The sequence below is a fragment of the Barbus barbus genome, assembly GCF_936440315.1.
Source record: "Barbus barbus genome assembly, chromosome: 26".
NCBI classification, from domain to species: Eukaryota; Metazoa; Chordata; class Actinopteri; order Cypriniformes; family Cyprinidae; genus Barbus; species Barbus barbus.
This window is the reverse complement of record NC_136754.1, coordinates 4,530,901-4,675,079: the sequence shown is the minus strand read 5'-3', so window position 1 is coordinate 4,675,079 and position 144,179 is coordinate 4,530,901. Positions and strand designations below refer to the sequence as shown.

Sequence of the window (144,179 nt, the reverse complement as noted above, 5' to 3'; positions counted from 1 at the left end):
TCAAAAATGTAGAATAGTAGGGATGGGACAATACACCTACCTCCCGATTCGATACTATCACAATACTTGGGTATATACGATATGTATTGCGATTTTTTTTAAGAATTTCAATTCTACAAGTATTGCGATTCGATATTGCTATGTGTTGCAATTTCTGTTTTTGTTAACTCCAGACCATGGGAAAAAGTTGAGTAAAAGTAAAATAATTAAATATTAATCGATCAGAGGTCAAAAGAATCGCGATAGTAAGGCGAATCGATTTTTTCTCCCACCGCTATAAAATAGCTGTCTAAATTCATGCCGATTAATTAATGAACATAAGCTAATCAATAAATAATGTAATAAATGTAACAAATAAATGTAAATCGTAACGCTCCTAATCAAGGCCTCATTTCCTGTAAAGGTTTGATAACATTTTCTCAAAAAGTTCCTTACCTTGACCGATATGTTTCTCTTGGCTCCAGGCAAACGGTGGTCAGGTTCGCCTCCCTGCGGAGTTTGGTTCCTCTGTGTCTGTGATTCAGTCAGGACCCTACGCTCAGGTTAATACACACTTCGGTCTGAGGCTGCTGTTTGGAAACGCCAGGCTGTTCGTCCAGGTGGATGAACGCTACAGAGGAGTGTTGTGCGGCCTCTGCGGTACCTACTCCGGAAGTCAGTTTGACGACTTTCTGACACCCGACGGCAACACAGTAGCGAATCCGCACCATTTCGCCAGCAGCTGGAATACCAACGACAGCGACTGGCCGTAAGAGTCTGGAATCCTCACAAAAATTATACTGATTCCTAAAATATTAAGCTGAATTGATCAAAATAGACAAACAAACTGATATTGTGCAATGATACTGACAGATGTTGCTCCTGAGTGATTTAAATGATTATTACTCAACTCAGACACCAAATTGAACTAAAAAAGGAATATAAAAGTCATATTGACAGTTCTGTAAGATGATACGGACTGAAAGTAAAGTTGTTATTCTCTACAAATAACATCCACTCTTGCTCTTTTTGGCGTGTTTATGAGAGTTCGTGGAAATGGGGAAAGTAACTGATTCATGCAAAATTTTGACACACTATTAAAATTATGTATTTTCCTATGATAAAAAGCAACATTGTTATATCAAATAAATACATAATATTATGTTGTTTTTTCCAGTTGCAGTAATGGCTCTCCAGACCCCCCTGAGTGTCATCCAGACCTGGAGGATGATGCATATACAAAGTGCAGTGAACTGTTTGAAGATGCTTTCAGAGAGTGCCACTGGTTTGTTCCACCACAGATTTATGTTAGCAGCTGTGTTTCGGATTACTGTATTTCCAAGGGTGACAAAGCTCAGCTCTGCACCTCTTTGGAGGACTATGTGTCTGCTTGTGAAATAGCTGAGGTGTTTCTGCCAGACTGGAGGAATCACACCTTGTGTTGTAAGTGATTAGTTAAAAAATATATATATATATTTTAACTTCATATTTGTCTTATTCAAATGTTTGTACTATTCAAATAATGAAAAATTGGTGTCTTTAGCCTAGATGTTTTTCAGTATATTAGATGTAAAAAAAAAAAAACTCTTTTCTGTTTCCATACAGTTGCCGATCCACAGCCAACAGATGACCCCACACCAACTCCATCTGCAGCAAGTAAGCAGTCTCTCTTCTATCTATCTGACTTTCTTCTTTTTTCTATATTTATTTTAAATCTTTTGTCATCACACAGGTTGCCCATGGAGCTGTAACTTTGACCAGGATGAATGTGGGTGGGAACAACTTATCCAGGACAGTTTTGATTGGACCAGATGGTCGGGGTCAACGCCATCAAACTTCACTGGGCCAGCCGCTGACCACACCACAGGAAGTAGGTTTGCTGTGGTGGTTTATACAATCTAAAGTAGACTATGGGATTCTGATGGCATTGGAGAAAACAAAAAAAAAAAAAAAACTTTGACTGCATTATTTACCTCTCTAACTCTCTGACTGTTTTATATAGGTGGCTATTACATGTATATTGAGGGGGATAGCGTGGTTCATGGTGACTCAGCCCGAATAATGAGTCCCGTCTGCCACGCTTCTGGCAAGCAGTGTTTGAGCTTCTGGTTTCACATGTATGGGCTGTCAAACGCTATGTTACTCAACCTCCACATATTTGAGAACAATCGTGCTATGAAAATATGGTCCAGAGCTAACAACCAGGGCAACAGATGGTACCAGGGCCAAGTTGAAATCAAACCAAAACAGCCATTCCAGGTATGCTACTCTATGTGCTCATCCCAAGTATAATGCCTTAATGTAAATTAATTCAGAGGACAAAAAGTTACGTGTTCTAGGCAGATATGTTAAATATGAATAGTGATTGTTTGTTGTTTCAGATCATCATTGAAGGCATCAGGGGCTCAGATCCTCGCTCAGATGTGTCCATAGATGATGTGTCCATAACGCATGGTGCATGTGACCGTAAGTGTTGTAGACATAAATCTATTACAGACTGACCATTAAAAACAGTTTGAAGCTTTTTGTGGCATGATCCATGACTGCTTTCAGTGTTTTCTTTTAGCTTTGCTCGTCTTAAAAATACTACTTCACTACTTCAGACTCTACTTCAGAAATATTATTGTTAACTAGATATTTATTTTATTTTAAAATTTTATTTGAAAAAAAATTATATTTTAATTATATGATCAAAACAAGCTCAATTAATTTTATCTCAAAACATTGGCAGATTTGTCTGCAGAAGATCTGGACTTGACCACTCTGGCACCCCATCCAAGTAAGACTTCCAATAAAAATAATAATGTAAAGGTGATGTAAAACACTGTTTGCGGTCTAATTTATTTTCTTCTGTTGTTTTATTAACTAAGATGAGATATTCACACATTATTCATAGGTAATTGTTCCTGTACGTGTTTTTTTTAGTGCAGAGGACATGAGTTTGATTCTTATAGAATGCATGAACTGATAAAATATACAGTATACCTTAAGTGCAATTAAAACAAAGGTGTCTTGTGAATATAAATGTAAAGTGGATGGATTGTGAAAAGTGGGAGTTATACGCAAATCGAGAGAGAATTAAATGTAACAGAGATTTGTGAGATATCATATCAGACATGAAAACACGGTCACATGCATCATCTTGGTGGATCAGAGTATGGTTAACTGCTTGGCATGATGATTATATGGGTGCTTTGTTTTGTCAGATTGCAGAATGAACTGTGATTTTGAAAGCGACATATGCAGTTGGAGTCAGATGGTGACTGACGTTTTTGATTGGACAAGACACAGAGGCTCCACCCCCACATCAATGACTGGTCCCTCCTCTGACCACACAACAGCAAGTAGGAAGTAAAAATATTTCACATATTGGTAAAGTCTTTTGACTGTTGTCCTAATCAAATGTCTCCTCTTCCTGGTCTAGGTGGGTTTTATATGTACATTGAGGGTGACACTGCTGTCCATGGCGACACGGCCCGTCTCCTCAGTGCAGAATGTGCTGATCCTCAACCTCAGTGTCTTCAGTTCTGGTACCACATGTATGGCTCCAGTTGGACCATGGGACTGAGCGTCTACCTGCTGCAGTATGGCAATGTGGCCAAGGAGGTGTGGAGAATGAGAGAAGACCAGGGAAACATGTGGCATCTTGCTCGGGTGGACCTGAGATCAGATGTTAAGTTCCAGGTCAGTGAAAGTTTGAAAACTTCTGTATCAAATCTTCTTTGAATGCTCCATGGTAAAGTAAACATAAAAATATTTTTTATCAGTTTAATATGAGGTGCAGGCTTCAAGTTTTTCTATATACTGTATTTTAATTATATTTTGCCAAAAAATATATAATGTATAAGAAAAATGTTTAATTAGTTTCATTTAAAAAGAAAACAAATCTCGGATATTGATCTATCAGGTGATCTTTGAGGGGCGTAGAGGAAGCTCTGCCCGGTCAGATGTTGCCATTGATGACGTCTCACTGCACAGAGGAGCCTGTAGCGGTATGTTTCTGCTCTTCCCTTAGTAAAAACATTCAGCTTTAAAAACAAGTTAACCTACTCAGCAGAACGACTTCTTCGTTTTGCATAAGGGCTCTTAACTTAATGTGTTAACAGTTGTAAATATGTTTCAGGTTTACCAAACCAGGTGGCTCCATCTTCAGTCCCATTGCCACAACCTGCACCAATCCAACGTAGAGAAATTCCAAACGCTTCAGCTTGTAAGCTCACTATCCACCACCGCAATGTGATCATATTCTGTTATGATTGATGATGCCATCAAATAACACTCTCACAACTAATTATCTGCATCTTCCATTGTTTTCAGAATACGAATATTGAAACTGTTCATGTAATTTGATTCTTTCCTCCAGCTTGTGGCATCAACTGTGATTTTGAAAGAGACATTTGTACTTGGACTCAGTTGGCGACTGATGTTTTTGATTGGACAAGACACAGAGGCTCCACCCCCACATCAATGACTGGTCCCCCCTCTGACCACACAACAGGAAGTAGGTCTTTAATTACAGATCTAAGTCATTCTATCATTTTAAGTTTAAAATCATAACCGTTGTTTTACATGAATAAATTAATATGTGTGTGGCACAACCTCTTTTCCAGGTGGGTTTTATATGTACATTGAGGGTGACACTGCTGTCCATGGCGACACGGCACGTCTCCTCAGTGAAGAATGTGCTGATCCTCAACCTCAGTGTCTTCAGTTCTGGTACCACATGTATGGCTCCAGCTGGACCATGGGACTGAGCGTCTACCTGCTGCAGCATGACAATGTGGCCAAGGAGGTGTGGAGAATGAGAGAAGACCAGGGAGATGTGTGGCATTTTGCACAGGTGGACCTGAGACCAGATGTTAAGTTCCAGGTCAGTAAAAGCTTCAGAACAACTGTTTCTAATCTTTCATGAATGCTCCATCTTAAGCAAACATTACTAAACTTTTTTTCAGTTTAATATGAGATGTAGGCTTGAACTTGTACTTACACTGTCAAAACACATAGATCTTAATTATTTTTTGACAAAAAAAAGTTTATAAAGAAAAATATTTGTGTGGAATTTAGTAAAGAAAAAACTCTAAAAAAAACTGTAATTGATCTATCAGGTGATTTTTGAGGGACGTAGAGGAAGCTCAGCCCGGTCAGATGTTGCCATTGATGACGTCTCACTGCACAGAGGAGCCTGTAGCGGTATGTTTCTCCTGTGTCTGGAGGCCCTTAGTATAAACAGCCTAAAATGTTAAGAGTTGTAAATCGATTTAATAAACGTATAATCTAAATCTAATACCTAAGCATGCCAGCGAAACCTCTCTCTCTGTCTCTGCAGAGATCACACTCTCAGACATGCATGGAAATTCTGACAGTATAAGCAAAAATAACATAAAGCCAAACGAGGAGGTGGCAAAGAAAGAGAGCTGGAAAGCAACACATGACAAAATCACAGCAAGACGGAGGTAGAGACTAGAGAGACTTTTTATATATAATGTAGTCTGTATGTGTAAATTATTTACCCTATTATACAATTCATTCAATATGATTATTAATTGATTAACAGCCGTGTGTGTGTATATATATATATATATATATATATATTATTAAATATTTTTGTAGTGCATGTTACATAGTTATACATTTAGACATCTGCTGTATTGCATGTTTTAATTAATATACCTATAATCTTTGGTGTTTAGGGAACGTTCTCGGGCTTGAGCTGAAACACTACGAGGCAAACCATTAGCTGAAAGAATCTGTCATCTGTCACTAGGAACCCACTGAACATCATAGCTCATGACCTACTCAGACAAGATGATTTGCTGTGTAAGTGTTATTTACCTAGGAAGTATCTCTTATCACCTCTAACATAGTCATTTCATATTATGATTTACTCATAACACCATTCAAATATATGGTGTTTCCCCTTTTCTTCCTCAAGTTCATGTCTCCTAGCAGAGTTACCACATTACAATGTTTAAACATCCACAGAATTTCCAAATACTTTTTTTAATTTTCAACGATTAATCTATTGTTTTATCATTTATATAACTAGCTTACTTCTTTTAGCTGAATGTTTTATGTGTATGTATGTTATCTGTGACTGTGAGTTAGTGTTTTTGTCTTTCGTTTATTAAACATTAATTTAATTCAGTAAACCTTCTGAAGGTCCTGTTATTTTTTAACTTTGTATGTTTGTATGATTCTTTACATTATTCAGATGTTACAAAATAGTTTTCAAGCATTCCTGTCATACTTTCAGATTTGAAGTGTAATGAGAAGTGACATTTATGTACAGCCAAACCTGCTTAGCAAGATGTAGATGCAAAACAGTATGTAGCCTCAAGAAAATTCAGCAGCTTTATTTAAACATGTAGTGAAGTGGCGGTAAAGTGAGTTGAGCAGGACACACTTACCTGAACAGGATGAAGGTTTTAGTTGTCCATTTCTGGCTTCTCTTACTGCTTCTGTACCAAAGAAAGAAGAACCTGGCATCAGGTAAGTCAGGCGCTCTCCAGGTCATCAGCATGTGTACACGTGTTCTTGAGAAACTACAGGTAACAATAAACTCACATAAGATAACCACACCATTTTTGTAAGGCAATTTTGTTCCCATGACACATCTTCTTTTATAATAGTGGAAAGAAAACATCCAAACCATACATTTAAATGTTTGCTTTATTATACTGCATCTATTTGTGTCTGTAGATTTTTATCTGAAGTAGTAGTATTTCATGTGATTCATGATACCATTTATATATAATAATGGTTTACATTTTTCAGGTATGTATAACAGTAGAAAAGAGTACAAAAATGTAATAATTAAATTTAAAATCTTTACTGTATAAATTAAATATAGATTAATCCTTATTCACTTGCAAGTACATACACCAAATGCTCCAGTTTTATTCCTATCTATATTGTGTGAATTTCATACATCATTCACCTATGTAACATTTTATTCCTAAAAACATTTTTATTTTTCTGTCTCAATTTACTGTGATTATTCCACACATATTTATTTATTTACTTATTTGTTTAACATGGACGTCACAACATTACATTGGATGAACCATATGCATTTGCTTAAGTGTTTTAGCACACATGCTAATATAAAATGCATTACACACACATATATATACAGGGCTGCACATAAGTTTTTCAGCCTAGTACCTGGAGATTTGGTTTGGTCCTCACACGGGCCACGGCATGGAGTGTGACCCATAAAATATAACTATAAAAATAATAATAGTGATAATAATATTATTGCACTTTATTTCGTTTTTTTTTATAATAATAAACAATCAAGTGTGATAATACTATTTTATTTTAAAATAAAAATGGAGTATTACATACAAATACAATTATTTTATAGTAAAGTTAAAAATAAAATGCTAATATTATAATTATTTGAATTTTCATCATTTTCAAACGTAAAATCATCGAGCTTTTATTTTGGCATATATATATATATATATATATATATATATATGCACTCATCGGATGTTTTATCTTTCAGCCCTGTGTTCAGCACCCACAGTGCTCTGCTGTCTTGGCAGAGATGACAATTGCAGACGACAGACGAGAGTGTTATTGTGATAAGTTCTGCATCATAAACGGAGACTGCTGTTCTGACTACAATCAGACATGCATTCAGAGTAAGACTAAACACTCTCAACACGACACATTGATACAAGAAATAATAATTGTCAAGAAAATGATTTTGCATTCAAATTTGAGATAAGGTACTGTAGGTTAACAATTTAAAAAAATGTTTAAAAACAGCCTGGGGCCAACCAAAGTGCTTCAATGTCATAGAACAGGGTTCCTCAAATTTCGCCCAGGAGGGCCAATGCACTGCAGAGTTTAGCTCCAACCTTGATCAATCTCGCCTACCTGTGATTTTCTAATGATTCCAAAGACATTAATTAGCATCACGTGTGTTTGATTAGGGTTAGAGCTCAACTCTGCAGGAAAATGGAACTCATGGGCCAGAATTGAGGATGCCTGTTATAGAAGCTCTCCAACAACAGTACTGCTATTTAACCACCTAGAGGGCAGTACTGGTGCAACTATACACCAGTACAAAGGTACTGGTGTATAGTTTATTTTGTGGTAGTTTTTGTGCCTTACATCGAAACCAAAACCTGCTTGAATTTAGTATTTTTCAATGATGAAACAAACTGCATCAGACTCAGTGACTAATGGATTTTTTCCCCACACCATTCCGTATTTTTCCCCAACCTCAACATCATCACCACAGTCATCATCCTCACCAACCATTAAACCATCATCATCATCCTCATCTTCTACACCATCAACAAAACCCTCTTCATCTTTACCAGTGTCGGCAGAATCAACATTATCCTCCACATCATTGTCATCGTCAATGCCAACATCTTCAGCAATAACCTCAACACAAACTTCATCAACCACCTCATCTTTAACTATACCACCAACCACATCATCATCACCAACCACAACGATCTCATCAACAACCTCATCATCAACCCCAACAGCACAACCCTCACTATCAGCAGCCTCTACAACATCTTCCTCATCCTTACCATCATCAGCAAACTTGCAGCCTTCATCATCATCCCCATCGTCCTCATCACCAACATTAACATCATCAACTTTATCAACATCTTCACCTGTTCCACTATTGTCATCATCACCACCATCTTCAATACCATCAAAAACACCATCTTCATCTTCACCATACTCAACGCAATCTTCATCAACACCACTATCATCATCATCATCATCATCATCATCTTCAACACTATCATCAACACCATCTTCATCTTGCCCACTGTTGTCATCATCAACTCAATCAGCACAGCCCTCACTATCAGCAACCTCTGCATCATCATTATGCATTCTTATCATCATCAACAAACTCACAGGCTTTATCATCCACATCATCTTTATCACCAACATTACCATCATTATCATTATCATTATCATCTTCAACACCACCCTACACCATCCTCATCATCTTCACCATTCTCAGCACCATCTTTATCAGTCCCATTTTTGTCATCATATTCTTCTTCCTCAACACTATTATCTACACCATCTTCATCATCAACATTAACATCATCGTCTACACCTACACCATATTCATCAGTCCCAGTATTTTCATCATCGCCCCCACCAGCACCGCCCTTACTGTCAGCAACCTCTACATCAACTACCTCATCCTTACCATCATCAACAGACTCACAGCTTACATCGCCATCCACACCATCTTTAACATTAACATCTTTATCATTATCAACATCTTCAGTAATATCAATTACACCATCTTCTTTATCTTTACCATCCACAGCAGCATCTTCATCAGTCTCCCTGTTGCCATCATCATCATCATCTTCTCCCTCAACACTATTATCTACACCATCTTCATTACCACCATCATCTTCAATACTATCAACAACACCATCTTCATCACTCCCATTACTGAAATCATCAACTCCCACTAGCACAACCCCTGAATCACCTTCCTCAACCTTCCTATCATCATCATTAACACCATCTTCAGTACTATCATCTCCACCATCCTTAACATCATCTTCATCCGTCACCATATCAACATCATCTTCTTCAACAACACTATCATCTTCACCATCTTCATCACCCACATTGTCATCATCTTTATCATCAACACCATCATCGAAAGCATCCTCATCATCTTCACTAACCTCAGTACCAAATTTATCAGTCCCAATATCAATATCATCTTCTTCTAGTTCTACACTTTCATCTACACCATTTGTATCAACTTTATCACCAACATTACCATCATCTTTATCATTGTCAACACTATCTTCATTATCTTCACCATCCTCAGCACCATCTTCATGTGTCCTGCTGTCATCATCATCAACCCCTCCACCACAGCCCTCATTATCAACAACCTCTACATTATCTTCCACATCCTTGACGACGTCTTCAGTACTATCAACAACACAATCCTCATCTTCACCATCCTCATCACCACCTTCATCAATCTCACTTTTGTCATCATCATCACCATCATCTTCAACACTATCATCTACACTATCTTCTTCAGCAACATTACCAACATTAACAGCATCTTCAATAATAACATCTACAACATCTTCACCAGTCCCACTATCATCTTCAAACTCACCAGCACAGTCCTCACTATCAGCAACCTCTACATTATCTTCCACATCATCAGCAAACTCACAGTCTTCATCACCAGCAATAGCATCAACATTTTCAGTACTATCATTTACACCATCTTTATCATCTTCATCATCAGCATCATTGTCATCAGTCCCACTAGTGTCAACGTCAGCATCATCTTCTTCAACACTATCATCTGCACCATCTTCAACATCTTCAGTGACATTTTCCTTAGTCCCACTATCATTATCATCTTCAAAACTATCATATACACAAACTTCATCTTCACCATCCTCAGCACCATCAGTCTCACTATTGTCATCGTCTTCAACACTATCATCTACACCATCTTCTTCACAATCTTCATCAACATTTCTATCATCTTTATCATCTACATTATCTTCCTCATCCTTACCATCAAATACAGCCTTCATCACCATCACCATTATTTTCATCTCCAACAATAACATCATCAACAACATCTTCAACACTATAATCTACACCATCTTTGCCATCTTCATCACCAACATCATCATCAACATTTTCAATAGTATAACTGCATCCTCTTCACCACATTCAGCACCATCTTCATCAGTCCCACTATCATCTTTGTCAACCACTCCAGCACAGCCCTCACTATCAACAATCTCTGCATTATTTATCTCATCCTTATCATCATCAGCTAACTCACAGGCTTCATCACCAGAATTAATATCATCCTCGACAACATCTTTACTATTATCAACAAAACAATTCTCATCATCTTCACCATCCTCATCACCACCTTCATCAATCCCTCTATTACTATTATCTTCAGCACCATCATCTACACCATCTTCATCACCAACATTACCATCATTGTTATCAACATCTACAATGCTATCATCTACACCACCTTCATCATCTTCATCAGTCCCATTATCATCATCATCAACCTCACCAAGACAGTCCTCACTATCAACAACCTCTACATCTTCCACATCCTTAATATCAACAGCAAACTTGCATCCTTCATCACCATTCCCACTATCTTCATCACAAACATTAACATCTTCAAAAATATCTACACCATCTTCATCGTCTTTGCCATCCTCATCACCATCATCATCAGTCCCACTATTTACAACTTCATCTTCTACACTATCTTCATCATCTACACCATTTTCAGTGACATCTTCATCAGTCCCACTATCATCATCATCAACAACACCTTCACCATCTTCGGCACCATCTTCATCAGACCCACTATTGTCAATATTGTCAATCATCATCGCCATCATCTTCTTCAACATTATCATTTACACTGTCTTCATCATCTTCTCTATCTTCATCAACAACATATTCAGTAATTTCATCTACACTATCACCATCAACCTCACCAGCACATCCCTCACTATCAACAACCTCTACATTATCTTCCACATCCTTACCATCATCAGCAAATTTGCAGCCTTCATCAACATCCCCATCATCTTCATCACCAACATTAGCATCATCAACATCTTCAATAGTATCATTTACACCATCATATTTACCATCCTCAGCAGCACCTTCATCAGTCCCACTATTGTCAGCATCATCATCTTCTTCTTCAACACTTTCATTTACACCATCTTCGCCAACATCACCATCACATGTATCATCAACACCACCATCAACATCTTCAACATCAACACCCTCATCAACATCTTCAATACTATCATTTACACCATCATCATTTTCATCATCCTCAGCTCGATCTTTATCGGTCCCACTATTGTCAACATCATCATCTTCAACACTATCATCTACACCATTTTCACCAATATTACCATCACCTTTATCAACACCACCATATTCAATGCTATCAACTACTCTATCTTCATCACCATCAGCCTCGTCTTCATCAGTTTCACTATTAACCCAACCAAAACAGCCTTAAACATCAGCAACCTCTACATCATTGTCCTCATCATTACCATCAGCAATCTCACAGCCTTCGTCATCATCTATTCCTTCTTCAACAACACCGTTATCATCAACATTTTTAATGCTATCACCTACACAAACCTCATCATCTTCAACATCCTCTGCAGCAACTTCATCAGTCCCACTACTGTCATCTTCACCTTCTGCAACATTATCATCTAGACCTTCTTCATCACCATCTTCAATACTATCAACTTCTCCATCTTCATCATCCTCAGTCTCATCCTCATCAGTACCACTATCATCATCAACCCAATCAAAACAGCCCTCATCATCAGTAACCTCTACATCATTGTCCTCATCATTGCCATCATCAGCAAATTCACAGCGCTCATCGTCATCCCCACCAACATTAACATTATCATTATCAACAATAACATCTTCAATATTATCAACAACAGAATCCTCATCCTCTTCACCATCCTCAGCATCATATTCATCATTCCCACTATTTTGACCATCGTCAACACCACCACAACCATTTTCATTATATTTCTCTTCTTCAAGTTCACCTCATCAATTCTCACCATCTTCACCACTACCCTCAACATCTTCATCATCAACACCAGCAATAATTCCATCTACTTCATCACTACTAACATTTTCATCATCTTCATCAACACTGTCATCATCAGCAGCCTCATCATCTCCATCATCATCTTCTTTCTCAACAACCTCATTATCAGGTGACTATTTTATTTCAATATAATTATGAACTAACTTATTATGAACTAAGTCTGCTATCACAATATTTTTATGGGAGACCAATATTTTATATTAAGAGTCAGGAAAACACTGAAACTAAGTGATTGTTGTGCTTTAAAAACAGCCTGGCAACTCAACTTTTTGAAGTCACAAAAGCTAATCATCCCAACAACAGTAGTGATATATGGGAAGAACCATGATAAGGGTTGCCAAATGCATAAAGTCATCGTGCATCCATGAAGAAATTTTTACAGAATTAGTTTATGAACTTTATGATAAATCACCCACAAATAATTTATCATCATCTTCTCTAACAACATCAACAGCCTTTCCACTCTTTCCAACATCTCAGCGATCTTCAACACCAACCCCACCATCATCGCAGACACCATCCTCACCAACTTCAGCACCATCAACATCATCATACTCGCTTTCAGCAACACCAATACTAATATCATCACTGACCCCAGCACCATCTTCATTACCAAATTCACTATCCCCAACATTGTCTTCATCAATAACCTCACCACCATTATTACCACCTGCAGCAACACCATCATCCTCTTTTTCTCCACCAATCTCATTGACTTCAATGACTACATCGCCACCTTCATCATCCTCACCATCATTACCAACCATCCCATTATTTCAATCATCCTCACTGTCATCACCACCGTCATCATCACCAAACTCTCCATCATTCTCAGCACCATCATCTTCACCATCGTCATCATCATTCTTGCCATCCTCCCCAAACTCTCCATCATTTAGACCATCCTTACCATCAACACCCAAGAAAGTGACATCAGGCCTGCGTGTGTATGTGCGCTCCAAGGCTAATATGGAAGCAACACTGAAGGCTATGCAGGATGTTAGTCATTCCTAAAATTACTTTCAATAGCTGCTAACAAAAACGGCTTTTACAAAAAAAAAAAAAGGGGGTTTGTTCAGTATTAAAGCATTAAACTCATTTATTGATAGCTGACTAGCGTTAATAAATTAACAACACTGGCAACAGCACACTTAGATTATGGAGTATTGTAAGTAATATTGTTCTTCTCTGGGTTTAGTTTGTTCTTCACATGGAAGCCGTCATGAGGAGACAGCAGGCTGAAGACTGCAGGCTACGAGTGTTACACGTCACAGCTCTGAAAAAATCTACTTGAAATGAACACCTCACTGAACATGACATCCATGACACATAATAGCTGCTCTCTGTGAATATATGTTTGGTGAATATTCTATGTTTTACAGAAACCCCATTTCCAGAACATGTTACTAAATGGAAATGTGTTTTTTCACTAGGTGGCACTACAGCATAAAACATGAGTAAATACTACATCACTAGAACAGATGTAGGTTTTTTGTACACATACTATATTTTGGCAAACATTTCATGGCTAAAACAAGATTTAAAATGTCCAAGGAGGATGAAAACATAATCAGACTTAACAACACAGTCTCATACTCTAAGCTCTCATTACTATAAGCAAAAATGTATAGCCCACACAAATATTAGGTCAATTATGCTGGTAAACTATATTAATTATCTTTGTTTCTTTGTCTTTATTTCCCAAGTGTTTTTTGGTTGTTTGTTTGTCTTTTGGTCAAACTAATTTAGTTGTTTTCCAATGTTTTTTTTAATGTGGTGAGTCAGATTTTGTGTGGATATTTTGCATTTACATTTTAGAAACACTTTTGATTTAATTTAGCTTGATACAATTGAATTCTGAGTGTCCTAAGAGTTTTATCTTTGCATCTGCTTGTGTGCTTTGTTCATAGAAAATATTTCTGATTATGTGCAAAACATTTTTGTGGGTGCATTCCTTGTAGCAAAATCATTTTCCAGCATTCCACTCAAATTATTTTCTTTTGGGAAACATAACTTTCTACCTTGATGCCATGCGTCATAGCAGAAAATGCATGCTGGTTGCCAGTAAGAGGAAGCGATCTTAAAAAAAAAAAAAAAAAAAGTGTGGTGTTTGTGAAAAAGGTGTTTACAAAATGCTTTAGGTCAGTTAGCTACTACAGGGAAAATGTATTGCATTTTAACATATTCCATAAATATATAGATTTTTACAGCAGTGTTTAATAGAAGAGTTTTCCTGCACTCTTTTCACATTTGGAAGATTAGTATTTTCCTTCAGATAAACAGGAAGTAATATGATAAATATTACATTTCACTATCCATAGATGAACCTGAATGACAAAATGCATGTAAAAAGCTAAATGTTTAAAACATGGGTAGTAGAAGGAAATGATGCTGGTGTCTGGGTGTGGATTTCACTACTTAAAAACACCCAAACTGCAAAGTGTACACTCAGCTGGACTAAGATGAAGGTTTCAGATGCCCACTCCTGGCTTCTCTTATTGTTCCTGGTCCAAACTGACAGAGACCAGGTTTCAGGTAAGACCAACAGCATCCATCAATTCTGTAAAAAAAAAAAAACATGTAAGAGCTTAAACAAAGTCCTCCATCATTTTGTGATATTTTTGTGACTATGGTTGTATGAGAGGTATGTTTAGAAAATTAATAGAAAAGGATTTTTTTTTCAGTAGTAGTACAAATTAAACCGGGACATAAAGGTTTGTGAAAGAGAGCAGTGGACTTTAACATTTGTGACAAACTACAGCAAATAAAAGCTCACCCAAAAATGAAAATTCTGTCATCATTTCCTTACCCTCATGTTGTTCCAAACCTGTATGAGTTTCTTTCTTCTGCTGAACACAAAAGAAGATATTTTGAAGATTGTTGCTAACCAAACAGTTGCTGGAAGCCATTGACTTCAACAGTATGGGGAAAAAAAATACTACGAAAATCAGTGAGGACAAGAAAGGACAAGTTTTTCAAAATATCTCCTTTTGTGTTCAACAGAAGACAAAAATTCATATGTTTTGAATAATGAGGTTGTGTGTATGAGGAGTATGTTTAGAGGCAATAAATAAAGTTTCAGAAAATATTTTTCAATAGTAAAAGAAAACTATTTCTATTTATGCAAATAGAGTCACACATTGTCTACTTATAGCTTATCAAAAATAAAGGGTAAAGTATGTACACCACATTTTTTCATTACTTATTTAGCTTCTCCTTCTTTAGTCACATCCCTTTTATAATGTAAAAAAAAACATTAGCTCTGTTTCTTCAGCTGATATTTGCTGATATGACTGAAAAATTATAAGAATTTTCTGATGTCCTCAGAAAACTCAAATCAATTCCTTCTTAATACAATCAAACTGTCATCTGCAAATATATCCAGGTGTGTTTCAATTTGTACAACCATTACCAGATGCAAAGCAATGTCAGACAAAGGAAAAACACAAACATTTAACACACTGCACCGTATGACTATGCAGCTGTAGACCGTCAGATCTGTATTTTACAAAAGGAAAACTTTTGTGATCAGTACTGCGTCACAAATGGGGACTGCTATGCTGACTACTTTCAGACATGCATTCAGCGTAAGAATAAATACTCTCAGCATAAAATATACATCCATTATAATCAGCTCTAAAAAAGACAAATCTAAAATATCTATGAAACATTATGTTTTAAACAAAAAAACATACCATAAGACAACACACTGTAATAAAATTTAAGGATACAGGTATCTCAACATTAATCAGCCACTAGATTTCATAATTAGAAGTATGAAGGCACTGGAGTCTCGGTTTAGTCCTTATCTGAACCCGATACCAGCTCACTAATTAACAAAATTAATTAATGATACGCAGATTAAACTACAACCCTGCATCTGTTTATTCTTTTGTGACAAACCAGAATTAAAATATTCCTGAATATAAATATCTTTATTTTTCATATTTATTTCATATTTTTCCATCACCAACCTTAGCACATTCTTCACCATCCTCAACATCACCTTCATCAGCCACGCTATCATCTTCATCTTTACCAACTACCACCAACCACGTTTATCTTCTTCAACATCAACCTCACCTACAACCAACCAATCATCATCATCAACCTCAGAACCATGTTCTTCATCCCCACCACCAACCACTGCATCCTCATCAACACCCCAGCAGAGTACCTTATACCACTATAGCAGCTACTGAAAATGCTAATATGCATATATTGATTGCATAGATATTGCTCATATATTCATTCTTGTCATTTCAGTTCAATAGAATAGACAAAATAAAGCAGATGGTAACATATAAAGTCATCTTTAAAATTTCTTCAAATAAATAAATAGCGTAACTTTCAATAATTTTCAGAAAACATCAGTGCAATCATAGTCTTCCACATGCGTGTTCGCTCAGGAGCCAATGAGGAGGCAGTGCTGAAGGCTATGCAGGATGTAAGTGTCTTTTACAAATAATTTTACTAGAGCACCACTGTTTGCTTAAATCTGGGTAATGTGTCACCAGTGCTAGGTAAGGGTCTTCTGAAAACTAAGATAGTACAGATTATTACTATTTGCAATACATGACTACAAATACAATTTGCAACTCAATGCTATATCTCAATATTAGATTATTTTAAATCTCAATAATGAAGCATCTCAATAATGTAACCAAACAAGGAATCATAGGATAGGTTCATTATATCATAAATGTTGTTTCAAAAGATAGCATAATAATACAATAACTACCTGTTTCTCAAATATTCTTATTATAGGAATCTTTGTTTCCAAAGTGTAAAATTATTTAACCCACAACAAAAAAGAATAGGCTACTTTTATTGTCATACGAGTGTTTTTGAACGTTTTTAAAAGTAGCAGCATATAGACTATCAAGAACCAGAAAAAAGTCATTATTAATAATAAAACAGATATTTTGGGCTTAAATTTAATTATCATTTGTTTAATAAAACTTTGTGAATGCTCTTTTATTTTTCATCATAGAATGTTATAATTATGATTCAAATTAATTTTATGGCAGTGTTTAGTGAAACAAAACAGTGTTCCTTTCTCTTCTCATATTTGGGAGATTAAAAATGCTTCAGACAAACAGGAAGTACTGTTAAATGCTAAATGTTAAATTCTTCACTGTAAACATGAGCCTGAATGATAAGGTAAAATGTCAAATGATACACTTTCAAAACAGGAGGTAGTAACAGGAAATTAAAAATTCTTACTTTGCCAGTGGGTGTGTGTTTCACTGATGATCTGTTTAAAATAAAAAATAAAAACGAACCACTTTATACACACTCGGCTGGATTAAAATTCAAATGTTAAGCACTCATGCATGGATTTTTTTATTGTTCCTGGTCCAAAATGACAGGAATGAGGTTTCAGAAAAATCTTCCAAGATGTTATTTTGTACATTATTTTGTGTCATTTTGGTGACAGTGTGTATTAGGATGATATAGAATGCTACAAAAGTTGATTAATAAAAGTACAAAATGCTACGAAAGTTAATTTCATAGATCTATCGTTTGTCAATGAAATAAGAAAGAACAAAAAATCTAAAATAAAGGAGAACGTTTTTTTTTTGTTTTTTGACTTTTATATTAACAAAACTATTGAAACGGGATAGAAAATTTTGCCAAAGCAAAGCAGTGGACTGGAAAATTGTGAACTGATGCTTGCTGTTTGTATATTAAGCATATTTAAACCAAATATTATTTGGTAGTATATTAATTTTTTGTAAATATTTTATTATAATCATATGCAAGTTTTGGGGCTGCAAAATAAAAATAATATAAAAAATGCATTAATTTACAATAAAATTGCAATAAGTTACATAAAAGTTAATTAAGTTAATAAAAAATGTGTATTAATCAATAAAACAAGTTGTTTTCTGTCCTCAGACATGGTTTAAATTCCAGTAATAAGGTGCAAAAATATCCAGGTGTGCGTCCTGTGTCATATGACACATTACCACATCCAAAGAAACATCAGACAACAACAACATACAAACATTTGAAACCCTGCCGGACACGTCTAGATGGAGGAATGTAGCTGTATTGTGTCACATCTGTAATTTCACCAAAGGAAAGCCCCAGATACACATCTTTGTGACTTGAGATTTCTATGCGTTCGTGTATCTTTCAGCTCTGTGTTCAGCACCCACAATCCATTTCCATCCTCACCATCATCTTCATCAACCTCACAATCATGACCAACTACCTCACCACTATCTTCATCATCAGCACCCGAGACACACACAAAAAGAAAGGCATTTGAGCACTGAAAACTATGGTGGTGGTGGTACAAATATTACTATTTGCATTCCTTACATGAGAAAAATATATATATAATCACTCAATCTTTTAGAAAGGTGTATTCCTCGGTGTATAACTCTAAAAGTGTCAATGGTCACTTTTCAATCTTTTCCAAGTTAAATAAAATGATCACTATTGTAAAACAATAAATAAATAATAATGTATGGCTTTTAGTCAACAATTTGTACTTATTTATTTATTTCAAGTGAAAATGTTTCTTGTTTTGTTAGCTTGACTTGGCCTCGTCTCTGAAGTTGTGGAGGTATGATCAGGTCAAAGAAGTGAGATGGTCAGCTCAGCTCTGCCCCCGGGCTTCAACATGTCTTCAAAGAGCAGCGGGCGGATAGATTAAATTAAGGCAGGTCAGGCTCTTCCTCGGGTCAGGATGCTCCTCTCTTGACCCAGGATACGCAGCTGCCCTCAGAGAAACAATTTCTGAGTTCTGGTCAAACATCTAGCCACTGATATCCCAACAAAATGAAGTCATTGGATGTATTTGCCTCTATGAATTTAATTATTTCATAAAACTGTAAAACACCAGTGGTTTTATTTTTTTCTTCCACAATTCCATTAAAAATAAACATGATTATTATTTATTATTATTATGTTTAAATATTTTAAGATACTATTTATTTGTAAAACTACTTTAAAACAAAGTCTTTAATGTGAAAATATTGTGTGGAGAGCACTATACAAATAAAACTATTGTGACATGTATATCATATTGCTGTTGCAGCCATCTTACAATAAGCCACTCAAAGCTGCTCCTTACAGTGATTAAATAGTATAGTAATATAGTACTTCTCAAAAATTCCAAACTAAAATCATGTAAAATCAGAAAACAGACCAAACCGTTTTGAGCTAGATTCAACTTTTTCCAGCAGGGTTTTGTCTAAAAACAATCAATTGTGTAGAATGTTACATAATTAATAATTAATGCTTATTATTTTCATTTGGTGAATTCGTGTAGACATTGTGTGTGTTGTAATTCTATACAGTGACCAGATAAAAAATAATTCATAACGTATTTTCTTACAGTGCAAAAACCCTTAGAGAAGAAAGCAGTGTAGAAAGATCGTCACAATAATCTCAGAGTTTTCAAAAGTCATTGCTTGCAATTTATGAAATAGTTCAGAATCACTTTGATTTTGCCTAAAAATTTAAGCCAGCAATTAGTCTTTATAACTTTTTTGTTTTAGTAGGTTGCATTTTGTATAGAGGCACATATTGATATGATGATTATGGTACAGTGTGTTGTTCTATAATAGATTATAAACCAGGCAAAACAAGCCATTGCCTTCAGGCCTCAAAAGTTTCCAACCCCTGGAAACAAGCCACTGCAGATGTACCGACAAACAGCACTTGAATGTGTTTCAGTGATCGGTATCTAACAATAATAGAGTTCAATATTCCTCCGCAACACTACGAGTGCCATCTGAACACCTTCTGGGAGCTTTAATCTTGCATAACGGTACATTATCTCTTTTATAATGTATCACACATGCTGCAATACACTTTATTTCTCATAACAGTGATGTAGGCTAGTTGCTTATTATTTTTACATAACATCAAACCCCCAGGTCTCACACTTAGCACTCTAGTCCGTGTTTGGTAGCCTATGCACCCGTTCCAGATGCAGTTTGCCGCTCAGGTCCCTTCGATCTCCAGGTCTATTCGCTTCTCCCGGCCACCATCATCCGAAGAGCCCTTGATTTGCTTCTGAAACTCGAGGAAACTCTAAACTTCATATAGGGAGGGGTGCAAATAGAAAGTTGTTGGTGCGTTACCGAAGATTACACCGCGCTCTTTCTCTCTCTCGTTCCCTCTCAATCTGGCTTTCATGATCTGGCCGGCAGAATGTCGTCAAAATGAAAAGCGTATGTTCTCATTAAAGGCATCCCCCGCCATCCTTGCTAGATGCAATTGACGTTAATTCACAGAACCGATAAAGTCTAAGGTTCCATGCGTCCTCGCCGCTCTGGGTCGAAGATGTAAGATCACACGGGGTCAGCGGGAGGTTCAAATTAGACAAGCGCTCTCCGCTGCATTTTTCGCCGGTTTCTGCACGGATCAAATCCCGTACACGGCCGTCCCCTGCACCGCATCCCTGCCTTCTGCCTTCTGCTTGATTAAATCTAACCTCTCCAAATCAGAAAACCTTCGAGCACACGTCGTATAACCTTACTTCCTAATACTGATTTTGTCAAAACAAATGTAATTACAGGGCTGCGTTTGTTAATTTGCAAATTCACCTTGCAATTGCTGGTAACTTTTGCGCACAGGGGTCATTGAGAGGAAAAACTGCTGGTCTTGCTATTAAAATGGTTGCCAACACAACATAAGTAGAAAATAAAAACAAATAATAGGGTTATTAATGCTGAAATTTTTGTATTATTATTTCATTCAATTTCAATTTATTTCTGTAAAAAAAAAAAAAAAAAATCTCACCTCAACCTTACAGAAGCATAAATATTAGGCTGTATATAATCCCCTATGTTCTTAAATTCTTTGGTTAAATGTGATTTGTCCAGAAGCTCATGTAATGATGCATGAGAAATCTCTGGTGCATGGTGTTGAATATGTCTCTCGTCTCAGATGCTGTTTTCCTCCTCAAAGTCGATTTTGTCAGCGGCTGGGCCTGCGTTGCATTTTTGCTTTGAGGAGTCAGTGGGGGTCATAAACTCTTTGTATGGATCCTTCTTGCCATCATCATATTGAACAAAACCTTTGAAGAGAGTCAGAGCCAGGAAGGAGTAGAAAAACATCACAAAGAGGATGTAGAAGTAGGCGTTGTCGTAGGATTGCCTGCTTGCTGTGGCGAGAGCCGTGGAGGTCGGGGCTGTTGTGCTCGCGTTATCTCGGGAGTCCTGATGGTTCGTCTCGATTTCCTTCAGAATGGCCTGTCGGCACCTGGCCAGCAGGGCGAGAAGCAGTGTTTGATTTCTTGTAGCGCCACCTAGGGGCATGTTGGTACTAATACTGAGTTCAGATTCAAGGTTTCAATCTCTCAAGAGGAAACAGATGCTGTAACTTCACCAAATTTCATCTGTTTGCAGTTCTCTTCAAGGTCAAAAAGATGATTCCTTCACCTTGAGCTGTGACGAAAACAAGAGTTCAGAACGTACACTTTTTGTCCATGAACATCACTGAGATTTTCACAAAGAATTGTTGATACTGATGTAAAGGGCAGATATGGAGCTGCTGGAGCAGTATGGGATAGATTATCCGTGCCGTTCAGAAGTTCTTCTCTGATGGAGGCATTTTTTCCAGAATGTCAATGTGTGACTGAAGTTCTTTTTCTTCAGTAAGAAGCTTTAAAAAGCCTTCTGATTTCTTTTGTCACTCAACTTAACTGTAACGTTCAAATGTTAAAGCTTCAGTCCTGGACACGCCGAGTCTCCCAATTATCAAATGCAGCTTGTTGTGCTCCTTAAACTTCATGTCAGAGAGACTTCAAGAGGACTTTGCTGAAGTTCGTCCACTGCAGTGCTGAGTTGGGCTTGCTTTGGTGATTGTGGTCTGTCTGTTTTGTGACCAACACGTAGCCTGACCAAAGAAAGAGAGAGAGAGAGAAATGATAGCAAGCAAGACTCTTTTGGAAAGGAATGCTGTCTGAGATGCAGTTGTTCTCTCGCAGCCACGATAAACTCTCTTTATCATTTATGCTGTGATAAAGCCCTGCACACCACTGCTGCTCAACATACTCAATCCTTCATGCTCTGCTAAAGCTGACAACAGCAGTGTAAGTGAAAATGTATTACATTAATGCTTTAACATGTCACTTTTTAAATTCACACACATTGATTGTAAATACATTGAACCATTTTATTACCATGAACAATAATTTGCAGCCCAAAACACTTTATGGTTGGCATAAACTGTTTATCATCACTGCAAGTGAACTTGTATTAAATGCAATCTGTGTTATTTTTTCTTTTACTTTGCGTACTTCATAGTATTTGAGCATGAGCACGTCACACTATTTTCCCCATTGCCTGTGACCCATAAGAACAGACCTATGACAATTTTTTGTGTCACAATCCACCAATTCAGAATGACTTCTGTAGATAATTGATTGATGACTAGTTCGGGACTGATGTAGCTTTGCAAAACATCTTCAAAAAGTTGAACTCTTGAATGATTTGCTTTCCCATTCTGTCCTGCATGTTTGCGTATGAGCCGTGAGGTTCAACTAACCAAATTCCATGTCATTTGTTACTGCGAGAAACAGTCTCATGTCTTTCATGTTTTTCTCCCTGTTTTTTTTTTTTTTCTTTTTTCACTTTCTCTCCTCTTTCAGCCGTCTGTCTCAGAATGATGTGGGGGAGTGTGGAGTAACTCTTGCCCTGTCAGCTATGCTGTGATTGTCCACTGATTTCAAAGAGTGCAAGGGGTCAGAGGTTAAGTTGTCTCCAGTATATGTTATTGTGTCTGACACCGGGCTCCATACTGGAAAAGCGAGCAAAAGAGAGGGACACTTCCATAGACATCTAGATTTTGTGGATGTGAAAAACAAATCTAAAGACATAAAGGTGTGCTACATTAAATATAATGTCCAAAAGATGGTTTACACCAGCAACTCATGACTCCAGGGAATCTTTAAGCAGGCTCCAGGGGAGTACTTGGAAAGATTTTAACTGCTTTGAAAAACCCAATAAAACAAAAATGATGGCATTAAAATAAAAATATATGGGCAAAATAGAAATTAAAAGTAAAATTGATCAGATCAATAATTAAATAACCTTGTGTGTGTTTTTAAATTGCTGCATAAAACATTCTATTACCTTTTAAGAAAATACAAATATTTCTAAAGAACACATTTCTGATCTTTTTCACACTTAAGTCTGGTAGACGAGGCAAAAAGCATTAAGTAATACATTTGGGGCTTTTTAAATTGCACTATATTTTACTATACTAAATATGAACCTATACTTGTCAAAAACATCCACTCAATTGCACACATTAATACGCAAGAAAAAGACCAGCTGAAGACACCTGATGCATTTATGAGAGAAAAAGAAAGAAAGAAAGAAAGAAAGAAAGAAAGAAAGAAAGAAAGAAAGAAAGAAAGAAAGAAAGAAAGAAAATGACTTTGTTCTCGTTCTCTGTTGTGTTTGGATGGTTTACAGCACTCTGCTTTAGTCATTAACCCTGTTAAGAGCTCCCTGGAGAGAAGGACTTTGTCATGAAAGAGTGTTTTTATGAAACTGAATATATTTCTAAATGAATAAAAGTGCTCTGTGAAGCTGAAGGCTGAATAAATCTGATAGTTATTGTGAACGGTCATGCTAATTTTCCTAAAACAGCATTTCATACATGGTTTATTATTTTATACAGGTGCAGAATGATTTTTAAAATGTTAAACATGATCCAGGAAAATAATGCAATTTGTTGTTTATTCCCACAAGCAAATGTAGAAGGATTATTAAAAAGGGGGAAAGAGGAAACAAGAGAAAGCAAAAAAATAAAAAATATTAAAAAAAAGGTAAAAAAAAATCAATAATTTCAAAATAATACGCTTGAATGCAATTTATTTATTTTTTCTTATAAATAGTAAATAGTGCTGCATTTTACACATTATCCATCAACAATTATATGCAGTCGAGAACAAAAAAACCAACATGAAAGTATAAAAACAAGGTAAAAAATAAGAGGTCTCGCTAACATTGTGTTACAGAGACAGAACAAAGAACTTCATCTGAATATTTCCTCCAAACTGCAGAGTAAAGATAAAGGTGACATCCATCCACGTTATGAAACGCTGCATCATCTGGAATCTTTTCTTTGCATGAAAAACAATCAGAGTTTAAGAACAGATGATTTTCGTGAGCGAGTGAGAACAGATGAGTGTTTATGAGGTATTGAGTGTGTATTGCACTTTCCTTGGGTTCGATTTGTGGCGGGGGTCTCTCTGAATGTTCAGAATAGCATACTACCATACTACTGATGTTCAGTATGCACTATGTATATCGTGTGCAATTTTTTCTGCATGCAAAACTAACTAGACGACCTTCTATACAATATTATATCCCACAATGCAATGCGTTCGACTTTACTTTCCTATTCCACCGTAACCAGTAAACTAAATATTTTGTTTGTTTTCTTGACACGTCATCAGCCAAATCAAAGACGTTTTTTACACTAAATTAGATTAAAAATGCAATCGCATTTGCAAGGTTGCATACTACTTTTCATTGCATTATTTTAGTATATGCTGTAGTATACAGTATGCAATAAGCAGTACAATAGTAGTCCATTCTGAACATCTTGTCTCATAATAAGCTATTTTGTGTGTGCTCAGATGACTGGGGTCTGCGTTACATAGTCTATCTGCACTACAGAGGGCTGGTGAAATGCCTTCGGACACTTGAGTGCATTCCGTTTAGGTCACCCTCTTTCTCTCTATGAAGAGGACCTGAGAGCGCTGTGCCAGATGTGAGCATGTTTTTGTGTATTCAGTCATTTATTTATGAATGAGAAATAAGGAAAGTTGGCACACCTGTCTTTTCCGAGCCCTTATTTCCTAAATATATCAACAAAGTCAAACAAAATGTGTCTCAACTAAAGAGTCACTGTCGAGTTGTCACAAACCAGCCACTAAAGTGCATCCGTCAGTGGACAGCTGATGTCAGAGTATGGCGCCGCACTCTTCCCTGCCATTCCATGCTGTTTATAAGCACAGTCTCTGTCTTTGAGTTGTTTATTTGTCCTTTTTTGTCCTTTCCCTTTGTCCTCCTCGTGTCCCATGGCTTGTTGCTCTTCAGGAAGGAGGTGGCAAGTGTCGTCAGAACGTGTGATGCCGCTGCCTGCTCCAAAATGTGATGGAAATATGGAGAGGCTAAATGGTCAAACTAACCCGTTCTCAGTCCTGGTTCTAAACCCAACCCAAGCCCACCCGCAATATCCCCCTCGTAAAAACAACTCTTGGACCCACAGGCATTAGAGAGGACTGCCGGCACCGCTGGCCTCTCCTCAGCGCTCCTCGAGCGGGAGTTTGAGGATGGATGGTCATTTTGGTCAAACATTCAAGAGGTGAAGGAGAGCTCAAGTGCAAGAGTTTACGGTCAGACCATCCATAGATCTCTTCATCTCCTTCCTGTCTGTCTTCATTCAGTCAATGCTGGGTTTCAGATAATGAAAGGCACCTGAAAAAAGACGAGGAGAGACATTAATTTAAGGTCAGGATCATTATCGTTAGCTAAAAATAAAACCATGAAAAACTTCATTACTACAGAAATAAAATAAAACTTATTTTATTTCATTTAGGTGCCAAGACAACAATTCTCCTTTTCATTTACTTTAAGTAATAAAACAACTAAAACATAATAAAAACCAAAAAGACATTTAAAAACACAAACTAAAAAAAAAAGACAAAAATACACAACAAAATTATGAAAAATTTAACTAAAATTCAAATTAAAACAGAAAATATAAAAATACAATTAAAAAAAAAACTATACTAGTATATCAGTGATACTAAAATAATGCTTAAAATAATTAATTACATATGGTTTTAAAAAAATCTTGAATATACAAACTGAAACATGTAAACGTGTTTAAGAATAAATAAAATGCACATTAAAATGTACATAATTGCATATGAATTAATAAATGTCAATTTCAGACTTTATTTATATGACATGATTCCACACTATTTTATATTACTTTGTCACTGTGGACAAATTTAACATGAGTAAATATCTCATAAAATAAAATAAAATAAAATAAAATAAAATAAAATAAAATAAAATAAAATAAAATAAAATAAAATAAAATATTTAGAAGGGACAATAATTAGGAAATAAATATTTAGGGAAATAATTAAAATTTGACAGTTTTGCATGTTGCAGATATATATATATATATATATATATATATATATATATATATATATATATATATATATATATATATAAGATATATATATATATATTCCTCTTATATATAAGATATATATATTATTCCTCTTATATATAATATATATATATATTATTCCTCTTATATATAATATATATATATATATTATTCCTCTTATATATATTATATATGAGGGAAAAAAAGAATTTGTAATATGCAAAAGCGTAAGATCCAACAAAACACCGTACATGATTGAGCGAGCCAGTGAGTGCCAATTCCACTAAAACGTCAGACAGAGAGCGAACATAAGAGAGATTGAAAAGGGGGGAGAAATGAAAAGAGAGCTGTCCTATATTCAGTTCTGTGTGGATCAGAGTCAATGATCAACAGCAACTACAGATCTGACCCGTCTGAAACACATGGTTCTAATATCTGCCTGCCACGGGCCATTCTACTCCTACACGAGACCCCCGCTAACTCCTCCGCGGACCCCCAGCTCTGTGCTTACGGGGTGCGGACCCCAGCAAATTAATGATATCAAGATGCAGTCCTGGATTGGGCACTCGACATGCAGGCCTGGTGTGCAAGTCTCCCCCTCCGCTTCTGTCTAACATGTTCTGAGACGGCTGCTCCTCTCGTTTCACTGCGTGTTTGAGTGTGTCATGAACGATATCTTTGTTACCCAGAGCTCATTACATGGCTGGCTGACGGATGCCTGGAGCTGATGAGATATAGCTCATCTCACAGGGTCGTGAAAGGTCGAGGGTTAAGCATTGTAAACCACGGCAGCGTTTACCTGTGTGGCGGCCCGGCGGATTACAACTAACTAATGTAAACCTATGATTACGCCTCAGATTAAAAGACCAATACTTTACTGAAAATAATCTCAGTTGACGTTTAGATGATCATGTTTCTCTATAGAATCTTTGCTTTTTAAAAAAAAAAAAGTTTCCTGGCTGAACTGTAGAATGGTTATTCTAAAATGTCGAGCTGTGGTGATGCAGCTCATCAAAATCATATGCCATGCATCAATAAAAGTGTCAAAAAGTGTAAAAATATAATTAAATGAAAAAGGGATGAATGTGACTATTAGTAAAAGTAACATTAATGGAGCGTTAATGCACTTTTGAACTGTTGTATAAAACGTTTTGTGTGGTTGCACAAACAAAACTTTAGTAGAGAGTTGAATTAAACACAACATTAAATGCAAATTAATGTCAAATCTATTTTCTTAATGCACGCGTCATCCATGCATATATATTTATTTATTTTTTACCTTGCAATTTTTCATCAAAATGTCAACTCGACCTTACAGTATGACAGACTCCTCTCTGGTGACTTATGCAGGACTTCTCCGATTTTGTCTGCATAAATCCCGCCCCTTTCTCACAATCGACTGCATTCAGATTTGCCTTCATCCAATCAAAGAATTATGAATTGATCTACATTTTTTCTTTTCAATTAATCCGCAAAATAATATATAAAAAATACTTTTTACATATTATTATTACTATTACGTATTACATTTTATTTCGGTTAGTTGCAAAGGCAACATTTCTTATTTTAATTTGTTTTTACTTGAAAATAAAACTGAATTAAATATTAATAGACAATATAGAGATATTTAAAAAATGAATTAAAATGACAAAAACACAACAAAATTACTGAAACTTTAACTAAAATTAAAGTGAAAACATATATAAACAACAAACAATTCAAATTGAATAAAAACAGTAATAGTATCTATAAAATATCACAGCTACACGTCAAATCCAAACCTGAACTTTTTCCATTTCCACAACAAACTGAAATGTTTTTAGGACATAAACATGTGGCTTTTTCTCAGTGCTGGTATTCACCTTACTCTGTCCGTATTGGCTGTACTGGTAAGACGCCACGTGGTCCATGCTGTACCCGGGTGAACTGTAGCTGGAGGGGCAGTAGGACTGGGAGCTGGGCAGAGTTGGCATGCTGGGCAGGCCTGGCAGAGCCTCCAGCCTCTGAGAGGAGTGGCAGCTGGGAGCCATGCCTGTGCTGGGCTCCAAACCGCCCGTCAACGGAGAGAGGGCAAAATCACTCTGCGGCTGGTGCGGCACTCCACCCGGATTCAATAGGCCCATCACCTGAAGAAAAACAAGAGAACACTTTAGTAACACTATGCTAAGTTTCTTTAACAAGCAAATGCTGAAATGACTAGCCTAAACCAATGAATTTCCATGCTGCTCAAGCTGATTTATGCAGGTAAGGTAATACATGACCAAATTCTGGTAACCAAGTGAGTTCAGAAAACCACATTTAATCGTCTGCATGCTTAAAAATCAGTTTTATGTGACAAAGCAGTGTTATTACTGTTAACTAAAACATAGAAATAAATAAAACCCTAAAAAGCATTCTTTATAAATAAACAACAACTGAAATTATATATATATATATACATAATATTTATTTCTCATTTTTTATTTTAACATTTCTTGTTTTTGTTCAGTCTGAGTTGAAGTACTAAAATAGCTCAAACTTGATAAAAACTACACAGACATTTAAAAAAGTATATAATAATAATAAAAATTAACAAACGCTATAATAGTATTTCATCGATGCACAAATAACATCGAAAAAAAAACAGCTGTTTTATTAAATGTTTACTCATGCAGGTATGCACAATTTTAAGGTATATATATATACTTTTCCAAGAGATCAGACAAATCTCATAGACTTACACTGAAGAGCCTAGCAACCATCTGGCAACACCCTGGCAACCACTCACAGCACAGTCCATTAGTATTCAGAAGAACTTCTCAAATTTACTTAAGAACGTAAAATAATTTTTAACATGTTTTTTTACACATGGATTAACTTAAGTTCTGATATGTATCAGAGTGCTTCATCTTCACCAAACAAAACAAAGAAAATTTGCTTTTGTTTTAAACTCTGTGATGTGAAATGAAACCAAACTGAACATAAAGACAACTCTAAAGTTTTTAATTCAGCCCTCCCTTTTATCAAACGGCAGTGTGTAAGACGCATCTGAAATGATTTGTTGACAGCGAGTGAAGATCTCTCCAGCTCTCACACAGCGTCTCTGGCCGCCCGTGTCTAATTCACACCAGTGACAGACAGATGGAAGTGAGACGCGAGTGTGCCATCAGTGTCTGTGAGCTCTCGGACGCCGCTTGATGGGCCAAACACAGATCAGTTCCCTCCCTCTGCTAATCATTAATCAAAACCCAGAAAAAAATCTCCTGCACAGCGACCGAACAAGCGGCCGGCACACTGACTCTGTCCAGAGTCCATGAGAGTCAAATTATTTCCCATCCTGCTGGACACATGGTTCCTTTTAAACCGTTACCCGGTGCAACCAAAGAGGGGTGGAGTCAGTCGAGAGGGGCTGTATTTCTTTGCCCGGTTAACATTTTCCTGAAAACTATTCCAAGTATAAAGTTGTGTGTTTGAGAAGAGAACATAGCCAGATGAAAAAATGAGAGCAAGGAAAAAAAGAATAATTAATCTTAAAACCCAATAGAACAGAAGAAACATATGGAATAAGTACATTATATGTAGGTGGGTTTGTTTAGATATTCTTTAGGGACAAATTTGTCCTCAGACGTGAGCTAAATCTGACAAAAACCTCCCTGTGGGGACATCTGGAGAGGTACTCAACTGGAAAAACAATCCATAAATAATGTTTTTACTTCTATAAAAAAAACAGAGATGCACTTACAATGGAAATGAAGGTTGCCAGTATTAAATCATTAAATTACTGTTTTAATAGCATAGCCCAAAAATATAACCAATGTGTATTATCATGATTTCAGCATGGGAAAAAATGTTTTAGTAGCCTTTTCTGTGTAAGGTTATATTCAGTTTTACAATTCAACACCTAAAGTTTTAAAATGACTATAAAAATGGATTAAAATGAAATAATACACAAACTAAATAGAAAACTTAGAAAAGTTTTTTTATTATACACATAATTTTGTATGTGAAATATGTTTAAAATTATACACATTATACATCATTTTAATAATTTCTACATTTTTGCTTTTCAAATCCTAAAAATCAGCCCCTTTCACTTCCATTATAAGAGTCTTTATTTTATAAGGTTTATGCTTTTTAAAACTATGAAGTGAACTTTGTGTATTTAGAAAAATACAGAGGTTTCATGTGAAATGTTAAAAGAATCTGTCATTATTTCCTCATCCTCATATCGTTCCAAACACATCTGTGCAAAGTTATGTTCAGTTTTACTATTTAGTTGCTATGATAAGTGTAAAATTACTATAAAAATGAATGTAAAATTAAACAATTCACAAATTTCGAATACAAATGATTTAAAATTTTAAAAGCAATTAATTGTAAGCATTTAAACTGTTCTGATTTTAAAGGTCCATTCACTTGCACCTAACCATAACCTGGATTTTTTTTCATGTAAACGTGAGTCTAGATACAATATTTTTTGTGGCAATCAACATCATGCTTCAAATTCTACAAAAATGAATTTAACTTGCATTGAACCTGGAAAATTCCTTCCTAGAAAAAAATGGGCGTCTATGGTATTTCCTCATTTTGCAAGGAAACCATGTGTGTTTGTGTGGTTAACGCTTTTACAGGCGGTGTGAAGGGTCATGGAATTCCTTTCGGGGTTCATCTTCAACAGCTGTTCAGAAGAGAAATGGACTGAAAGCTCTAAGCGCTCGCAGATTTTCAGGTGCTTTCCCCACCTTGCAGATAACTCAAGGATCACACGAGCTGACAGCGTATATCATGTACAGCAGCGCATGTGTGAGTCACACGCTGATGTGTGATGCTTAACAAATGAAAAGCACATGGAGGTTAAACTCTCTCGTTCACCTCCCCATGGGGGGCCCGGGCCCGGCTACATGTGAGGTGAAAGCAAAAATGTTCCTTCCATATCCAGACCACAGACAGGACTTGTTGACTAAAAGCTTCCTCATAAAACATTTTCCCAGCCAGGACGATGCATGCACGCAGCTGTCCGGAGGAAGCAGCCCACATTCGCCAGAGCTCAAAGAGCAAAAAGGCAATGTTCCCAAATTTTGATGGCATATTTCAGATTAAATACATTAAGCGATTTTTGTGTTTGTTGGTGTCAAACTGATGCATGATATTTAATCTCAACTATTTATTCCATTTAAACTGCACAAGAAATATTATACAAACCACTGCACAAAAAAATGAAACATGTTACTAGGTGCATTTTTAGCACTTTTTACTGACAGGAGAACAGGTTATGGCTGCAATGAAACTTATTTTATGACTTTCAGAATTTGTTTTAAATGAAAAGTACATTTGTGACAATGAACAGGAAATGATGGGATAAAAAAGCAGTGAATTGGATCAGGAAACCATATGAGACCGACTTGAATTGATTTATAGGTCAATCATTGTTCTTGTAGAAGTAATATTTTACAGCAACAACAAAAACACTAAAAAGGGAAATACCATTTTTTTTTTTTTTTTTTTTTTCTTATGAACATATACCATGGCAGTAATTCAGTGCCAAAATTAATAAATGCTGTAACAAAACTATTGCTCTTTGTTAGCTAATGCATTAACTAATGTTAACTAATGGAACTTTACTGTAATGTGTTACCACTCTAATATGCAAAAGTTGATTTTAAAAAGCATGGACCTTATTAAATAAAGAATCCTCTCCATGGATTTGGTCATGAGCTTTATCTAATACCATCATTGTACTATCGTATTTTTGTAATTAATATACAAAAAATAAAATATGTCATTATAAATAATCACAATTTCATTTGGTAATAAATTACAATCCAATCTGCAGGGACAAGCCTCCTCAGCACACCCCAAATCCTAAGCTTATTTCAGCATACATTAAACCACAGATAAATACATAATTCAAACAATTAGCCAACAAAGTGGCTCATTTGCATAAATTACACAGCGCATTATGGAGGGTAAATTCTCCCATTCCAATCAATTAAGAGTCCGCAGCATCCCATAATTAGAATCCCAGACGCTGAGAGTTCCAGCATCGTCATGACGACGAGAATCCCTGCCCTTCACCAACAACACAACAGCACCAGCCGACCCTGTGCCAGGTTACACACACACACACACACACTAATGGCATTAACAGACCGAGTGTGAGTGTGAGAGCTACCTGACCTCTAAGTCAGTCCTGACGCAGGAATGCTGCCTTAATGACTAGGAATTGGTTCTGATTACAAAGCCTGCAGCTGAGGGCGCTGCAATTAGACACACTTCAATTAATACGTCATGTTAAATAACTTTGTGCAGTTCAATTACTGTACACGAGGCGAGAGTCCAAATCCATACAGAGGACTCTTTATATCATAAGATTTATGCTTTTAACTTTTTCATATTTAGACATTTTGATAACACTTTACAATACGTTTCATTAGATCATGTTAATTAATGAGTTAACTAACATTAAATAACAATGCAGAATACATTTGTTACAGTATTTATTATTTTTGGTTACACTTTATTTTAAGTTGTCTTTGTTACAGTGTAACTATGCATTTAAGTACTGAGTAATATTAATTAACTACATGTACTTACTATACGCCTTAAAATAAAGCGTTACCTTATTTTTGTTAATGTTAGTTAATAAATATACAACTGTTCATTGTTTTTTCATTTTTATTTCATGTTAATAATGTTAATAAAAGGGACCTTATGTAATGTTACCAATATTTTCATATGACGTTAACATTCTGTTTTGTTTTGTTTTTTCATTCCTCACAACCTGTATGCTGTTATATTTTCCATGAAACAAAAATGTAGGCATTTTGAAAAAAATGTTAGCATTTTTCCATGCTATAACATTTCATAGTGAACAGGGGCTTTCAAGCCTCAAAAAGAAAAAAGAAAAAGTAGCATAAAAGTGGATTTCTGGAGTCATGCATATATAGTCTTAAATGAGGAACAGACTCAAATTTAAGTTGTATAGACTATTATGTTACTTTTTCGGAAGGTGTTTCTCGGAGACTGACAACCATGGAAACAATGAACTGCTGTTTTATCACAAAAGCTGTAGCGATTCCCCAAAATGTTCTCCTGAGTTTCGTACAAGTTTGAAACAACATGAGGGTGAGTAAACAATGACAAAATTTTCATTTTTTTGTGAACTGCCCCTTTAACAAAAACGCTATTGTACCATAACATATCTCATTAATGGGGATGTGTTTAGACTGCAGTGTTTTCCATAAATTGCACTGGTAATCTTACTGGCTTTCATTGCTTTTTGTGTTTGTGTTCTGAGAAAGAACCTCATTCTCAATATCATCTTCTGTCTTACAGCCCCAGGGGCGCTTTCTATCTCAGTCATTCTATTTTTTCCTCTGCTTCCTCTGTCCATCTCTTTCATTCCATTTATCTGTATCACGCAGCACTCCGAGGGGTTTGAGTTTGAGGACAGCACCCAGAATGCCGCTCATGTCTAACTACCGGATGCTTTGAGGCAGTTAGGAGCTCATTTTCTGGTTGTTAGCACGTTGTGCGCAGCAGGCGAGCCGACAGATAACAGCTGATGAGTGTGTAATCACAAATAATTGTCTTTCACTTCTCATTTCCATCATCATCATCCTTTTAGTTGTGTCCTACCCCTCCTCACACCTTCATTCTCACATTGCCATTCTGCTGGTCGGGGTAAAAACAGAGACTTTCTCCAAGTTTGGGGACAGGATTTTTCTTTTTGAAAGAAATCAGTGCTTTTATTCTGCAAGGATGCATTACATTGGTCAAAAGTGACAGTAAAGACATTTCTATTCATCAAAAAATCTAGAAAAAAAAAATGTGTCACCATTTGCATACAAATATTAAGCAGCACAACTGTTTTCAACATTAACAATAATAAGATATGGTTCTTGAGTAGCAAATTAACATATTAGAATGATTTCTGAATGATCATGTGATATTGAAGACTGGAGTAATGATGCTGAAAATTCAGGAATTCTTAACATTTTTAAACCATATTACAATAGAAAACCGTTATTTTAAATTGTAATGATATTTTACTGTTTTACTGTATTTCTGATCAAATAAATGCAACCTTTGTGACCATAACAGAATTATTTTAAAAATGTTTTTTTTTAAATGCCAATCCCAAACCACACCTGCACTAACCTTATTAATTTCTACTGTCCAGCAAGATGATCAATGATATCTTTAATTAGAAACAAAACCATGATTTATAATCACTATAATTGCTTAGGAAAAAAGCACAAAACAAAACCAGTGATGTCTGTGAGATACAAACACACTGTTTAAAATAAACTTATTATTATAATTTATCTTTTTTGAGAACCTCATGTATAAAGTCTTGCAATATTTTTATGCGCCACAACCTATTTTACACAACCATTCTCTACTTTTTCTAAGACTCTAAAACTTCAATAAAAAGGCATATTTTGCAACTGTACCTTTAAGATTTCCTTATATGACCTTGTATGATTGCGTAACCTCTTTCCATGTAAATTGAGTAACACTGTCCCAACACAGATTATTTGGTGGAGACCTCTGGCAGCTGGTCAGTATCTGCAGCCGTATACTCTGTGCCCAAACTCTATGTGATTTGAAATGATACTGACCTGTGATGAGAGACCGTTGCTGATGGTGGGGTTCACTGGGTTTGCGTGGCCCGGCGCGGCCACATAGCCGTCAGAGTAACTAGAGAAACCATGACGTCCAGAGGAGAGGCAGTAGGCCGAACTCCCCTCCTGGGCCCCTGGTCCGCTGCCAAGCCCAGTCTGATGCACTGAGGTGGGGGGAAGAGGCTGAGGCCTGTGCACAGTGCTGGGCTGCTCCGATACTGTTGAAAGAGAAAGAAAGAGTCTTCAGTGTCACACGATACTTCAGAATATCATTCTAATATGCTGATTTGATGCTCAAAAGCATTTCTTATTACTATCAATGTTGAAAACAGTTGAGCTGCTTACTATTTTAGTGGAAACTGCGATTAATTTATTTTCAGATTCTTTGATGAATATAAAGTCCAAAAGAACTGTATTTATTTGAAATCGAAACATTCTAAATGTCTTTACTGTCACTTTTGATCAATTTAATGCATCCTTGTTGATTTTTTTTTTATTATACTGACCCCACACTTTTGAATGGTAGTGTATTATTCTGCTTTATAGTTCTCACCTTGTGAGATAGATGAGGGAGGGTAAGGGCTGTCTGCCAGCTGATAGGGCTGAAGACTCGACATCGCAGAGGGTGGGAAACCACCAGGTATCAGGTGATTAAACGCCATGAGCTGATTGGCTCCTGCCTGCTTCCTCCAGCGAGCTCTTCTATTACTAAACCAAACCTGCAGGACAGAAAACAACAAACAATATACTTACATTTAACACCCATACGCTCGGAATAACTATTTACTCACATAAACATATCCGCAGACTGTTTTTATACTCAAAACGGTGCCAAATTTAAAACATCACACATTTCAGCATGGGCTTCCCATAACACCCCCCTTTATTCGGGAATCAGATATGGAACCATGTTATTTCTGTAAGAATGTGTTTGTGTGTGTGATGCATCTGAATGTACACAGACGCTCTTTGTGTGTTCAGTAGCCGAAAGCTTGTTTGCTCTGATTGCAATCGAAACATCTGTGCTCATTAAAAAGCGGTGACATCATGTCACGGGTTCTAGTTTAATTGGGTTAGAGGGACCCAATAATAGAGTTTATTAAAAGATTCTGTATTGAGGTTTTTCTGCGACAGAATACTAGGGTAAAAACAAGAGGTCAGACGTGGCACAAAGAAGCCTGTGTTTATGCGGGTGTGTCATGTGACTTTGGGGCAAAGGGTGCAGGGATAAATGCTGGTAAATTTAGTCTCCCAGTGTAAACCACATTTACTGTTTTTTTTAAAACAGCAATGCGACTTACAAGAACTTACAAGCTAAAACGTGCTAGTAAGACAAAGTTGTCACATGATTAACAAAGATTTTGCAGGAAGTAATAGAGTTGAATATCAAAGGTGTGTGTGTGTTGATGTACCTGTACTCGTGCCTCGGTGAGTTTAGCTCTCTGAGCGAGCTCTTCTCTGGTGTATATATCAGGGTAATGGGTGCGTTCGAAAGTTCTCTCCAGCTCCTCCAGCTGCTCGGCTGTGAACGTGGTCCGACTGCGCCGCTGTTTCCTCTTTAATGGCAAACCCGGTTCTGAGTCCACATCTGAGCCCTCGTCTGAGTGGCTTGCTGTAAAGAAAATATTAAAATGAGATTATTATTAAATACAGAATAGTTCTGTTATCAGCTTTGAGAGAGTTTCGTTTGTTTTAGCAGAGCACAAACTTTAAATGAATAGTTCATGACTTGAATTTTGCTCCGTTTCTCTCACAAAGCTATAGTATGGCTTCAGAAGTGTTGGAATATAGGTCACAGTCCTCAATGACATTCATTGTATTCAAAAAGTCTTCAAAAATTCATTTGTTTGTATTTCACAGACTAAAGAAAGCGGCAGATTTAAAAAATAAAATAAAAATTACTAAAGCAAATTAAATAAATGCATAAACCAAATTAATTTATTAATTAAACAAAGACTTTTGAATGAATGAATGAATGAATGAATGGGTGACGTTCTTTTAAACTGCTAGAAATTGTTTTTGAGCAGCAATGCTGTGGAAATTATTTTGTGATCTGTCTGAATGCACAAGGGACACGTAAACACATTCTACATACGCAATATACAAATATAGAAAATGTAACAAAATATTCATGTTACATAGTAAAAAAGTGAAACAGGATCCAATTCTATTAAATATATGTAAAAGAATATCTGAGAATGAATATTTAAAACTTGAATCTGTTATATTCAGTGAGATAAATTGACCACTGTATTGCTGTAGGGTTGTTTTGTTTCTATCTGGTTGTAACTGAAGGCCAGTATATCTAACACTTTCTCTCACCCAGCGCTCTGTGTTTACACACAAACACACACATCAGCCCTCACTCATGTGCAGGTATTATTTGTGAAGTTGGACCGGGTGAGAGGTTCTTTCGTAGCTAATTCAGCAGAAGAGAATGTTGGTGTGAGTGGACTAAAGCTCAGGGAATCTGTACCCAGAGGAGGGGGGCCCTATCAAATGATTAGGCTCCTCAAACTAGCGTGACAGCCAGCTATTGTCCAGTAATGCGCCTCGAAAGCCCCCGTCCAGAACTCGCCAACGCCACATCTGCTTCGTCTGACACTAGCCATCTCCTTTCTCTTGTTCGCTCTCTCTTCGATTTTCACCCCCATATGGTTGAAAACACAAAACGTAAAAAGACGCTCGAGTTCACCCAGCGAAACCGCATCCACAGACCCTTAAATTAAAAATGCAAACCATCCATTAAATCTCCTTTTCATTGAGTTTCAGTACAAATTTACAAAGTATAAAAACCAACAAAAAGTTAGATGTGCAATGTGCCAATCAAATGAAGTTTTCCTTTGATAATCTGCATAAATTCATCTAATATGGTTTTACAGTTGAAATGTAAAGCCATTTTTACTTTTTTTAATTGGAAAAGATTCCATACATAAACTAGGTAATGCTTCTATTTCACAAACAAAAACTCATTTGGACTTCCCAACTAATATGCAGGTGTACTTCTCCTGCAGAGAAAGAGTGAAGAAGAAAGAGAGATTTTGAGGGTTAATTATAAGTGAAGAGTCAAACAAAGCAAACCCTTCGTTCTCCACCCTGGAGCCACACAGGAAATGCTGCTGCCCGGTGCCAGCGTGTATCTCTCTGGGCATCTCACGAGAGTTGGAAAGGAAAGAGCGAAACAGGGAGCGAGGGAAGACTGTCCTTTACCACTTTTCCACTCTATACCGCTACTGAAAAGTCCCTTTTCATGCCATTTTCCCCAAAAGTCTGGACTATTTTCAGTAGACAACACCTGGAATGAACAGCCAGTTATTGAGGATATGGCATCCATCATTTTCTTCATAAAGAAAGCCCTCAGAGAACGGAGTCGCAAATTAAAATAAGCATATAAAAACATGTATTCTCCCAAAACTAACATCCAGAAATCAAACCATCAATTCAAACCCTGTGAGGAAAGGAGAAGGCATGAGAGTTTCCAAATCGCTTTATGATTAGTAAAACATCTCACTTTTCATTTTTTTCTTCTCATAATTCCCTTGAGTCCTAGCATTATTGCTGCAAAAAGTCAAATAAAATGAAACATAATAGAATAAAATAGAATAAAATAAAAAATTAAGTAAAGAAAATTAAATAAATAAGTCAGAGTTTCTTTCATATACACTGCAAAAAAGTCAAATGATAAGAATCAAATAAATTAAAAGTAAATAAAATAAAAAGTATGGAAAACCCATTCAAATAGGTAAAAAGTGAGTCTTTTATCAGTTTTATGCTAAATGTTATATGCTACAAATAAAATAAAAAGTAAAAAAAGTAAATAAATTTAAATAATAAATAAACCAGCTTTTCCATTAATTCCTTAATCAATACCACTGCAAAAAGTCAAACAATACAAATAAAATAAAACTAAATAAAAATATAAAAACAAATAATATAAAATAATTTAAATAATATAAAAAAACAAGTAAATACAATAAAAAAGTCAATAAATAATACCCCCCATCATGTATCATTTGGCTGCAAAAAAAAAAAGCCAAAATAAAATAAAAACTCTTTCTAATAACTGCTTGGAGTTTGTAGCATTACTGCTGCAAAAAAGTCAAACGCTACAGACTGTAATCTGTAAATGACACTGTTGCATTTGGCTCTTTCTCTCTCTCGCTCTCTCTCTCACTCCATCTCTTTTGGGGAGTTATTTGGCAGTCTTTTGTTGGCCTGTTTAGTGAGAATGGTGACTGAGCTCTTTGGAGTCTGATTTCCACGCTCCATCTGTAGGTTCCATGAGCTCGGTCCGGGCAGCATTGAGGCCCCTGTCACCTGCCTGGCAGGGGGCGGGGGGGGGTTGGGGGAGGTGGGCACAATGAGGGCTGGATGCAGGGCAATGGGGGCTCCGCAGGGGAACAGCAGGGGGCCGCCCCCGAACCCTTCCTCCTCCACGGCCAGGGGGTTACAGAGGTGGAGGTGGTGGGGGGTGACGGTGAAAGAGCGATACGGAAAGAGTTTGGGAAAAAAAGAAGAAGAAGAGGGGGCAGATCGCTCAATGGCACCTGGGGGACTAGTTTAGTGACTAGTGAGGGGTGTGAGGGAATAGCGATTCTAGTTTAAGATAATTGTCAGTCCCGGTCTCGTCCATCATGTCCATTTACAGCACTGACGTACACTAAACAGACACTTCTCTCTCAAATGTATCATTCTGTGATTTTCCCAGGATTTTTAACTTCACTGACAACATGGGATTTCAACAAACAGCATCAGATTGGACTAGAGATAACATCATAAACCAGATTCACTCTGACAATCAGATTGATACAGACAGAAATTGCGTCTATATTTCTCATAAAAAACTGGATTTTAATATCTTAAAATATCAAAGCATTAAAACAACTGAGGGGGAAAAGCATGCAATTTCATCTGAATAACCAAAAGCTTGAAATCTCCCATAGGAAGAGAAATAAATGTCAACCAATTATTTTTAATCTGGAAATGTGGGAAAACACTTTTTTAATGGTTTAAAATGTGAGAAGGTGTGAATTCTGAATAAAAACTTGCAGAGAAAAAAAAATAATCGAATTTTCCATAAATAATCAAAAGCCTGAAGTCTTGCCTAGGGAAAGCAATAAATATCAACAAATAATTTTAGTCTGGAATTGAGTGAAAACACTATTTTAATCATGTTTTAACTTCTCAATCGATCAGGAGTTTTAAATCAAAAAAGGTCTTATGAGCTGAAAACATCTCATACAGCTAAACGGACAGGCTAGACTGACAGACTCCCTGAAAAATTCAGAGAGTCGCTGTCCATCAGAATTTCAGCAGGACAGGAATCTCATACTGTGGCCACTTCCTACAGCATACCTGTCCCAATACACCACCAACCGCTTATCCCATCTATCTTCTCTCCCTCACGCTCATCTACTCTTTGACTTTTGACAGAGGTTTTGTCTTTCATCGTCAAAATTGTGATTAAAACAGACGACTGGAAGTCTAGCTACAATGAGTGATATGCTGCACCAAGAAAAAGAGACAGAGAGAAACACTGATGAAGAAAGACAGGTAACATCTGGACCACTTTATCTGCATAACGCTAACATTTAAGATTTTATCCAACTGAATAAAATTTTAAAAACAAGTGTGAAACAACAAGGATAAGCACTAGGGGTTTAAATATTTACTCTGAAAAAATTCATTATGAAACTTCATGAAAAATGTATTTCATAAAAATATACAAAAAATCTAATGCCACAAGTTGATTGAGGATCTAGATATGATGGAATTCCACTACAGCAACAGGTCTAAAATCATATATATATATAATTAAAATAGGTTTTATTGAATTAACTCAAATATATAAAACATTTCAATTAATTAAAATCAAAATATAATTCTTTACTCAATGCATTGAACATTTGTCAGACTGATGGTGATAAAACAAAGGTGGTAAAATAAATTAATAATTAATAAATTTCACAAATAATTACAAAGAAACAGCAAGTAACACATTGAATTAAACGCAAAAATTTGACGTAGAAAGACTGAAATAGTATCTCTTGTAAAGTGTTCTTGTGAATCATACTCCAATAATTAAGTTTTATAAGTTTTATTTACAACTTTGAAGATCATTTGCAGTGTAAGCACAGTGCTTTAATGTGAAAGAGAAACTTTAATGTGTCTTTAAGTATAAAAACATTGTGAAATGATCACTCCGCTTCACAATATTTATATATAATAGGCAAAAGTCATTAATTTAGTAATTGTTTAAATATGCCATTAGCAGGAGGACATGTAGCATTTTTGAAGCCTCTAGCCACAAGAAGAGTCTCCAGTAGTGAGCGTTAATTCATGATACCAGCGCATGGTGCCTCTCACTCACACATCAGATTTATATTCCTCTCACACGCAGGACAAACCCCACAAACCTGCAGCCTGCCAGCTACACACAGCATTTATCAGTGCGCTTGAGAGAGAGAGAGAGAGAGAGAGAGATGAGCGCTCTGCTGAATGAACTCCGTAGCATTTGGATGGACGTTAAAGGGGTTGTGGTGAATTCCAGGCATAATCACAGAGAAACGAGAGAAGGCTGAAAAACAGAAGCCAAAATGATGCAAAGCAAATGCAGCTTTGTGCAAAACTCAGACTTTGTTGACTTTAAAATGATGGATTTGGAAACCCAGAGGAAAGCTATTGCTCAAAGGTTGCTAGAGACTTGATTGAGTTCTCTGTAACGTTTCATTTAAAGGGATACTCCACCCAAATATGAACATTCTGACATCGTTTACTCACCACCGTGTCATTTCAAACTTTCCCTCTTCTGTAGAACACAAAATAGGACATTTTGAAGAACGCTGGGAACCAAGCAGCATTGGAACCCATTGACTTCCACTCTACGGGCCAAACCTCCAAATATCTTATTTTATGTTCAACAGAAGAAAGTCATATGGGTTTGATAAAACCTGAGGGTGAGTAAATGATGACAGCACTTGTGTTTTTGCATGAACTATCACTTTAAGGATCAACTTTGTCTCAGATGCTTCTCCTAACATTTCTAAAAGTGAGTCAGTTTTTGACATAGCAGAAGAATTGATGAGATTTGATGAGAAACATTTGCATTCAGAATGTTTTGCTTGGCATCTTGTCAAATCTGAGCACAGTCTGAGACATTCGGAGGTCTCTTCTGTAACATGTGAGATTACTTGAGAGTTTTTCCTCAGGAGAAACATCTGAGAACCTGGAAACTCCATTTGCTGAAGCCATTGAGATTTGAAAGCGATCCTTTGTGATTTTTCTTCTGGAAAGTCAGGTTGGCAACTCTAACGCAACACACACTTTGACAAGCAAACAAAGCAGCAAAAACAAAGAGAGCAGATAAAGTGAAAGTAAACACGGGGATGCTGGAGCGAGAGCACCACAGACGACCATCTGGGCAGTTTATAGCTCCTGGTAGGGGAGAGTCTTCTCCTCCTCAGGGGCTGTTAAATGGTTGGGTAATTGAGCTCGTGACATGTGTTCCCCAAGCAAAACAAAAGAGAGAAGAGACAAATGAAGCATTTATTTGCAGCGTGGAGGAGTGCTGGCCCTTTCAGCCCGCGCCCCAGCCAGCCACTGGTGAGTGAATTAAGGAGTATATAGAATCCCAGCAGATGTAGGGAGAAGAATGGTTAACGGAACGATCACGACTCCATCTGGGGTTGGCATTTTGTTAAGAGGGAGGAGCAGGGAGTCACTCAACTCGCTAAAGAGCCACGACCCCAGCAGCTGCCCCGAGAGAAACCGAGCGAGAGAGAAAGAGTGGTAGATGGAGAAAGAGAGAGACAAAGAGGAGAAAAGATCATTTTTAACCTTGCAGGTGGACTACAATGCGACTGGACATTTTGGACACACTTTTGGACAGTATCATCCTTGAGATACTTTCTGGATGTTAACTATACATGCCTGAACAACTGCCAGTTGTGACCATGGTACTAAAAAAATAGTACTACGGTATCAGGGGAAGAGCTTGCTTTTTGTGTGTTGCCTGTGTGGGTGCAAATGGGTCAGATGCACACTATATTAAAATGCCATATCATATTTATTTTTTATATCACTATATGATAAATCAATATATCAATATACACTACCAAAGTTTTGGGGTTAGTAAGTTTTTAATAATGTGAGTCTCTTACGCTCATCAAAGCTTCATTTATTTGATCAAAAATACAGTAAAAACAGAAAAAAATCTGAAATATTATTACAATTTAAAATACCTATTTTCTATTTTAACATAATTTAAAATGTAATTTATTCCTGTGATGCAAAGCTGAATTTTCAGCAACATTATTCCAGTCTTCAATGTCACATGAACCTGCAGAAATCATTATAACATGCCGATTTACTGATCAAGAAACATTTCAATATATTATCAATGTTGAAAACAGTGCTGCTTAATATTTTTGAGGATTCTTTGATAAATAGATCATTCAAAAGAACAGCATTTATTTAAAACTGAATTTTTCTAGCATTACAAATGCCTTCACTGTCAAATTTTATGTCTTTGCTGAATAAAAGTATTCATTTCATTCAACAACAAAAAAATCTTACTGACCCAAAACAGTAGTGTAATAAATAAATATAAAATAAATTATTTATAAAAAAATCTAAATATAGGCCCTTGAGGCCACTGAGTTCACAACTGTTGTTCTGTGTGTAAAAAGAAATACGTTAAGATCCATTTTTGGAGACCGACACGAGGACCATAAAGAAGGGATGCTGAGGCATTATGGGTTCCCTGCATGCTTTGCTCATTATCATGTCTGAACAGTACAGAGGTGCCTGTTGCAGCATGGAATCGCTCCTAACAACGGGACAAAGCCAAAACACAGCACACAAGCAGCGATCGCACCGCGGGAACACACACCACATGCTCCGAAATATATGAGTGCTCATTACATTGACATCACATTATATTTATGTTCTTGACTCATGCTTTCCTACCAGACATGCACATATTGAGTAAGCCATGACTGGGACAAGTGGGTCACACGCTAAGCTGACAAAATGACACACACAAAAAAATCCTGTGACAATTGCAATTACAGTCCACAAGTGTAGACCTCACCTCTCATCGTACAAAACACCTTTTTGATATTCACTTCTGCCCCTAAATAAAATAAACCTTATTACACTGCATAAAATGCCTGTTAGAAATTTAGAAATAAAATGTATAAATAATTGAATAATTGAATGGTTGTTTAAATAAAAAAATAATATTAAAAAATATTTTAAAAATATACTTTCATTCAATATGATCTGACATACGATGCAGCTTTCCTTCTCATGTAAATTGATCTTGTTAACTGAAAAAAAAAAGAAAAAAAAAATCTACTGATTAGCAAATGGATTTTTTTACATTTCTGAATTTTCATGAATCCTCATTTCTGAATGATCTCGTCTTTTTTCGGTGGAAACACATGCTCAGTAGTACATGTAAAGTTCTCAACTTATAATGAAAGTTCTCCTTTGTCTTCTTCAGTTTCAAAGCGTTTATTGGCCATCATAGAGAGTATGTTACCTGTCACACTGAACAAACACATTATCTTAACCCGCACTTCCAACAGAGAGGGAGTTTGCACAGCCACTGACCCAGGACTCCCCCTTGACCCTGCCCAGCCACATCTTACCCTCTCTGGGGTACGAATAATGGTCTGACAGCCCCATAGAAAGCCCTGCAGCCCTGACTCACATATACATTCAGATTCAACAGGAACCTGGAAACCACACTAACATCTTGCATTTCAGAAAACAGCAGCTAATATGCACCACATTTTTAAAAAAGAACCCCAAAAAAGAGATTTACAGCCTAATGCCAGGAGAAACCAATTTTAAATCTATTGACTGATGGAATCAAGTTTTGAAAACTACCAAAATACCATTGAGTCAACTTAACTTAATTATTCATATGAATACAGTTCTTTGTTGAACCTAAAGCACTTCTAAGAAACATTATAGAAGCTTAAATTTTAAAGTTCAAAGGCTATGCTGAAGCATTAATGGTCAATTATGAAACATGAAGTTTACAAACCAACACAACTATGCGTGAAATTGATAAGAGGCACTTAGACAATGTTTCCTTGCAAATTTTTCTCATTAAAATCACGATGTAAACAGGCGAAGACAACAGTTGGAATGCGTTTGAAGTTCCGATTGACGCCAACAGTGAGCCTTCTGTAAATTCTCCAAAACCAAATGTATTCTGTCTGAAACAAATTGCACATTTGAGTTGGTAATGCTCGTCTAAGTTACATGTATTAGAGAAAGCGAGCTAACAATGCTCTACTGTAGAAGCTGGAAGTCATGAGGCTGGAGCTCCAGCCACCAAAACCTCCAAAACAACTAGATAGAGAGTGAAAGCCATGATTTTAGTCCTAATTCTGCTGTAATTTCTCTCTCTCCCTCTCTCTCACCAGCATCATTTGGCAGTTAAGAAGTGAAGTTCCTCAAGTTAAGTGATTGACAACGGTGTCTAGCTCTTCTCAATTAACTGCCTCATTGTGAGTCTTTATGGCGAGGCCCCTGAAACCCTCGACCTCTCCTTTCCCTTCCTTTTCATCGCTCCTTTGCCATAGTTTCACTCACTCAAACACTTGCAAGAAAACAGAGCGCTCTATTCGGCGAGGAGCCCCTATTCTCATTGACCTTCTATTGCTCACTTTTTCTTTTGGACACTTCAAACTGTCTCTGAGAAGAGAGGAGTGGAAGAGGAGTCCATCAGTCGCTAGGGGCTGGTCCGGGTTTGACCCCGCACCCCCCACTTCAAAGATGGTTTGCATTCATTAATTGTTCTTTGAATTAATATTTGAGGATCACAATGCTGGTGCCAGCGTATAAAGCCGACCTAATGAAGCATACAGGCGGCATTCACTTGGAGATAAGCTCGGTGCGACCGCGTGCATGTGTGTTTTCTTCCTTTGCGTGCCACTTTGAAATCGACTGGAATGAGATCATGTGGAAAGGATGCACGGTCTAGGCCGTTTCTGAGAAAGTAGCGCAAATGCGACAACAACGGGTGTCTTTCGCCAGAGCCGTTTAATCTCTATCACCACCATAAAACCTTGATTGATGTTCGGATAACTCGTGCGATCCGTAACCTCGAAAAACCTGGGCTGTGTTTAACGAGAGACGGAAAGAGAAGGGCGAAGATTGTTATGTTTCAAGGAAAAGCTGAATAAAAGGCAGATGATTGCTCATCTCCATTCCCGCAGGGCCCCGGAATCATGACTCAGGAACATTCCAGCAGAGAGAAGAGCCCTTGTTTACTGATCAGAGAGACAGACCTCATAAAACATACAAAACTAGACCCCCAAGAGCCAGACTGGGCTATAGTTGCCCAATTGTGGTCTAATCTTGGATGAGTACATCTGGCTTTACTGCTCAGAGTACATTTGCGGTCGCAAAAAAAAACAAACAAAAAAATTGTCCCCAAAATATCTGTTTATTATTGTGTGACACACGTGTCTGTATTTGCAGTGCATCTTTTGCTTTCTCTCTCCTCACTCTCCCCCATTTTCTATTGAGCAAGTATCCAGTCAGCAATGAAGGCAAAAGCCCTATTTTATTTACACAAACAAAGTCCTCCTTGCTCTCTCGGACAAAGGCAGCTGAATCTTTCATGTGTTGTCATTGCTTGATTCTCTCTGTCCTCCTGGCTATTGGCCTGCTGGGAGACAATGAGCCCAGGAGAAAAGCAGCAGATTGTTGGAATGCAGCTCAATGAAACTAATTATTACATGTTGACTGCGTTCACCATGGCACGTCTGAAAGCACTAAGCTCATTCAATTGGCCTCCACGGGACTCCCTTTCAAAAAAAACTTGATCCCTTTGACTGTTTGTATTTCGGAGTTTTCTTTTTCGCCTGCCGTGAATGAGAATCTGTGAGAGAGGGGCCGTGGCTCTTTGATGACTTTAGTTACTTTTAATTAGCTAAATGAGGCTCGAGGATTGTCAGTTTTCCCAAAGTTAATGGTATAGGAAAAAGGAGGGGATGCGCTCAGGCAAACACGGCATTGTGAGACAAGTTTTATCGATTGATTCCAGGCATGCCGTTCTTACAACTTTCTTTGGAAAGTTTTAGCTTTTGGCTCATCAGTTGTAGTACAGATTTAAAAATAAGAGATATAAATATATGTTGTTTTTCATATAAACATTATTTATCAATCTAAACAGGAGAGAAGTCTGGATTGATCCAATAATTTTATATTGAAGAAAGTGGTTTTATTTAATTTAAAACAATTAACATCACTAAACCAATCTATATACATTAATTTATACCAACAAAACTAATTTTAAGATAGAAAAATGCTCTTTTTCATCATTTTAAATGCTTCAATTATCCCTTTTTACCCTTAAAAAGTTGTTTTTTATTTTAATAATTTAAAAATCACTTCCTCAGCAAACAAGTTTTGAGAAACCAGTATTATTAGTAAGCAATGGTCCTCTACACTGGCTTTTCCCAGACAAATAAATCTGAAGGGGCCTTTGCTTTGATCTCAAGCCTTTAAGGGGCCCAACAATAGGTTTTGAAGGAGCAGGGGCCCAGAGCCAACACACCCCTCTTACCCGACAACTATAGACTCAGCAAACACATACTTAATCAATATTTGGCTAGAGAACACCCTCTTGATTCTGAAAACACCCTTTTGAGATTTTAACTGAGGACCAAATAGGAAAAAACAACAACTCCCACAAGCAGGGAGGAGAGAGTGAAATACAGCCAGCGCAGAATCAGCCCACTGCAAACAAACGGACGAGAGTGAATGGAGCGAGGAGAAGTTTACAGTGTGTCAATGGAGATCAGGACTCATTGAGTTTTATGATGTAGACACATCTACATGTGAATAAAAGCCAGAGGTAATTGATCCTTCTAGGAAAACAAAAACATTAACCGGGCTTTGAAAAGGCTGTTTTCTTTTCTCCTTTCCCCTTACGCTTCCTTTCTTTCATTCACTGTTTTGTTCTTTCTTTCTTTTTTTTCAATGCAGATATAGACATCTAAGTTACTCTGTTGCAAGTCCAGGTTTAAATGTACACAAATACACCATAAACCCCATCTAATGCTTTAACCCTAAACATGTGATGGAAAATATTTGTGTGACATTGTTAAAAAATAACTCATCGATAAGTTCTAATAAAATGACTGTTTCAGTCCATTTGACTCACAACCATTTCTGCCAAGAAAACAACAAATAATTTCATATTGTGATGAACTTATGAATTATAACATATCCTTGAGTTCTGAGCATGTATATTAGTGGAATAAATATGGGGATTATTACTATTCATCATTTGGTATATTGCTTAATGTTGATGTCAAAGCGGGCCTATAATAATGTGTTCATTTATTATCTTGTTTTCATGATGTTGAAAAAATCTACAAATTGTATACATTCTTCTCATAAAATGAAAAATAAGCCATAAAGAATTATGTGTCTCAACATGTGCTCTTAGTAAAACTCCTTTGTTGACCTAATTTGTTTGCACTTATTTAAAATGTCATTTAAGATGACCATCACACAACAATTAACCAACAATGACAGCAAAATAGCACAAAAAGTCAGCAAATAACAGAACATATAACACAATCATGCTGACAATGTTCCTGACAAAATGTTATAGGCCTACTGAAGTTCATGTAAACGTAAGCTGAACAGCAAAGTAGAACAAATATGTTGTTCAACATGTATTTAGGAGTTAATAATATGTTAAATCAATGTCTGAGAAATGTGGAGCTGAACTAATGACAACCAACATTTTGAGTTTACTGGAGTTTTTTTAAAGGAACAAGCTTTTTGCAATGTTGTGAGTTTCAAAAGTTCATATCAATCAGCCATCTCCAAACAGCAACATATCGACAGTCGTTTGTTAAACTAATTACCAACTGATCTGTATTCGTGATGGCGGTGCTGGAAAAGAGAGAAGGAAAAGGGCAGTGAGGAATGAATGCGCGCCCCGGGCGGAGAGGAAGGGGGCGGGTTTTTGTCCTGAGATGAAAGTGGGGACGAATAAAGGGCTCGATTTAATCTACTAGAAAAGGTTTTCATTGCAATGACTGAGTATAATGTGCGCCAATTGTAGCGCGGCCCATGACGCGGGGTGATCCGGCTAGCGCGCTCGCAGCGCAGAGTTTCTCTCTCCACTTGACATCTACAACAAACTCCTCTGTGCAAGAGTTTCAGGCCGGTGGAGGTTAGAAAAACGCGCTGCCTGTATCAATTTCCAAGTTAATATATACAATGTCTTCTTCAACTGGGGAAATGGTTTGCCTACTGCCTCGAGGTTATCCGCTGCGTGGATGTTAAAAATGTTCGTAATAAGTTGTTTTGACTTTTGAGTGTCACTAATTAAATTTCGACGAAAATGCACTAACTTTAGTTTCTAACTAGGCCTATCTAACGTATAAATTGTTCAGCGATTTTCGTCTCTTGCAACACTAATGTTAGCATTGTTAGACGTATTAACGCATTTTAAAAAAAGCTAAATTTTAAGCACAAAAATATACCGGTAATATATATATATATAACAAAGTAATCTGAGAGAAGGCTACTTTTGTCGCTATTTAAAGATGGCAAAATGTTGCTGTGGTTACTTCGGATACTCTTGAGCAAGCTCGCTAGTAATCTTGCTTTTATAGTTATTGAAACGTTTAAAAAGCACATGCAAAAATAACAGACTGATGTAATAACAGATTTATTTTTATGAAAATGTAGGCTGTAAATATTTGTATATAAAAATCCAAATAGGTTTGTACTTGAAATAATCTAACAAGTAATTCCATAAATCCAAATATTTAAATGAGACACTTTTATGATTTTCCACTTTTAGGAGTGTTACTTTTGACGATCTGAAAATGCATATAGGCTACAATCAACAGGTGTTCATTTTTAAATAAACCTAACCATTAAAACATCAAATTAAATATTATCTACAAATGCTGTTGACGTCGTTTTTTGGGGGCGAGAGGGAAAATTCCAAGACATGATCTATAGCTAAAAATGGACATATTATTCAGGCCTCGGAGTCTATAAAACACCACGGTCATTCGTGAATAATTCATCTCTCATTGCCCGTCCATAATGTCCTCTCTGCGTCTTTTGTTAGACCGTTTTTTCTTCCTTTCTTTCCAAATTTTGAAAAGCTTGGAGTCTTTTGTCAGGACCAAGCTACTGCTAGGCCGAGCTTTGTCCTGGAGAAACTGAAGCGTGAGTCTCATGGACTCTTTCGCTTTTGTTTCCCAAGTTCATCCTCAAGTGTCCGATTGTGCACCGCAGGAGCGTCTTTTAGTGAACGCTATTCTTGGACAAATGTTTGATTTACTGAGGAACGTCTCGTTTTAGGAGGTTAATCTCAGATGCTCCTCAATTCAGTTTCAATGAGTTTAAGGAAAGACACAAAAAAACGCTAAATATATAGCGTTTTTGTGTCTTATATATATATATATATATATATACTGAAGACATGGGCCATTTTTCCCATCAATCTATTTAGCATTTGGTGCAAAAGACTCAAACTGAAACATTAAAAACATTATTCACTCGGATAAAAAATAAACCAGCGTATGCCCATAAGGCTAGCCTACGTATTTTTCCAAATATTTTCTTAACACTACATACATTAGCATTCAATAATAATAATTATTATTATTATTATTATTGCTGCTGTCGTTGTTGTTATTGTTAAGAAGAAGAATGCATTATGACCAACACACATATATAGGTCTAAATATTTTCTATCTAGGCTATAATAAAACTTCTGTAGATATAAACTCATTGTGCTCATCTCAATTCCGCGTAAAAAAAAATAAAAAAAAGATAAAACTCGTCAGAACTTACATCTGTCGCCTAGTATCCCGTCGATGCTGTGTTTGGCTCTTCTTTCATTTTCCTCGATCTCCCTTTTTTCCACTTCATCATCATCCTCATCTTCATCTCCGTTTCCACCAAATTTACAGAGCAGCATGCGGCTGATGGAGCTCACTGCGGACAGACATGAGAAGCCTCATCAAATAACATCAGAATTACACTTGCTGAATGTTTAAACAATTGAAAATTTCAGATCTTATATATATATATATATATATATATATATATATATATATATATATATATATATATATATATAGGATTGCTTCTACAAGCCATCTCTGTTTTTCCCCAAGCAACAGGTGTTATGATAGCAATATCTTAAAAACACAAACTAAACTGCACAGATTGACAGATAAAGTTCAGTACCTGAAGGCACGTTATTTCGATCGCAGATCCCATCTTTCAGAAGTTTATCCCGAATCTCCCAGCTGAACATCCCTGGATTCTCTCTCTTGTATTCTTCGATTTTCTTTTCCGCATCGGGAGCTGTGCTCTGCTTTCATTACAATGGTTACATAATAATTAAATTTATATATTATTATAGCTTTATTCCATTTTATGATAACTTTCAAAATATCTAGAAACGATTATAACAATAACGTATACAGATAAAATCGTCAGTTTCCATTTAGTTATGATTATGGGACTATTCGCGAGAAGTTCTGTACAATTAATTAACACTGGGTTACTATTACACAATATGATGTTTATTTCATTTTTTGAGGTCATAAGATTTGTTAAACAAGGCAAAAAATAATATGTCTTAAAATCTCTTAAAAATAAGGGTTTTAATTTCGAATTATTTAAGAAACATCTATGCATTAGTACTTTAGAGACAAATGGACTGATCTCCAGACTTGTTTTTTTTTTAAAGATAATAAAAACAATAGACAAAACTATTCTAAACAATGAAAATTGTCTATTGTGGAAATTATTTGCTGAAAGTAAAAAAAGTAAAAAAAAAAAAAAAAAAAAAACATTTGGCACAACAAAGAAATTAAGCATATTTTAGTCCTTAAGTTGAACACCAAACTTTATTTGCAAAACTCCATATTTCAATGTGAAACTTGGTTGAACTTTATAATAAATTCAATAATACAATTCAGTTCTTGTAGGGCATGATGATATGGCCTCGGTGATGTCCTACCTTGGGTTTGCTGCCACCAATAGCACCGGGCCGAATGGATCCGGTCTCCTGGTACCTGCATAAAATTTTGGACACGCATCCGTGCGACACGCGCAGCTGTCGGGAGATGACGCACGGTCGTATCCCGTGATGGGCCATCTCTACTATCTTGTGGCGGATGTGATTGGGCAGAGGGCGTCCGTTTATGAAGACTCCACCGAGCTGGTTCACGCGGCCCTGACCTAACGGCGTGGAGACTGCGGTAGGAAGGGGAAAAGGTTGTGTCAACGACTGACGAATTATGCAACGATTTCCTTGGGCTGAAATGAAAATATATTTTGTAAAGAAAAATATATAACCGCACACTCACTTTTAAGTTTACGCTTTCATAAACTTAAGTGAGTTTGCAGCCTTAGCCTATCTGTCTTTGCAAAGTTTTATTTTCCTAACTTGCATCTCTAAAAGTTGTGCGTTTGCTTTAATATCTCGTTAACAGTGAAAATATAGTCATGAAAGCATGACAGCTATATGCTCTTTTCTTAGGCTATACAAATACCAAAACAACTGCAACACAACAACAGTAAAACTAATACTAATAATAACATGATAATTATTAATAAATACATGTACATTACATTTATGCATTTAGCAGACGCTTTTATCCAAAGCGACTTACATTGCATTCAAGTTACAGTTTTTACATTTTATCAGCTCTTGCTTTCCCTGGGAAATATATAATACAAACACTAAAATGTGTTCTATTTGACAAAAACATCGAATTATTAATAATTTACATAGATGTTAGCCTACTTGTTGACAGAACACTTTCTATATTAGGCATATATTTGTATTATATATATTAAAAAAGTTTATAAAAGCTGTCATGTTTGTAAAACCTTAATATAAAAGCTAAGGCTAAAAGACAAGTTTTTTTATATATATATAATGCTAGCTTAGCATTAAATATTCCTCACTATATTAGAATACAGGTTTCATTGTTTAGAAAAAATAAAAAAAACACGTTCATCATTAGTTTATTTAATTAAAAGCTTTGTTTTGTTTGAGCTTGAAATAGCTAAAGGCATTCCAAGTGATTTGAAGCTGTAATTTTCCCATCACATAATAATCAAACCTAGGTTTTCACTGTTAGTAACTTTAGTTTTACAGTATAACTTCAATATTTTAAATGTCACTTCCTTTCTCCAATTAGAATATTGACATGCATCAGATCAAATCTGTTTTATACAGAATCAACTTTGTGAATTCTTCTAAGTTCGGGCTGTTCTGTCGTAGCCACAGATGCCAACACCTTACCCTCCAAGGAATAGCCTCCTCTCGGGTAGCTTTGGGGTGGCGTGGGGCGCATCATCCTGGAAATGCCCCCCGCTAATGCGGTCATATCTCCTGTGCAATAAAAGAAACGGGTGCACGGAGCACTTGATAAACTCAAGCTATCCAAAGGAGAAGCGCTGATCGTCAAGTTTCAGTGGATTGCTGAAGTACCGAGTCTTCGGCCGAAAACGTAAAATCAACTTCTAAAGTCAAAAACGTCGCCGAAGTTAATCACGGATATCCAGGTTTTCAATCGTGGTTTATCTCAACGCAGTTTGGAAGATAAAACTCTCAGAGCCTCGTCCCGTTGTCGATGACACACTTGTTGTTGTGAATTGGAACAGTGATGAGTGGCGAAACATTTTATCAGTTGTTGAGTTGTTGGCTCCTTCTACCCATCGACGACTGTGATTGGTCAAGGAGGGAGGGTCTAAAGACTTGAGAAGGCCTTCTGATTGGTCCAAATCCTTAAACTTTCTTGACCTCGGGAGTTCAAGGGGATGTGTCACCGATAACACCCTCAGACATAAACGGTGATGCTGAGAACAATCTGGAAGATAATACTGACGTTCTTTTCAAGTAATTGAAAACGTTTCAGTTTTGTGCCATGCAGTGGACTGGAGACAAGTAGACAATTTGGATGTCTTGCTTATCAAATGCACCTTATTAAACTCATAAATGCTTAATAGAGGCTCTACGGAAGTGTCAGATGGGTAGGCATCCAAAATGCCCCGGGACGAGTTGGGAAGCTTCCAAGAACAAGTTGGGAAACACTGCCGAGCTGCTCCATTTTGCTTTCTTCTGCCACAAGCGTCTTTTATCTATTGGTATTGAACATGAATCCTCTCCAAACCCTAACTTTCACGTAAAACCCCAAAAGCTGCACAGCACAGAGGTATTTATTGTATGCATGTGGACAGTAGAGTCTCTACAGAATGAAAGGAGCAGCTTGCGGTGGTCTCAGCAGGGTATGACGCCGAGTGCCGTAAAAGCTGTCTGTGGAGACGAATACAATTGTGAAGAAGCGTTATTTATAACGCAGAGACATTCAATATAGTCATCCATCCCACTCATTCTCTTGCATTACTCCGCATTTCTCTCTCACTCTCTCCATCTCACATTCAGATGCTCCTCCTCTGTTCCCCGCAGTCACTGGAGTTCCTTTTCTTTGCAGGAGCTCATTGAGAAACTCACGTCAGTCAAACGGCCCCCGTTCATTCAGAGAAGACCCTGATCAATCAAACAGAGAAAAACTATCACACTTTCAACTGTTCAAGCAGAACGCATTCTGAACATATAAAATTAGATCAAATTCACTATAAAAAAAACGTTACTAAAACAGACTGAAATAGTCCGTATTGAAAACGAGAATGTCCTCGTGCGCTTTTGTCTTTTCTCCATCAGGCTAATGTGACAAATAGGCCTACGCTGGCTGTCATCTTACAGCTATCAACCCAGAGACGTCGACAGTTCAATCAGGGGGTATAGTGGCCCTCTGGTCCTCTGGGATGTGGGCATTATCGCATTGCTGTGCTCAGATGTGTGTGTTTCGAGGTGGCGACGGATAAGCGCATGTTATTGCCGTCCACGGTCCCAGGTGCTCCATAAACGGATTAGCGCAGCGGCGTGGAGAGTGGAGCCCGTGCGCCACAGGCCAGGCTGCCCCCAGAACAAGAGCCGCGCCACAGCCGCCAGTCCTGACTTTAATTGACATCTGACCGCTTCTGCCGGATTGGCCTGAGGGACAAAACATCAAAAGTGATATTATTGCGATTATTGGAAATTTCCCACGTGAGATTCATAACATAGCCTATCTATCTATCTATCTATCTATCTATCTATCTATCTATCTATCTATCTATCTATCTATCTATCTATCTATCTATCTATCTATCTATCTATCTATCGTAAAGCCGTAAAATTCATAAAACATTTATAACAATTCTTATACCGCATATTCACATTAATCATATGTAACAATTATATTTTTGGATTATATTTTATTATGTAATATTTTTTAAAAGAACAACATGAAAAGGAGAAAGAAAAGTTTGCTGTTTTATTGTCGTTGATTTACCACTTGTGTGGACAGTATCCGTTCATTTGTAAATTAAAGAATAAATTTAAAAACACTACAAAAATCTCGCATCGTTGTTTTTCTCAATATTCCAAAAAACAAAACTTGAGCCTTAGCAATATTATTATTATTATTATAGATCAAAGAACACTTAACTTTTCCCCAATAGCCCATTGTTCATTCAAGCACTATGCACTAATGCTGTTTCACTCATTTTATAACTAAGTTTAAAGAAGAACTCATCCAAGTCACGCAAATGTAATAAAGGACAAACTAGGATTTTCCCCGTTGCGAGTCGTTTACTAACTAGTGCCCTGAAATCTGTCTCAATAAGACAACTGGTGAAAAATGTATTTAACGGGCTAGGCTATATGCACAAATATAAAAGTGAAAAAGTAAAGTTGCTATCTGAAGATTATTTCTATTTGACCGGACCCTTTAAAACTATTTCGCTAGTAGTCAGTTAAGAGTTATAAATCATAATCATGAATTATTATTTTTTTTTAAACTATCTCATTTGAAAGTTACCACAAAGCGCATTTTCGGTTTCCTGACAAAACTATTTCGCATGTTTATATTAATAATCCAACTTTGCATATGAGGTTAAGAAGATCTTAGAGTGTGCTGAAAAAGTATTTGTATAGGGCTGTTTTAAGCCTCCGATTTAACAAAGTCATCCTGATTACGTTTATGAATCTTTATTAAGTATTAAGTATTCGTGACTGTATTGGTAGGCCACTTTTGGCGCAACTGACCGCTTACTAATTGCTTCTTTGTACTGTGGCCTGGTTGCTAGTGCATTGTGTGTGTGTGTGTGTGTGTGTGAGAGAGAGAGAGAGGTGCTGGATCTTATAGCATTGGCACAACAAACTTTAATTAACTCTTTGCATTGCATATCTCAGAAACCCCTGCTATGAACAAATGTTTCGGGCGAACATGAGCTCTTTTCCCTCGCTTACAGTGCAATAAACACTATAATAATGTTTTCAGATTGAAGAATGTCTATTGCTCACAACAGGCTCGTGGTAACTCGATACGGTCATAAAGTGAGTGGGGATATATGCGGAATGAGGAGAGACTCAGTTTGATTATCTTTAAAGGGATACTGGATATCCGTGTCAAATCAATTTCGGAGTGAAAAATCCAAGTCAGAAATTTTCTACATTGGTGGAAGAAAAGACATCATAAATAAAGAGGCAAACGCCACACTGGAGAAATGTAAGCGCCCCTGGTTTAGTTTAGACTCTAAAACCAAATAACCCTGGTATGTGTTTCATAGAAGAACTCTGGAAAAAATGGCATTATGATTAAACTCAAGAACAATGTTTTAGCTCTGAGTAGAGACTGAAACAGACGCGAAGTGACTGTAGATATGGTTTAATATTCGCAGGTCATTTCTGCTCGTAATTTATCATTTTAGAATTTATAATCCCTTTCTCGCTCTCAAACTTCAAGATAAAAGGGCCTTTTTCCTCCAACCGGATAGGGGTCACACACGTTTTCAAAGTAAACTCGAATATACACTAAAATTAAAGTTCAATTACTGACGCATTAAAGTAAAACAGCAGGCGGGTGAACATGACTCACAGTGTGACACTAATCTAAAATGTTTTTGAATACTTAATTAACTAATTATTACGCGACTGAGAGACATGGACGTTTTGATTCCGTTTGTCACTCACAAAATTATTTAAATGCAAAGTTAAAAGTGATCAGATATTCAACAGTGCAACTAACAGTCCACCTAAAATATACACATTTACATAAGCATTTTATACATTTTAAAATAAAATTATAGTTACTGAATGTCAGCTAAAACTTCCGAACAAATCTAATGTTTTGCTGTGTAATACATATATATGTTGATATACATATGAAATAACAGGCAGCTTATGGAAACAGCTCGAACTATGTATTTAACTCATCCCACCTCACTGTCTAATGCTTAAGTAAATATTTACCGCACGAGCTGCTGGGAAACACATCGCTCTTACAGTAAAGTGACAAACTACTCAATAATACTTCTCTTCACAATGGAGTCTTGCTGTTGTGATGACTTTATTTACTCCCCCGGCTCATTAGAATAACTATAAAGGGATGGTTGTTAGCAGTTTCCTTCTCATGTTAAACGCGTTTGCTCTGGAAGAGTTTAGCTCAGAGCAACACGAACAAGAACTGCCAACAATTTTGAGATGATTGATAATTTATTTATTCATGCATTTATGTGTTATTATTATTTTAGAGAGGTAAAATAATATCCGAAGCATTTGTCACTAAAAAGACTAAAATTGTTTGAAATGTTCATTAATTAAAATAATAATAATAGGATGGTTATTATTTGATTCAAATGCATTATTAGGATTAGGAAAAACAAACCAAAAAACATTGCATTAATGTTTTTTTGCATTAAAAAACCTACATACTGGCTCTTTGTATAAGCCTGTCAATTTCTGACAGATGAAAACGCCAACTATCACACCTTTACCCCTTATCAGTTTTTGCTAATGAGTTTAACAGTCTCGACTAATGTCACATTGAGTCACTGTAAACCGTGGAGTGTTTGATGGTACTAATTAAAAGGTGGTAATGAATGTAAGTAACTCAAGGCAATACAGTAGCGCTGGGATTCAAAGGAAATTAAGAAATTTGCATAACACAGGGTGAATAAAGTGACCCAGTAAGAGGCAAAGAGCCTTTGGAAATGAAGCGTTTGTAGTGAGGGCCGCGGGCCACGGTAATGTCTTTACATGATGGCAGGGGGACAGGGAGTTTATTGCCCCCGCGGTGAACCTTGGCCCCGGGGCCAGTGCTCCGGCATTATCGCTCTCAGGTGATCAGGGCAACCAGTAGCGCTCCTCTCAACAGGTGGTAAGCCCGAGAGATAGGAAATACAAGCTCTCAAATACTTTTAACGTGCAATATACTTCTGTCCACCAGAGGGTGCATGAAACAAATAAGAAACAGTGGACAAAAAAGCATTTCTCTGCATGAATGTCATTGCAGGCAGTGAAAAAATATATCAAGTGTAATTATGCTAATTCATTTGATTAAAAAATAAACAAACTAAAATATTTTATTTTTATTATTATTATTATTATTGTGTTATATTAATGCAATGATATGACATAGCAGGTGTGGCTTGAGTGTCCAAACTATTTTGTGGGCTACTGATTTTTATTCATTTATTTATTCTTATTTATTTCTCTATCATGTTCTATCAACAAACAAATTCTACATCAACAAACAACGAAATTTTAACCAACCTATACTTACCTGATATGAACAGAATGTGGTCACCTTCATACACACACATATGTAAGTTTTTCGTAAAGAAGTGCACTGAATCTAGTCGGTTCTTATTTATTTAGTGCACACATGCGTGCAACAGCTATGTTAAGGTAAGCGCTAGTGTTTTGGAATCTGTGAGTGGAGCTAATTAGCGACCTGTGAGTGATTTCAGCACCTCTGCTGTCGGACAGCTCCTGCGGGAGATTCACACCTCCTGACTGCCACCCTGCGATTTCTCTGCCTTTCCGTTCATTTAACCAGAATAGTCTTAAAGTTCAACAGGTGTATTCTACTCAGGACTGAATTGTATTTAAAGTTAAAGGAAACAGAGTATATTTACAAGGAATTATAATATCTAACAGTAGTAATTTAACAAATGAATATCTAACGGTGTCAACAAACTACAAAATAGTATTTTCTTTTTTTCTAAAACTATATTTGTTAACAGCACAAAGTCAACAACGCCACCTTGAGGTCTAAAAATGTAACAAATATGTTGTAACTTAAATTGTAAAGTGGGACCTAGGCCTTGATAAGATCTACAAAATAAAATCAAATAAAAAAATAGAATAAAATGACATTTCTGTAACAATGTAAACGTCTTTATTGTCACTTTATTGTCATCAATTTAATACATTTGTTCCTGATTAAACCTTTGATTTCTTAAATGACTTAAAAATACCTATTAAAACTAAGCGGGAATTATCTTAATGAGACCCCTATTAAAAATAAATAAATACAAATATTAGCTTTTTCCCTACTTGTACAACCTATATGTGTGAGAGTGTGTTCCTAATTAGTTACAGGGTAACTGGCCAATAAATGTTCATGCTAAGTTTTTCCTTAATTTCCACAAAGAAAAAAGTCTCAGCTGTCTAAATACATATGTCTTTTCTAGACCAAAACAATCCAGTCAACATTCCCCTCAATTCCACAAAGGCACAAATGCATCAGTTTAGTGTCTTAATGTCTGGATCATATTAGATTGAGAATCTCTGTGTCCTGTGCTTTACCCCTGCAACGCTCCTTCACGAGGGGAGAGAAAGGCGTTGTTTGGGACAATCTGTGTTTTATAGAGAGCCTCGGGCTGGGATGATCTCTCGCTGCAAACATCTCCCACACACCCCCAACTAAACAATGCTTGTCTTTTCACATCTAGATATATTCCTGAAACATATCACAGTTAATTAGAAACTTAACTGAGGCTACTGTGCCATACATCTTCATGTGTCAGAGGTTAACAGATGATTTGGAACTATACTGGAACTACAGCTTCAACATGACACAGAAGAAAATGCATGTCCAGTTTGTGTTCTTCTGCAAGTAATCATCAAATTTGATATGCATATTACAAAAGCAGAAAAGATCATCCATGCAATCTTTATTCCACATTCTGTCAGCTGGTTTTCTACATACAAACACACACATCCACACACACAGTCCATTAAGAAGCTATTGAGGTCCTCACAAGGTCAAAGAGAGGAGGGCAGTTCCTGTCAATATCACAAGTTGTGGTGTGTTTTTCAAATGGCTAATGGATTATATTGATTTAAGCTCAAATTTGCAAGGGGATGTACAGCACTTAGACATGGAATCAGTTTTTAGTGATAATGCATGCAAGTCATTTCCGCATCAGCCATTAGTCTTAAGGGATAGTTCAACCAAAAATGAACATTTTGGCATCATTTTCTCACTCTCATGTTTTCCTGTAGGACTTTTTTTTTACTCCAGTTCGAAGAAAGTTGGTAGCCAAACAGTGTTGGTTCCCAATGACTTCCATTTTTAAGTATGTTAACCAAATAGCTTCAGTTCTCTTTGACTTCAATTTTGAAGAAAGTTGGTAACCAAACACGATCAGTCCCTATTGACTTCTATTTTCAAAAAGCTGGTAACCAAACAGCATTGGTTCCCATTGACCTCCATTTTGAAGAATGTTGGTAACTAAACAGATTTATTTCTCATTGACTTCCAATTTGAAAAAAGTTGGTAACCAAATAGTGTCAGTTTCCCATTGATTTCCACTTTGAAGAAAGTTGGTACCAAACAGTGTTGTTTCCCACTGACTTCCATTTTGAAGTATTTTGGTAATCAAACCGTTTGACTTAAATTTTGAAGAGAGTTGGTAACCAGACACTTTCAGTCACTATTAACTTCCATTTTGAAAAAAGCTGGTAACCAAACAGCATTGGTTCCCACTGACCTCCAATGTTGGTAACTAAACAGTTTTAGTTTGCACTGACTTCCATTTTGAAGAAAGTTGGTAACCAAACAGTTTCGGGTCCCATTGAATTCCATTGTGTGGACGAAAATACAGTAGAAGTCAATGGGAAATGAGACTGCAAATAAATAAAAATAAAAATGCATACATGACTGGGATGACATGAGGGTAAGTAAATGACAGAATTTTATTTTTGAGTGAACGATACCATTAATTAAGAACAGCATGTGCTTAATAGTGAAAATTCACAAAATTAAAAAAAGGGATTGCCTTTGAACTGTACTGTACACCTCAAAATATACAAAAATGTTTAAGTCAGTAGCCACATAGCAGAAGCTTTTCTTCAAAGTAGATCAGTACTATATAGACACAAACTCCATGGAGCATCCTGAGGTTAATTGTCTTGCTCAAGGGCACAGTGTTGGTGGCCCGTGACCAGCAACCATCCAGCTATAAGCCCTGAGTGTTGGCTGCAATGCCACAACAACTGTTTCACTATGGCATATCCTGATAACAGTTGTTTTATAATGTATGTTTATATCATGAAAAACAGGATACAATGCATTAGAAGTCAACTGGACTGTAGTGTGAAATTCTGCACCATTAGCTTCAATGGGCTTTCCTGTAGCTCAAATAGTAGAGCATGGCGCTAGCAACGCCAATGTCATGGGTTCGATTCCCAGGGAAAGCAAGAGCTGATAAAATGTAAAAACTGTAACTTGAATGCAATGTAAGTCGCTTTGGATAAAAGCGTCTGCTAAATGCATAAATGTGCAAAGAGCCAAAGCTTCTGGTGAAGGATTTGATGAGAAATGTGTGCTTCAAACTGAACAAAATATTGATACTCAATTCATAAAGAGAGAAAAACATTAATTAAAGAGGTTTTTACTTTGTCAGCAGCAAATTAGTTATTCGTTCAATCACATTATCTTAACATATTAAATTCAATATGCATACTTGAAGTTCCATAACACACTAAAAACCATACACTACTTCTAAAACTGGTCTGTTCTTAATCTTACATGTAAGGATACTTGATTAACTTGATCCAAAGTCTCAAAAGTCACAGTAAAGGGTTACTAAAGAATTTCAAATAAATGCAGTTCTTTTGAACTTTTATTCCTCAAAGAATAGTGAAAAAATGCATTCCAGTTTTCACAAAAATATTAAGTAGCACAACTCTTTTAAACATTGGTAATACATGTTTCTTGAACAGCAAATCAGTATATTAAAATGATTTCTGAAGGCTCATGTGACACTGAAGTAATGATGCTGAAAATTCAGCTTTGTAACACAGGAATAAAACAGAAATCAATTACTTTAAATTGTTACTTTAATAATATTTTGCAATACTGTATTTTGTTCAAATGCATGTAGTCTTTGGTAAGCATAAGAAACTTTTAAAAACTTTTGAAGGGTAATATATGTATCAGAAATCATCATTATGTATATTCCCTGAGAATCAAATCCATAACCTTGGTGTTGCTCCCAGTTGATCAAATAAACGTACTGTAAATTTCACTGTAAGTGTCCTTTTTAAATACATAAATAAATGTTTTGTCTAAGCAAAAAGAGGCTTTTTAATCCAGCACAGATCACTGACTCAATCAGTCTATTCCCATGTATGCGCTAAACTAAACTAAACCATGAAACCTTCGGTAATGCCTCTGAATCTTTTACAAAAAGCTAACGATCAACTATCCAGGACTCAAAAGACATTGTTCCATGTCATCCGAGGGGGGTTTAATCAAACAAAGTGTGCTCCTTATGCATGGACTTTCAGAGAAGGTCATCTACATACGCCAACACAAGCCATATCTGTTTTGGGATCATGTCGGTTGACCACAGCAGCCGCTCTCTCCTGGACGGCCCTCTTTTTGTGTTAATAGCCTGCCCGCCGCGGCCCTGAAAGAGATGGTGGAACAAAGCAGGTATTTGTTTCAAGGGAGTGTTGTTTTAGGAAGAGACTTAGAGGTCTCGAGTTAAAGTCACCCCCTTTCGAGGTCACTCAAAATCCTCCTCTCTCCTCGGCCCGGCCCGGCCATGAATACAGCCACTTCAGTGCCCTCAGAACAAAAGGGCAGGAAGAATGCAGGCGACTGGGGGAGCGGCGAACCCACTGGGAGGGATGGACAACATGCTGGCTCAGACTGGGAGGAGGGAGTCTGTTTCAGCCAGTCTGCCGGGCTTAGAGTTAAAGATTACCTTTGAAATCTGCACCCCTCCTCTGTCCCTATAACTCTGCTCCTCTCTTTCGCCATCGCTCAGACCTGCGGGCAGGCGTGGAGAGCGGTTAGATGAGTCCCGGAGAAGATCCTCTTTGATGACAGAGAAGGATCTTTTTGTTCTCTAATCCTCCTCTGGTTTTAAACAGTTTAAGCCCAACTGGACCTCAAAGGGAGGCTGTGCTGAAGCTCGGGGTCTCAATGGAGGCATTCTTCCCCACCCGCGCTCGTCCCGAACGAAGAGAAATCTGCCCTAGTGCGTCTCAAACCGCTTGTTCGGTTACAAAGTTCAGAGTTCCTCACAAGTTGGACGTCAATACGCTTGACTTTCACTGCAGGTTACCTCAGGCAATAAGGAACAGGTCATTAAGGCAAGACACCACAGGTGAATAAGCTGACATTTTAACAGATAACACCTCACTTCCCCTATCGATTAATCATAGTACATTAAAACTATTATTCTGTTTTACAAGGTTTCTGAAATGTATCAATATGCAAATGAGCCATTGTCTAATTAAATATGCACATATTTGCATACACTTCCAGAGCAGAAATTTAAACACTGGGTAAAGCCAGGTTCACAAACTTTTGTTGGCATATTAAAGGTTTTTACAAAGTGTAATTTTGAATCTCTCTTTTTATAACTCCATAAATCAGAACATACTGAAAACAGCCAGGAAAAAGAATGAATTTGTCAGCATGCTTTTAGGAATAGTAATGTTACATATAGAATAACTACAGTTTTAGTTACATTAATCAGGTAAATTATATATGAACAAACCCCTATGTAAAAAACTTTAGAAAATAGATAATTGGACTGGTTTGGTTTATGAATTTTTTTGGGGAGAAAATGGTCTCTGAAAATACTATGTATTGTAATTGTAATACAGTTGTAATAAAGATAAAGTGTAATATAATAAGCACTTAAATGTGTAGAAAAGAAGACAGGTTATGGAATCCCCAAATAGCCCAAAATCTTAAAATGTATCAATGCACTGAAAAATATGCCGTAATGAGTGACAGGAGTAACAAGACTTGTGCTTGAATGACTCACCATAACTAATGTCTCCACTATGTCAAGGGATTTTTAGTGGTGCTTGTTTTGGTTATTATTTTTAGGACTGGAGGTCAAAATAAAACATGGCAAAAAATCCCATAGACAAACATTGTAGTAGGAACTTGAGTTATATCCAGAGACCAGAATACTGGACCAGCAATTAAGACCCTAACAACACCTTAGCAACCGCACACTACACCCTAGCATCATGACAGCATGTTTTACACAAACCACCACTCACATCTCTTCAAAAATGTCCCCTGATCTTCTGATTAAAACTTGTAGATCAAATTCTCAGTGTTAGGATTAGAATGTGACAAGCTTACACAATCTAACCAGTGTGACCCAATGTTCACATGTATTCTGGACACTTGGCTGTTTACTGTCATTTACTATCCAACTACAAAATCAAATCAATTCATATTCAAACACTATTTAAATAAAAATGATTTTCAAGCAGAAGTCTTCAGTACAAAAGTTTTTTCATGAGAACCATAAATTCACCCATCGTGCCCAAACTTATGCGCATATCTGAGTAATATAAAAACATACATGCATACTACTCACCTTTGCATGCTACTAAAAGGATGTCTAATTATCTAAGCACATGCACATGACTAGCCACCATCACACAAAAGAATACACACACCCAGCGAAACAAGCTTCAGCTTCAGGCTGCTTGAGGAGAACAGAAGGTTTGTTCCCCTGTGTCGTCCAGCAGTAATCGGCACATTTGACACACACATGACATGACAAAAAAGATGAAAGGGTTTTTAAAAAGATTTCATCTGCCCTCTAGCATCACAAACACTGACCGTCTCACACGATGACCTCAAAGAGAAGAATTATGCACTAGGCTTATATATGTTGCACTCATACACTGATGTTTAAACGTTTGTGGCCACTAAGATTTTTTACATGCCTTCTAAGACTGCATTTATTTGATCAAAAATATAGTAAAACGGTACTATTGTGAAATACTATTGCAATTTAAAATACCTGTTTTCTATTGTAATCATTTAAAATGTAATTTATTGCTGTCATGCAAAGAATTTTCAACACCATTCAATGTCACATGATCCTTCAGAAATCATTCTGATATACTGATTTACTTCTCAAGATTTCTGATTAGTATCAATGATCTCATTTAAATTTTTAATTGTACAATTACTTAAATTTAATCTACTTAATATATATATATATATATATATATATATATATATATATATATATTTCTTTTTTTTTTTTTTTTATAAATGTCATGGCGCGCCCTAGTGGGCATATTGAAATTGCAATCATATGGAGCCAGAGGCAGACACAATAAATGGCATGTACAAAGCTGAAAGGTCACTTACATGTGTTCAGGCTTGAGTGTGTGTAAACAGACACCACTGAACATAAGGAAAGAGCACTGAAGGTTAAGTGGCCATGAGAGGTGAAGTGGCTCAGAATAAACACACACAAACATACACCTATAGTGTGTCCTCCTATAGACTTCTGTTGCTCTTAAATGAAATAAATCGCAACACACCTATCACCTATTACTACACACTTACCTCTCTCTCTCTATAGTCTGCGTTTGCCTTTCCACAGAAGTGGAACTAAACATATGCCTTTATAATGATATATAACTCACAGTTGTATTACAATATGCAGTAAATGTAAATAAATCAAAACAAGCTCACCTTTGGCTTGGGGATCATGTGCGCCAACAGGTGCATTTCCTAACCACATGACCGGTGAGTGATCCCTACTGTCCTCAATCCATACATCCTACAGCAGCATAAAAACTTGTCCAAATGATGGTGCTGTGTTCCACCTAGAGGACCTAATAAGGAGACAAGACAATAATTTACAAATGTTACTACTTTACTAAAAATAAAAACACGTATATGCAAATAACTTAGGACATGACTCACATTTTTTGTCCAGAGCAAGGTATATGTTGCTGCTATTTGTGATCTGGGCTGTATACAATTGAGGACCAAAAGTCTGAGACTGCACTGAATAGCCTATCTGTTATTTAAAATACCATTTAAACATAGAAATAAAGACAAAATATGTTTTATAAAATATGCTTTTATGATTTAAATGTGTTTAGACATGAACTTCTGAAAAAAAATGGTATGATGCAAATGAGATATGATTATAAAAATGCAATATTCAGTTGTGGTATCTGAGTTTTGGACCCCATGGTGTGCAAAATAAACACCCTAGTTTAGTGCATGTGTGGACTGTGTATAGTGTCAAATCTCTTAAATCTGTATTTACTTGTAATTAATTTTTATTTGTATTTTTTATTTTACATTTCTTTTTTAATTTTAGTTTAATGTTATACTGTTTTGAGTTGTTTGTTTCTGACAGCCAGAGCACCATTAATTCTAAACATATTTATTTAATAGCTACTTTATACACTTATAAACTGTATGCATATTTAATTGTCATCAACAGTATTGCTGTTTGTTTGTTTGTGTTTTTAGTGCTGTCAAATGATTATTCGGGATTAATCTCTGCTCTGATAATAATATATGAGTGTGTACTGTGTATATTTATTATGTATACTGTATATAAATACAAACACATGTAAATATTGAAGAAAAATATGTTGTTTATGTGTTAAATATATTTACATATCATATAAAATATATTCATATAAATGCATATACAATATTTCAAAATATGTACTGTATGTGTGTGCATTTATATATACATAATAAATAAACACAGTACACATACATTTATTATGTAAACAAAAACTTTTATTTTCACGATAATCGTTTGACAGCACTATTTACTTATTTAAAAAAGTAAAACTTTGACTATACCTACTTCTGATTCTGCATGAACATACAGTAGCTGACATTAAATAATTTTACTGACATTACTTTTTTTTTTTGGTGTAATGTGCTATATCTACTCCATCTAAACCCAACTAAAACATTGCACTCATCATTATTATGAAGGTTATTATGAATTCTAGGTAATCAAGACATGACATACTTGTAGGTCTACTTCTATAAATTCAATTTTAAAGACAGTTTCCGCTAATGCAGTCACAAATAAGCTTCTGCGCGGATTTTCAGTCATGTTACTTGTCAATTGCTATAATTTAAGAAAAGCAGTGCGCCGCCCGGGAATCGAACCCGGGTCGCAAGAATGGGAATCTTGCATGATACCACTACACCAGCGGCGCTTGTGTACGCCAGATAAAAATCCCACCCATCCCAATTTACCTGAAATGTAATAAATATATAATTTCAAGCCCTTACAGCTCGTTACATTATTTAACAGACTTCGTCCATTTACATGAGGGAATATTGAACCTGACATTCCCACAACCAGTAAATGGGAATCTGTGATATATCGCTTTTGTGAATGACTCATTCTTTTGAGCCAGATCTTTTCAATCGTGGATTGAACCGATTCACAAAACCAGTCTGGAACATTTGTTCACGAGTCGCGCTCTCGACCGATCAACTCACAGATCCATTACACCGAGAACCGTCACTTTCAGGCACGTACGGCGAGAAGAAAAATATATATTATTCAGCCATAACAAGTTGATTTTAGTATAACCTTTTTTTTTTTAAAGCAAGTCACGCTGGGATGTGTGACGTGTGACGTAATGAATAACCGAATCGCTTTTTTGAACCAGTTCTTTGAAGTGAACTGTTCGAAAGAATCGATTCGCGGAAATGACTCGATCTTCTCCTCACTAGCTGCCTGCCAGCTGTTCGGGGCGCTGCAGCACTGCTTTCATCGACTCAACAAAAGAATCAGTGGCACTATCCACTCTTTCCATTACCGCTATCACAAAGACTCGATGGGCCGCAAAATAAAAATACGTAAAATAAATATCAATGCAATTTCACTAATAAATCAATCAAATCCATAATGACCGCTGGTAACCCGAGCGTGATGTCACGCCAGCCTCCAACACGCGCCACCCGGCGTCAGCCAATGGAAGCGCGGAGAAACCGGCTCCTGTCATGACAACGCTTCCATCACTTCCGGGCTGAGAGGGACGGCCGGCGCGAGTCAGCGACCGCAATACACACCGACCCAGAAAAATAACAATCATCGCTCTGTATTTGCCGCGTCTAGCTCTTCTAAAATACATTCTGGCCATTTTAAATGGGATGCTGCGAGTCTGACTGAATCAGCGGCGGCAGCTTGGAAGAATAAGGTGAGTGTTTATTGTTTGTACGGCTCGTGTGGTGCAACGTTGATTTACATATTTAAGACTCACGTGCATAGAGTAAAGCATAGTGCGTGTTATTACTCGGGTGTGCATGCTCTGACACCTCTCAACCGGAGGAATGTAGGATATGGATGACATCGCATTCTTCTCTTGATACTGATCATCTCTGAGGCCTCTTCTGTTCCCAGCCTCTAGACACACACACACACACACACGTTGGTTTTTGTGGTTTATGGGGACTCTCCATAGGCGTAATGGGTTTTATACTGAACAAACTGTGTGTGCTATTACCCTACACCTAAACTTAGCCCTCACAGGAGACTTTGTGCATTTTTAGATTTTCAAAAAAACACCATTTAGTATGTTTTTAAAGCCTTTTGAATTACGGGGACATAGGCAGTGTCCTCATAAACCACCTTCATATTGTAATACCTCCGTCATACCCATGTCATTATACAAATTTGTGTCCTCATAAACCACATAAACATGCACACACACACACACACACACAAAAGCCATGATCGTACACCTGCATGCACACTAAACTCATTAGCACACACTCATATTTTAAACACGATCTCCCATCAACAAGCATGACATTTCACACCCCATCAGTTTAGATTCTCTGTGTGCAGACGAGCATAACCTGTCATGAAGAAGATGGTTTGCCTAAACGAGGTCACAGATGAGTGTGCTGGTGGCATGGGACTGCAGTTTGTTGTGGGTGATTGGGAAGATAGTGGGTTGACATGCTTTCAGGTAATCCTGCTGGATTATGTGCTATCAGTTGAAGGCCAGCACTAAGAATAAGTTTCTGCAAATGCAGTGTGTTTAACTTGAAGTTGTTTAAATAATGAGTAGTTTAGTGTGCTAGAATTATGCATTTACATTAATAAAGCACTGGATTAAAACATACATTTGACATTTTTCATCCATGTCATATCCATAGCATATTTGTCATAAACGCACCAATCATTGTTATTTCTTCTGTGGTTTGACATTCTAATCAAGTCCAGAACACACTGGTGCTTATTAATGGCTCACAATCCACGATATTGCTGCAATTTAAAGGGATGCTTCAAGCAGAAAAGGCTACTATTTTAGATAATCTTTCCATGTGATTAAAGTCAGTAAGTAAACGCTGTTTGTCAAACTACCCAAAAACACAATAAAGTGCTTATGAATGATGTGAAAAAGTGAATGATGACAGCATTTTTGTGTGAATCATTCCATTTAAAGAAATGGTTTATCCACAAATATGAATTTTTCTGTCAACCCTCGTGTTGTTTTGAACTTGTAAGACTTTGGTTAATTAAGATATTTTTAAAAGATCCAAAAAGGATATATAGGCACCGCAAAGCAAATCTATATGAATCAAGCAGTCTTGGGAAGAGATACAGTTTCCTTGTATGATAAACAGACTTAATTTAGGCTTTTATTTGCATCTAAATGATGATCGACACACATACATAGCACACATCCCATCTGATAAATTCTTGCTTTTTATAGATTTGTTCTGGTTATAAAGCGAATATAAGAATTGGAAAATTATTCATCAAAGTCTTGAGGGTTTGTAACGACAAGAGGGTTTCATTTTGGGGTAAACTATACCTTTAACACTATAAATAGTCAAATGCAAGATGCCCCATCTTTTACAGAGCGATCAGTGCTGTGAGCCATTTATTTCAAAAACACATTACAAGCAGGGACAGATGCATCAAACATGATTACAAAGATTTTATTCTGGTTTGTAGAGTGCACAGTGATGGTTTATACTGTACCGCCACCGGAAACATGATTTGCATTCTTAAAATGCACCATACATTTTGACAGAATTCTGTAGTATTCAGCAGTTCTTGAGTGTGAATTGATTTGCTCCTTCCCTATGGACTGGATTCCTCATGATTGTCCCACTACAGGAGTCTATGATTAAAGTCTTCTATTCTCACACCCTGAGCACGAGGTGATGGACCAGCCAAACAGGTCCGATCACACCCAGACTCCTCTAGTGGTGTATAATAGGGATTATGGGTAATGAATGATGGGGCTCTGATTAGAAGTTCTGGTAGGTGTGTCTGGAAGCCGGTTCCTTCACTTCTGCAACCGCTGTCTGTGTTTTTGTTCGGGGGAGTTTGATCACAAGAGGAAAAGGGAAGCGAACACTTTCCAAAATCATTTTGTTTTCGGTTTAAGTCTTTGTTGTTAGTGGTTACTCACTCAGCCCAAAGCCCTTTACTGGTTCCTCCTCTCTATGTAAAAGATTTGTGTCCTTTAGTGTACTCAGGTATTCACACACAAACCATGTTGGTTCTTGCCCATGCGAAACTCAACATCACAATGCTGCTAGGGTGTTGAGAGGTCACCAGGGTGTTGCTATATAGTTACTAATGTGTTCAGAGAGGTTATTTGCACTCTGCTTTGCAGTTTCTAGCATGTTCTGGCTGGTTGATATTCTCGATCCTTCAATGTAAGTCAGTGAGATCCCCCCCCCCCCCCCTTTCAATCATGAATATTAATAGCAAGCATGACTAGTTAGCATTAAAGCATTAATGTTACAGATAATAAAACAGGTGTTCTGACTCAGAATTATGCCCTTGAGCAACACACACTCTTTCTTTCAGTTCTGTGTTGTGGCAGTGCAGGTGAGCTTGGATCAGGTTTCTCAGGTGAGATGATATTTGATACCTGAGTTTGGCTGAAGATCTTAACTACACTGACCGCTTCTCAGATGACCATCTAATAACTAACTCTCGTGCCTCATTCAGATGCATGTGTTACCAGTATTGGGCGTTGTTATGAGATATGGATCGAAACCATGAATGTGCCGAAAATGATTACACATTTGTTAATCATATTTCAATGGTAGAAGTGGTTTGGCACACCTGGTTATGCCCATCCAGCATTTTTGAATTGTAAATGTGGAGTTAAGCTAAATATGTTGATGTGTAGAAATTCTAAAATGTATTTTATGCATGTATAAGGGGTCATTGGTTGGTAAATGCTTACTGTTATTTTTCTTTGGGTTTAGTGTCCACAACTCAAATCATTTTTGGGACCTCTGTATTTTTAAAAAGAGGCCATAGTGTACGTTTCACCTCTGAATTGGCCATTTTCCACCTTTTTTTTTTTTTTAGTTACGCTGTCTACACGTCTGGTGCTGCAAGTCACAACCTGACAAAATGAAATCCCTCCCAGTATAGTAAACAATTACAACTAGACAGCTTGAGGCTTTAAGTTAATAGACACTTTTTTAAAGTTCAGGATGCTTTCTTTCCATCTAGTAAGGATTTTGTTTACAAATATTGTTTTTGTGAATTTATGTTTTTTCCTATATATATAATTTTTTTTTTTTTTTTTTTTTTTTTTTTACTATTGACTGACAAGTCATTGTGAGGATGTTATGTTTACATTTTCTGGCCTAAGAATTGAAATCATAATTTTATAATTTCAGAACACTACTGTTCAAAGGTTTGAGGTCAGTAAAATGTTTTTAAAGAAATTAATAGTTTTATTTTTATTAAGGACACAGTAAATTGATCAAAAGTGACCATAAAGAACACATTTTTTAAGATTACCAAACGATCCTTTTTAAATAAATAAATAATGTTCTTCAAACTTTATTCATCAATGAATTGTAAAAAAAAAAAAAAAAAAAAGTAGCGCTGTCTTCACAGAAATATTAGAAAGGCATTAAAGTGTTTACCGTTGATAATAAGAAGAACTGTTTCTCAGATTATGTGACACTGACGCCTAGAGTGATGATACTGAAAACTTAGCTTTGCATCACAGGAGTAAATTACATTTTAAAATCTATTAAATAAAAGGTTTTAGGCCCGGTTTCTTAGACAGGGCTTAGCCTAAACCAGGATTAGGCCATAGTTCAATTTAAGGCTGGGCGATATAGCAAAAATTCATATCTCCGTATTTTCTGGCTGATTTGCGGTATACAGTATATATCTTGGTATTTATACACTTTTGTAGTTGGGTTAAACTAATAAACAAATAAAGTGAATGTAACCATAGGCATATATTATGTTAAAAAAGGGTTAAAATCATATTACATTCTAACATATTGCAATCTAAAAACAAAAATAATGCCTTTAAAGCAGAAGTTAAATTTACTAAACTAAAAATGAATGAAAATAATAAAAAAGCACAGACTAATTGAGTAAAAAGGCTGTTTTCAATTAAATGTTCAATGTTTCCAGCCCTAGTTCAATTAAACATGCCTTAGAAAAAAGCATAACTGCTGTACATCTTAAGACAAAAAAGGCACTGACATGTTTTAAGATCAGTCAGTGCAAGTCACCGGGGGTTAGAGTTTTAAATTGTAATAATATTTAACAATATTACTGTTTTTTATGGTATTTTTGATTAAATAAATACAACATTGGTGAACAACTTTTAAAGACATTTAAAAATATCTTAAACTTTTGAGCAGTAATGTATATTAAAATAATTTTTAAACAAATTTATTTCTGTTGAATATTAAGTTAGAATTGACTAACCTCATTCTGCATATTTCACACTGTTGTCAGTCAGAATATGTTGTTGATTAGTGAATAGGCCTTTACATAATGGTCCAACTTCTCATATGTTGATGTGCTAATGGTTATGACACAACTGATTTCTGAAAGACCTAGTTTTTGCAGCTTAGTTTCTATTAATGGTCTGTGTGGACTAGAGAGAGAGTTGTGAACGTGGAGTTATACGTATCTCTAGTCTGTGACATTCCTTTGGATGGAAAGGTTTTAACGTCTATGTGCTACTGGTCTCCAGGCGAGTATGTCTGGGATTTCATAGGAGTCGGGGAATGTGCTATCTGTTATTGCTGCTCCTTACTCAACCCTCTCACATGGCTTGAGGGCAATGACTTTACCATATGATGTTTATCACAGCAACATTGTGCTTGCAATCCGTTATCCTCAAGTAGTTTAAGAAGTCTATTTTGAAGAGTTCATGTTGCAATGTTGGAATTTCAGTAAGGGTCTTACAGAGATAGTTCCCCCAAAAATAATTTACTCATGACTTTTCTTCTGTAGGACATAAAAAGATAATTTGAGAGACATCTCAGTGTTTTTTTTGTTTGTTTTTTTGTCCGTACAATGGAAGTCAGTGGACTCCAATGTAGGTTCCCATTCTTCAAAGTATCTTTTGTGTACATTTTTTTGAGTGCATGTTCTGTAAATTCTGTAAAATGTTTGTGTAATCATTTCAGAGTCTCTTTTGTTATCAGTAAATTGTATTATATATTATATATTGGCATTTCATAGGCCACCCTGCTCTCTTGACAACTCCTGACTGCCTCCGAACCTCTGTTGTGATGGACTCCACGAGTGAAGCTCCAATGGAGAGAACACATTTCTGCTGGATAGATGATATTTGAGAACGTCTCTATCCTGGGTTGTGTTTTTGACCTTGCTCTGAAGTATCAAACCCAAAAAAATAAGTCCGCAGCTTGTATTTTTCCTTGCGAGAAAATAGGAAAGAGGCTGTTTCCTTCGTTGTTTTCTGTTGTACAAGATTGTTGTGTTTATCTCTGGCTGTAAAACAGGCATCTTCGCGGAGGGTTTTAGCCGTTTTTTGCCCTTGGGAATTATTGACCTATTTCGAATGTAATTTTTAAGTTCAGCACTGCTTATTCGATCATATAGGCCGCTGGTTTATCAGGTCGATTTTATTTTGGGATTTCTGAAATTGGCCAAATATCTCTGTTTGTATTTCATGTTCTGGATATTGTCCACCCCCCATCTCTTCCCCACACATGCATTCATAAACACATCCTCCTCTCAAACTGTTTTAGTGTGAGCTTCATCCTTCCAGAGCGACAAAGCCTGTCTTGTTTGTCGTCTGAGTTCATGGCGTTCACTGTCTGCCAGCCACACAATGATGCTGTTGGAGACGTGACATAGTGGTTAACACACATGCTTATACGAGTAGCCTAAGTTTGAGCCCAGATAGCATCAGTTCCTGCATTATTTCAACAACAACACATTACTGAAAAAAAAAAAAAAACTACATTAACTCATTATTCTGCAAAGGAATTCCAAAATTCTGCAAAAAGCGCCCGCTCACTCTCATGATGCACTGTGAATGGCGTAATATAGGCAGTCGTCCTATGCTTTGAATCTACCTAAATACATATACCTATGGGAAAAATACTTTGGAACCAGGGCTGATGAAAAAGTGGACTGGTGTTGCACTAGGACTGAGAGAGTCGATTCATAGATGCAATTCATAGACTATTCTACAACTGAAAAAAAACACCCTTGTTCTATTTCTCCACAGGGAAAGCTCATCCTTATTGCCAGGAGACTTTGCACCCTGTCAGAGCAGCAAGCTGGACTGAGAAAAGGAAATGGAACAGGAAGTTGCCCACTTAGCCAGCAGGTTTGACAGTAGGCAGTAGAAAGGCCAACAAGTACCATCTATAACTTAAAGCACTTCAAGCACGCAGAAGAACTCAGTAAGACCTTCAGAAGAAGAGGAATACTATCGCATACTTGGAGGAAAGTAAAGATCAACACAAAGTGAGTGAAGGACAAAAATCACAGTTAAAGCTTGTGTGGTGTTGAAGGCAGTAAATCACTAACTTGTTATCTTTTTATCGTCTGATCTCTCGTTCCTCTCAGGATGAAGTTGAAGGAGGACATGTCTCCTCTCCTGCTGCAGGTCTTTCGATCCGTTGTCTGGGTTTATTCCGTCATCACTTTCCTGCCCTGGTACCTGCTCTCCGGAGCCAGCGGGAGTGCTAAACGAGTCAAAGCGCGCTCAGTGAGTACAACAGTGGGATTCATTCAACAGATTCATTCAAAAACTGGGCATGACGTTTTTGAAATAAGTCTCTTATCCTCTACTGCAAGACTGCATTTATTGGATCAAAAATGAAGAAATATTGAATATTATTACAATTTAAATAGTGCTGTCAAATGATTAATCGTGATTAATCGCATATGTAATTTACATAATATATGTATGTGTACTGTGTATATTTATTATGTATATATAAATACAAACACATGCATGTATGTATTTTGAAAATATTTACACATATATATATATATATATATATATATATATATATATAGATATTCTTATATTTTATATTATATATAAGTATATTTAATATATAAACAACATATTTTTCTTAAATATATACATGCATGTGTTTGTATTTATATATACATAATTAATATACACAGTATATATACACATACTATGTAAACAAAAACATTTATTTTGAATGCGATTAATCGTGTTTAATCTTTTGACAGCACTACCAAAAATAAAAGTTTTTGTTTACATAATAGGTAACACTTTATTTCGATAGTCCACTTTAGACATTCTACTACCAGTATGTAACTTTGCAACTACATGTCAACTAGCAGTCATTAGAGTATTAGTAGATTGTCTGCTTAATATCTTCTAACACTTTATTTCGATGGGTCCACAACATACTGACTATCAGAAACTTTGCAAGTATATGTCAACTAATTCTACTAACCTTAAACCTACCCTCCTGAGAGTTAGTAGACATGTAGTTGCTAATTAATGAGAATTAGTTGACATTTAGTTGACTTGTAGTTACAAAGTTACTTATAGCTAGTAGAATGTCTAAATTGGACTATCGAAATAAAGTGTAACCACATAATATATGTGTGTACTGTGTATATTTATACATGTATATATCTAAGAAAAATGCGTTATGTTTCTAAATTAAATATATTTACATATATAATAAATTATATGAATGTAAATATATACATGTAGCGCAAATATTTTCAAAATATCTGTTGTGTGTGTCTATATATAAATATACTCAGTACACACATATTATGTAAACAAACTTTTATTTTGTATGCGATTAATCGTTTGACAGCACTACATTTAAAGTAACAGTTTTCTATTGTGATATGCTTTAAAAGTGTAATTAATTCAAAGCTGCATGTTCAGCATCATTAATCCAGTCTACAGCGTCACACGATCCTTCAGAAATCATTCAAATATGCTGATTTGCTGCTCAAGAAACATTTATTATTATCTTCAATGCTGAAACCAGTTGTGCTGCTTAATGGTTTTTGTGGAAATCATGAAATATTTTTTCAGGAATCTTTACTAAATGTTACTAAATGTTTTATAACATGAATGTCCTTACTGGAACTTTTCAATTGAATGCATCATTGCTAAATATAGAAGTAATATTTTAATTGGAATCTTACTGAGCCCAAACTTTTGAATAGTAGTGTACTTCAACACATAAGACATGCAAAAGATAATAATTCAACTGAGATTATCGCAGTTTATCAAAGATTAACGGAGGGATTTGAGTCACTTTCATTTCTGTTCAAGGTCACTTAATGTAATTGCTGGTTATAAATATGATGAATCAGGCCACAAATGGGCTTGCATTTTCTTGCAATAGTGTTTCCTGACACATTTTGTTCCCCTGTGCTTGTCGTACATGTCCAAATCTTTCCCCGTGACCTCATTCTGATCTCTTGTCCCATCAGGTAGGCGGGAATCCGGCAGGGCCGTACCGGGCCGTGAGCAACCAGCAGAAGCTGGTGTCCCAGCTGCATGAGGGTGTGGATACTTTGGATAAAGTGTTTGAATACGCTGTAGTACACTTCCCTCAAAGAGACTGCCTCGGCACGAGGGAGGTGCTGAGCGAGGAGGATGAGATACAGCCTAACGGAAAGGTCTTCAAGAAGGTGAGACACACACATCGAATCTCAAGTGCTTTGGAACTTTGTTCACACTGTAGGTGATTCTGTTAATTGAATCCAGTCTGCAAATCTAATCAGCATATTGAAATTGCAGTATATCCACATTAGTTGCTATATTATGATGTAACCATCAGCACAATGTCAAGAGACTTTCTTCTTAAATGACAAAATGGCAAGCTGTCAGTGTGGAAACAGAGGATGGAAAATTAAATAATTTGCATTTGCTCATTTGTCATGGCATCTTTGATGAGACGCATAAGACAAAATATATCATTTATTCCTGTGATGCAAAGCTGAATTTTCAGCATTATTACTCCAGTCTTTAGTGTCACATGATCCTTCAGAAACCATTCTAATATGCTGATTTGCTGCTCAAGAAATATTTCTTATTATTTATGTTGGAAATGGTTATGCTGCATAATTTTTGTTGTTGAAACTTTGTTTTTTTACCCCCCATGATTCTGGAAAAAACAGAACTTTCGAAAGAATGGTATTTATTTGAAATCTAAATCTTTTTTTTTATTATTATAAATGTATTTGCTGTCACTTTTGACCTATTCAATGCATTCTTAATGAATAAAAGTATTAATTTATTATTTATTTTTTACCCGTAATGTATGCCTAAAAACAGATGTAGGCTTTTGTGTGTACAAAGACCCTTTTTAAACCCTCAGAAATGGTTTAAAACTAAACACATACTTGCATAATATTCAAGTAGAGTCTTTCTATGGTTAAGGGACCGGATCCCAAGAGAACTCGTTTACAGATTCTCTTGAGAACTCCAGAGGAAGAAGTTCAGTGGCCATCTCTCTCTGTAAACTGTTTTTATCTCTGGCCTGTTGTTCTCCAGAACTGTTTACATGAAACTGAAAAGAAGTCACATGCTGCTGCGAAAGCTGCTGTGAATTTTAATACAATGCAACTCTGACTCCCCTGTCTTTCTCTCTAGGTGATTTTGGGCGATTATAACTGGTTGTCGTATGAAGACACTTTCCATCTGTCTCAGAGGTTTGGTAGCGGGTTGGCTGCACTGGGTCAGAAGCCTCTTTGTAACATCGCCGTTTTCTGCGAGACTCGTGCAGAATGGATCATAGCGGCGCAGGCTTGCTTCATGTACAACTTCCCCTGTGAGCAATTAAATCACACACACAGAGTATTGTCTGCTGCATTATGCTGACTAGGAGGGAATATCAGGCCAAAAATAGCAGCACTGCTGTAGTAAAAGATGAAAGACATCATCACACTGAAATCAAAACTGTTTTTCACTGTTCAAGCACACACACATGCATGCTGCAGGAAATTTGATTCACAAAGTCTTAGGTTTCATCACAATTCACATGTTAGCTATACTATACATACTATGGGCTAGATTTATTATCAGCTTGTGCCAGCACAAACCCTCATTTGGTGTTAAAAACTACTGTCAGTATTTAATATGCATTTCTAAGTTTCCCTTTTCGATCTGTAAATTTATGGGAGGAGAGTATTTAAATGAATAACGCAACGCAATTTATTAAGATTTGCATGTCTTAAAGCAGGCGGTCATTTGTGCTGCTCTTGGTAGATTGCGCTGGTCATTATGGAAATGATCTGGCTGTGTCTTTGTTCTTTAATGTGTACCTTGTCAGTAAATCACCGCACAATTTTCCCCTCCCATCAGCGCTTTTATGGAACTTGCGCTCTAACGCTAATTTGCCCTGTTTAGTAAATCTGGCCCTATACGTATGCAAGATTTGAGTTAGTGCAAAGGTTGTTGTTGTTTTTTTTGTCCATCTGTGCATGCTTTTTTAGAGTATTTTTAGAGGGTCAATAGTTATGTTACTGTTACTGAAAATAAAATTATTATTACTGTTATTATCAAATGCTTGGCCTTCTATTTTACAGTACAATTTTATCGAAATGTCTTTATTGGTTTATTTTTTATTTTAATTTGTACATTTAGATAATAATAAAATAATATTATTTAGAATAAATTATTATTTTATAGTCATATTAAATGAATACTCTCTTACTATACATATTCAGACTTTATTATTATTATTATTAAATACTCTACTTTTCATTTAACAGTACAATTTTAATGAAATAGCGATATTTATTGATGTGTTTTAATTGAAATCATAATATTTGTTATTATTATTATTATCATATATAATGTTGTTATATGAATAGTTCATTATTGTTATTAAATACTCAAATTTTATTTTACAGTACAGTTTTTAGGTTTTAACATTTAAATAGTAACAAAAAATCAAATAATAATGTATTATTATTATTATATATTGAATGAATATTCTCTTACATATACAGATTTTATTATTAAGTACTATTAACAAATATATAATGGTATTATTAAAATCTAAATTTTATTTTACAGTACTATTTAATTGAAATGGTATTTTTTTATTTAATAGTTTTTTTTATTTAAATAATTAAACATATTTATAATTACAAATATTGCTATTAAATAATATTTAGCTTTTATTTTATAGTACAATTTAATTGAAATAATACTATAAAACTGTAATGATCTAATGTTTTATGTAAATAATAGGATAAAAATATGTATAAAATTATTATTAGTAGTATACTGTTATTTATTATATGAATACTCTCTTACTGCATATTGAAACTTAACCTTCATTAGTAAAGTATAAGTTTTGGCAGAAGAATGAAATGATTTGTGTGTGTAGTCTCTTGCTCTTTCTCTCTCTCTCACTCTTTTATATTTAAAGGCAGGCACAGTTCTAAATGCTTTCCTTTCTCTTGGTCTCAGTGGTGACTCTATACTCTACACTGGGAGGAGCAGCTATAGCTCATGGTCTAAATGAGACTGAGGTCACACACATCATCACCAGCAAAGACCTGCTGCAGAGCCGCCTCAAGGTGAAAGCACGGCACAGGCCATATATCAGACACACCACACACCAGTCAACTCATCAGCTATGAAGAGCTGCTGTCACTCATGCTCAAATCACATTCCCTCTCAGGCCATTCTGATGGATGTTCCCAGACTGAAGCACATTATAGTGGTTGATAAGAAGCGCACCAGTTGGCCTGATCTCCCCAGAGGCATCATGGTCCACAACATGGCTGCTGTGCAGGAACTAGGGTCCAAACCTGAAAATAGTAAGTCTCAAGTAGCATACTAATTTGTTTCTATGCATACTATTATATTTGCATGATGCATATGGTTTCACGTACTACTTTTAGTATATAGTATATACTAAACAGTCCAATCATAGCCTTGGGTTCCCAAGAACAGTTTACTCTTGTTTGCTGATGAACATCTTTTGTTATGTACTAACACAATAAGGACAGAAAGAGCTGTAAACATAGATTGTCGAGGGAAGAAAGACAGCAGGATCTTCCTGTCAGATGAAAAGAAGACTTTTGAGAGCATGCGGACCGGTGTTGAGAGCCCACACGCTCAGCCTTTGTGTCAGATAAGAGCAAGTGTTTAGAAATGCCCTCTGGAGATAAGACAGGGAGATGTTATCATTATTAGAGCAGGTTTACTCTGTTCAAAAAGACTGAGATAAAAGGTTTAGACATTTCACTGGAGCATTAGACCTTTGTTTTTTATGTATTGTCTGTCTAATGCTCACACATATGAACTGGAGCAGGATGAATGATCCTAGGTGCATCTGATTTCAAATGAAATGGTCATGTCTATGTCTGATGATGCACATGAGCATCATATACCTAACATCAAATTTTGCCTTACAAAAAAAAAAAAGAATATATATCAGAATATAAGAATGATTTCTGAAGGATCATGTGATGAGACACAAAAAAGTTATTTTAAATTGTAACATTTCACAATATTGCTGTTTTTACTTTATTTTTGATCAAATAAATGCAGCCATGGTGAACATAACATTTATATAAATAAATGTGTATTTGACTCATATATGAATTTACTAAAAGTATGTTGATTATTAATTTATATTTATTCATTTTAATAAAAAACGTTTGTAACTTTTTAAGCTTTTAAAATTTGACGAAGATGAAAGATTTCAAATCGGAGCACATTTACGGGTGCTAGGGGTTTCATTTACATTAGCTTGGGCAGATTTATGACTTGTTTTGGACTGAGAAATTCATGCAGTGCAAAAAATCTTGGCTGCAAATTTCCATAAAAAAAGTTAGTTTTTCCTCCTTCAAAGTAGTTATTTTAGAGCACTTCTGTCTGGAATGCCAGAATAACATAGCCGCCTGCCTCTAATGAAGCGATGTGAATGTGTGTTTCTCTGTGTGTAGTAATGGTGTCCCGTAGGCAGCCTGTCCCGTCTGATATCGCAGTGATCATGTACACCAGCGGCTCTACAGGCATTCCTAAAGGAGTCATGATCTCCCATAGCAACATCATCGCTGGCATCACCGGCATGGCTGAACGCATTCCTAACCTGAAGTGAGTTTCTCTGACACGCTGTTTTCATCACCCTGTTTTTTGCGCATTTTAAAGCCTTGCATCAGAACACCAAATTTCAGGAAAAAAAAGCGAAAACGTTTTAAGCAAATAATGGGAGATGGAAAAGCATTTTGCTAATAAATTCCTCCATGCGCATCAAAACAGTCATGTGACTTTGCGATATGAGAGGGCATTACCTGACTAATCACCGGGCTGTTCTTGATGCACAGCATCTGAAATGTTATGATCATTCTGAAATGCCTGAGTCTTCAAAGTATTTCTGTATAATTGCCTCCCAGAACTGTCTTACACGATTGCGTTCACAAACTGTACGCATCCACCTCCGAAAGCAATGACTGCATTTATTGTGTTTCGTCTGTTCGCCCTGAGGCGCAAGTCATTTATTAAAGGCTATATGAAAATTATTATATTCAGTATCTTCACCTGCTTTTCTTAGTGATATTTAGTGCCAGTTTATCATGAAGTGACAACGTTTTATGCGATATTCCAGTTTTGCGTTTAAGTTAAATTCAAACCTGGCTACTGACTGCATTCATCTGTCTCTCTAACACTATATCTGTTTCTGTTTTTATATTTTCCAGCATTTTTCTGTCTATCCATGGATTTTTACTTAAATAGCTAATCTCTATTGCTTTTTGGCAGTACTTCATTTTATGTCTGAATAAAAAACTAGCATGTCCTACTAATAAAGGTTTTAAAGCAGAAAACTGGTCACGGCAATATGAGTAATTGATAATCAAAAAATATGTTACCTAGGAAGCAAACCTGTTTATTTTTTGAAAGAAATTACAAAACTATTCTGTAGTTTTCAACGCTGATAATAAGATGTTTCTTGAGCAGCAAATCAGAATGATTTCTGAAGGATCACGTAACACTGAAGACTAGAGTACTGATGCTGAAAAATCAGCTGTGCATCACAGGAATAAATTACATTTTACAATATATTAATACAAAAAAAACAGTTATTTACATTGTAACAAGATCTCAGAATATTCTTGTTTTTACTGTTTAAATAAATGCAGCATTGGTAACAAACTTATTTTAAAAACAAAATCAACATTGCCAAAATTTGGAATGCTACTGTTATTCATACTGGAATGTATTACTGAAAACTTCATGTAATTTTTCTTAATGACTTATAAAAGCAAGTTATAATAAAATGACTTTTTTATTGTTCCAAAAGGTGACACTTGACATTGCAGTTAGAATAACTTTTGAAGCCGTCCTTGTGCTGTTGTCGATATTTTAATGTTTTCTTTGTCTGCGTGACTAAACACCGGCCTGCCAAATCGTCTGAAAAGTTTTAGATGTTGGTAAAGGATTTTCTGTTAACGCTCTTTCTGTTTATTGTGGCAGTGAGAATGACACCTACATTGGCTACCTGCCACTCGCTCATGTCCTGGAGCTCAGCGCTGAGCTGGTGTGTGTGTCACATGGCTGCCGGATTGGATATTCGTCACCTCAGACTCTTGCTGACCAGGTACAATTGCACACATGAGTCATGCTATTGTGCCAATCGCCATGTCAAGCTCTTTTACAATCTTCAGATTGCCAAAGCATTTGCATCATAACTGCAGACAATCATAACACATCCCTGCATCTTCAGGAAACATGTTTGCTTTTTTTGAAAAATTATGTCCTTTCCCCACAGTCATCGAAAATCAAAAAAGGCAGTAAAGGAGACACCAGTGTGCTCAGACCAACACTGATGGCAGCCGTACCTGTAAGAAACCTCAAGTTCACACAAACACACAGCTGTCGAGTTTGATATAGATGTGAAGTATTCCTCGCTCATTATGTCTGTGTGTAGGAGATTATGGACCGTATCTATAAGAATGTGATGACTAAAGTTGAAGAGATGAGCAGTGTGCAGAAAACTCTCTTTGTTCTGGCATACAACTACAAGATGGAGCAGATCTCCAAAGGAAACAGCACGCCGCTCTGTGACAGGTATAAAATGAATGCTGCTTATAATATTAGCAAAATAATTTCAACTAAATCTCACTGGGCTTGTGTAGAAGCAGTTATGTTTCGAATGTCTAATTGCTTCTTGTTCTGCAGGCTTGTGTTCAGGAAGGTTCGCTCGTTGCTGGGTGGTAACATGCGTGTGCTGTTGTCTGGTGGAGCTCCTTTATCTGCAGTTACTCAGCGTTTTATGAACATCTGCTTCTGCTGTCCTGTGGGACAGGGCTATGGCCTCACCGAGACCTGCGGAGCTGGGACCATCAGCGAGTGTAAGCATGAGATTCGCTCAGTTGGAATATAGAACTAAAGTTTTTATTATAAAATAAAACTAAAATGAAATGATTCTGTCTATCCTTGGATTTTTAGTTGTTAAATAGCTAATCTCCATTAATCACCACTGCTTAATTAGCAGTGCTTCATTTTATGTCTGAATAATAAATTAGCATGTGCAAGTTAATTTATCCATGACCCAGACTTTATGGTAATGTGGTGTACAGTGTTTAAAGGTGTTTTTGCTTTTAGTTTTTTGAAAGAAGTGAAAAATTATTAAGCAGCACATTCTGAAGGATCATGTGACGCTGAAGACTGGAGTAAAGGCTGCTGAAAATGAAGCTTTGCATCACAGAAATAAACTAAATATTGAAATAGGAAATGGTTATTTTAAATATACATATAACAATATTTCACAATATTACAGGACCAGTGTTGTTATTAAAAAATAAAAATAAAATTATATTTCTGTAGTGCTGTCAAACGATTAATTGCATCCAAAATAAAGGTTTTTGTTTATGTAGTGTGTGTGTGTACTGTGTATATGTATTATGTATATATAAATACACACACATAAAATATTTACATGTATTTATTTATATAATTTATATTATTAATAAATATATTTAATATACAAATATAACAATATATACATGCATGTGTGTGTATTTATATATACATAATAAATATACACAGAACACACACTATATATTATGTAAACAAATAAAAAAAATATGTAAACATATTTATTTTGGATGCGATTAATCGTTTGACAGCACTACTTTTTAGTAATTGAAATAAGGCTGTAAAAATGTAAAATATTTATTACAAAACAAAATAAATAAATGGAAATATTGAAAAATAGGTGTGTATTCTAGTATTAAAATAATTAGATCAAATTATAAGCTGGTTACAGCATTGTCACGGACATGGAAAGCCTGATATTAGGAGACATCATAGACATTATTACATAAATGTCATTATCATGTTCTACTCTGAAATATTTCTTTGGCTAGAAATTGCTATTTGAGTGCAATCCTTTTGAAATAATTTTTAAAATCCTTATCCAGCAATCACAAACGACTAGGGAAAAGTAATGGGAATTTATGGGTCAGCAGGTATGAGAATCATGGGATTAATATATTTTAAATCAGTGGCGAGAGGTCTTGAATAAAACCTGGGTTAATATGCTGGGTTGATCCGACTATTCATGTGACTACTGCAGTAATAATAGTAAAGGGAGGGGAAAATACAGTTAGAATTGAAAGAAAATGACAGAAACCACACCTTCAAATCAAGTGACATTAAATGAATGCTTCTGAATAAATGAATGTGTGCTAATGCTGTGTATGTTTGTCTAGTGTCTGATTACAGCACTGGACGTGTTGGAGCTCCTCTGGTGTGTTCAGAGATCATGCTGAAGGACTGGGAGGAAGGCAAGTTGGGCTTTTTAACTGTCATCACTTATGATGATGTTCATTGGCTGCTATTGGTTTTTCTTTATCATAATTAAAGTATGATGAGAATTTATATATTATTTAAAAAATACCCATTTGAATATTTTTCAATTTTTTTGGCCATAGGTGGTTATTTCAGCACAGATAAACCAAACCCACGAGGAGAGATTCTGATTGGTGGTCCCAATGTCACCATGGGTTACTATAAAAATGAGCAGAGGAACCGAGAGGACTTCTTTGTGGATGCGAACGGCCAGCGCTGGTTCTGCACTGGAGACATCGGAGAATTTCACCATGATGGCTGCCTCAAGATTATCGGTGTGGAGAGGCGCACAAACACACAAACTTTGACAAAATATCCGAGCTAATTAAAGGCATAGTTCACCCAAAAAGAGGGTCATCATTTACTCCCACTCCACTTGTTCCAAACCTGTATGAGTTTCTTTCTTATGTTGAACACAAAAGAAGATATTTTGAAGAACGTCTGTAACTAAAAAGTTGATGGGAGCCATTGACTTCCATAGTACTTTTTTCCATTCTATGGAAGTCAATGGCTACCGTCAGTTATTACATACAGGTTTGGAACTATTTGATGGTGAGTAAATGGCAGAATTTTTTCATTTTTGGGTGAACTATCCCTTTAAGTGTTATCCTAGTCATTTCTATGTAGGTTCCTCTAACTGGTCGTGGCATGTGTGTGTACTGTAGATCGTAAGAAGGACCTGGTGAAGTTGCAAGCAGGTGAATATGTCTCTTTGGGCAAAGTGGAGGCTGTGCTCAAAAACTGCTCACTCGTTGACAACATCTGCGCTTATGCCAACAGGTGAGTGCACGCAAGAAAAATGTTGTATAGTGTTTTTGCTGAGATGTATAAATCTTTCCTTCTCTTTACACAGTGATGAGTCTTACGTGATTGGGTTTGTGGTGCCCAATCAGAAGCAGTTAACCACCCTTGCTGAGCAGAAGGGCATTAGAGGATCATGGGAAGAGCTCTGCAACCATGTAGAGATGGAGAAAGAGGTTCTACGTATCATCACAGATGCTGCTGTAACAGGTCTGTCAACAGAGGGGAAACACTTGTCTCCATTTGTTTTGTTTTTTTTATGAGCCGGAATTTGAATTGAATTGGCCACAGCTTATATGGATGCTGAATTGGATTGATGGGACGATTTTTGAATTGCAATGCCATTGCCAAACATGTTTACTGTATCATGGTTTTGCATCTTTTTACTTAGTAAAAAGTAACCATGCTGTAGGTTAACTTGCCATCTGAAAATCTGAGTGTGTGTGTGTGTGCGTGCGCGCATGTGTGTGTGCGCGTGTTTATGTGGTTTATGAGGACACAAATTTGTATAATGACATGGGTATGACAGAGGTATTACAATATGAAGGTGGTTTATGAGGACACTGCCTATGTCCCCGTAATTCAAAAGGCTTAAAAAACATACTAAATGGTGTTTTTTTGAAAATCTAAAAATGCACAAAGTCTCCAGTGAGGGCTAAGTTTAGGTGTAGGGCAATAGTACACACAGTTTGTTCAGTATAAAAACCATTACGCCTATGGAGAGTCCCCATAAACCACAAAAACCAACGTGTGTGTGTGTGTGTGTGTGTATATATATATATATATATATATATATATATATATATATATATATATATATATATATATATATATATATATATATATATATATATATATAAACACAGCTATAGATTCAGTTTCCAGCACCATGTTAAATAAAATCTGTTCTGTTTCACAGGTAAACTGGAGCGCTTTGAGATCCCAAAGAAAATCCGTCTGAGCGCCGAACCCTGGACGCCTGAGACGGGCCTGGTTACCGACGCTTTCAAACTCAAACGCAAGGAACTAAAAACACACTATCAGGACGATATCGAGAGGATGTACGGCGGCAAGTGAATGAAGGCAGGCTGTGTGGTGTGATGTGATGGGGAGGGAGGGGGGGTATAGGACACACCATATACCACAATGCCTATATACGAAAAAAACAACAACCCACAATCCTCTGCCTTCCTGCTCCCTGTGATGCTCTGCGATCAAAACAGGGACACACTTGAATTTGCATTCAGTGATGGTTTAACGTGAGGGAACGGAGTGACAGCAAACGCCACCTGCTGTAGCAGGTACTAAATAACGCACTTTTCTCAGATGATGACTTCTGAAAGACATACGACACAACATACAGACTGTGAGACTTTTGGACCCCACCCAGTCCTTTTGCTTCTCTCTCATTGGCTCTTTTTTATAGACACACCCCCTCACCCCACCCTCACATTGTTCTGCAGGCAGATGCGCTTGATGATTCCACCCTACTGCGAAGCGGTCACACTGAATTCTCATTAAGAGTCTATGCAGGGAAACGTTTCGTAATTTGGCTGTATTTTTTTGTTGCTTATTTCTTTTAAGAATTTTTTTTTTCTCAAAGACTTTGAAACAGCTGCAAGATTTGGATATGTATGGAATGCTTCTCTAACTGTATCTGTTACAATGTTACTTTTTCTGGAGCTTCGGTGTGTTTACTTGACATTTTGTTACTTTGAACTTTATCTTCTGTTGTTTACCTGTATCCAAAGGCTGTTACTGTTGCCCTGTGGGAAATGAGCAATGTTTTTCAGGTGCTAGTGCACACTGAGGACTGTGTACCTAGAAAGAAACCAGAAAGACCAACCTTACAATCTAGACCGGTATTAAACCAGATATCTGTTCTAATGTAACGAAAGCAGTTGTAATTCTGCACCAAAGCTGTTACGGGGGGCGGTCTTAAGCCAGAGACATGCTCAAATACTACAGAAGGCTTGTACTGATGCAGGAGAGAGGGCAACTTTAACAATCTGATTTCACAGACATACTCCAAATTTTGTGCATTTCTGTGTCAGTGAGTTGGCGTCTGGTATGCATATGAAAGATTCTCCCATATTCCATAACTCACGTCTACAGGGTTTGCCTAAGAATCACATGGGATGTATGACAGCGTCTATTTCTTTGAACTCTTGTTTTTTGTCTGAATTTGTAAAGCCTTTAAACTTATTCCTTTCTGATCATATGATGCCAGCCGTTGTGTTGCATGGATGTTTTGCAAGGGAACCAAGTGTTGGCGTGGAGTAGTTTGGGTACATTTGTTTCTTAAATGGCCATTTTTTTATTATATTGTGATATTGTCATTGTAGGAAATGATTAGTGACTTCAACAAAGAGGAAAAGTATGAATTTGAATGTGCAATAGACTTATGTATTCTGAGATCCATCAAATGATATGCACAGTCCGGCCCCAAGAGCATGAATGTCTCCAGCCTCTTCGATGTAACAGAAGAGGCACATTTATTCTGCTTCTGACTGTGCAGATTACTTACATCATTCGACAAATAATGCATTATGATTCACATTTGACTTTGCATGATTCAGGAGATGTAAACCAAACAAATAAGCATTGAATAAGAACATATTGTATTGCGGACTTTGATAAACGTGGCATTTGCAAAAAAGGGGCAAATGTTTCTTAATCTGTACATTTATTCATTATTTCTGTGAAAAAATGTTGATTTTCAGGACGAAAACATTTGTTTTTTTATGTTTTCTTGATTTCTTTAGACAGTTTTGATTCATCTGTTGTAGAAACACTCCAGCTTTGCCGTCACAACATGATGCTCTTTACTGAAAGTACTTTGTTTTTGTTTTATTATAATTTTTGTTTGTCCTAAAAGGAACTGAAGGCAAAGTGTTCCTACACTAGAAGTGTCTGCCTTTCCTGTGCTCGATGGAGGATGTCGATTGCCTTTTTTACACAGTGGAAATTAAAAGTGGTTTATAGGAATTTATACTTTTGATAATTTATTTCTGTCTTCGAATTCAGGAGGTGACTCATTCCCCTCTGAGAGCTGCTCACCTTGATTGTGCTTCATTTACATTCTGCAGTGTCATTCGTTCCAGCCACAAGCATCTGTCCAATCAGCTGTTAGTCTAAAAAGAGCTCCACATTATTTCCCATTTTCTGAGCCGAACTGTAACCTGATTGGTGTATTCACCTATCAGTCACGTCCTTGGCAACAGCTAACCCAAATGAATCAGCCTGTTAGAGCTGATCTGTGTTTAACCACGTCTTACTTTACGTTCTTAAAGTCCTTGATGCTACGTGGCTACACACAGGCCTATTGAGCATTCTAAACACACAAAGAGGATGTTTGGTGGATTAATTCTCTCTCCTTCTATTACCCGCTCTGTAAATATGACTTTTACGTCAGAAATTCATGAAGTTAGTTGCATTTAGCAGATGTACAAATGTAATATCTCCTTTAAATATGTTGAATTTTTGTTAATGACCAGGTTTGGGGTCTTTTCTCCTCTGTGTGAGTGGTTACGGTCTTACAACAAGCAGGTAAAAGAAAACAACTTTATTTATTTGTAATTTGGCCTTGAAACTATGTTATAAGGAATAAAGTTTTGTGAATTACAAGGGGATTTTTTTGAGTATTATTTATCTGTGCCTTTGTTTTCAGAACAGTTTTTGAAAACGTCTGCCTTGGTAAAGAAGGGAGTTTGAAAGTTGTTGTTTTTTTCCCAGAATCAAAGTTTCATATTTATGATTTTTAATTATTTTATATAATTTCTGTCTATTTATATGAAGCAGTGTATATATAAAATGAGAGAATGAGAAAGTATTTTTATGTAATATTAATTAGTTTAAGGGCGGTCGTGGGCTAATGGATAGAGAGTTGGACTTGTAACCCGAAGGTTGTGGTCCCGGCAGGGATTGTAGGTGGGGGAGTGAATAAGCAACACTCTCTCCACCCTCAATACCACGACTGAGGTGAGACCCTTGAGCAAGGCACCGAACCCCCAACTGCTCCCCGGGCGCAGCAGCATTGGCTTCCCACTGCTCCAGGTGTATGTTCACTACTGAGTGTACACTTGGAAGGGTTAAATGCAGAGCACAAATTCCTAGTATGGGTCACTATACTTGGCCACACACCACTTCCCTTTCCCTTTCCTAAAGTAGATCTCATAACTGTAATTCACCAGTAGATGTCAGCATCAGATAGTTTACCCTATAGAAAATCACACTGAAGTCTACTGTACGTTTAGCCATGTAATGTCAAATAATTATTATTTTAATATAATAATGCTTAAATGTTTTTTATTACAGCTCAGAAGACTAGCTCTTGATTGACTAGCCATTTGTATTTTTTATTTATTTTAATGTACATTTTTTACAAGCAATATTAACGGAAGATTTGCCATATTCTAGGGTTAAAGTTAACATTAAAATAATAAAAATATATATTCTATATAGTTTGACACATATTCCAAGATTCGGATTCCCAGATGCACACTGAATATCCTGTTCCACTCAGAAAAATGTGAAGGCCCATTTTAAATACATTTTCCTATATAAAGCATCTCTCAGTGACCTTACTCAGTTGACGTCAGAGTTTTCATTTTTGTGCAGTATAAGAGGTGTGGCACTTGATGCTCTGCAGATTTCCTTTCAAAGCACACATGTATAAGACTAGAGTCAACTAAACAAGTCAGTCCTTACGGCAAGTATCCGTGTCCATGGAAACCAAGGCCACAATCCGGCAGCAACTGTCTTTTGTAGAGATCATCAGGAGGTGGAGATGCAAGCAGACAAAGACATTCTTAGAAACTTGGTGATAAGTCAGGGAAGCTTTGTGAAAAAGAAAAGACAGTTAGTGAATTGTATTATAGAAGATGTGATGAAAACATTAAATCAAATATCATTCTTTTAATGAACAAGAATGAGTCAAGCGCTGCACACAGCTGTGGACCAGGAACAGATTCCTACAAAATGAATCAGCTGTGCATCATTTATACCACATCAAACCTCACATTTCATACTGCTATCTCCAAAAACACTTAAAAATGATGGATGGACGGACGACAGAATGACAAAATTATAGATTTAGAGAACAATAGATCCATATAATATGGATGGATGTATACAATGACAGGATAGACAGACAGGACAGACAGACAGATAGATCAACTGGACAGTATTACAGGATGGATGGAATTGGAGAATGAATAGATTGGATGGATAGATTGCTGGATGGAATGAAGGAACGAACTACGACAGACAGACAGATACATAGATAGATCGATAGAAGGATCCGCTGGGAGCTTGTGGTAAACATGGATCACTGCCAAACCCATCATGAGTCTCCCAGTTTCAGTTTATGACTATTTCTCTGACGCCTCTCTCCTCTCCCTCGTTCAAGCAGCATGTATTATTTTGTATGACGTGCACCTTTCCTTTCAAGCAGACCTTAATGAATATTGTGCAAACCACAAATCAATAACCCCCCATTATTTAAAACTCATCAAACACAATGAGTCAATAGTGTGGATCACTGTCAATTACTGGCTCTAAAAACAGTTGTGTACATAAAGTGGGGTCACAAGTTAATTCACAGTAAAATTGAAAGAAGATTGTCTTAGGTTTGTCCTCTTTTGCTTTAAAGGCCACCTATTATGCCCCTTTTTACAAGATGTAATATAATCTCAGGTGTCCCCAGAATGTGTCTGTTAAATTTAACCTCAAAATACACTACAGATCATTTATTATATCAATTGGAAAATGCCTATTTTGAGTAGAAACACTGTTTTTGTGCATGTCTCTTTAAATGCAAATGAGCTGCTGCTCCCCATCCCTTTTCAAACAGGGCTGTGTTATTATCACAGCTGGTATCTCAGATACTCTGCCCAAAAACATCTGTTTGGTTTTGATTATCATGTCTATCGGGCTGAAGTCATGCATTTTAAAGCCATATCGGTTTAAACTTCTGATATATGATTTTCTGAGTGCACACATCTAAAGCGAACACACAGAAAGCGGTTGTCATTTGCATGTCACAGTATTTGAGTACTTAACTAAACTTTCATGTCTTATTGCGCTTAAACTGTCAAATACACACAAGTTTATGTTAAAAACACATTACAAAAACAGCTGGTTATGTCTAGGAAAGAAATTGCATGTTTATATGAGAGCTCTGTTTCAAGTGACAGCAGCGTAATATACAGTACCTACTGCTGTTTACACTGTTAATAAAATAACAATAATATATAATAAATGATAAATACGGCAGTGTCTGTAAACAGTTGTGGGCAGGCTTGTAAAATGTGGCGTCACGTTGTATGGAATCTGCGAACAGCTTGCTCTGAGATGCTGCTTATGATTTATGAGGATTAAAAAAGGAGCAGGTGGATTTTTATTATTATAGGGTGGTTGTGTACACACACTGCCAACACACATTTATGTTCAAACAAGTAAAAGTGAATTTTGCATAATAGGTGCCCTTTAATGACAGCATAATATTAAATATTTTCAATTTCTAGTTTACTTTACATCTTTTTTTCATCTAAAATGTTCTATTAATTTGTAAATTTAAATTTGAATCCCAGATGTAGGACTCCACTGTACGTTACACAACACATTATTGGCAATTATATCACCAGTTTGCAGAACAGAGTGTTTGTACAGACTGCAGTGATGTGAAGGTGTGTGTGTGTGTAGTTAGGTAGGTAGGAGTGTGCGTGCGTGCGTGTGTGTGTGACGGAGAGAGAGAGAGACAGCAGACTGACTGTCAGGATGTGTTTGCTGTTCTCCATCTGTGGCGCTGGCAGTGAGAGATGGAGAATGACACATCATAAGAAAAGCAATAAACAAAATAACCATCAGGGGAAGATGAGGAAAACCTTAGATTGACACCCACACATAGACCAACATAAATGCATTTCAATTTAGTTTTATTGGCATGACAAACAACTGTACATTTGCTTGCCAAAGTGTTATCAGCTTAGATGTGGTTAAAAAAGGGAAAAAATACAATACAGAATTTCACATCATCTGAAGAAGATGATGGTGCTTGCCTGCCCAAATCTTGCCTCCACAATGCCAGGGTGCTGCTATGTAGTTGCTAAAGTGCTCTGGGTAGTTGATAGATTACTGGCCTAAGTTTCTATGATTTTTTATTATATGGTTAAACAATTAATGATAAATCTAGGCATCAAAAAATTACATTACAATATGATGGATGGATGGATGGAACGACAGACAGACAGACAGACAGATAGATAGACAAATAGACAGATAGATAGATAGAAATGAAATATAAGCCTTGATATGACCAAGAATATCAACAGAATCTTTAGTATTTCAAAACTGTGTGTGTGCGCGTAGTTGGAGATATTGATATGTCTGGTATATGAGTCATCACTGGGATATATTTATAGCATCTCGACCGAGAGAGAGAGAGAGCGGTAGAGAGAGGAAACGAGGGTGTCAGCGGGCTGCTCTGTGTACATGTGGGAAGGGAAGATCTAATGAGAATCTCACTGTGTGGTCAAACTCTGGCACTTTTAGCAGTATGACAGGGCTGTCACCCCTTTCCTTATGTACAGGCCTCCTCCGGCTCTCTCTCTATCCATGCAGACGTAGAGCTGGATGATTTTAATGAATACAGAGACTCTAACTGTGCTCGGCTATGCAAGCAAAGGTCATTTTCCTGTGTTTTCTCCTCAGTGCTTAGTGTTTTTTCAGAACTCTGATTCATTAAAGGTGTGAAAACTTTCTGGGATGCTTTTTATGAAAACCCACACATACATTTATGCAGTTGCTTGGCTCATTTCTTGACTGTTTATAATTATAACCATATCTGTGATGTTCTGTATGAGGAATCTAATTCGCACAATCTGCCACAATAACAACAGTGCATTCGTGCTGGTTTGGCGTGGGTTGGTGGGAGTCACAGCCCGTCTCTGCCAGAGATTCACAAGAATCTCAAATATACAGTACATCCAATTTACCAGTGTCTGACCTACCAAAACGACTAGCCAATCATGAAAAAGGCTCATTGGGAAAAAAATGCTTCTACTGCAAAAAAAAAAAAAAAAAAGGTACAATTAAAGCCTGTTTCTGCAATGGAATAAACTAATAAATATGGTAATTGTGACTTTTTATCTTACAATTCTGATGTGTTTTTTCCACAATTCTAATTCTGAGTTTACATCTCATAATTAAGTTTTTTGCGACTCTTTAATCTCACAATTCTGACATTTTTCCCACAATTCTAAGAAAAAAGATATAAACTCAGAGTTGCAAAAATAATGAGAAAAGTCCAAATTGTGAGATATATCTTGCAACATGCCTGTTAGGTTTAGTGTAGGTGGTATATTATTTTTTCAAACATGAAAGAGAATTTAGCTCCACTCACCGAACTATTCATTTCTGAACTGCCACAAAATATACAACAACCAATATAATAAAACATTGCCAAATTCATCTGTTTCGGATGAAACTGAGCATGTTTTTTGTGCCACTTACTGGACATTTTACTTTGAAAGTGTCGCAAAATGTGCAAAAAGAAACAATTTGCACTCCAATTTGTAGAAACTTCACCACAGGCGTGTTTTTCCAATGAGCCTGGGTTTAAGGTATTGTACTATTGTATGCTTTGGATCTGGTCTCAGTTTTTTGACATGATGATGGCATTCCTTACGACACCACATAAATGCCATATAAATACTGTTTTAATGATATAAATTAGCTCCTAAAGTGACACTTATATTGCCATTTAATTTACAACAAAATATCAAATCAGGTGGCATGTGCAAACTAGCATTCCAGCCATTTCTCTGATTACTTTAATTTGTCCCAAAATCATTTTGAATGAATGAATATTAATTCAAATCCAGCCTTCTTGATGAAACTGGTTGACCAAAGTTTAAAAAGCCTGGCAGAAACATCAGAATCTTATGCACAACACACATATATGCTGATGACCAGCAAAGCTAGTTTCTTCAGCAGAGTATCCTCAGTATCAATGTGGCTTAAAGATTGCCCCATCTGAAGATTTTATTTTAAAAACTATACCATCTGCTAGAAAGTTCTGAAGGTTTCTGAATGTTCAAAAAGGGTGACAAACTGTTCCAGAACGAAGTCGAAGCAGATGGCGTTGGGCTTATCACAGCTGGTGAATGTGGCAGCTAACACATCTGACCATTGAACATGATGCTGGTCATTGGACAAAAGCACAAGGTCACCATCACATGTGGCCGTTCGGACATTTCAGTGCTCAAAAGAATTCTGAAAGGAACAGAACAGAATAGAGAGCATAGGAGACTGCAAGAAAGAGAAAAGGTCTAGGAGAAACAGACTGACGTCGATGTCCATGTCCCTCATTAGGGATACTGCTGTATTGTTAGAGATAGAAAAATGAAAAGAGCCTCCGCTCCAAACACGTAAGAGAACACGTCATTCAGACACATGAGTCAGAGGAAGGTGAAGGAGGAGGGAGATAATGAATGAATGAAGGAGAGAGGGCTAATAATAAGACTAAAGATGAACTGGAGAAAAATAAACAAGAAAATATTAATGAGAAGGTTTTGGATCTTCAGACTCTTGTATATTAAAACGTTGGTGGGTAAGAGCCCAAAAATGGGTTCCACGTCTGTTTTTATTGGGCTGTGAGTAGTAGGACAAAAACAGTAAATAATAAAATTAGAAATACATTTTAAAATATACATGTCTAGAAATCATTTAAAAAATGATTATAGACAAATTAAATAATGGAATAAAATTAATGGAATTATAAACATTATTATTAAACAAGTGCAAAAAGTAAAAGTCTAAATAAAATGCAAAATAATAAAATACACTCATAAAAAATATTATTAATGTTTTTTTTTTTGTATGAATGCAAATAATAATACTATGAATAGAATAAATAAAATGAATGGAATTATTCCATTACAAATCTTAAAATTATAATCTAAAAATGACAAATTATAAAATGATTTCTATACAAAATATAGGCGAACATTTATATTTTTTATATTTTTATTTCATGTAATTTTACAAGATATTAATATTTATAAAATAATACCAAATAAAATTAATGCAAATGATAAAATTACAAATAAAACAGATAAAATAAATAATAGGCTATATAATAGTATTTTTATAATACTAGAATTGTAGATAAATAGATTATTATGGAACCTTTGTGGAGACTGATACCTCCTAGTCACTATATTTTGTTGTAGTGTGACAAACATATACTAAAACAAAATATCTTATAATATGATCAGTAGAAGAGAACATCCGAAGAAAAGTGAGGGTGAGTACATGACTGACATTTTTGGTGAATAATTTCTAGTCGTTCAAGCTGTTAAAATATGGCACTAACAATGCAGGGTCATGGGTTTGATTCCTAGAGAATATGAGAACTCACAACAAACTGAATCCAATGTAAACCACTTTAAATTAATAAGTATCTGCTGAATACATTAATATATTGCAACTATTCCTTCAATTCAGCTGCTATCTTGAATGAGAAGACGCCTGAATCATTCTTCCTTTTCTCCTCTGCAGGAGCTTGTTTTTAAAACAGAGTTGTTGAGAACAAACCCTAGGTTTTAACTCACGATTTCTGCCTTATTAAGCGAGGGAGAGAAAGCAGGAGACAGATAGAGAGGAAGAGATAGGCTAAACGATTATCATCCTCTCATCCTTATTACAACCCAACTACCACACATGCAGCCTCTCACTTCAGCACTAACAACAGAACAAGTGAACAAGAGAGATGAGTGAAAGACAAAGCAGAAGATCACCATGGAGACAAGAAGTCAAGCAAGGCAGAAAAAAAAGATAGAGGGGAGAGAGATAAACACAGAGATATTATAGTAGCCTATACCTCCCAAAGACAAATCACAATTAGATCTCCTTAAAGTCAACATGGAAATTGACCCTATTTACTTTTAATAAAGCCTATATTTAATATATCCTCCTGGTCTTATCTAATACTGTGCTCCACCTCTGAAACGATTTTCAATTTCAGCTGATGCCACTGATCTCTCTTATTTTATCTTATCTGGTTTAACTTGAAATTGCATCATGTTATGGAAATTAAATTGAGTGGAATAGGCCTCTCAGCTGTTGCTTCGACACATGGGTTAATAATGAGATTAAACGGAAAGTTTTGGTTATGTTTCCTGCTTCTATTATCACATGTGTCTCTCAACAATGTCTCAAACTGAATACAGAGTTGCCAAGAGACAGTCTGGCATCAAAAGTCAATCTCAATTTGAACTCAAAAATTTTAAATTGGATTCTTAAAATCTTACTAGGCCACGTTCACACAGCAGCAGAAAACCGTTGTCATTTCTGTATTTAAGTAGCTTACATTATACTGTTATTTTCTGTTATCTATGAGAGTAAAAACCGCATTCTATAACCGAACTCACACAACCGAATTTTCGTCGAACGAACCCTGTGTGAACGGAACCTGTATGTCTAAAATGATTATTAAAACTTAATAGTTAGTCACTACAGTTGTCGATCTCCATGGCGCATTAATACTAGTCTACTTAAATGAAACTTAACTGAAAAACCCATTAGCCTACGTCTTCTGAGAAAACTCTGAGCGATATAAATTGGCCGTTCTGCTGCAAGTGTGGGTATACGAATGCATAAAAACAAACATCTATGATCTATGAGTCATTCCCACACACTTTAGTACCTGTTATATTCTCTCCATGGCACACACAGAGACTGCTGGGTATCGAGGGCCATTGGTGCCTGTTGGTTTCAGTTGACTCTGGAATTACAACCCTTGATTGAGGTTCCAGGAACTGCACAATGCTGCTGTCAATCTCCCCGGCAACCAGAGGGAAGGAGACATGGAAAAAGAGAGAGCGAAATGGAAAGAGACAGAGATATGGAGATGAGGAGCAGCATAAGGGATGCAGAATGTAAAAAAATAACTAATTGACTGATAGATTTCCTTGCTTGTATTTATAAGAATGACAGCAGAGAGACAATGCAGCGCTCCCTTTCTATTCTCATTGACATTCATTCTCTCCACCTCCTCCCTCCGTCCGCCCATCCTAGCTGCTGAACACAGCTCACAGTAACTGATGCTTTCATTGAGCCGAATCAAATCAACAACCTTCAGAACTGGCCAAGCATATAATCTCTACTCAAACTGTCAGTTTACAGAACCGACGAAAATCTGCTGTATTCTCAAAGCTCTAGGCCCCTTGGTTTTAGTACATAATAGCAATGATAACATTTTGGGTTAATGAATTGAACAAATGCTAAGTAAAAATGTTGTGCCTTTTTGACTTTTTGAAGAGAGGTGCGTTATTACTAACTATAAACTGAGACCAGAAGACTTCTGGACTTTGACATTGAAGGAGAGACCTGAGCTGTATCTAGAGAGAGATTCACTGTTTATCCACCCGCAGATAGCAGAAAACATGTGGCTCATGTTTGCTTTTTCTTCTTTCACTGGCCATAATTATAACTGTGAAATCAGTATTTGCTATAAAATAATGTCATACATGTGAAAATCAACTGAGAATTGAACAAATAGCTGTAACAGCTTAGAAGAAGAGAGGCTTTTCTGCTAATTAAGGCATAATACAAGACTTCCTCTTACAACTTACAAACGGTTGTCAAAAGCATAAATGCTAAAAAAAAAAATTGTGAGAAAGTGTGACATGCTTAAGCAAAACAGGCATTATGTATCTGCATCCCAACATTACTGCAAAGATTTATTCTTAAAAAAAGATTCTTAAAAACTGCCAATTGAACAAGATAAAAAGACCTTTCTATCATGACAACTCTCTGAAGATTTTAGCACAGTAATGGATATGACCATGTTAATGTTTTTGATTATTAAAACAGAAACTGTGATTTCTCCAGTTTCTCTGAAACTTTTGATGATGTTATGCACCGTAGATTATGAGATTTGTGAAGCCTTTGCAATTTGACGTTGAGGAACGTTGTTTTTAAAGTATTCCACAATCTTTTTACACACTCTTTCACAGACTGGAGAGCCTCTGCCCATCTTTACTTCTGAGAGACTGCCTCTCTAAGACATCCCTTTTATGTTACAGACCTGATGTCAATTAACTTAGTTGCTATATGTTCTCCCAGCTGAATCTTTTCAAAATTTCTTGCTCTTTCTGCCTTTTGTTGCCCCTGTGCCCACTTTTTTGAGACCTGTAGCAGGCATCAAATTTGAAATGACCTCATTTAGTGGATAAAAGTATCAAATTTCTCTGTTTAAACATTTATGTTATCCATGTTCTATTATGAATAAAATATGGGCTCATGTGATGTGATTTGAAAGTCTTTTAGTTTTCATTTTATTCAAAAAAAAAAAAAGTCCCAACATTATTCGGGTTGTAGCACATAAAATAACTTGTAGCGGATCTATACAGGTGGAGCTGGGGAAGGTGGAGGGTTTCAGAGGAAATTCTCTAGTGAATGCTAACCAGCCATTTAAATGTGAAGCAGCAAGTTCATTGGCTTTGTATGCAACATGAAACAATCAGCTTGTGCCAAGTAGTTTTAACTCTGTGAATATCATCGGTTTGCTTTAAGGACTCATCAGCCTGTACCATCTGGAGTTTCATGACAGAGCTTGGCATTTAAGATAAATAATAATAATGCAAACTTCAGCTGTAATACATGCAATTATTACATGCAATTTTGCATGTCAGGTAAATTTATCTGGTTTTAATATGTTTAGAATATCAGACAAATTGTTTAATTCTGATGCCTTAAAACACACGATGTTTAACATACCTTATTTTAGCCACTCTACTGGTAACGGGTAAAGACTAAAATAAAAGCTCAGTTTCATGTGAAAACATAAAATCATTCATCCCTGCTTTGCTCATTAGACCAAATTAATGTGCAGAATCCTGCTTATACCAAGAGAATCCCTCGTCAAGCCTCCTACACGTCTCTCGGCCCATCTGATCGTCCATTACAGTCCACGCACACATGACTGTAACCTCCTGCTGACACCTACACAACGCCTATTTATAGCCAACTCCAGCAAGATGTGTTTCAGAGTCATCCCTCCAGCGTTGTTTTCCCCATCCACTATCTAGTCTCCACTAGTCTCCACTCCAATCACATCAACAGAAGGGATGCTCTAATATCATTAAAGGGAGAAAATTGAGAAGATCAATAGGTTGTGGATTGGTTTCCTTTTAATCTTACTGAGAAAGCAGGGAGGAGTTTTAGAAAGCTTTTCGGGAGAACACCCAGAACTCCTCTTGATTGCTAATGGAAAATGGAAGTCAGAAGATATGTATTTTTTATGAATCAAGAAACAAAAATAGAAAAGACTGTTTGGTTTAACAGTCATGGAAACATCCCATAATGCACACACACAGGCTTATGACTCATCCGACCATGTGACTGCTCCACTAACGTCAGGAGAGCCTGTCTCACCCCTCTCTCCCCAGAGTGCAGTCAGCTGACTGTGGGTTACGAGTCCAGAATCAGTATGTGCTAAAAACAATATGCTGACAAACCGCAGAGTGCTTTTAATGAAGAAACATTTGCGCTGTTCTGATTCTGTGCTGTAACATGCCTTTTTTTTTTTTTTTTGCTGTATATGGCTCTCCAGAGATTAATATAAGTTCCTGATGATAAATTACAGCTTTTTCAGACCAGCATATTGGTTTCTGGGTTCTTTAAAGCACTAGATGGATGGTTTTCTAAACGTTCTTGTGAGACCTAGCCCTTATGTTGTGTTCTGGTCATTTTCAGATTTTTTTTTTTCCCAAAAATGCTAGTTAAATGTTATCACACTGGACTAAAACATTTTGATCACACAGGGTATAACAAAATTTTACATTTTTGTACTTTTGGGGATTTTTTCTACCTTATTATACTTGTGTTCCCTGTCAAAAATGACCAGCACACAAAAAATTGCTTATAAAATATGCTATATTAATACCAAATATTGGATTCAGTCTTTTTATCAGTCTCTTTTCTTTCAATTAGCACAGGTTCTGTATTTATTTTTGGAACCGACTGATCCTAGGCCTCATTGATCAGCTTATGCACCTCTGCTTAGGTGCTAATGCACCTCATTGGCTAAATGATCGATAAATAATGATTTTTTTTTTTTTTTTTTTTAAAACTGAGGTGCGTATGCTCAGATCAATGAGGTTTAGGATTAATCCGTTCCAAAAAGAAATATACAAAGCCTGTTCAAATTCAAAGAAAACAAGCTGACAAAAAGATTGAATCCAAGATTCATTGATAATATAGCAGATTTTCTTTAACATTTTGAAAAGGCCAGTAATTTTTGACCAGGAAGGCCAAATGAGGCAATGGATTTTCAGCACAGCATAATGGTTAAATACCCATTTAGGGTATTTATTTTCAAGACTGCAGAATTATGCAGGGCTGTCTGGGTAAGCATGTCAAAAATAACTTAAATAGGCCAAAGTTAGGTAGTTTTGCTTTTTTCTTCTTTCCTTTTTGTACTTCGAAACTACAGCTAAAAACACATCAAACGATGTGCTTCTGAAAAAACAAAAAACTCAAAAAGGACAAAGCTTTCTCCGCAGCGATGTTTTGTCTGTGTTCCAGGAAAAGTGATCAAGTACAGATGAGTGTCATCTTGGCACTAATGTCACTAGAGCACAACATAATTCAGCTGCTGACAGGCCCCACCGCAGGATCTAATAGATGCTCGGGACTGCAGGTGTCTAGGGACAGTGGAAGAGATCCACAACCGGCAGATGTATATTTATCAGAGACCTTGCTCTCCCCAATGAGTCCCACAGTGCGTTTGTGCGTGTGTGTGACTCATCGCCTGACGATTTAACTCGCCTGTGACGCCTGTGTGTACAGAAAGACAGCGAACAAACCATTTTTACATTGCACACTTATGACATCCTCATTCTTACCTAATACAAATAATAAAATTTTAAAAAGCAACTGATGTATATCTGTACCAGAATTAGTTTTTGCAATTTAATTTACAATAGTTTCCACTCTGAAAAAAAGGGGTCGGTATCCTTTTAAAAAGGTACTAATATGTACTAATCTGTAGCATTTAGGGGTAAATAAGGTATAAAGAAGTACCTTTTAGCTTTTGTGCCTTTGGGTATCACCCCAGTGAAAGCTTTTTATCTTTTTTGGAATGTGTGTAGCATAATTAGCTTTACAATAGTAAAAATCATGGTAATAAATGAATAGGATATTTCCTCTTTAAGCAGCTTTAGAATCATTCTACCGTTTGGTTTGTTTACATCTTATGTATAACATTGGCAGCTAATAACAATTTAACAGTTGTATTGTATTATACATTAGACAATGCATTAACTGTGCTGCAAATGCGTTTCTGTATTTAGGCAGAAACTATGGTATGTTGGTATGGTAAGAAACTATGTTGTTCACAAAACGCGCTATCCTCTTCTTTATGAAAAAGACACACCTAAAACACAGACCAAGAGGTGAATGCAAGAGGTTGAGTTTCTCAGAGAAAAACGTTGTGAATGGTTACCATCGGTACGAATGCATGCACAGTCTCTGTATTGCGTGAGCATCGGTGACGCATTGGTCAGGTGCCGCCTCATATAGCGCGGGGAGCTGTCCGGTGCTGAAACACAACCGAAGCGCATTGAGGCAACACGGAGGACATGCTGTTCACGCTCATTCACATTCTCTGAGCTCTACGCAAAAGGTACGGCAGCTCATTTTCATTTTTTTGCATTCACAAAATGATGCTCTATGAAAATAGTTAACCTATGCGCTAATCTGCTTTGTGTGGATTAAAGAAGAGTAGAGCTATTGTTCCTTTTCTTTCCGGCTTTGCTTGATTAGATTCTATCACTCAGCATCAGCATCTCTCATCTCTGGTTTATCTACTGGTTTTCGTCGCGAAAAGATCAGTGACATGTATTCCTGCTAGACTGATCTTTTAAATCGAGATTTCTTCTTACGAGCATACGTGAAAATATCAATAGATCTGTTCTTAGAGATCCGTAGCCACAAGTGAAAGGTTACCTTGACAACAGGCGGTGACTCATCCGGTGCTGTTGTCGTTTAAAAACATGTTGTGTTCTGACTGATCTCATTGCTGCTCTGGTGCTCGGAGCGTCTCTTCTTCTCGGTCTGGGAAACAATTTTAGCAACTCTTAAGAACTGATTTCATGGGTAGTTTAAACTTAAACAGAATTTTAGCAACACTACATGCATTTTGGTTTTAATAACAAATACAATAAAAAAAAATACTGCACGGGTTAACTGTTTTTGTGCTTGTTTATCTCTAGGCGGTATGATGTTGTCTCTACCGAAACTGTCCGCCGGAGGGGTGGCGGTCCTGCTCGTTACCCTCCTCCAAACCCTAACCGTGCAGGGCGCCTCTGTGCGCCACCATCGCCTGCGAGGCGGAGACCAGGGTGGCTTCCTTGCTCCCAGCTCCGATATGATCAAAGCTCTGGAGTACATTGAAAGCTTGAAGCAGAGAGCCGATGGACCAGAGAGTCCAACAGGGGACTACGACGAAGTGGACAAATTCCGCTTTCTAGTGCAACTCGCCTCCCTACAGGACGAGAACACGCCCACGCGTGAGGAAGCCGCCCGTTGGCCTGATAACAAAGTGCCACAGTGGGTTCGATCTCTGCTGCAGGTGCTTGAACAAGCTGGAGAGACTCCGGAAAGCCAGCCAGCGCCCGGAAACGAGCGGCATCCTCACAAGAGCAGACGCCCGATGGGAGAAGCAGAGAGCCCTGTTGGAGACTACGGGAGCTACGTGAAGCCTCACAAGAAGTACCCGCTGATGTTTGAGGACGAGGAGAACGGCAGGGACAACAAGCGGGCGACTGAGGATTTGGACGAGCAGTACACCCCTCAGAGCCTCGCCAACATGCGCTCTATATTTGAAGAGCTTGGTAAACTGTCTGCCGCGCAGAACCAGAAGCGAGAGAACCAGGAAGATGCTGAAGATGACGATGACCTCTACAAGGTTAGAAATCTGGCGTACGAGGACGTGACCGGAGGGGAGGAATGGGTGCCGCTAGAGGAGCAGCTCGAGACGGAGGAAGTAGTTAAAGGAAACCGTGAAGAATACGAACGTGGGCTAGGAGATAACGGAGAGCAGGGCGAGGTCATTGAAAGACGAGCTAGCCCTACTGAAGACGATAACGAGAACCCAGACGATGACACAAAGCTTGTGGATTACTACCTGTTGAAGGTCTTAGAGATGACAAACCAGGCGCAAAAACGGGACTTGATGGAAGGAAGGAGGAGGCTACTGTCCCAACCCGCTCTAATCGACCCTAGGGCAATCAGACAACTGCTGTCGGCTATTTCAATGAAGCTCCAAGTGCCTCCAGAGGACCTGGTTGGAATGCTCTTCATGGAGGAAACCAGAAAACAACAAAGCCTTCCTGAGACCCAGATGGCTAGGAAGCCCAGCCAACCTCGGTACAAGAGTCGGGTCATCAAGTATTACAACGGTCGACAGCCTGAAGTCACAGTGAGCGATATCCATCCTGATGTCAAAACTGAGGATATCCTGAAAGTCCTTGGGTTAGCGAATCTGGCCAACAAGAACGCAAAATTTTCTTTGCTAAAGCAAAGGCCCTACAAGACAGCCATCGCAAAGTACTTCAACCCCAGCGGGAGACAGGGAAGCTTGTTCCTGTCCGAGTTAAACAAAGCTCCAAGCAAAAGAAAAGATGATTACGATGATGATGCAGTGGATGAGGATGAAGAGTCGACATTCCTCGCAGCCAAACTCCTGACTGAGTACCCTGACACCAGCTCGAGCGATCGCAAGAGGGCCATCGATTCCACCACGAACAGACAGTTGCCTTATGAGCTGTATGAGGAGGCCATGAAAGATTTCTTTGATCAGGTTGATAACGGAAAAGGCATGCCCACCAAAAGAGACACCCAAGGGAAAGAGGAGCCTGAGGCACCCCAAAAGCCGCCCACTCAAGATTCAGCACAGGAGACCGTAGATCAAACCCCACCTGTGCCTGGACCAGAAGAGGGTAAAGAGTATCACGGGAAAATGATTGCAGGAATGTGAAGACCCTGAGCTTGTACTTTTTTTTTCCCTGCTCGTATTCTGACAAGTCCCACCCCTTGACCTTTTATCTCTTTGATATGGTTGCTATGGCTACACGAACGACTTCTGAACTGTCCAAATTGCAAACCGGTTGTAATGAAGCTCCTACCTGCCACAGAAGGGACTTGTCGGAGTATGAAAGGGGAAAAAAAATATTGCTTACTCGTGGGACATGTCTATATCTCCTCAAAAGTTATTTTAAAAAAAGTAAACAGTTTAAAGTGCTTTAGTTTTCATGGAATTCTATATGATGTAAATATATATGGTATATCAATGTGCGGGAGTTCAAGTGTATTTTATCTGTCGTTTATGAATTGGTGGTCCTCGAAATGTTTTCTTGTTCCTTTTGTTGGTATCAAGAGAATGTTCCTGTAGTCGTAGGACTCCGCTTGCTGCAATCTTTACAAGCTATTTCATTATCAAACCAATAAAGATGGATGTGATTCTCATTTATAAATCATTTTGTACGTGTTCTAAAGTGTGAGAAGAGAAACATGAATAAAGCATTACCGTATTATTTTTCCTCTCGCTGTATTGTGCTGTCTTATTACACTGAGCATGATTCAACATAAAAATATCATATTATGACTTAAAACAAGAAACATGACACCCAGTCTGTGCTGGATCTTGAAAGACAAGAAAAAAAATATCAATCACATATTAATATTTGCATTTGATGTCAGAAAAAGCCAAGGATATCCACTTGATGAACATAGCACCAAGCATACTCTCATAATAAGAGATATTAATAGAAAACAAATCCATTACAGTGCACAAAAATAAACTGCTGGAGGGGTTTTAGAAAGCACCGGAATCATTTAATAAGAGAAAATTGCAAACACTTGACTGAGACTAAATCATATCAAAAAGACTATTTTAATAAGCCAATATCAACAAAGTGTGCTCAAAAAGCAGCATTAACATTTATTCAAAGTTTTTTTTTTTTTCTTTCTTGAACTAAATGTCTCCTGAGACATGCAACATGTTTAAAAACATGAAAAGGCACTTCAGATAAGCCCAGGTTTAAGGATATTGCAAATATATGATTATTATATAAAATGATTTTGGTATAAAAGTTGAAAATGATCAGTTGAAGCTATGGTTGCATGGAGCCATCACAGAAATTCTGCATTACATTTATTTTTATAAGCGGACAAGACATAACCTATTCAAAAACACATGAACCCTGATTCAGTTCTATTAAAATTTGAGTGGAATTGATAAAGAAGTTCATACAAGCATTGAGAAGAAAAAAAAATGTATAATAATAATAATAAATAAAGCAAAATTCTGCATCCCTCATGAATGAAGTCTGTAATTTCTTGCAATGAAAAATTGTGTCCTGAGTGAAGGACACAACCTACACTGCGGAGGCAGGTTTCTTTCCCTTTTGTCACATTGTATCACGTCAGCTGCTGTCAGAAGGCTGGTTTGCTCATATATTCTTCCATCGTCTGAAGAGAAGAAAACAGGCACATAACTGATTACCCTTTTGTATAATATTAAGTGACATTTCCAGGTTCCCTTGCTGTGCAGAGGTGAACTCTCCTTCAGATGTATGGACCAGCTTATTAGAATGATATGGACAACAAATGATCAGATGCCATATGGGTTTTAAAGGAACAGTTGACTCCAAAATGAAAATACGGTCATCGTTTATTCACCCTCGTTTCATTTATACCCCTCATGCTATAGTCCTGTGAGTGCTCAATATACCAGCTTTGAAGGTGAGTAAATGGCATTATTTTAATTCTGGGGTGAATTCTATTCTTTTAATGTGGTCTCATTTTTTGAGGCATGCTGGAAAAGCTGGCATTTAGTGGTACTGAGAGTTGATCTGTAAAACAACACTCTCAGACAAGTCTGTTTATTTCTCTCTCTTTGTCAAATCAATGTTTTATGAAGGTGACAGCCAAAGTAGAGCTCTATAACTGGGTGGGCAGCAGCATTAAGACAGCTGCAGGTTCTTTCAATCTGAAATATGTGGCTCAGAAACACTGATTGAGATTGTGTTGTCGTGTCTTATTATTATTTTAAAAAAATGTCAAAACAATAGCAATTTACAGGGATGGAAGAGATTTTATTTGAATCCTATTTCAACACTGTTAAATAAATAAACTTATTTTTCTGTTTCATTTTTCGAACATATTATGCAGATTAAACTTAGTCTCTCACCTCTTGCAGCATATCTGAGGCCTCTACAGACTTTGCAATAGACTGTTTGGACGTCTCCTGAATCTCTCCTCCCATCAGAAACTCATCCAGGATGAAATAAGCCTTCTCAAAGTTAAAGATGATATCCAGCTCACATACCTGGATTACATATTACACACACAGAAATTGGAATAAAAATATAAATAAATACATATGAATGAATGAAGAGAGGAAGTTGTGTGTTCAGTCTATGCAAACATAAATAAAAAAAAAATATTTAATAAAATATACGCATATAAACAGGAAATATAAACAATATTGTATAATATCTTTTATTAAATATATCAAATATTTGCTCCAGAGGTGAGAAACTGAATGTATTTACATTCCCAAAGTATTTGTCAAGTAGCTCCACATAACGGTGCAGAATCTCTAAAGCCAGAAGCTCATTGTCCTGGTTCTCCAAGCCACAGCAGAAATACAGACTGGCGTACCTACAAACAAGTGGGAAAACACAGATGTACATTTATTTGTATTCAGTAAAAAAAAATGAAAATAGTACACACTATCCTCACAATTGCCATCTACATTCTCTGTAATGCAACTGCTGACATGGCAAATCTCAGTATTTGTAAAGGTCACACTGGGAAAACAACAGGAAAGAACAGAGAGACACGTTTAAGAAAGGTGTGAAATACAGATCTGAACCAGAAGAGTAGCAGGCTCTCAGGAAGACAAGTGTGAAAACTCACTCTCAGAAACACAATGGTTTCGGTGCCTGACAGAAGGATTTGATGCAGCCAGGCTATGAAGCATTAAAGTTTACAAGCACAATTAAACATTTTCTCTCAAATATTTCCATTCACACTCACAAAAACAAAGGTTCTTCAGTGGTTCTTTGCATTTTGGATTCAGAAAATACCCCTCTTCTGGGACATTTTTTACTATACAGGGTTGAAATATGGCTCTACATAGATTAAAAAAAGCTATTTATCACATATTACAACATGACACACTTTTTATGATCAAATCAGTTCAGAATAAAATGAACAAAAGCAATGTCTTGTTTTAGTTGTAAAGTCGCATTAATAAAACAGATTGTAAATTAAATTTAAGATTGACTTTAAGAGCATTTCATCTTCAGAGGTGACATTAAAATGTTTCTTATACACCTAACTGATTTATCATAATAAAAATATGAAGCACTAATATTCCCCATTGTGAGCATGTGGGTCCATTTTCAGACACTATTGAGGGGTAATAGGGGGCCATTGTGTAGAAAGCTGCCACTATGTTTGGCCAGAAAACAAGGAGGACTCATATGGGGCATGTCGTCAGCTAATGACATCAGTAATGTCAGGAGAACTGGACTGAACTGGTTTAAAAACTACAGCACAGGACAGGGCAACAGACTCGATACGGATGCAGAAACCTTCACATGTGGTATTTTAATTAGCCCACATAAGATCTTAACTGCTGACTAGGTGTCCACTTTGCAAGATTTTAGAGTCTTCTGCTCACACTTTGTGATGACTAATGACCAAACATGAGAGCCTAGCAGCTGGGCTTTTAATTAATGCTGAATCTAACGCCGTCATTTTGTTTGAAACCAGCATGCTCTTACTGAAGACCGCATACTGAATATAGCCCTAAATTTACTGCAGGACATTCTCCTTGGGCCTGGGATGAATGCTCACCTCTTATAGACAATCTTCAGGTCCTTCCAGTGCAGGAAGTTACATGTGCGTGGCTTTCGTGACAACACCATAGTGGTCATGTCCTTCACAATCTTCTTCCTCTCTCTCTCCGGGAGGGGCAGGAACCATTTCTGCAGCCGTAACTTCCCCTGACGGCTGAACAGCAACAGGAAATGCATCTGTCGGAAAAGAGAACATGCATTTTAATTAATGATGGTTTCATTCTTTCATCTTTTGGAGTGCGTGTTGTCTAGCGGTTAATGATCCAGGTTTGTTGTAGGTTCAAACCCCAAAGGTAATGAGTTACCAAGACTGTTCCTTTGAGCACACTCATGAGAAATGTGCTGACAGTGAAAATACAGAGTAACCCTGGATAAGTGCCATTGCTACATTAAGTGTGTAATGTAATGTATTGGTCTGTATCAAATATAAAACCAATACTTCAAGGGTTAGTTCACCCAAAAATGAAAATTAGCCCATGTTTTACTCACCCTCAATGCATCCTACGTGTATATGACTTTCCTCTTTCAAACGAATCCAATCGGAGTTATATTAAAAATTGTCCTTGGTCTTCCAAGCTTTATAATGGCAGTGAATGGGTGATTTTTTTCAACAGTCCAAAAGAAGTCAAATAAAGCCCATGCACCCATAATAAAATGTGCCTCATACAGCTCCGTATGCATATTTACATATTATCCATATTTACAATGTTATAAACACTTTTCTGCAACTGCGCATACGTCCTACGTCATCCGCCCAGAACGGCTTGTATATACGACAGTTAGCGGATTCGTCTGAAAGAAGAAAGTCATATTCGCCTAGGATGCCTTGAGGGTGAGTAAAACATGGGCTAATTTTCATTTTTGGGTGAATTAACCCTTTCATAGAAACCTGTAAACGCATTCAAAAATTTCATAAATCTACGTATAAAATACTCTTTATGCAGGGTTTTTTTCTGCAGATGCTGCAGGGAAGCAGATGGTAGACAGAAATTCTGTAACACAGTAGGTGGACTAAAGGGTTTCACACTAAAGTCAAGGCCAAAATGATTCAAGTGGGTGGACTTCAAAGTGTACCCATTTCCTTACTATTTACCTCCCATCAACCACTTTCACACATAACCACCATAAAATTGTATTACATTTACCTTTAAATTTAGCAGATCACACATGCACCAAGATGAAAACTGCATTTGAACAGCTGGGCTGGAAATAAGAATCTTTATCTTTTCCAGCAATCTGTCAACTAATTTCAACACTGTCTTCGATTGAGAGAAGCTCTTTCATTTCAGCATCTGTGCAATGTAACAACTGTCTTCAACACCATAGTCACATCTCAGGTTTACAAATTCTTTGTGATTCTGACCAGATTCTTTGTGGTTTGGCACAACGTCTTTGAAAACAGAGCTAACTAAACTTTTGAAAGCTCAATCAGTAAATCTCACAGCTTTGCTCAGACATGGCGTCAATGCAAAAACCTTTCTGGCAATGTTACAACTGAATCAAGCTAAAGAACACTGGTGGATGAAATGCATTTGTTATTTCAAAATATTTATTCCTCAAAACTGCAAAAAATTATATTTAATGGAATCATGACCAAATCTAGGTTAGTGCACAAGCTCTAGATATGTTGAGCTGTGGTGCTCATGCGAGAAACCACAGGTTTCATGCAGGTTCATATCTGGCCTGCATTGTTTTCTAATCCCATCCCCCATATTTCCTGTCTCTTGTCTTACTGTGTCTTTTAGGAAAAGTTTACAGATAAAATTTTAGGAAACAGGAAATACACAGAAAAAGACAAACTGCACTTCAGACAGAACTACGGCTAACCTTTTCACTGTCAACCAAACCTAGTCAATATGAAATTCAATATCTGTGAGACAAATGTCAGTCTCCACTGTCCACTGTCAGGCACAGGACGGACCCCTGCATGAATCCTTTCCACACAACAACTAATCAGCTCAATGCAACAACACTGAGAACAAAATATCTGAGAGCTCCTAATTTCTCCTCCCCCTCATTTCATTTGCACAGAAATCTGGCAATGCTTGAAAAAGCTTTGTCTTCTCATAGACATACATCACAGCTGCACAGAATATGTGACACTCTCTTTGCGAGTCACACAAACCGCTTTTTTCACAGACTTATCAGGTCACAGGCCACACCGACAACTATTAACAGAAACTATTACACAGAAACCTGAGTCACACCTCTGAAACAAGATTAAAAACACACAAAAAAATGGAACTGGAGTGTTCACTTTTATTACTAGAAAAGGGCATTTCATAAGAAAAACTTCACAGAAAAGAGTAATGATGAGCAATAAAACTGCATTCAATACAGAGACATTCATAATAATTGAATCTTTTTTTTTTACAAATATAAAAATGTGCAATGTAGCCTAAATCACTGTGCAGAAGTCTTCCACAGTGCAAATAATTGCAATGAATTGAAAACACTTAAATATGACTGAATCATTAATTATAATGTCGAAAGTTATACATTTTCTACACAAAATTAATTGTTTTTATTTCCGATATTTTGATTAGACACCATCTGAATTAAACAGTGTAATGCAGTCATATGACAACAAGTATATTACCATATAAAACCAAAACCGAAACCATATTTTCGTTTTACATAAAAACCGCTACAGTAATGCATTATATGCAATACTCTAAAATTCCATTTCATTTTAAGTACAGGTACCATTCGCCCAGAGCAACCTGAACAATTCACCCAAAAATTAAAATTTACTCACGCTCAGGCCATCAATGTGAGTTTGTTTCTCTATTATAATGGATTTGGAGAATTTAGCATTACATCCAATGGATCCTCTGCAGTGAATGGGTGCCGTCAGAATGAGAGTCCAAATAGCTGAATCCACAAGCAATCCACAACACTCTAAAGAAGTGAAAAGCTGCTTGCAAGAAACATTCCAGTTTACCTGTACATTGTCACCTTTGGCCAAAAAAAAAAATGAAGCCTATAATTCATAAAACTTCCATCACCTGTGGATCGAAATCAAACAACAAATTTGTTTAGAACTGTTTCTATTTATAAATAGAGCTGAATCTGTGCATATTTTTCTCTCCTGATTCAGATAAGATGACATTTTAGCAGAGAATATATTATGGATAGAGGACTTGTATTTTATCTGAAGTTTTTAAAAGTTACATTTGATGAATTTGTTTATTACAAACAGCTTTTCGCTTCACAAGACATTAACTGATGGACTGGAGTGGTGTGGATTTTGTGATGTTTTTATCAGCTATTTGGACTGTCATTTTGACGGCACCCATTCACTGCAGAGGATTCACTGGTAAGCAAGTGATGTAATGCTAAATGTCTCCAAATCTGCTCTGAGGAAGCAACAAATCTTCGATGGCCTGAAGCGGAGTACATTTTTGCAAATCTTCATTTTTGCATGAAATATTTCTTTAAGTGTAAAAACATGATAATGGCAATGGGTCATTTTTCACAGAACTCAAACCATCAAGAAACAATGAGTCCCAAGCTTTGTTCTCCTAAAGTTGATTGTTATAACGAGAGAATGAATGAATCTGCTACAAGCAACTAATTTTGCTCGCAAACACAGATGCACACAGATGCAGGAACACCAGGTGGGGAAATGGAACCATCAGCTTCATTGTTATGACCAAAACATGCTGGCAAAGAGTATATTTGCTTCCTCAGTAAATCGAAAGATGAAAATACAAGGAAAAAACAAGGAAACAGAAGCATGCACTGTGTTGGGTCTACTATTGTGCTCCAGAGGAATGATTCTCTGAAGTATTTCTTCAGCATGAAACACCCATATCCCAACAACAGGAAAAGAAAAGAGAAAGGAAAGAGTGTGCTACAGCTATTAAGTTACATACATTTTTATCTCTACATTCCACACTTTCTCTCCTTACACACACACACACACACATACACACAGACACAGTTTCACTATAGGGGAGGGTTTAAATGAAGCTCTGAGCTTCCTCTTGAGCCTGATCCTGCTTAGATTTCAGTTCTGTGCTGCTCTGATTTAATTTTCCTTCTACTGTTGGAGTCGACACAGCTGTGAGCGGCTACAGCACACAGGAGAACATGCTTACAAACACACTCGCTGCAGTTTAAATGAGATTCTGCAGTGTGTTGTTATCTCTATGAAATTAAAAGGGCCACTTCTTCATCACTTCTAATTACTCAGATGCATACAGACAATATCAGATGAAGCATTGTCAGAGGACCTGCATGTATTGTATTACTACTTTTGCCAACTTTTACTAGATTTTGCCAACACTTACCAAATTTCAACAAAACTAACCTAAGAGCTAAACAAAAAACAAAAATGTTTTATGAATGTATTTTTCATTCAGAATTTAATTACATTCTTTAAATCTATAAACAGCTAAAAAGCAGTAATTAATAATAATAATAATAAATGAAAATATATTGTTTTAAAATATTATTCAGTTTGAAAAAACATATTTTTACATTTATTTATTTGATTTGATTATTTTAAGTTTTTTTTATAAAAATGCATATGTAAGAGCATAATTTATTGATATTTTAATACCACACTTAACATAATATTTTACAACATATCTTTCATGTAATTTGACTATTAAAGTATTATTTTTAAATGTACAGATATTTAAAAAGATATAAAGTGTAAAATATTATTAATAATACATTGCTAAAATATTATTACTCAATATTAATAATATATTACATTATATATATATATATATATATATATATAATAATAGGAAATGTTACTGTATCATTTGTAATATTGCGATTGGTTAATAAAATACTCTTAACTCATTCTTGCACACATTAACCAGAAGAACAGATAGCTCTTCTGTAAACTCAGCAGCAGTCAAACGTAAAACACACAGTGGCTAACTCCTATTTAAACAACAGATAAACGAGTTTACCTGGCTGCCAAATTAAGTCAGCTAAACCAGGACTTTGCATGCAAGTTTTCTCCACACAAAGGTTTCCAAACTATTTACTTGCTGAGTGTCAAAATCTGGCAGTCCAGTATCAAGGGAAACGAACTAACCGGTTTATCCAGACAGATGAGATGAGCGTCACCTTAAACTCCCTCAGCATTTAAATAACACCCGATTCATTTGCCCAGACTTTGAATAAAACAACTTTAGGTGAATTACACCAGCTCTAAATGACACTGCTTTCTTTAATCGGCGATAAACAAGCAGCTCGTGAAGGACGGAAGTTTGAAAGGCCTCAGGTGTGTCCAGACAGGTGCAAGAGCACAACCTGTGGAAGAAAACACCTGTCAACCTACTCTGTGATCTAAATGTGTGCTTTTAGGCGAGTCAAAAGAATAAACTGTGTAACTTACCATATTGAAGTACGAAATACGGAAAGAATGTTGAAATCCACTAAATTCCTATCCACTTCCCGGCTGGTCAAGGCCAGAGTCATCGCTGCCCTTCCCAAACTGTGGCGGAGAGAAAAGCTGCGCATGCGCAGATGCGTATCTGAGCGATCGGCTTTGTTTTCGCCTCCTCTGTCTGAGCTCTGATTGGTTAAGGCACTGCACCTGGCTTGAAAAGGGGCGGAGCAACACCCTCCTAGCATATTTTCCTGTGCGTTACCTTCAAACGCCTTTTGTAAATCGAGCCTTGACATTTATGGATATAGATATGACATGAATGACTATGTTGTTAAACAACCAACATATAACACAGTTAAGAATAAACTATTTTTGTAAAAAAAAAATATATATAATATAGTAATATTAATTAAAGTACATTTTGCTATTATTAATATTATATTCTTGTTATTATAATCTCCTCAGAATAATAACTGGCTTTATATGATAAATAACTGTAGTGTTGGGTCCACCTTGTTGAGTCCTATTTCTTAACCAATTGAGTTTGAATGGGAGACGATTATTAATGTCTTTTTGTCTTAATTTTTTTTTCTTTTATGATATTTGTATTTTTTATAGCAATTTCTAAGTCCAAAATGCTCGAGTCCAAGTTCATTCATAATTGAAGTCCGAGTACCAGTACCCCAGCTCTAAATAATAGTTTTCTTTATTCTTCATTTTACACTTCGTTCTTCAATGAAAGTGTTAAAAAATGAGAAAGTAGCTTCACAGTAAATGAACAAAAAATGTACTGTTTTGTGTGTGTGTGTGTGTGTGTGTGTGTGTGCACCTGGTATTCATCACGTCCTGGGGACCAAATGTCCCCACAAGGATAGTAATACCAGTAAATCTTAATCTTGTGGGGACATTTTTTGGTCCCCATGAGGAAACAAGCTTATAAATCATACAGCATAAAGTTTTTTGAAAATCTAAAAATGCAGCATGTTTCCTGTGAGGGCTAAGTTTAGGTGTAGGGTTGGTGTAGGGCAATAGCACATACAGATTGTACAGTATAAAAACCATTACGCCTATGGGATGTCCCCATAAAACATGGAAACCCAACATGTGTGTGTGTGTGTGTGTGTGTGTGTGTGTGTGTGTGTGTGTGTGTGTGTGTGTGGAGATTTAGTAATCATTTTGCAATTACTAAATATTTTGAAAATATTTTGAAAAAAACTTACAGGTCAAATATTTGGATTTTTACTACATTTTGTCCAAAACATTGCAAGTTTTTGCAAGTGGGTCTTGGAGGGTTTTTGGTTATTTGGAAAGTTTTTTTTTTTTTTTTTTAAGCATAAGAGACTAAATAATGGAAAAAGCAATCTACAGGCCTAAAGTTCTGAAAAGTGAACACCAGACTATATTTATTTGCATGACCTTGTTTGTGTTTAATTGATTATCTATCATCTGACACTAGAGGGAGTCCTCAGGAGCTACAGTAGTCACATGCATCTGTCAGCTGTCATATCACTGCAGTCCAGTTGAGAAGAAACAACTGAGCAACAAATGTGTCTCTACAGGAACATAGTTTGGTTTTTCAAGGGAATGAGGGAGTATACAAGGTAAAGGTCTTTTTGTATTTCTTACTGAATTTAGTTTGTGCTGTTGAGGTAATTGGGCTGCTTTATTGCTGATAACTTTTGAGAAAGTTTGTTGCAAATTCTTTAATAATTGGAGTTTTATTGTTTCTAATCGCAATTAGATGGATTTCATTGCTATGATCAATTACAAATCATTTACAATCATTTACAAAATTATTCCGGCCTGAGCATATATTCAGCAGCTGCTCAGAGCTGCTACAAAAACGAAGTCTTAAACTGTATTCTCGCAAGCCAAATGCTGTTAGATGTAGTGGTTTCTTGCACAAATGTTGTTTTTGTAGTCCCCCAAGTCATCTCCTCTGACATGCATTCATCCAAGCCCTCAGTTTAAGGTCAGTCATCATTGCATCACAATGGGCCCTATTGAGGGCCCTGCCGCTCTCTCAAGTGCCCTGTCATCCCACACAGAAGCTCCTTTGGCCCCTGATCAGGGCTTTTGTCTTAGGAGCTCTGTCTCAGATACCCAGAGGTCACATAACAATTCAAGGATTGTGTTAAAAACACACTTATGGATAACAGTACAGCTCTTGAGGTTTCATGATGGTTGTGTTTCTGATTTGATTCATGTTGTTGGATGTTGTCAGCAGGTCTGGATTTGAGAATGCCTCTAAAAGCTTTGTAGCAAAGGACCTGGATGTGTCCATGGTGGGCCGGTCCTTCATGATCACCGGAGCCAACAGCGGAATAGGGAAGGCGACAGCCATGGCCATAGCCAAAAAAGGTTTGTTTTATAGTCACACAAATGCTTTTTTAGGTTACACTATTATTTTTCCAACTATAAATCTATAGTATGACGGCAACAGATGGTAGTATGGAACTTTAATGCTGTGCATATCACAATGTGCTGAATGATTAGCATTTTCATAAACCATGGTAGATAAAGTATACATGCATTTTTTGAAAGTGAAAACATAATTGTGACCCTGGACCACAAAACCAGTCATAAGGGTCAATTTTCTGAAACTGAGATGTATACGTCATCTGAAAGCTGAATTAATGAGCTTTCCATTGATGTATGGTTTGTTATGATAGGATAATATTTGGCAGCGATACAACTATTTGAAAATCTGGAATCTGAGGGTGCAATACAAATCTAAATATTGAAAAAATCGCCTTTAAAGTTGTCTACATGAAGTTCTTAGCAATGCATATTACTATGCATTGTTGGGCAGGATTAGGCATGCAGAATATGTGTTTTATAAGTATCAATAAACAGCCAATATGTTAATAATATGCATGCTAATAAGCAACTAGTTAATAGTGAGAATTGGTCCCTAAAGTGTTACCGTATTTTTTCCCCCTCTTGTCCAAGGTGGCACTGTTCATATCGTCTGCCGAAACAAAGAGCGAGCTGAGAGAGCCAGAGAAGAAATCATCACAGCGAGTGGAAATACTGTGAGTGTCTCATTTATTGCTTATGATGGTTCAGAGCTTAATTGGTAATGAAAAGAAAACAATATAAAATGATCAGTGTTTAAAATGTTTCTGAAGGATTTTCTTCCACTGCTCATAATGCATTCTCTATGTGATATGCATCTAGGAGGTTTATGTCCACGTGTTGGACCTCTCAGAGACGAGAAAGGTGTGGGAGTTCGCAGAGGCCTTTAAGAAGGAGCACTCATCGCTCAATGTTTTGGTATGAGTGTAAGAGAGCTCCTTTAGGAGATTCCCATCATACCTCACTATATTAAAGAAAATTCCAGCATTCAGCTGAAGCTTACAGGTGCAGGACAGATGAAGACATATCCTCTCCTCTAATCTCTCTCAGATCAATAATGCCGGATGTATGGTGAACCAGAGGGAAATGAACTCTGACGGACTGGAGAAAAATTTTGCGACCAATACTCTTGGTAATACACAACAGTCAATTTTTTTTATGACTGTTTCCTAATTAAATATGTTTTTTTAATATGCAATTTAATTCTGTGATGCAAAGCTGAATTTTCAGCATCATTACTCCAGTATCAGTGTCACATGACCGAAATCATTCTAATATGCTGATCAAGAAACATGTATTATATGTGACCCTGGACCACAAAACCAGTCTTAAGTCGCTGGTGTATATTTGTAGCAAAAGCCAAAAATACCTTGCATGGGTCAAAATTATCCATTTTTCTTTTATGCCAAAAATCATTAGGATATTAAGTAAAGATCATGTTCCATGAAGATATTTTGTAAATTTCTTACCGTCAGTACATTCAAACTTAATTTGTGATTAGTAATATGCATTGCTAAGAACTTAATTTGGACAACTTTAAAGGCGATTTTCTCAATATTTAGATTTTTTTGCACCCTCAGATTCCAGATTTTCAAATAGATCTCGGCCAAATATTGTCCGATCCTAACAAACCTTACAGCAACGGAAAGTTTATTTATTCAGCAAATTGACACTTAAGACTGGTTTTGTGGTCCAGGGTCACATATTATTATCACTGTTATGCTGCTTAATATTTGTGTGGAAACTGATACATTTTCTTCTGGATTTTTTAATGAATAAGAAGTTCAAATCAACAGCATTTATTGGAAATATTTGAAATCTTTTGTAACATTCTAAATTTCTTTATTGTCACTTTTGATCAATTTAACACATCTTTGCTGAATAATTGTTTTTAGTTTTTACAAATATCTTGCTGACCCCAGAATTTCTACTTCTTCTTTTGTAGAATATATATTCTGTTAAATGTAGAATAAACATAGAAAAACATAGAATATGTTGGACGCAATATGTAATGGAATCTTGTCCTCTGCAGGTGTTTATGTTCTGACTAAATGTCTGATTCCATTGCTGGAGAAGAGCAGGGACCCCCGAGTTGTAAGTGAAAAACAACATTGATCTCAGTGTCTTGATTTATTAAATACAATTCAGCCTGAGACTGCAGTCTTTCACAATGTAAATGTGAAGACATAAACAGTTATCGTGTTTTTGACACAACCTATGATAGATGTGTTTATATTTTAATAACAGCAATGTGTGCACATCCACAGAGGTACCCGTTTCTTGCTCATATTGTGCCATATTTTATAGTTCAATATGTTGTGATGATAATAATGTAGATCACGGTGTCTTCGGGAGGGATGCTGGTACAGAAACTCAACACGGACGACCTGCAGACCGAGAGAGCTCCTTTTGATGGTACCATGGTATATGCACAAAACAAGGTATTTAGAGACAATATTTAGAGAATTAAAAGCATTTTGCCTTTGTTGCAAATTTTATTAGTGAATCATTGCTATTTTTATTGCTCAGACAAAACACAACTCACATTTTATATGTGAAACTTTTAAATAAAAAATGTAAAGTTGAAATTTATAAATTATTTTAATAAAATATAATAATGTAATAATTAAATATAATGAAATGTCTATATTGTTGATTAGTCATTAGTCATTTTTATTTCAGTTATTTTAATACATCACGTTAAACTAAATGAAAATGAGTCACATTTTCTTTTTCGAAACTGCAAATTCAGTGTTAAACTTTGAAATGTAGAATATGGATTTATAAATGATTTATACAATTAAAGAAATAATAAAATAAAATATACCCAAAATTGACATTTATTTTGAAGTCTTAGCTTACAGAAAAGTACCGTGGTAGTCAAAATGTTCCAAAATATGGCAACACCATGTTTTTTGGATACTACCAGGGTAGTAATACTATATTTAATACTTTACACGGTGGTAATACTTTACAGTACCCTGGTATATAATCAATTAAATATATCAAAGCAGCATCTGAGACTGAACCATGGTGCTTTTTTAGTCAAGTGTTGGCAGACATTTTCTTGTCAAATTAATTTACATGGATAATGTGAAAAAGATTATATATTAAATAATTGTATTCATGAAAAGAGACTAAAAGTCATGAACAGTTTGTATTAAATTGAGATGAGCAGGGTTACCTTTCTCTCAACCGTTGCCAAGCAACAGGTGACACAGAGTGCCAGCAGTGGCATCTCCATTAAACAATATCTGATGCAGTAATGATGATGACCTTTTACTAAACACTCATTATGTGTCTCTCTGTGTGTGTGTGTGTCCACAGAGGCAGCAGGTAGTGATGACAGAGGTCTGGGCCAAAGCAAATCCCAAAATTAATTTCTCTGTGATGCACCCTGGGTGGGCTGACACACCAGGTATTACTCATTTTATTAGTCGACAAGCAAAGTAGTGTGCTAATTACTGGCAGCATGATTATTCTGTTTACTTACAGCTTTAAGTTTAATTAATCTTTGTGCATAAGTATTGATTTGAAGCCTTCCAGCTGTAAAAGAGCAACTCTAGATGTGTTTCCAGATTCATATAGATACTATTATATACTTGCTACTTGCTGTCAAACGATTAATCGCATCCAAAATAAAAGTTTTTGTTTACATAATATATGTGTGAATGCTGTGTATATTTATTGTCTATATAAATACACACACATACATGTATATATTTAAGAAAAATATATAATGTTTATATATTAAAAATATTGATCTGTTATATAAATAATACAAATATAAATATATACATGTAAATATTTGAAAAATATATACTGTATGTGTGTATTTATATATGCATAGTAAATATACACAGTATTTTATTTAAACAAAAACTTTTATTTTGGATTAATCGTGATTAATCATTTGACAGCACTAATACTTGCACATATAGATTTCATTAATAGTTTTATTGTTATATTTATTATATTTTTTATCTAAAGTTAGTTGTTTTAATAATTTTTTCTCATTGTTGTTGTTATTATTATTATAATTATTTATATATATATATATATATATATATATATATAAAAGTTTATTATTTTAAAAGTGATTTTTATTTCAGTTTTAGTTAAACTAAAACTTAAACTAAATTCAAGTGAGAAATTTTGTCTTGGCAACTATCTAAAATAAAAAATATGTATATACTATTATATTAACTAAATATTATATATATATATTTTTTTTTACAGACAATATTATATATATATACATATATACATAAACTATATATTTACATTTAAATACATTTAAAATAAAAAATATTACAAGTAAAATATAAAATAAAATAAAGTAAAATAACTATAAATGAAATGTAAATCCAAATGAAAATATACATATAAAATATATATTTAATTTAAAATAAATCTAAAATAAAATTATATTAAATGCAACGATTACATTTACAAAATGTGCAGTTTACAGTACAGTACTTCAAAAAATATACACATAAAATAAATCTAAAAGAAAAATAGAAAACAAATTACATAAACGTAAATTGCAGAGTTCTCAATTCAATAACATATGCTGCATATGCTGATTTTAGAAACAGCTTCTCTGTCAAACTCATGACTTGTAATGTCTGGGTCTGGTTGTGCTCAGCGGTTGCCAAGGCGATGCCTCAGTTCCATCAGATGATGCGTGATCGTCTGCGTTCGGCAGGGCAGGGAGCCGATACAGTCGTCTGGCTGTCCGTGTCACGCGCCACCACCGCTCTTCCCAGCGGCCTTTTCTTCCAAGGTGTGCATGTTGGTTAAAAATGGTGACATTTGATATGATATGTGTAGGTTTTTCCAGTAGCACTCTAACAGGTTGTTTGTTTCAGATCGACAGCCGGTTTCAGCACACTTGCCCCTGGCGTGGACACACAGCTCTCGACGGGACGTCAAAGCCTTCATGCGCCGGTTGGAGAATTTGGCGATGGCTGTCAAACCCTCAGAGTGAGATATTACACATAGAACATGTTAGATATTATACATGTCAGATAACTGAGAGGTTTTACAATACAAAGTACTAAAATATCATTCATGCTATGTGTAACAAATAATGTATGAAGGTTTTTCTCTGTAACAACAACTGTAACTACTAAATAATCATACAGAAACTAAAGCTAGTCTTAAAAGACAACATGAAACATGATGGATTTCTGAGTGAAATGGGATGTTTAACAAGAAACAGAACGATATGGGATTGTATCCATTGCCAATGGATTGGACTGTGAAAAATCCTCTTCATGCAGTTGAGTTTATAGTCAATTGTGAAAATGAGAAAATTATAATTATAGTAAGAAATTATAACATTTTGATCAAAGATTCTGACAAATAACCTTTTTGTCTAAAGAATAAAATGCTTTAATGAATTATGCACAATAAAACAAGAAACATTTTAAAATAAATGGGGTCTGTTTTGATTTTATGCTGATTTTTTTTCCCTTTTATGTTTACTCTCATGTTTGACCACAACATTAACCCTGTAAAGCCTGACATGAAATCATAGTCAATGGAACAATTTATTAAACCTTATATTGAACCTATATTGCCTATATTATATAAAAAGTTTGCATGTGTTTTTGTTGAGTATCATATTATATGCTTATATAAAATAGGAGAATATGGAGTTTTATTCAAAGGCTTAAACTAAGCAAAAAAATGCAATTTTGTGCAGTTTCTGATATTTATTTGACCAAAACGTAAGATGAAATTTTGATAGCTTGTACTATAAATCAATGAGATGTTATAACAGTATAACAGACTCCTTACATAAAATGCATATAAATATCAGTTGTCATTCTATATCTCCCAATATGTCTTAGTGAGATGATATTTAAATGCTTAGTTTTATTATCAAAGCTCTGTGTAGCTTTGATTGAACGCAATGATGATTGAGAGATAAACAAATAATGCTCCTCAAAAAACAATGCATCTATTTGATACATTTTAACATGATTTTTCTAAAAAAATGTGTATGGATAATCAAGTAAACCAAAGTTGATTCAATGTTTATGTAAAAAGGATTTCAAAAAATAACCACAACCTGAAAGTGAGTGTTTTTAAAATTAAACTAAAAGGCCTTTTACTTGCTAAAATAAGTATTAACTCGATAACGTCTGATCAATCATATGAGGACAGAAGGCATGTAGCAGATTGAGTGCAACTGGCTCTTCATGAAGTTTTAATGCTGATCATCCAGAGGCCCTAGAAATTAGCACATCTCATATAATACAGACTTTCTACAGATTTCTAAGGTATCATACAGTAGACTTTAAAGGGTTAAACCCTGAATATAAATGCTACCTGCGTCATTTCCCACTTCCATTCCTGTCCTCTCTCAAATTGCTCATAAATAATAAAACAAAAACAATTAGGCTTTTAGCCTTGTCTATATCAATGTCACAAAAAAAAAACTTCCTATATGGTGACGCTAAATGTGACGACCTTCAGATATGTTATGTAAAAATGAAATTAACACAAGATAACTAAAAACTCCTAAAATGGTGTTTTCTCTTAAATTGATAATAAACTGCATCCAGCTGCGTCATCATTTCTCTCTGTGCCAGGATGAAACGGATGGAAATCCTTAATTTCCTGTGCTGGTAAATGATTCATCACGCTCACTGTATGACGCATACGATGCTTTCACATCCACGAACATCAGTGTATGTGATCATCTTATTAGTGGACCGAACGAGCACTGAAAGTGACTGCACCATTGTCTTCTCAGATCATCTGACTGGTACAGTGAGTGATTGTAAGACAACAGCTGTGTGTTTTGTTGAGAAGATCTCTGTGTTAATGAGCGTGAGTAAATCCCAAGCACCCCCGTGCAGATCAAAGCCTGTGATTAAAGTCCATCTTCATGTTCCGTTCCTCCTGTGGTGAGAGGATTCAGAATTCATCTGCTCAATAAGCTGTCACAATAAGGGCGATGAACCATTTTTCAGTGACTTGCAATCAGCTGCTCTCAAGGTGATGTTTAGCAGAGAAGTCAGTTCCCCTCGGGTGTAGTTCATCACATGAACTATGAACAAACACAATGTTTAACAACCACAAAGACCGAAATCTTCATTTTGAACAGTGTATCAAATGAATTCTCAGCAGCCATTACTCCAGTCTTAATTGTTTGAACTAGAATTTAAATATAAAAAGGTGAGTCAAGTATACTGAAAAGGCTGTAGGTAGATTGTGGAACTGGAACTTCTATTACTCTAACAATAATCTTGATAACTCGATAATCTCAGAAAGACCCAATATCATTTGATCAGTCTGCCAACATACTGGTGTATCACTGTATACACACTGTTGATACAGAAGGAAATCAAGGCTGTGGATTTTACTGCCTGCTGCTTTGGTTTTTAGCTAACCTTTATTTCATCAGGGAGTCTCAGAGATGTTGTTACTCTTTCTTCAAAGCGGTTACCCGCTGTGCACATGTGCAGCACTCGTCTGCTCTGCCCATTTCTGAAAACAATTTGATTCTGTTTGGACCAGGGCCGCACATAATTCAAGCTTGGCAGTAATGGCATTTTCCAGCTTTAATCGCAGGAAATTGGAGATAGTGATGTAGCATCTAATTCTGCCAGTCATTTGGCCTCTTTTTATTTCATGTGCCTCGGGAAACACGCTCACCTGGGACAGTGTGGAACATTGACGTGTGTTCAATAAAGCAGGAATAAAATTAAATGGACGCGTTCCGCCTCTCTGTGTCTCGACGTTACCACAGCGGCTTTTGCAAGAATGCGGCAAACGGTTCAATAGCAACGTTTTTTATTTAATTTTTTTGTCTCATTTCTGTAGCCACATTTTGGCTGTTTTGTTAGGGTTTTAATAATTCTGCCTTTTTATACAGTATTGAAAAAAACAACAACATGTGCAGTGCATTCACATTTTCCCAAGGGATTCTTTTCATTTTGATCTCTACGAGGGTAAAACGGTGAAGAGACTGAAGCTGGATCCATACATAGCTGAGATTCTCATAAGAGTGGGAGTGATCTAATTAAAAATAATCTACAACACAATTATGGATTTCTTAGTTTGCTTCCTGATTATTTTCCCGATTGTATGGTTTATGATTTCTCGGTTTGCTTTTCTAAATGAAGTCCGTTACCCAGAGTTCATCTTTTGTTTAAAAGGAACTTCCCAGTCCATGCGAAAAAAGCAGTCCAGAATCTTTTTATTTTTCCTGTCTTTGTGTCGCTCGCTCGTCTCCTTGTGCAGTCATGTGATCCACTACGCGACGTACGTGTAGACTTTACGATCCTCCGGCGTCCGGGCCAAATATTCTCTTTCTATAAGTCCTTCTATGCGCTTTTTAATGACCACGGGGCTCGGCAGGAACCGCGCTCTCAGCTGCTGAGTCACCTGACGGGACACAACCAAACGATCATTAGAAATCTGCAGATACAGTTTTTGGAACAGATAAACATCACGCAAAGAACACACGCTCACCTCTGCTACCAGTACGTTGTGCTGCATCTTCTTCCTGGACTTCATGATGCGTACAATGGCAGCCTCGATTTCATGTTTCCTGTCATCGTCTACTTTCTGCCGCGTCTCCTTGCGCTCTGGGTCCGACTCTCCTTGCTTAGCAGCAACTGCAGGAGACGGATTCAAAGAGTTTGTAAAACGCTTTTCTAAATTTAAAAACATCTACATTTAGATCACTTCAGTACATGGACAATATCTCAATATTAAAAGTTTGATTCAGTAGTTTTGTTGTATTTCCTTTTGAAAAAGGAAGTTGGGGCATGAAGTAGGATTAACAGAGCCAAAACTAAAATGATTAAAAAATAATTTTCATTAATTAAATGAAATATAAATATTAGACATAACTTGAACTTAAGACATCTTTAAATAAAAATGAGAAATGTTACCTTGGCAACTAGCTGAAATAAAATAATTGAAAGTTCTAAAATTACTAAAACTAAAAACTAAATAAAAATAAATTAAAGCTAAATACAAAAAAAAATTAAAATTTTAAATATTTGAAAAGCTAAATATTTCTATTTAGATGTTATAATATTTAAAAGCTAAATAGAAATATTTAAAACAAAAAAACTAAAATTAAAATGAAAATATGAAAAATTAGAGTCAATTTAAAATAATAATAAATGCTATAATAGTTTATAAATATTGAAATAACACTGTTCAGAATAAAAGATGACACTAACGTGATTTGCTACTTGCTATTATAAAAAAGGCAGGCTGTGATTATTGAGGGGTAGAGGTCTTCTTGGGTCCTAAAATCCGTACCTGACCCGAATCACTTCTTACCCGAACCCGACCTGCCTAAATAATGTTTTTAAAAGATAAACCCGACCCGAGACAGACCCGATGAAATTAGACCCGAGTCCGACCCGACCATATTTACTTTCGAAGCCGACTGGACCCGAACGTAAATGGCATTAACATGTGCCCAGCCTGCAGCCCCGCATCGGTCCGGAAAAATCCCAGGGTCCTGCTGACTGATTTGGCCACTGCTCCATTACTTTCATTCATTTTATTTACTTATTTATTAGCCTATTACTATATATCTTTGCCTGCCTGATGAATACATGTTATTTCTGAGTTTGGCTTTCAATTGTAACCAGTGGATTTGAAATATAAACGTGATAGTTTTATAAAAATTAAATCAATAGGTTAATAAATCATGGATTTGCTTGTCTGCAACGTTATTTACCTCATCTCCAGTGGGCTTCTGCACACAAAAAAGAAAAGCCTTGCATTGACACACAGTGTAAAGAAGTGAGTGGATTTTCCTGATAGATCTTATATCTATAAGATGGATTTCTGAGGTTACAAACGTATGTTCCTTTTTCACGTGCGTTTCTCAAAAATGAGACTTAACATGAACGCGCAAGTAGGCTACGCATACGGGAAAGTTTAAAAGAATTCGGGTCTAATCGGGTCCATTTGGGAAAAGCACATTTATTTTAATTACCCGAGACCCGAGGCTGCTAATCCCGAACCCGACCTGTGTCCGAGGCACTCGTAGAAGTTTTGGACCTGACCCCTCGGGTCGGACCTTGGGTTTTCGGATCCAAGTGGACCCGTGAAGACCTCTATTGAGGGGAACAACATTCTCACTCTACAAACTATTTAATCAGACAAATCCCTGAGATGAGTTATTTGTGTATTTGATCTATTTTAATGCATGTATGGGTTATAAATATACATTATTATCTCTGCTTTTAGGAGTAAACTACCATAAAGTGGACCTTAAAGCTAACAAAAATCCAATGTTAAACTGATTTCTTTCAGACATTCTTGCCATTTAGTCCTTTCATTCTGAATCAACAGTGCCCTCTTGTGGCAGCACAATACCTGTTTGTATTTTGACTCTGTGCAGCTTGGAGGTAAACTGGTCATTGACTGTAAACACATGGCCGCTCTCGATCTCTTTACTCTTGGGCTCTTTAGTGAGAACTCTCTGGGTGGGCTTCCCGCAGGCTAGAGACTGCAGGGCCCGGACCAGCTCGCGCTCGGGGATGTCTGTCTCCTGCTGGATCTCCTAAAAAGGGTTGAATTCAGTGAGATGAAACTGATTTGCGTTTAGATCAGGAAGAGGTAGATAGGAGGCTTTACCTCAAAGGTAAACTTCTCTCTGTTGTTGAAGAGCATGAGGATGGTCATCTGGAAAGTGGACACCTGCAGAATGTGCTTCCGTGTGTTTGAGCCTGTTAGCAAAGCCCCACCGACTCCAACATCAGAGCCATCCTCCTAGAGAGGGAGAAAGAGAGATTCATTTATCCATTTATTTAATAGATAATTAAAACCATTTATTACAAACATCCAACATGTGAGAAAGAGTTCAACGACAAGTTGTTTAGTCCTCAATGAAAGAAAAAAAATGCTTTGATTTATTTTCTATGCGTATCTTTACCTTCTTGATGGCTCCGTAGAAGGTGGCGTTGAGGTCTGCAGAACCCATGTGGTGCTGGAGTGTGAGTTGCCTGCCGCTGTGCTTAGCCAAATAAAACCTGCACAGAGTATAACTCGCATGAAACAAAGCTACAAGTGAAGACACATCTTGACATACAGACACATTTCATAAGGGATTATGATATGTCAAGCAAAGATTATCGGCTGTTCCTAAATACTGTTTAACTGAAAAGAAAACAAAGTTTGGTCATTTAATAAACTCAATTTTATTGAGTGGCACCTTCTGAAGACCTCGAAGGCGTGGCGTGGAGAGGGTGGGATGTTGCATTTTGGCGTGGCTGACTGTGTGGGCCAGTAACCTGTTGTCAGAACTCTCACTATGAGATCGACTCCACAGAGTGACACCTGCAACATCAAGACAAACCACACAGTTTTGCATTTAGTGTGAAAGAACTCAAATGGATGCATCGTTTCAATGCTATTTTTCTGTAAATATAGACTTGGTGTAAATAAGCCCTTAGGGTGCAGTAGTTATAGTGTGTGTCTGCACCTGTGATGTCTGCAGGTGGTGGCGGAATTCATCCATAGTGGTATTAGAGATGCTCATGTCCCTAAACATGCCCTCCAGTTTAGAGGTGAACTGACAACCGCACTCCGTCTGAGAGAGAGAGAGAGAGAAAGAGCATCACATTAGACACACAGAGGAATACAGTGAATGAAAGCAATGAAGGATATGATGTTCACCTTTAGTTTGGAGATCATATTTTTCTCGGAGTCATCTGAAACGCTCTTATTGGTTAAGAGTCTTCTGGCCAAGTGCTGTTTGTAGTAACGCTCAAACACGTCTTTCTCCTGCATGAACCTGAACAGCACCATGGCCTTATCCAGGATGGACTCCACCTCCTGTTCTGTCAGCTGAATGCAAACACAATTAAGAGATCAGTAATAAATAACTTTGTTTCAGTATTATTTCTGTACTATTATAGCATTTATGGTAACACTTTACAATAAGGTCCCATTAGTTAGCATTAGTTGTTAGCACATTAGCAAACATTAACTAACAATGATCAACAATTGTTATAGTATCTATTCATCTTCATTAAACTGTTTATTGTTAATTCATGTTAGCACAGGTCCATTAAGTAATATTAAAAAGACACAACCTTTGATTTTTTTTTTTTTAAATAATGCATTAGCATATATGTAGAAGTATTTTTTTTATTGTTAGTTCATGTTAACAAATGGACCGTTAGTGTAAAGTTTTACTATATAATTTTTTACAGTAATATTTTTCTATTAGCCTTGATTTTCTAATTTTTAGTTTTTTTTTTGTCTAAATTCTAAGAATTTTGTTTGCTTTTGTCACTTTTTTGCAAATATTTATTTTTAGCTTTATTTTTTATTTCCGTTTTAGTTTCAGTAATTTTAGAACTTTAACATGAACTTTATTTCAGTTAGTTATCAAGGCAACATTTTCCATATTAAAGTTCTTTTAAGTCTATATTTTTAATAAAATATTTATATTTTATTTCAGCTTTATTTCAATTAATAAAAAATATTTTTAATAGTTTTAGTTAAGTGTTGTTTGTTTATGTGGGTGTTCATTCATCCATTAATCCATATCTAAATTTTATAACAACTCGTTTGCATAACAATATTTTCACTTTCACTGGACAGAAATGTCCACGGAGCACAATAGTGTTTCTTGTGGGAATACTGAAGACAGAATTGACCAAATTTGCAGGCAGAGTTTTAATCTTACGAGCTAAAGACGGTCTAAGGCTAATCTCTTACCCCCTTTACTCCTTTCTTGAGTTTGTCGTCGATGAAGAGCGAGAGGTACTCGGGTGATCTGGAGTTGAGGTTGAGGAAATACTCGAAGTCTCCAGCTATAGTCTGTTTGAAGAGCCTGTCGTTGTTGAAGGACTCCTGCAGGAACCGGTCGAAGCGCGACTTCAAGTCCAACAAGCCCTAAATGATTCACAAGAAAAAGAGCATCCTTAATACTTCTGACAAACCTACAGCTTGTTGAGGTTGCTGTATTTACACATTTTTACAAGTCTGAACTCCTAAACATTAGCAGATTTGTTCCTATGTTTATTCAGGATCTAACTCAGCCAGTCCTGTTGTTTTGAATTAATTGTCTGTGCTGTTCCTTCTTTTACTACTTCAAGTCCTCGTGTTGGTGAATGTGTACCTGAATGTAGTCAACTGGGTTCTTGCCCTCTCCTTCCTCCGACACCAGAGCTTTACCCTGCTCTCTGAGGTACCAGCTCATGCACTCGCACATCGTCTTCAATCCGTTAGGAACCCGACCGAACAGCTTATACATGCACGCCAAGTCTGACAGAGAATGTGAGAAAAGATGAGAGAAACTGAATGAAATACAAAGCAAGAGAGGAAAACAGAAAGCCTAATTAATGACACTTAGGGTGTATTCACACCTGTCTTATTTGGTTCGATTGAATCGAACTCAAGTTCATTTCCCCTCTTGGGCAGGTGTGAATACAGCAATCGCACTCGGGTGCAGACCAAACAACCGTACCGAGACCCAGCTGAAGTGGTGGTCTCAGCCCACGTCTAAACGAACTCTGGTACGGTTCGTTTAAGGTGTGAATATGACCCGACCTCAATCAGACCCATTACGCTCAGAAACAGACAGCTTTCACATGTAGTGCTATTTTTTGCGTTTTAATCACTTGTTTTTAAATCACAATATTTAAAAATGCATGAAAATTATGAGTTTTTGTGACCATGGCGCACACCAACGTGACGTGAGCATGCTAAATAAATTAAAGCTTGCCGCAAAAGTTACCATGTATAGGTGGGGGGGAAATAGTAAGGAAATATTTGAATTATTTATTAATAAACTAGTGATTTCTGAGTCAGTGTCGCAAAGATGAAATTGATGATCCTGACTCGCCATCTCATCATTGGACGCACCTTTAGAAAGAAAGGCATCTTGGATTGCATAATGAAAGAGTTTCTGTTTTGGATGTGAATTATTTAGTTTTGTAGTCATTTAAAGCTTTCTATAGAAAGCTTTCATGTCTGTAAGGAAAATATTAGCTGATTTTCGGTTTAATTTGTGTGAAACGCTCCTGCTCAAGACCGAGGCGGCATGCGCATCCGGTTTGTTTTCTTTATTTTACAAAAACACGTTGTGATATTTAATATTTAATTTGTTTCCACTGATGTCCTGAAGCGTGCTTCAGCTTCCACTCTCTGCACAAACGATTGGATATGTAAGGGATAATCAACGGCTAGCCATGCATTAAAGGACTTTAAATGCACAACATGGAGTAAAAAAGAACCGCCCGGCATGAAGCGGAGGGTGGTTGCCTCTGCAAAGTGCATTTAAAACCCTTTAATGCATGGCTAGCCATTGATTATCCCGCTTATTCCATGGTCATTTGCCAAGTTATAAATAAGTTAAAACTAGTATTGCTCTTTACAGCACAATATTTGGCCAAATGTTTAAAAATGACAGCTATTTCCATCAGTTACGGCACGTTAGCTCTAGCATTCTTCCCGCTTCAAATTATACACAGAGATGAAATAGTGTGGTACGATTACATTTATTTGAATTAATTATAGCATGTATTTCAATTAATTATCGATGGATCGTTTGAGAGAGAGAGAGAGAGAGAGAGAGAAATATGACAGTTGTGTGTACCTGATTGCCGTGTCTGCGCGTCTCTCTGTACAATCACTTTTGATTTCACCACCTCGCTGCTGGGGAATATAATGTAGCGATCTAGTATCTAGGCTATTTTATAAATAAAAAAATCACAGGGAAGAGTTGACAACAAGTTTGTGTGTGTGTGCAGCGCAATCACCGATCTTCGAACTCTCTCTCTGTGCGTGCGAGTGATGAGTGTGGGTTTGTGTGCATCAATTAAAGCAGTGCATTAATATGGAACGCTGATTAAACTGACTTGGAACTACCTGTGCATTAAACGGTTTTACTGCATAACTGCCAGCCAATCAGAATACAGTACTCAGACAGACCATGGAATAAGCGCTTAATAGTGCACATTTATTTAGGTTAAATGTTTAAACTAACATTGTGACATGCTTTAAGTATTTTATATGTATATATTTTATTGATGGCAAATCGTAATTACAACATCATATGACATTGTCTCATATGATGCCCATAAGTTTCTTCATATTGCGTTAGTATTTGATCACCAAATCAGTAAAAGAATAAAAATTGCACTATGAAAGATCTCCATGATTAGCCTGGTTTTGCACTTCCTGTTTTATCTGCTTGATAATTTCTGTCCAATGAATGGATGACTTTAGCACATGGGTAGTTTTTTTTACAATTTCTGGTTCACTTGCAAAAAAAGCAGTGTGAAAGCGAACCGCACCAAACAAAAACAAAAAAATCAACATTGTATTTGCTCCGGACCAAAGCAAGTGAACTAGCGGAATGGTGTGAATACACCCTTAGAGATAGATGACAGATCAAAACAAAAACAGCTGCTGACCTTCTGTCTTTCCATTCTTGAGCATGTGGACCAGTCCCGAGTTCTCCATCTCTACGATGGTCTTCATGTGTTTGGAGATGAGCTCTCTCTCCACCACCTTCACAATGGGCTCCTCTGTCGATTTATCCAGGCAGTGCATCACTCGTTCAATCTCCTCGTTTATCCGAGCCTCTACTTTCTTGATGTAGACGCTGGCACTGTTTTCCGCTAGGAACTTCTGACTTTCCATCTGCACAGACACACACAAACACAAAAACACAGACATTATAAATAACACACTGGTCAACACAGCTAATCAAACATAAATTAGCAAAAAAGAATTTCAGACAAGTAGTGAATTTGTTCTTTTCAACCTTTTTTTACTGGAAAAAAATCTTGGTAGATCTGGAAATCTTTTATATCCAAAATGATAAGCAAACAGATAAAGCAGCATGAAAGCAGCTCCCACCTGGAAGAACTCAGCAGACATGTCTAAAAATGGGATTTCAAAATCCTCCTCGTAGACAGACCGACCTTCTAACCCCAAAACCATCAGCATCTGACAGGCATTCCTGATGGCCCCTCTGCCATAAAACACGACAGCACAAACAAGATAAAAATCCATTCCTCTACAACAGTGTATACGTCAATACACTTACAGCTCCTAGCTTTCATTCTTTAACTAAATTTTCATATTCTCAATTTTCAAGAGTCATTTTTCATATCGTCATCATATCGCCAGCCTGTGAGATCGCCGATACACAATATTATCATGCATGGGCTATCTCATAACTCTTTGGTGATTTTAAACCGCGCGTGCGTGAGAGAGAGAGAGAGAGCCTGGAAGTACCAATAACCGAAATAATGTACTTTCAAACATAATGAAAAACTAACATGTTAGATATAAAAATATTTAAAACAGCTAGTTCATATTCGGATACAGCAATCATACATCGCTATTAGGACCGCACGTCCTACTGTGACAAGATTGCCGCATCGGCGCGGAAGTTATCAGTCTAAAAATCAGTCAAGGTGAAAATCAAAAGTAGTTTGTGTTGGACATAAACGAACATGTTAAAGATAAAATAATTTTCAGGTAAGTTCATATTTTTGGAGTATAGTTAAATTAAATGGATAGGCAGGCTACATCAGTCATACAGCGCTCCGGACCGCGCGCCCCATGACAAGCCCAGTTATAGACTGATAACTTAGTAACTGCATATTTTTATAATAACAATGATGAAGAATAAGTATCCATGTGTTTTGATAATGTGCTGTAAAGAAAACGTAATGCTGCCGGTGCAGTTTCGTCATGTTCATTCATAGCTCGAAGCTGTTCAAGATGTCTAAATGATGTGTATACTCAGCTCAAAGTATACTCAGCCGCAGAAAAATGCGGACGGACGAGCTCAACACATGCGCAGGACCACCTACTTGACTTGCACGGTCTCAAAAAATTGCCTGCACTCAGACGGGGTGCATGACTGTCCGCGAGCCCTCTTGATAACGTAATAAGTATACTTTGGCCTTAATCCTCATTTGCATGTGTGTGTGTGTGTGTGTGTGTGTGTGTGTGTGTGTGTGTGTGTGAAGTGCGGCACTGAGGTGAAATAGTGGCCCAATAATAATAGGCCGCCTAACAACAATAATAATAATAATAATAGTTTTATACATTAATAGGAGATTGAGCGTAATATCGTCTTGACTATAAACAAAGACATTTGCTATTGTCGATATCTCTGACTATCATCGATACACGATATTATCGTCTATCGGCACAACCCTAGAACACACACACCTGTCGACCACCTCTCCCCTGCGCTCTCTAGCGATCATGTCCAGTAGAGTTTGTCTGAGATGATCTCTGATGCAGCCATATCGCACAACCTGATCTCTGAAGATGATCAAGCCCAGATTGTAGACGTTCTCCACATTATTCTGTTGAACATACACACGGTCCTAGATAGACAAAGAAAGAAAATAATGTTCACGCAGATTCAAATCCAGGCTTTGTTGTGTCCCAATTCCTTTCCCAAGTCTCATTTCCAAATAAATGTTCATGATATGACACTTTTTTTGCAGGCAAAAAAAACAAACAGAAACAAGGTTCTATCATAATTATTATTTATTGGATTTTCTCTTTTTTTTTTGTTGGGTAAAATGCCTGAAATAAGGTCAAGTTGGTATATTTTCACATTTTATTCCAAGACATAAAACACATCAGTAATACTCCCTTGTGATTTTTTTTAGTGAAGGTGTCGTTGAAGTCACGTGACTACGGTGTACTTCATTTATAGCCTAATCTAAAAGCCAATGGAAAAATCCTATTGGGTTTTTGTCAAGGGAACAAGAATGATGCTAACTTCTGCTCTGGCCTACAAAAATATGTCATTACTGCAGCGTTCTATGGTCAGGTCAGTAAAAGTTAAGGATCATTAAAGCCATGAGAGCCAAAGTAATCAATGAGTTCCTTCCTGAACCCTCTAAAAAAACAAAGAAAACATTAAAGGGATAGTTCACCCAAAAATCATTAATTACTCACATGTCGTTCCAAACCTGTAAGACCTACTTTTGATGCATTCTGAGAGCTCTCAGACCCTCCCATAGACAGCAAGGATCCTTAAACGATCAAGGCTTAGAAACGTAGCAAGGAGATCGTTAGAATAATCCATGTGACATCAGTGGTTCAACCGTAATGTTCTAAAGCTATGAGAATACTTTTTGTGCGCAAAGAAAACAAAAATATCGACTTTATTTGACAATTCGTCTCTTCCGCGTCACCCTATAGCCACTTTGAAGAGTATCACATATGTAAACAGCGCATGTTGAATAAAGTCGTTATTTAGGTTTTCTTTGAGCACAAAAAGTATTCTCGTAGCTTCGTAAAATTACGGTTGATCAATTGATGTCACATGGATTATTTTAATGATCTCCTTTCTACGTTTCTGAGCCTTACTCATTTAAGGATCCTTGCTGTCTGTGGGAGGGTCAGAGAGATTCATAAAAAATATCTTAATTTGTGTTCCGAAGATGAACGAAGGTCTTACGGTTTTGGAATGACATGAGGGTGAGTAATTAATGACACATTTCTTTTGTGTGTTTGTGTGAACTATCCCTTTAAAACATCTGTAAAGTTAAAATTCAATGTTTATAATAGATCAATCCCTCCAAAGAATGTCTAAACAACTTACCATGTACATCAAAATGTCTCTAATCATGACCATGGCGGTCTGATGATCATTCCACGCTTGGTTTAGCGTCTGCAGGAAATTGTTATTTAACGAATGAAGCACGTCTTCTCGTACCTGAAGACAGGAGGAGAAAAATGAAAGCTGTTATGAGAGGAGCTCAAGCACATGGGTGTCATCCACCTGAGTGTACAATGACATCACCCTGTGAACAACTCCACTGGGACTGGCAGGTTTCCGCCATCTGCTTCATCTCCAGAACTGACATCATTAACAGCCAGCACCAGAGATAAAACCCCAGGGTCTTCATTAAGCTATATATAAATATATATATATAGTGAAGATGTGAGACAGTGTTCTTCAGATCTTCTCAAATCAATCTGTTCAATTTAAATTCACATCACACACCATCAAATTCATTAAGCAGGTCTTTTTAAGCAGTAAGCCGAGGTGAAATCTCTGTAACACACAGTCTCTTGTGGCTCACTGCTTATTAAACTACATTTAACTCCCTGCTAAAGTCTGTGACACACTTTAACACTCAAAAGTTGAATGCAGATCTCTAGGACCTCGAGTGATACAGGAGCTCATACTTTGTTGATGAGGTGTTCGGTGACCACCTCTCTGAGGCCCGTATAGAGCTTCTCCCCATGTTTGTGCAGCACCATGGTGTAGGCGTTCCTGTAGAGCTCCTCGAAGCTCAGCCCACTGTTGTTCTTCCGCTGGATCTCCTGGATAGCGTTCTTCAGAAGATCCCAGATGTTATTCACATACTTCTCATCCATGGTCATCTACAAAAACAAACAAATCACCAAATTAATAAAACATAGAAAACGCTTATGGCAATTAGATACAGAATGTTTTAGGAGAGGTGCGCCTTATCAGCATTGACCAACATTGTTTTATTTAAATTATCATTCTAATTGGACTAAGATTTAATTTAAACACTTCATATTTTTCAATTAAAGCTGCATACTATTTCTGATTGGTACTAAAAACTAACTGTAAATCTTTCATAGTATTACACTTAAATATTATAATGTTACTTTATCATTTAAATGTACAGATTATGATTTAAATATACATTTTATAATATTTTGATGTCTGGTTTTAACTTGCAAAATGTGTGTAAACATTAGCCAAAACACAGCATAGATTTTAGAAGTTGGCAAAACACTCATATGACATTGGTGTAACATTAATTAACTAGATGTAATGGCCAAAACTTTTATAGTGTGAGCAAGTACGCTTTAGTCATACAATTAAATAATACACGCTGTACACTATCATTCACAAGTTTGCGTTTTGGTAAGATTTTTAAATGTTTCTGATTATGCTCAGTCTGCATTTATTTGATCAAAAAATACTTACATTCTGAAATATTATTATAATAAAAAAATTGTATGTGAATATATTTTGAAATGGAAATGTCACTTCTGTGATGGATGAATTTTCAGCATCATTACTCCAGTATTCAGTGTCACATGATCCTTCAGAAATGATTCTAATATGTTGATGCGGTGCTCAAGAAACAGTTATTATTTTTTAAATCAATGATGAAAACAGTTGGGCTGCAAAATATTTGTGGAAACCTTTTTCAGGAATTTTTGATGAATAGAACAGCATTTATTTGAAATAGAAATCTTTTGTAAAACCATACATTACCGTCACTTTTGGGCAATTTAATGTGCATTTACTGAAAAAAACTCTTACTGACCTCAACCTTTTGAACTGTATTGTATATCATCTCAAGTTTTTAGACCCTGAGACTCACTTTGCTCTCTGCACACATCAAAACCTTACAAAATTACAAAAGAAAAGACAGCACAGGAAACTGTAGGCTGGGTTCCGGGCTCGTTAAAAGTAAAACAACTTACTTACAATGCTCTAATGTGCATTTAATGTGCCAACAGGACTGCAGGTCACTCGCTCATATGCTCAAACCTTGGCAGATACTGGGCCAACAAAATCAATCTTCCTTTACGACCAAACCTTCAGCCCAACTCCAGAGCTCTTGATAAGCTTTAAGTGACTCAGCAGATCTAATCTCACAAAGAACAGGTCTGATGGCTAATCATATGTGTCAATTACATTTTTAAAAATATTATTCGTGTCAAAACAACACTTCAGCACAGCTAATGTTAATTATAATGCTTGTCATGGTGTTAGTAACAAAGCTCCTGTGAAATATTAACACACATTGTAGATTCAGACACAGAGAACGCCTCGCTCTCACCTGTCTGTCTCTCTCTGGCTGCTAAGCCTTGAGACAGACAGGTCTTGAGACTCATATACCTGTGCAGTCTAGTCTGTGGATTAAAGCCATTTTGATGGGTAAAATCGGTATGGGTGTGAATGTGTGAATGTACACTTCTCACAACATTTTGCTGAAAGGCTACCTGAATCACACTTGGTTTGGCAATCACTGGAGAAGACCGTTGCACTTTCGAAAAAGTTAATCTAACACAAAGGAACCAGTTTTTCCATGAACAGGAATCCTTGAAGCAAAATGTGTGCATGTGTGTCAAGCAAGTAGGTTTCCAAACTGGGTTTCTGTGGGCTCAGGTTGTGTCCATGCAAAGGCACTGATGAAGAAAGTCCAGCGAGACAGTCTTTGAACAGCAAGACATACCTCTATTTACCCTTAACCGCTAACCCTGATATTAGCACATTTAACATTTATCTGCCCGACGCATTTACAGTGTACATTTTATGAGCTCATGCATTCACTGTGAATTGAACACATGGTCACTCTACTTTTTAAGCTACAAGAACACTAAAACCACTTCAATTCTTTTAAGTCTGCAACTTCAGTTAGACTTACATTAGAAGTGAAACTTAAATTAATGCTCAAAACTTCAAGGTTGATAAGATTTCTCAATGTATTTAAAAGAAGTCTCTTATGCTTACCAAGGCTGGATTTTGTGAATAAAAATACAGGACTATCTGTCTGATCTTAAATAATGAACTGCATGTTCATGTTTCAAGGCACAATCAATGAAAAGCTAAAGATAATTTGACAAACAGTTTGAATGCAGATGAGAGCTGAGAGCATGTGGGGTGTATCAGATGAGAACACAGGCCACTTTTTGAGAGGGTAATATGACGAAGAAGTTAAGGCAGCTGTGAGATTTCTAATGAATTCCTCTGACAGGGCGAGACATGACAGTTTCTGAACGAGAGCGATATCTTATCTTATTACCACTTATCTGAACCAAAACGTCATTTACTGAGTCATGCGGACATGCTGACAGGTGTCAGGTGGTTTCTAGATCTCAAGAGAAGAATATTTCTAATGCACTAACAGAAAATAACCGCATGGAAACATTTTCACTTCTCTGCATATTATCAAGTTATTCTGACCTAGTTCATTCCATCAGAGCATCACCAACAGTCCTGCAATGCACATAATTTGTTCTGAGTGGAGCTAATAAATGAACAGAAAATTGCAGAATGTTTCAGAGAGATGCACGTCATACTGATGCAAAGTGTGCTGCAGTGACAGTGAAAGACAAAAACACAGCTGCTGAGGACATCAATCATCAGTGTGATAATCTACACAACACTAACCCATGACACCTGACCACGGACTATACCGAGGTTTTCAAAATGGGGTCAGAGGAACAACAGGGGGAAACAAGACAGTACTGGGTGTTCGCAAAAAAAAAAAATATTTATATATATTAAAAATGAATAAAAAATGAGATATATTTGAATAAACAAATATATTTACATAAATAATTACCAAAAGGTTTAAAGAAAAATGTAAAAATAAATAAAAGATAAATAAAATTATCAAAATAAAATGTCATTAAAATAAACTAAAATTATAAAAAATAAAAAAATTATTTAAAAAATTACATTTACATAATACATGTTTGGAGAGAAAAAGTTAAAAAAAAATCGACTAAAATAAATGATAAAAACAATTAAAATAAATTAGATTTACATAATTACATTCACATAAATAAATCATAAAAAAATTGTAAATAAATAACATATATCAGTAAATACTAAGAAAAACACCATGTAATAGAAACTAAATACTTGCCAAACAACATTTTACAAACAATATTCATTTTCCACAACATAAATTGTATATTTATACATGAAAATATATAGCTGCCTTTCAAATTTTAGAAAGGGGTGCTTCACACAAATATGATCATATTTGGGGGTCCTGGCACCTAAAAGACTGATCTACACAACATCAACCTGAGTGTCAACAAAATACACAACACCAACCAATGACAAGAAACTAAATTAACCAGACGACAAAAACACACAACATCAACAATATGAGTGGCACCAAAACACCAACAGGCCAGACTGACAACACAAGACCCAAAATCAGACCAAAACACTGAAAGAAAACAAGCAGATCAAAAAGAAAGACTCCGCGGTCTCTGCAGGAGCTACAGTGCTGTACGTATTTACAGCTTTATGGTTAAAAACATTAAGACTCTGTCCGTAAGAATCATTGAGTTTTGAACACTTTCAACACTTCAAAACACTCATCTTTCTAATAACGGACACACATCAACATCTTTAAATCCTTGGCGCTATTACTATCATGATTACACGCGTTTCCTAGTCTGTAGTCTCTGCAAATCTCTCAAAATCAGGCTCAAACCATCTAAACCCGCTTTGGCCTGCTGCTTTGCCCGATCCCCGGCTCTTGAGTTCTAACCGCGACCGACCGAGGCGCGCTCATCTCGGCTTATACTCACGGGAAAGGCGCGGATCCGCATCTTGGTGTCCTTCTTGGTACCGGGTTTAAGGTTGGACATGTTTGGGTTAGGGAGTGATGCCATTAACAGATGTTAGGGTGGGTGTGTTGAGGGGAAACACGGACAAATCTCGCCCTCTTTCCCCCCCAGGTTTGAGTCCCTGTAGCTTACTCTCTCCCTCTGTCTCTACAGCGATGGCGGACGACTGGATAACATCTCGCGAGAGTGATGATTGCACTAACGGTAATGCACCCAATATCGCGAGAAGACTGCCAGCTGGTGCTGACATGTGGTAAACAGCAGTCTGGCGCTGAGGAAAGAACAACCTTCATGGATTCACCGGTATCGTAGTTTAAAACAGTGTCATAAAGTTTGATAATGACATCTAAAACCATTAGTATTATATGGGAGTCTTTCTTAAACTTTATTTCCTAACTAGGATTGTTTGTATTTAACCTTTATATTTAGTCATTTACCTCTACAAGCAATAACTGGTAGGTTAATGTCGACATTAAGAGGATATTCCTTGTTTTGAATCAGAGATAATAAGAAAAAAATAAGTAGCACGTTATTTTATAGATTTATAGAAGGCATACAGTGGCCCAGAACGTTTTGGGACACTTAATTAAGCAGCACTTAAAATATATCAATATATTTGCATTATATTAGCAGAATATCAAACCTAGTTGCCTTTATTTGAATGAAATGTAGCACAAACTACAAAGAAATAAAACAAGTAGCACAAATATGCCAAATTGACACTGCAAAGGCTGCCCAGAACCACTTCTGAAGTGGCATTTTGGTGTCATTGTACACTACAGGCTGTTTAATGCTGCTCAGATGTGGCATAAATGCATTTACACAGCAGTTACCTTAGTATACTCTGATACTAGGAGCTGAGTTGTGTCGGAACAGGTATAATATAAGTCTGGACTTTATGTAGCATTGCATCTTTTTAGTGAATATTGAGCAGGCACTTAATTTGGCCGTGTAAAACACCTTTAGATATATTGGTTGTATACTTTTAATACTCTTTTTGGTCAAACATCACTAAAAATCACCTTGCGACAAGTTTGTTAAATGTAATTTGACAAATTGCTAAGAAAAGTGCTATTTCTAAGAAGTTCTAGTTCTAGTGATGCCAAATTTACACCGCAAAGGTGGCACAGAAGCGCTTCTAAAGTGGCATTTAGGTGTTTTTAAACAGACAGTGGTGCTTAGAGGTGGCAAAAATGCATTTACACACCAATTACAACTGTATATTTTGATACTAAGGTGGGTTTAAACAGACATAATTTAGTCTGGTTTTGATGCAGCATTGCATCTTTACATTGAATTTGGAGCAGACACAGAGCCGCCTTAACTTGGCTCTGTAAAGATGCCTTATGTTTGATATTTTATATAATGCGATAAAATTAATACATTTGAACTGTTGGTTGTCTGGGAGGCAATGCACTTGATACCACATTGACTATAGGTTGGTTTGGCACATTCAGTCATGTTTTACAACTTTATGATCATGTAACACAATGGGAATATTGGAACATTATTATATTGGCAATAGGAACATTGTACACAGTTAGAAAAATGTTTTATATAAAATGGATGATGAAGAACAAACCACTGAAGTGTAGTACAAAGTAAAACAAACAATCTTCACCCCTGCAGGTCCTGCCCACACCATCTGTATCCGATTGGACATGGACACAGACGTAAGAAGTTGGATTGTGAGTAGTGAATTGAAATGATGCTGGACAGAATCCATACGTATATTTTGGGAGTAGTCTGTGTGTGGTAAAAATTATACGCTATTTCTTAAACCCTGTTAATTTACATCGATTGTACTGTTCACCCTGTTGGTTTTGCCTGGTTTCCCCTTGAAGCTACTGTTGTTGTTTCTGGTTGAGGTGTTAGTGAGTCCAGCAGGGGGTGATCATCCTGTGATCTGCATGGGTTTCTGTGCCCCTGTATAGAATTGGAAACACTTTTACTGTAATAAGACAACATCCTTTAGAGGAGACATTAAAGCGAGGTTGCTGTGGTCAGTAAAAATCCCAAGGTGTCTCTTGAAAAGAGTGGCCAAGTTTGCCTGCTGGCAAACACGGCTTCCTAAACATTGGCTCCTGTCCATTAATAGCTGGTGCATTATGGCTGCATCTGGTGCATTGAAAGGATCTGATCTCACACTGCTCTGACATTTTAGGAAACGAAGGTGACGTTTACCTCAGTGGCAGTTTGTGTGCTAAATCTGAAGGTTTGATTTTATTGAATATTTGCATCCTTTGTCTGTTGTTTTGCTTATTTAATGATCCTTGTAAGAGAGAGCTCTGCTTATGAAAATATTTGAAAACATTTGATATTTGTTGCTTAGTGATGTATCTCTTTAGTGTAGTTAATCAGCTGCATTTCTCTGCTGTTATTGCTAGTCTATAAATATGCATCATGCAAAAACAAAACATTTGAATAGTCACTGATGCGAGGAATAGGCAGAAGTAAATTAGCTAAGCTAAATATATTAAAGTTAGTCTAATGCAGGTTTCTGAACTGAAACATTAAAGGGATAGTTCACAAAAAATGTAAAACTCTGTCATCATTTATCACTGCCACGTTGTTCCAAACCTGCACATTATTTCTTCTGTGAAACATAGAAGACACTTTAAGAAAGAATTAGTTTTTGTTTTTTTGTCCACATAATGAATTTCAGTGTTAACCATTATATTTCTTCAAAATATATATTTTTTTTGTTGTCTCCTGCACATACATTTTTGGTTGAACTAGTGCTGTCAAATGATTAATATCGATTAATCGCATGCAAAATAAAAGTTTTTGTTTACATAATATATGTGTGTGTGCTGTGTATACGTGTTATACATGTATATATAATATACACACATATAGTATATATTTTTCAAATATTTACATCTTTATTTATATTACAGATAAATATATTTAATATATAAACATAACATATTTTTCTTAAATATTTATATACATGTATGTGTGTGTATTTATATAGACATAATAAATATATTAGGTTCAACTAGGTTAAACCATCGCTTTTAGGGTTTTAAAGTTCATCTTTTGAGAAGAACCTGCTGAAATTATAAATAAATAAATGACTTGATAAACCAAATACAATAATTTAAGTCCTAAGTTTTTTTTTTGTATTATTTTTATTTTTAAATTTATTTTAACTTTATTTAAATTTTTTTCAACTTTATTTTGTATCCTTTCATTTATTTTTTTATTGCTGCATTTATTTATTTGACATTTTTACAGGTTTGGACCTCCATATCGATACGCAGTTCACTTCTAATAGTTAAAATCAGGATTGCTGAATCATGTTTACGTTTATTTGCATGTTAATGAAAAATGAGACATTCAGCACAGACTGTTTGAATGTGTGTTAATGCTGATGATGATTTTCACAAAGGTGCATTGCAGGACAGAAATGGTACTGTATTGTCAATACCGATCGCAACCAGCAGGTGGCAGTCAAGCAGTTTAATCATACACTGACAAGCATGCAATGTTATTATGGCAAGCCGTTTTGACTTTTATTCCTTCTCAGGATATGAATTCTTGATATCAACCATTTAGTTCTTGATATCAAGAATAGACTTACTAGTAAGAATTTTTGATATGTGAA

General features: G+C 36.5%; 5 protein-coding genes, 1 long non-coding RNA gene and 1 pseudogene across 9 annotated transcripts; 3 read left to right on the top strand and 4 right to left on the bottom strand.

Moving 5' to 3' along the window:
- Positions 1–24,365: 24,365 nt before the first annotated feature.
- On the bottom strand, positions 24,366–53,864 carry LOC306846047 (paired box protein Pax-3-like; the record flags this gene model as incomplete). Its single annotated transcript, XM_079379128.1, has 9 exons — positions 24,366–26,133; positions 28,705–28,968; positions 35,446–35,666; positions 36,002–36,167; positions 36,861–37,060; positions 51,307–51,450; positions 51,706–51,835; positions 52,487–52,722; positions 53,780–53,864. 9 exons carry the CDS (start codon positions 53,862–53,864, stop codon positions 26,116–26,118), a joined length of 1,464 nt encoding a protein of 487 aa, XP_079235254.1. The 3' UTR covers positions 24,366–26,115.
- Positions 53,865–68,673: 14,809 nt separating this feature from the next.
- On the top strand, positions 68,674–90,185 carry LOC306846417 (fatty acid CoA ligase Acsl3-like). The gene is made up of 17 exons (XM_079379794.1): positions 68,674–68,848; positions 75,152–75,393; positions 75,496–75,637; positions 77,374–77,574; positions 78,539–78,716; positions 80,366–80,475; positions 80,580–80,718; positions 81,853–82,003; positions 83,381–83,504; positions 83,676–83,747; positions 83,835–83,974; positions 84,086–84,258; positions 85,621–85,695; positions 85,843–86,034; positions 86,425–86,539; positions 86,613–86,770; positions 87,480–90,185. Exons 3-17 carry the CDS (start codon positions 75,497–75,499, stop codon positions 87,635–87,637), a joined length of 2,127 nt encoding a protein of 708 aa, XP_079235920.1. The 5' UTR covers positions 68,674–68,848; positions 75,152–75,393; position 75,496; the 3' UTR covers positions 87,638–90,185.
- Positions 90,186–90,809: 624 nt separating this feature from the next.
- LOC306846416 lies at positions 90,810–103,825 on the bottom strand. The gene is made up of 3 exons (XR_013782065.1): positions 103,577–103,825; positions 98,271–98,392; positions 90,810–91,399 (listed from the first exon to the last, which is right to left on the bottom strand). It is a non-coding gene; the product is annotated as an uncharacterized lncRNA (long non-coding RNA).
- Positions 103,183–106,169, top strand: LOC306846415 (secretogranin-2b-like). Its single transcript, XM_079379793.1, has 2 exons — positions 103,183–103,253; positions 103,843–106,169. Exon 2 carries the CDS (start codon positions 103,848–103,850, stop codon positions 105,606–105,608), a length of 1,761 nt encoding a protein of 586 aa, XP_079235919.1. The 5' UTR covers positions 103,183–103,253; positions 103,843–103,847; the 3' UTR covers positions 105,609–106,169.
- Positions 106,170–106,447: 278 nt separating this feature from the next.
- LOC306846414 (AP-1 complex subunit sigma-3-like) lies at positions 106,448–115,036 on the bottom strand. Of its 2 annotated transcripts, XM_079379792.1 has the most exons (6): positions 114,863–114,995; positions 114,560–114,777; positions 109,499–109,677; positions 108,187–108,295; positions 107,823–107,960; positions 106,448–107,101 (listed from the first exon to the last, which is right to left on the bottom strand). In XM_079379792.1, exons 3-6 carry the CDS (start codon positions 109,675–109,677, stop codon positions 107,066–107,068), a joined length of 462 nt encoding a protein of 153 aa, XP_079235918.1. In that variant the 5' UTR covers positions 114,560–114,777; positions 114,863–114,995; the 3' UTR covers positions 106,448–107,065. The 2 variants fall into 2 exon arrangements, with proteins under 2 accessions (XP_079235918.1, XP_079235917.1); XM_079379791.1 differs by lacking the exon at positions 114,560–114,777 and having other exon boundaries at positions 114,863–115,036.
- Positions 115,037–116,341: 1,305 nt separating this feature from the next.
- LOC306845584 (dehydrogenase/reductase SDR family member 12-like) lies at positions 116,342–122,204 on the top strand (annotated as a pseudogene). The gene is made up of 10 exons: positions 116,342–116,457; positions 117,084–117,217; positions 117,809–117,891; positions 118,037–118,132; positions 118,265–118,346; positions 119,247–119,308; positions 119,551–119,655; positions 120,542–120,632; positions 121,863–122,000; positions 122,086–122,204. The product of its transcript is annotated as a dehydrogenase/reductase SDR family member 12-like (transcript).
- Positions 122,205–125,007: 2,803 nt separating this feature from the next.
- LOC306846595 (cullin-3-B-like) lies at positions 125,008–140,757 on the bottom strand. Of its 2 annotated transcripts, XR_013782089.1 has the most exons (17): positions 140,531–140,757; positions 136,394–136,591; positions 135,804–135,917; positions 134,411–134,571; positions 133,082–133,196; positions 132,634–132,862; positions 130,335–130,480; positions 129,932–130,108; positions 128,882–129,052; positions 128,688–128,795; positions 128,418–128,542; positions 128,139–128,235; positions 127,841–127,975; positions 127,580–127,766; positions 127,197–127,317; positions 125,705–125,850; positions 125,009–125,617 (listed from the first exon to the last, which is right to left on the bottom strand). XR_013782089.1 is itself a non-coding variant. In XM_079380063.1 (16 exons), exons 1-16 carry the CDS (start codon positions 140,612–140,614, stop codon positions 125,486–125,488), a joined length of 2,325 nt encoding a protein of 774 aa, XP_079236189.1. In that variant the 5' UTR covers positions 140,615–140,757; the 3' UTR covers positions 125,008–125,485. The 2 variants fall into 2 exon arrangements, 1 of the variants encoding a protein (XP_079236189.1); XM_079380063.1 differs by lacking the exon at positions 127,197–127,317 and having other exon boundaries at positions 125,008–125,617.
- Between the last annotated feature and the right edge of the window lie 3,422 nt (positions 140,758–144,179).

Bases quoted from the DNA above. Each gene is read 5' to 3' on its own strand.
- LOC306846417 (XM_079379794.1), top strand. From the start codon at position 75,497: ATGAAGTTGAAGGAGGACATGTCTCCTCTCCTGCTGCAGGTCTTTCGA. The intron at 83,505-83,675 runs GTACAATTGCAC...CTTTCCCCACAG, and splicing joins CTCAGACTCTTGCTGACCAG to TCATCGAAAATCAAAAAAGG. The intron at 86,540-86,612 runs GTGAGTGCACGC...CTCTTTACACAG, and splicing joins ATCTGCGCTTATGCCAACAG to TGATGAGTCTTACGTGATTG.
- LOC306846415 (XM_079379793.1), top strand. From the start codon at position 103,848: ATGATGTTGTCTCTACCGAAACTGTCCGCCGGAGGGGTGGCGGTCCTG.
- LOC306846595 (XM_079380063.1), bottom strand. From the start codon at position 140,614: ATGGCATCACTCCCTAACCCAAACATGTCCAACCTTAAACCCGGTACC. The intron at 130,481-132,633 runs GTCAGCAGCTGT...ATTCTCTGTCAG, and splicing joins CAAGAATGGAAAGACAGAAG to ACTTGGCGTGCATGTATAAG. The intron at 125,618-125,704 runs GTGAGCGTGTGT...GTGTCCCGTCAG, and splicing joins ACAACGTACTGGTAGCAGAG to GTGACTCAGCAGCTGAGAGC.
- LOC306846414 (XM_079379791.1), bottom strand. The intron at 108,296-109,498 runs GTGAGCATTCAT...ACTTGTTTGTAG, and splicing joins CTGAAGATTGTCTATAAGAG to GTACGCCAGTCTGTATTTCT. The intron at 107,102-107,822 runs GTGAGAGACTAA...TCTTCTCTTCAG, and splicing joins CCTCAGATATGCTGCAAGAG to ACGATGGAAGAATATATGAG.